Source organism: Solanum lycopersicum, chromosome 1 (genome assembly GCF_036512215.1).
Source record: "Solanum lycopersicum chromosome 1, SLM_r2.1".
Taxonomy (NCBI): Eukaryota; Viridiplantae; Streptophyta; class Magnoliopsida; order Solanales; family Solanaceae; genus Solanum; species Solanum lycopersicum.
Window position 1 is genome coordinate 72,800,113 of NC_090800.1, and position 140,505 is coordinate 72,940,617.

At 32.8% G+C, this 140,505-nt stretch overlaps 5 protein-coding genes across 17 annotated transcripts; 2 read left to right on the plus strand and 3 right to left on the minus strand.

The window, feature by feature from the left end:
• The first annotated feature begins 22,059 nt into the window (after positions 1 to 22,059).
• On the plus strand, positions 22,060 to 24,992 carry BMY3 (1,4-alpha-glucan-maltohydrolase). The gene is made up of 3 exons (NM_001247123.2): positions 22,060 to 22,462; positions 23,278 to 23,760; positions 23,918 to 24,992. Exons 1-3 carry the CDS (start codon positions 22,208 to 22,210, stop codon positions 24,785 to 24,787), a joined length of 1,608 nt encoding a protein of 535 aa, NP_001234052.1. The 5' UTR covers positions 22,060 to 22,207; the 3' UTR covers positions 24,788 to 24,992.
• Positions 24,993 to 28,805: 3,813 nt separating this feature from the next.
• Positions 28,806 to 32,406, minus strand: LOC101265673 (tubby-like F-box protein 6). Of its 2 annotated transcripts, none has more exons than XM_004229148.5 (6): positions 31,666 to 32,406; positions 30,921 to 31,008; positions 30,637 to 30,766; positions 30,380 to 30,559; positions 29,724 to 30,207; positions 28,806 to 29,164 (listed from the first exon to the last, which is right to left on the minus strand). In XM_004229148.5, exons 1-5 carry the CDS (start codon positions 31,957 to 31,959, stop codon positions 29,736 to 29,738), a joined length of 1,164 nt encoding a protein of 387 aa, XP_004229196.1. In that variant the 5' UTR covers positions 31,960 to 32,406; the 3' UTR covers positions 28,806 to 29,164; positions 29,724 to 29,735. The 2 variants fall into 2 exon arrangements, with proteins under 2 accessions (XP_004229196.1, XP_010321048.1); XM_010322746.4 differs by having other exon boundaries at positions 29,724 to 30,210; positions 31,666 to 32,382.
• Positions 32,407 to 48,174: 15,768 nt separating this feature from the next.
• Positions 48,175 to 72,443, minus strand: LOC101248610 (uncharacterized). Of its 10 annotated transcripts, none has more exons than XM_069298866.1 (14): positions 72,120 to 72,416; positions 70,763 to 70,922; positions 70,158 to 70,254; positions 69,872 to 69,958; positions 69,559 to 69,605; positions 66,339 to 66,396; positions 64,512 to 64,625; positions 64,217 to 64,333; positions 63,390 to 63,501; positions 62,876 to 62,970; positions 57,324 to 57,431; positions 56,899 to 57,110; positions 49,039 to 49,225; positions 48,175 to 48,656 (listed from the first exon to the last, which is right to left on the minus strand). In XM_069298866.1, the coding sequence occupies exons 2-14, from the start codon at positions 70,820 to 70,822 to the stop codon at positions 48,595 to 48,597; spliced, it is 1,356 nt and encodes a 451-aa protein (XP_069154967.1). In that variant the 5' UTR covers positions 70,823 to 70,922; positions 72,120 to 72,416; the 3' UTR covers positions 48,175 to 48,594. The 10 variants fall into 10 exon arrangements, 9 of the variants coding, with proteins under 9 accessions (XP_069154967.1, XP_010321036.1, XP_069154974.1 ...); XM_010322734.4 differs by having other exon boundaries at positions 57,324 to 57,437; positions 72,120 to 72,415; XR_002028241.3 differs by lacking the exon at positions 48,175 to 48,656 and adding an exon at positions 49,846 to 49,948 and having other exon boundaries at positions 49,088 to 49,225; positions 57,324 to 57,437; positions 72,120 to 72,418.
• Positions 72,444 to 119,669: 47,226 nt separating this feature from the next.
• Positions 119,670 to 124,574, plus strand: nhx3 ((Sodium/potassium)/proton exchanger 3). Its single transcript, NM_001247326.2, has 15 exons — positions 119,670 to 119,877; positions 120,123 to 120,349; positions 120,465 to 120,583; positions 121,282 to 121,379; positions 121,488 to 121,547; positions 121,641 to 121,687; positions 121,802 to 121,996; positions 122,113 to 122,159; positions 122,426 to 122,492; positions 122,624 to 122,724; positions 122,834 to 122,935; positions 123,040 to 123,178; positions 123,262 to 123,324; positions 123,441 to 123,524; positions 123,854 to 124,574. The coding sequence occupies exons 2-15, from the start codon at positions 120,176 to 120,178 to the stop codon at positions 124,169 to 124,171; spliced, it is 1,614 nt and encodes a 537-aa protein (NP_001234255.2). The 5' UTR covers positions 119,670 to 119,877; positions 120,123 to 120,175; the 3' UTR covers positions 124,172 to 124,574.
• A 1,774-nt stretch (positions 124,575 to 126,348) lies between these two features.
• Positions 126,349 to 131,579, minus strand: LOC101265064 (vesicle-associated protein 2-2). 3 transcript variants are annotated; one of them, XM_019214916.3, is made up of 11 exons: positions 131,337 to 131,507; positions 130,701 to 130,752; positions 130,489 to 130,550; positions 129,726 to 129,796; positions 129,526 to 129,607; positions 129,059 to 129,174; positions 128,802 to 128,984; positions 128,367 to 128,528; positions 128,061 to 128,291; positions 127,737 to 127,814; positions 126,349 to 126,714 (listed from the first exon to the last, which is right to left on the minus strand). In XM_019214916.3, exons 3-11 carry the CDS (start codon positions 130,538 to 130,540, stop codon positions 126,601 to 126,603), a joined length of 1,089 nt encoding a protein of 362 aa, XP_019070461.2. In that variant the 5' UTR covers positions 130,541 to 130,550; positions 130,701 to 130,752; positions 131,337 to 131,507; the 3' UTR covers positions 126,349 to 126,600. The 3 variants fall into 3 exon arrangements, with proteins under 3 accessions (XP_019070461.2, XP_019070463.2, XP_019070460.2); XM_019214918.3 differs by lacking the exon at positions 130,701 to 130,752 and adding an exon at positions 131,138 to 131,216 and having other exon boundaries at positions 131,337 to 131,473; XM_019214915.3 differs by lacking the exon at positions 130,701 to 130,752 and having other exon boundaries at positions 131,337 to 131,579.
• Positions 131,580 to 140,505: the final 8,926 nt, after the last annotated feature.

A 140,505-nucleotide genomic window follows, 5' to 3' on the forward strand; every position in this document is an offset into this window, starting at 1 on the left:
TTTTGTACCTTCTGTAGGTATACTCTCAGTAAGGAACTGCTTAGCAAGGGAAGCAACTAGAACAACTGAGGAATAAAGCTTAACTGTGCTATGGTACCTGGTGCCTGTCCAGGTTAGCATTTATACATTAAATTGAAACTGAAAAATATGACCGTTGATAATGCCACGTGTCAGCCATTAGTTACTCTGACCGATCAGTCCCATCGTTTCTCTCTCAAATGACGCATCCAATCACGGACCTGGCACCTTCTTTCTTTCTTCTCTTAACCATTTAAAGAAACTATTCATTAGTGTGAAAACCATGTCTTCTCCTTCATTTTCTTCCAAACAGATGTTGAATGCTCTTAGTGAAATAGAGCCTATTGCCTTCTATTCTCCGACCACTACACAAGCCAGACTTCCTCCCCCTTCCAGTTCTCAACAAGACACCCCTAATAACCCCCTTTTCGCCATAGATCTAAACAGTTCTGTTGTGCTTACCGAACCTGGTCCGTTTCAAAACACTTAGAAATTCTGAAATTTGGTACTGAAATCGACTCTCTGAACTCTGCGACGGACACGCAGGACGGACCGTCCTGGGCACGACGGACCGTCGCAGGGTCTCATTTCAAAACACTTAGAAATTATGAAATTTGGTACTGAAATCGACTCTCTGAACTTTGTGACGGAATGGCAGGACGGACCGTCACAAGTGTGACGGACCGTCACAGACCCTTGGTGGAAATATTGGGTCTCTGAACCTTGCGACGACCTGCAGGACGGACCGTCGCAGGCACGACTGCCCGTCACAGGTTGCGCAAATCCCAGGCAGAGTGGGATTTCTGGTGAAGTTTTAAGGGACGTTTTTGGACTATTCTTTCCTTAATTATAGATTTCGTGGGTTTATATTAATAACTCAAATTCTTGGGGGTTAAAAGAGGTAACCCTAAGTTAATTAGTGGGGTATTATTGCCACCTTTTATTCTTAATTATATACTAATTAGGGTAAAAGAAAGAGGGTTTGAATAAGAAAAATAGAAAGAACGAAGAGAGACAGAAAAAGAAAGAGAACGAGTAGAGAGAAGCGATCGAGAAGAAGAGGAAAACACCAAGCTTTGAGGATTAACTTGCTTGATTTCAATTCTTCGGTGGAGGTAGGTTATGGTTATTTCATGCTATTCGTAGTAAACTCTTAATAGCGAATGATATGTGTTAGTAGTATTGTAAACCTTCTATATGCTTAATTGTATGCTTGCATGAATGATGTGATTATGTAATTGTGAATAAATAAGCATGATGAAGCTATTGAATCCCAAAATCTTGAAAAGAAACCCTAATCTACTTTGTTAATGATGATGCCTTGGTATAAAAGAAGGCTTGATGAATGAAAGTGGTGAGATTAGGGGATCGGGTGCCACGTTCCGGTACCAGGATAGAATATATGGATCGGGTGTCACGTTCCGACACCAGGATAGAATATGGATCGAGTGCCACGTTCCGGTACCAGGATAGAATATGGATCGGGTGTCACGTTCCGACACCAGGATAGAATATGGATCGGGTGCCACGTTCTGGTACCAGGATAGAATGAGGATCGGAGTGTCACGTTCCAACACCAGGATAGTATATTGAGGAGCGGAGTGTCACGTACCGACACAAGGGGAATAAAGATAATGAATCTTGAAATATGATAATATATCCAATCTAATGAACTAAATTCCCAAATGAGTATGATGAGGAGGTGTGAGTCCTCATTGATGTGCTTGGTGTTGTAACCAAGGGTTATGGTAACTGTAAATGCTGCATGCTAAGGATATTAGTTGATTTTATGATATTGCTTAATATATACTGTTTTCTATTTTGAGTTGGCCGATGATATCTACTCAGTACCCGTGTTTGTACTGACCCCCTACTTTTATGTTTTCTTCTTTGTTAATGGTGGAGTGCAGCAAACGTACCATCGTCTTCAACTCAACCGCAACTCTAGCCAGTCTTCGTCACATCGGATCTTCAGGGTGAGCTAATGCTTCTAGGTTGGACTGGATCTTCTTCCTCATGTCTTGATGCCTTGAAGTTCCGGCATGGACTAGCTTTTACTTATTTTAGCTTTTAGAATACTCTTAGTCTAGTATTTGATCGTAGATGTTCTTGTGATGATGACTTCCAGGTTTTAGGAATAATAGATGTTGAATATTGATAGTTATTGAATTGGTTTTTATTAATAAGTTTAAGTCTTCCGCATTACTTTCTGTTGCTATTACATTGAAATGTTAAGATTTAGATTGGTTGGTTCGCTCACATAGGAGGGTAAGTGTGGGTGCCAGTCGCGGCTCGGATTTGGGTCGTGACAAACTTGGTATAAGAGCATTAGGTTCGTTGGTCTCATCACACAAGAATAGGTCTAGTAGGGTCTTAAGGAACGGTAGGGGGACACCTTTACTTTTCCTTGAGAGGCTACAAGACTTTAAGAAAATTTCACTCTTTCATTCCTTCTTTCGTGCTACTACTTGAGTCCAATTGGTATCTAGGCGATACAAATTGATATCTGACCATCTTCACTCTCTTTCGCAGATGGTTAGAACTAGAGCAACGACTACGCCAACACCAACACCGGCCAGACAAGAAACAACTGAGCCAGCCACTGGGGCTGTGGCTCAAGGAAGAACAACGGCAAGAGGCCGCGGAAGAGGTCGTGGGAGGACGTCCTCTAGGGGAAGAGGACGAGCACCTAGCCCATCTTATACTAGGGCAGTGACTCCTCCACCGACTGAGGAGGTAATAAGAGAAGGGGAGGATGGGGAAACTGAACAAGTGCAAAATGAGGAAATGCTACCCCAACCTACCCCAGAGATGATCAATCAGGTTCTGCCTTATCTTAGCGGGTTGTCTGATCAGGGCCAGACACCCCCAGTGTTTTCTGCACCAGCACCTCAGGCTCCGGAGGTACAACATGCGGCTACTGTGGCTCTCTGCATGGATGTTCCATTGGAAATAGGCACGTTTCCACGTCTGACTACTGGGCCTATAATGACAAATGATCAGCATGAACTTTTCAGTAAGTTCTTGAAATTGAAACCTCCAGTCTTCAAGGGTGCGGAATCTGAGGATGCTTATGATATTTTGGTTGACTGTCACGAGCTACTACACAAGATGGGTATAGTAGAACGGTTTGGTGTGGAGTTCGTGAGTTATCAGTTTCAAGGGAACGCCAAAATGTGGTGGCGGTCACATATTGAGTGTCAACCAACAGACGCACTACCTATGACTTGGGCCTCATTCTCTAGCTTGTTTATGGAGAAGTATATCCCCCGAACTTTGAGGGATAGGAAAAGGGATGAGTTCTTGAGCCTAGAGCAAGGTAGGATGTCGGTAAATGCTTACGAGGCTAGGTTTCGCTCACTATCCAGATATGCCACTCAATTATGTTTCAGTCCCCAAGAGCGAATTCGCCGGTTTGTGAAGGGGTTGAGGTCAGAATTGCGGATTTTGGCCTTACAGATAGCGGCAAAGGCAAAATCCTTCCAAGAGGTGGTAGACTTTGTGATAGAAGTGGAAGGAGTGAAGCTAGACGACTTCACTACGACATCGACATCAAAAAGGTTTCGAAGGGGAGGTGAGTTTAATGGTACTTACACTAGAGGACAGGGTTCGGGAAGTTACTCAGTCCGACCAATTCAGTCTTCACTACAGACTGTAGTTGGGAGTCCACCTCTGACCGGTCAATACTTCTCTGAGAGACCTATGCATGAACCCAGAGAGTGCTATGGATGTGGGGAGATTGGACATATTAAGAGATATTGTCCAAAACAGAGTTACAGACCTCCAAATGTTAGAGGTAGAGGTGGTCATGGCAGAGGCCGTTATTCTGGAGGACGTGGTGGTCGAGGAAATGGTGGTCACCAAAATGGCCGAGGCAATGGGCAAACTGGGGCCACCACATCACAACATGGTAGGGGCAACGGACAGACGAACGATAGGGCCCATTGTTACGCTTTCCCTGGGCGGTCTGAAACGGAGGCATCTGATGCTGTCATCACAGGTAATCTTCTGGTTTGTGATTGCATGGCTTCCGTATTGTTTGATCCTGGATCCACGTTTTCTTATGTATCTTCCTCATTTGCTAATGGTCTAAATTTACATTGTGAATTTCTTGATATGCCTATTTGTGTTTCTACTCCGGTGGGTGAATCTGTGGTAGTTGAAAAGGTGCATAGGTCTTGTTTGGTGAACTTTGTGGGGAGCAACACTTATGTAGATTTGGTTATCTTGGAAATGGATGATTTTGATGTAATTCTGGGTATGACTTGGCTTTCTCCGCATTTTGCAATCTTGGATTGTAATGCTAAAACGGTGACGTTAGCCAAGCCTGGGACAGACCCGTTAGTGTGGGAGGGTGACTACACTTCCAATCCGGTCCGCATCGTCTCCTTTCTTCGTGCTAAGAAAATGATTAGTAAAGGGTGTTTAGATTTCTTGGAACATCTCAAGGATGACACTACCCAAGTACCTTCGATTGAGTTGGTTTCCGTAGTTCGTGAGTTTTTGGATGTGTTCCCTGCAGATCTTCCTGGTATGCCACCGGATAGGGATATTGAATTCTGTATTGATCTTGAACCCGGTACTCGCCCCATTTCTATACCCCCTTATAGAATGGCTCCCGCGGAGTTAAGAGAGTTAAAAGAACAACTTCAAGAGTTATTGAACAAAGACTTCATTAGACCAAGTGCATCTCCTTGGGGTGCTCCGGTTTTGTTTGTAAAGAAGAAGGATGGGAGTTTTCGAATGTGTATAGACTACAGACAACTAAACAAGGTAACCATAAAGAACAAGTATCCTCTTCCCCGCATTGATGACTTGTTCGATCAGTTACAAGGTGCTTGTGTCTTCTCTAAGATTGATTTGAGATCCGGTTATCATCAATTGAAAATACGGGCAACGGATGTGCCAAAGACTGCTTTTCGAACGAGGTATGGGCATTACGAATTTGTAGTGATGTCTTTTGGTCTAACGAATGCCCCTGCTGCGTTCATGAGCTTGATGAACGGGATTTCTAAGCCATACTTGGACCTCTTCGTGATCGTATTTATTGATGATATATTAGTATACTCAAAGAGCAAGAAGGAACATGAAGAGCATTTGAGAATGGTATTGGAAATGTTGAGGGAGAAAAAGCTTTATGCCAAGTTCTCTAAGTGTGAGTTTTGGCTAGATGCAGTGTCCTTCTTGGGACACGTGGTTTCTAAGGATGGAGTGATGGTGGATCCTTCTAAGATTGAGACAGTGAAGAATTGGGTAAGACCAACTAATGTGTCAGAAATAAGGAGCTTTGTTGGGTTAGCTAGCTACTACCGCCGATTTATCAAGGGATTCTCTTCTATTGCTTCCCAATTGACGAACTTGACTAAGCAGAATGTTCCATTTGCATGGTCGGATGAGTGTGAGGAAAGCTTTAAGAAGCTCAAAACTTTGTTGACTACCGCACCTATCCTTACCTTGCCAGTAGAGGGTAAGAACTTCATTTTTTATTGTGATGCATCCTATTCTGGGTTGGGTGCAGTACTGATGCAAGAGAAGAGTGTGATTGCTTATGCTTCAAGGCAATTAAAAGTGCATGAACGTAACTACCCAACTCATGATTTGGAATGGGCTGCGGTAGTATTTGCATTAAAGCAATGGAGACACTATTTATATGGGGTTAAGTGTGAGGTCTACACGGATCATCGTAGCCTTCAGTATGTCTTTACTCAGAAAGATTTGAACTTGAGACAGAAAAGATGGATGGAACTACTGAAGGACTACGACATCACCATTTTGTATCATCCGGGGAAGGCAAATGTCGTGGCGGATGCTTTAAGTAGAAAGGCGGGAAGCATGGGAAGTCTAGCTCACTTGCAAGCCTCTAGACGCCCATTAGCTAGAGAGGTTCAGACTCTAGCTAACGACTTGATGAGATTAGAAGTAAATGAGAAGGGAGGATTGTTGGCTTGTGTGGAGTCAAGATCTTCTTTTCTTGACAAAATTAAGGGAAAGCAGTTTGATGATGAGAAACTAAGAAGAATTCAAGATAAAGTATTGCGAGGGGAGGCTAAGGAAGCACAAATCGATGAGAAAGGTGTTTTGAGAATCAAGGGAAGGGTATGTGTACCCCGCGTCGATGATTTGATCAACACTATTCTGAAAGAGGCTCATAGTTCAAGGTATTCTATACATCCGGGTGCAACCAAGATGTATCGTGACCTAAAGCAACACTTTTGGTGGAGTAGAATGAAGCGTGATATTGTTGACTTTATTGCCAAGTGTCCAAACTGTCAACAAGTAAAGTATGAACACCAAAGGCCCGGAGGAACACTTCAGAGAATGCCCATTCCGGAATGGAAATGGGAGAGGATCGCAATGGACTTCGTGGTTGGTCTTCCCAAGACATTGGGAAAGTTTGATTCTATTTGGGTGATTGTTGATAGGTTAACTAAATCTGCTCATTTCATTCCGGTCAAGGTGACTTACAATGCAGAAAAGTTAGCCAAACTTTACATCTCGGAAGTGGTGCGATTGCATGGGGTCCCACTATCCATCATATTAGATAGAGGTACGCAGTTTACTTCTAAGTTTTGAAAAACATTGCATGCGGAATTGGGTACTAGGTTGGACCTTAGTACTGCGTTCCATCCTCAGACCGATGGTCAGTCTGAAAGGACGATTCAAGTATTGGAGGATATGCTTCGTGCGTGTGTGATAGAGTTTGGTGGTTATTGGGATAGCTTCCTACCCTTAGCGGAGTTTTCATACAATAATAGCTATCACTCAAGTATTGATATGGCTCCATTCGAAGCATTGTATGGTAGGAGATGTAGGTCTCCCATTGGTTGGTTTGATGCGTTTGAGGTTAGGCCTTGGGGTACTGACCTTTTGAGGGATTCGATGGAAAAAGTGAAGTCTATTCAAGAAAAGCTTCTAGCGGCGCAAAGTAGACAAAAAGAATATGCAGATCGAAAGGTTAGAGACTTAGAGTTCATGGAAGGTGAACAAGTCTTGTTGAAAGTTTCGCCCATGAAAGGGGTGATGCGGTTTGGAAAAAGGGGTAAACTAAGTCCAAGGTACATTGGACCATTTGAAGTACTCAAGCGAGTAGGGGAGGTGGCTTATGAGTTAGCCTTACCCCCAGGGCTGTCCGGAGTACATCCGGTATTCCATGTGTCGATGTTGAAAAGATACCACGGGGATGGAAACTACATTATCCGTTGGGATTCAGTTTTGCTTGATGAGAACTTGTCTTATGAGGAGGATCCTGTTGCTATTTTAGATAGAGAAGTTCGCAAGTTGAGGTCAAGAGAGATTGCATCCATCAAGGTGCAATGGAAGAATCGACCGGTTGAAAAAGCCACTTGGGAGAAGGAGGCGGATATGCGAGAAAAATACCCACATCTGTTTACAGATTCAGGTACTCCTTTTCGCCCTTGTTTTCCTTCTTTTGATCGTTCGGGGACGAACGATGGGTAAATTGGTATCTAATGTAACGATCCGTTTAGTCGTTTTGAGCAACAGACTTCAATTCTGGAAAAACTGACAGAAGCGACGGACCCCACGACGGAACGTCATGGGCACGACGGACCGTCGCAGGGTCTCGTTTCAAAACACTTAGAAATTCTGAAATTTGGTACTGAAATTGACTCTTTGAACTGTGCGACGGACACGCAGGACGGACCGTCCTGGGCACGACAGACCGTTGCAGGGTCTCGTTTCAAAACACTTAGAAATTATGAAATTTGGTACTGAAATCGACTCTCTGAACTTTGTGACGGAATGGCAGGACGGACCATCACAGGTGTGACGGACCGTCACAGACCCTTGGTGGAAATATTGGGTCTCTGAACCTTGCGACGACCTGCAGGACGGACCGTCGCAGGCACGACTGCCCGTCACAGGTTGCGCAAATCCCAGGCAGAGTCGGATTTCTGGTGAAGTTTTAAGGGACGTTTTTGGACTATTCTTTCCTTAATTATAGATTTCGTGGGTTTATATTAATAACTCAAATTCTTGGGGGTTAAAAGAGGTAACCCTAAGTTAATTAGTGGGGTATTATTGCCACCTTTTATTCTTAATTATATACTAATTAGGGTAAAAGAAAGAGGGTTTGAATAAGAAAAATAGAAAGAACGAAGAGAGACAGAAAAAGAAAGAGAACGAGTAGAGAGAAGCGATCGAGAAGAAGAGGAAAACACCAGGCTTTGAGGATTAACTTGCTTGATTTCAATTCTTCGGTGGAGGTAGGTTATGGTTATTTCATGCTATTCGTAGTAAACTCTTAATAGCGAATGATATGTGTTAGTAGTATTGTAAACCTTCTATATGCTTAATTGTATGCTTGCATGAATGATGTGATTATGTAATTGTGAATAAATAAGCATGATGAAGCTATTGAATCCCAAAATCTTGAAAAGAAACCCTAATCTACTTTGTTAATGATGATGCCTTGGTATAAAAGAAGGCTTGATGAATGAAAGTGGTGAGATTAGGGGATCGGGTGCCACGTTCCGGTACCAGGATAGAATATATGGATCGGGTGTCACGTTCCGACACCAGGATAGAATATGGATCGAGTGCCACGTTCCGGTACCAGGATAGAATATGGATCGGGTGTCACGTTCCGACACCAGGATAGAATATGGATCGGGTGCCACGTTCCGGTACCAGGATAGAATGAGGATCGGAGTGTCACGTTCCAACACCAGGATAGTATATTGAGGAGCGGAGTGTCACGTACCGACACGAGGGGAATAAAGATAATGAATCTTGAAATATGATAATATATCCAATCTAATGAACTAAATTCCCAAATGAGTATGATGAGGAGGTGTGAGTCCTCATTGATGTGCTTGGTGTTGTAACCAAGGGTTATGGTAACTGTAAATGCTGCATGCTAAGGATATTAGTTGATTTTATGATATTGCTTAATATATACTGTTTTCTATTTTGAGTTGGCCGATGATATCTACTCAGTACCCGTGTTTGTACTGACCCCCTACTTTTATGTTTTCTTCTTTGTTAATGGTGGAGTGCAGCAAACGTACCATCGTCTTCAACTCAACCGCAACTCTAGCCAGTCTTCGTCACATCGGATCTTCAGGGTGAGCTAATGCTTCTAGGTTGGACTGGATCTTCTTCCTCATGTCTTGATGCCTTGAAGTTCCGGCATGGACTAGCTTTTACTTATTTTAGCTTTTAGAATACTCTTAGTCTAGTATTTGATCGTAGATGTTCTTGTGATGATGACTTCCAGGTTTTGGGAATAATAGATGTTGAATATTGATAGTTATTGAATTGGTTTTTATTAATAAGTTTAAGTCTTCCGCATTACTTTCTGTTGCTATTACATTGAAATGTTAAGGTTTAGATTGGTTGGTTCGCTCACATAGGAGGGTAAGTGTGGGTGCCAGTCGCGGCCCGGATTTGGGTCGTGACATGGGTAGAACTTGCTCGTCTGCTGCTGTGATTTCTAAGACACCCACAACCAAGGTTGCTGGGATTTATAAGAAAATCATGAAGAGTGAGTATCAGTTGGTTTTTGAGTTCATCAACAAAGTTCTCTGTTCCTCGCACTGAAAAGAGGACAATAGCAACTGCTGCTGATTTGTTTGTGATGGAGATGTTGTGCAACTTCGAGGCCCTGAATCTACCTGTTCTAATGCTTGAGCATATCCACAAAACTGTCATTGAGAGGAAAGGTGTTCACGGAATGGGTTATGGTACTTTCTCACGGAGGTATTCAAGCATTTTCAATTTTCTCTCAGTGTGGGAAAAATGGGGACAGTTAAGCAGACTATCTCCAAAGTACCTTGGTTGAGTGCAAATGTATTGAAGGAAGAGGCTATCCAAAAAGCAAGATGGCGCAACTTATTGATGATCAGGATCAGCTTAAGCACGAGGTTGAGGAGCTTATTGTGCGGTTAAGTGGTAGAGAGGCAGAAATTGCTATACTTAAAGCAGAACTACTTACAACACAGAGTGAGGGACCTGGTTCTTCAGTGGTTCAAGCTCTGAAGAAAGAGAATGTTGAGTTGAAGGCGAAGATAACTGCCCTGCAGGAAAAGGCCATCAAGGACAATGATCAAGCCAATGCACGACTTACTCTTGTTATCCGGTCCCTGTCTCATCCTCCCCCCTCTTCCTAGCTTGTTGGACAATCCCCCCCCCCTATTTCAATTTTTTTGTGGCTTTTTAATGTGTTGATGGATATTCAGTTTGTTTTTAATGTATTTATGATATTATGGCGTGCTGGTTAATTTATTCCTTTGTTGTTCTAATTATCTTCCTGTGTGCATGCTTCTCCATTACTGGTTGATTGCTAGGTAGCTTTGATCTTTTTCGGTGTTTATGTTGACATCATTGGTTTACTACATTTCTTTTTTATGATGCCAAAGGGGGGAAGTAAAACTGAGTGTAGCTAAATGATAATTCAGTGAGGGGGAATATACAGTAAGGGGGAATGTACATTGAGGGGGAGTATAAAAAGGGGGAACAAAGTTAGAGAAGATCTGAGATCATTGTTTCAGTATTTGTCATCATCAAAAAGGGGGAAAATGTTATTTGTAGTTTTGATGATTTGACAAACTTGGGGACCTTGTAAAGGTACCAGTTTCTTACTTGAGTATTGCAGGGTTTTTGCTTGAGTATTGCAGATGAAACAAACCCAGGGACCTAGTAGAGGTACCAGGCTCTCATGATGAGGAGCCAGTTGATTGCCAGTTGGACACGGTACAGAAAGTAGGTGCACACTTCCCGATGGTGTCAGAAAGTGTGACTTTCCAACCAATGACAAAGAGGTTTAGGAAAGTGACTTGCCCATATAAAAGGCACTTTCCTAAACATTTTGTTCAGTTTTTGCAACTTGATAAAAACTTTTCAAGAACTCTTGCAAAGGCTACTACAAAGCAAAGGCAGAATTATTCCAAGAACAATAGAAATCTCTAGAGCTTTTCGTCTAGTTGGTTAGGAATATATTCTCTTGTTCTTAAACTGTAAACAATTCCTGAATCTATAAAGGAATCGGTGTGTATTGTTAAAAGTCTAGGTTGTCCAGGGTGGATAGCTTAGTGGGTAGATTGTTTTCTACTTAGGCTTGTTAAGCAATAGAGGACTATTGCTTAACTGTAAGATTGATAACTCTTTCTTACTATTGGTGTAATCGTGTTTTACTTTTGCTTTTGAATATAGTGAAAACGATTGAAAATCCTGTGAGACAGGTCGTGGTTTTACTCCCTTAAGCAAGGAGGTTTCCACGTAAAATCATTGTGTTGATTTTACTGCATTTAACTTTCTGTTTTATTTATTAGTGTAGTAAGGGACCTGGTCCATTACTTGTTAAGTGAAGGCATATATTTTATCAATAGACATATAACATATGCGTGTCTACGAATTTGTTTACTTACAAATATTGCATAATTGATAGATTAGGAACATGTTGAAGCTCTACGATAGAGAAATGTAAAATCTTGAGAATTCGTGACATGTGTTCGACATATGTTAAGACATTCAGACTCTGTTGAAGAACATTTTTCTAATTTAAGATTAAAATGGGAGTAGATAATGCGCAAGGGAGAAAAATGGGGGTTACGTAACAATTGTGACCCCAACAATTGTGTGACGGACATTTGTACGAGTACCAGTGTTATAAAGGAAATCTATTACTATAGAATGTGGATTGTAATTCGAGAATGTCAAAGCATGTAGGCATTAACAGATGTATTAATAACATGAAATTATTTTGGTGACTCTGTTTCTTTATTGAGCACATATATTTGTGATAGTTAAGGTGACTATATATCATACTGATATTTGATTGGTTGAGATACATCATCATCCCATTTTATTGAAATCATAATGTGCACATGCATTGACATAAGATTGAGTAAAAGTTGGGCACGTGAAGATCGTCCCTGTAGAAATTGTGAGATGTTAAGATTATAATGTGGGCATGTAGAGATCTTTCATGTGGAAAGTGTTTGATTTTATGGTAGTGCATTGAGATCATCCGCACAGACACGTGGAGATTATCTGGTGTCGCTACATGGACCTCGTGTGCCTCCCATGAGTTATGAAATCTCGATGTATTTATGCGGAAAATAATGTATATACGGTTGAGAGAGTACTTGACATCTAAGACATATCATTTCGTGGTGTCATATTACATTGCATCTCATTGCATCCCCCATTCTTATTGAATTATGTGCTTTATTGATGGCTGGACATTGCGAGATATTTGATTATCCATATTTGATGAAACCTGAGTGGTAAGTATAACATATATTTGTATAAGTAAAATATGATTTTCTTATATGAACTTCTGTCACTATTTCTTCGTTGTCGGTATATGAGATACGGGTATACATGATTTCGTACTCATACTGCACTTGTTTCACTCTTTGTGATGAAAATTTGGTTCCGAATATATACGAGAACATCTTGTGAAAATTTTTGAGTCCGAGCTTGGAGTATCTTGAAGTTGTGGTGATCTTCTTGGTTGTTCCGCAGCCCACACCTCTCTTTATTTTATTATTTATTCTGTTGCTTTTGTATTCAGACATGACATCTCTTATGTTTAGACTTGTTATCTTTGTGTCATACTTGCACATTATCTTAGAAGCTCTTGTACTTATGACACCAATTCTTGAATAGTATTTTAGTTATCCGCACTTCGTATTTATGAAGGACTTAGTGTTGAAGATCTTTTACTCGTTGTTTACCTTTTTACCTTGTTATTTAGTTAAATTGTTAAAACTATTGGTTAGCTTACTTATCAGTCGGAACATAGGTGCCATCACGACTTATAAAGTTGAATCATGACAATTTGTGTCATTCTGAATACATCTCATTCATCCTCATACATTTAACAACTTGTCTGTTGAGATTAAAAAGAAAATAAAACGTAAATATCAAATTCACAAATCACTCAAATTAAGTTGATGCCAATTTCTCCCGAATCGTTTCAACTTCAAACAATTTAAATTTTAAATTTTCTAATCTCAAATCTCTTCCAAATCATAAGAGAACAAAAAAAAGTTGAAATCATTAGCTAATACATGATGATATATCTATTTTGTTGAAACATTCAGGAATATGAGAAAGTGATATGAGTTATGCACACTACTAAAGTGATGAAATAATTGTTGACAAATTATTTGTTTTCTAAAACTTAAATTCGTCATTACAATTGAATTGAAGATTGACCAGTTGAAGAAAAAATTGAAAATTCGATGTATCATAGAATGTAATTCATCTCCAGTGATAATTAGGAATAATATGAGAGTAAAATTATATTTGTAGGTGAAAGAAAATGAATCTGAATTTGCAATGTATCCACTACATATTGATACAACATACAAAATGATTGGAGCGAAACATTATTTTGATGCTAAATTCAATTAAATTGTATGTGTCGAAGTTTAAAAAAGGATGCACTGACCGCTTATTGTGGTTTAATAAAAACTAGGTGACTCATACTATATATCAGATTAAAAGTAACAAATTACATAGCTGATACGTCGTGAAGAAGAGACAATTCTATAAGGATAAAGCAAACACTTGTCTCTATAATGATAAAGTATAAAGTTTTTTTAAAAATAATATTATATATTATGTTTGACGTATCATCATTAATGTCCTCAATGAATTAATAGAGGAGCCTTTTTTTAGATGAAAAAAAAAGTCTAAATACTCTTTATTAATGCTAATATCATTAATTGGTATATAATTTGAAGGTCAAAGATCTTCACAATAGGGGCAGAAATTTTTTAACTAAACATTAAAAAAAAAAACGAAATTTTATATTTACTTATTTCGTTCAATCTTTAATTAATGGAGCAAATAGATAATTAGTTAACGGTTGGGAGGCCTAATATTCACATTAGTATTAGGTACTTTTTAGGTCTGTTGATAATGTTTGTCAATCATAATATTTATGATTGTTATCTGAAAACAACATGAGTACAAGCAACTAAAATGGGTCATGTGCTAGGTATATTTTGTGTGTGTGTCAAAATATATTTTTTCTCTTTTACAAACACACTATAGAGCTACTATGCTTATTGGGCCTTTCATTTGTTTCTATAGTTCACAATGATAATGCTAAAAACGAAATATTGTGTTTCTATATAACATTATCATCGGAAAAAAAATGAGGAACTCTAAATTGAATATGAAGGAAAATTTCCTATTGTGGAAGTTGAAATCGATCGATTGGAGAGAGAATATATTTCAAATTAAGAAATGGAATGAAGGAGATAATCGCTGAGACTGAGGACAGAAAAGCGTGTATTTTGGAGTTGAAAAGTGATGTTATCCAGAAAGGAGAGAATAAGAGAAAAAAGAGAGTTATTTTTTTGTGAATAATAGAAAATAGAGAGTATATAATTAAATAATAATTTTTTTTCTTTAAGTTTATTATAATAGTTATTTGCGAAAATTTTCTATATAAAAAGTATAAGACATATTTATACTTATTTATTGTTATATCCACACACAAATATTATACTTCAAAAACAAATATCGCAATCTAAAATTTAAGATACAATAAATACTTGTGAATTATGTGAAACAACAAGGAATTGAGGTCTTATGTTGGTCAGCTCATAAATTCAAAGTATTATATAAGCTCAATTATATAACATAATAATAGTAATATTATTCGTAGTTGTTGGTTAATAATTTAGGGAATGAGCTACATATTTTCTTTTGATAAGTCTTTAGTTTTCAAAAATATTTTTATATATTTAATATATAGTTTCAATTTAATGGTATAAAATTCAAAAGTCATTTTTTACTTATTAAATTTTATATCAAATTAAAATAGGACAAATAAATTAAAAAAGAAAGGGTGCAGGAAATTTTTTTGTATACAACTATAGTTTTGCTCCTAATTACTATGCAGACCGACATTTTATAACACATATATACTCACTCCCAAACAACTGGGCGAATAATAAGTATATTCATGCTTAAAATCTCAAACTATTATTATGAAATTTGTAACTTTTTAATACTATCATTATTTTGGGTATTATATCAAAGTATTTTTAATATCAAAATTTTATTTTAATTAAATTAAAATGTACATACTCAGAAACTTAAAATATACCAGAATTATGCCATTATAGACGAAAATTCACCACAAAGATAAATCAAAATCTTTTATGATTTTTAATCCTACAAAAAGTTTTTACCTTTATTTCTAATTCTATAAAAATAATAAAACATACAATAATTAAAAATATAAAATACAAATAACATATACAAACATAAAATTAAAAATAACACCCCATATCTACCCACTCACCTCTACCAACCCCCACCCCTACCCCTTCCCCCTCTCAACCCCCATTACCCCTCCCCCCTCCCCCTCCCTACCACCCCCTCCTTCTACCCCTCAATTTCCCTCTAACCCCCTCCCCCTTTACCCCCCGACCCTCCTCTACCCGACCCCCGACTCTACCCCCATCCCCCATTCCCTCCACCATCTACCCCTCTCCCATCTTATCCCCCAGACTCTACACCCACCCTCTACCATGTACTAACCTCCCCTCACCTCTACCCCCCTCCCTCTACCCCTCTCCTCCTTCACCCCTTCACCTCTACCCCCTTCCTCCCCTTCCCCCGCCTTTTCACCTCTTCCAACCCTTACCTCTACCCCTCAAACTCCCTGCCCCCTCACTTCACCTTTACCAACCACTCCCCACCCCTACCCCCCTTCACCTCTCCTTTACTAACCACCTTCCTCATTACCCCTCACCTCTACTAACCCCCTCTCACCTTTCCCCCCATCCCTCTACCACTTCTCCCCATTACCCCTCACCTAACCTCTACCGACCCCCTCCCCTTCCTCCCATTACCCCTCACCTCAACTCCCTATTACCCCTCATTTCTATCCCACCTCACCTCACCTCTACTAACTCTTCCTTCCCGATTACCCCTCACCTCTACCCCCTCTCACCTATTCCAACTCCTTTTCCTTCTACCCCCTCTCCCGTCTCTACTCCCCCTTCTTAAACCCCTTCCCCCTTTCTACCCCCTACCCTACCCCTTTCTCTACCCCTTTCTACCCTCTACCCCCTACTCTACCCTTACCCTTTCCTACCCTACCCCTACCTTACTTGTCCCCCTTCTCTAACCCTACCTTAACCTACCTCCTACCCTACTCCCTATCATATATATACCCTTTACCCTAACCTACCTTTTACCCCCTAACCTACCCCTACCATTTACCCCTATGTAACACCCCATAGAACCTAGTTAGACCTAACTAGTGTTTGGTGGAATCAAGCAGGTGAAACTAGGGACAAAAAATGTTGTTTGGGTTAAGGTGATGTTTAAATGATGTAAAATGGTTACTCAAGTTAGGTTGATGATTTTGGAGGTCAAAAGTTAAGAAACAATTATATCGCCCCGAAAACTAGTAAGTTAAACTAGTGAAATGAACTAGTGTGTTGTAGGGTCTTGTACTGGACTTTAGAATTTTGTATAAGGCTTAAAATCTAGATAAATGGTTCCTATACTTAGATGGATATAATTAGGTGTTAAACGTGGGGATAATACCACCCAAGGGGTCCTTGATTCACGATCTTAATTCACGGCCACTAGGTCAAACTACGGCCCATGGGTAATGGGTGTGGGTAAGGCCTGCAAATGGTGAGTTGTAGGTCCAAACCATGAGACAAAACTACGTAAAATAGTCCAATCTACGGTTTGAAGATGGCCACGTCGTAGGTGCTACTAGTTTTTTAGCAGTTTTGTTTTAAGTTAGAAGTTAGGGGTTGGGTTAGTTATTATTTAGGGGTTAATTTAGGTAGATTATAGGTTACTAAACCACCAATACACGCTTAATAAACCCTAAACTAATCACTCTAACTAAATTACCTAAAGTATCCAAAACTCTCTCAAATAATCGTATCTCAAGAATAAAAGAAGACGAGAAGAGGATAAGAAGGGAGGCAACGACATAGGTCGAATTATCCATGAATTCAAGCTTGGTTTAGGGCAATGACAAAAAGTATTCAAATCTTAATCAACCCTGTGTTATTCTACCCATGGATCCCCCATAAAAACCCCAATTGTGAATAAAAATACCCCATTCTACTTAGGGGTGATTCTAGTTAGGGGTTTGATTGCATTGTGGATAGGGTTTGAATGTGATACCAATCTAGTTAATAACATTCAATTATGTTTAAAAAATGTTATTTTGATGATTATTATTATGATTTCATGTGAATTCCTTTGTGAACCCTAATTAAAATTGATGAAGGTGATCATTGTGGGTTTAATCCATTAAAGGCAAGGTTGGTGGTTCTAAATTGATCTTCCTATTTCACTTGTCTTAAAAACTAGTTGATCATAGTTATGATCATATAAATATGAATTGATCTATACTGAATCAAATAGGAAGTATCTTGGCTTATAATGTTAGAATTGAACCCTTAGGATTCAATTAAGACTTGAATCACCTAATAATAAGAGATGTGATCAAACTACCTTGAAATCTAGGTATAAAAAAGAGATAAAGAAAGAAACCTTGAGAGTAAGGCCATTGATCATAGAGCTTAAGGGTGAGGCTAATGTGATTACATAGTGATGCTAAGGCTTTGAGAGTAAAATCTAAAGGAAAATAGAACTCTAATTTGTTAAGGTGTTGTTGTTAAGGTTATGTAATTTGTTAAAATGTTATTGTTGAGGATGAATACTGAGTTTGTTGTTGAGGATATATAATTTGTTAAAGTGTGGTTGTTGAGGATATGTAATTTGTTAAATTGTTGTTGTTGAGGATATGTAATTTGTCGAAGCGTTATTGTAGAGGATATATAATTTATCTAAGTGTTGTTGTTGAGTTATGCGCTATGTAAACTGTGAGTTGTTAGGTTGAACTGATTTTTATGCAGGTTGTAGTTGTGGAGGTTTGGTTGGGGTGGTAGGAGTACCCGTATTTCATCCTGTTAGCTTGTATTTAGAGGTTTACTTGTTGAGTACCATGTGCTTTGGTACTCATCCCTTTCTTCTACAATTTTTTGTAGGTTACTAGCCGGACCTTTGTGGTATATTCATTTCTTTTCCGAGGCTTCTTGGAGAACTGTGAGGTAGTTGTTTGTCATCTCAGCAGACCTTACTCCTGTTTATGATTCTGTTGTACTTCAGAAACAATGTCATATGAGACTTATATTTTCTTTTGAATCAATTGTAATTTAGAGGCTTGTACACGTGACAATCAAATTTTGGGATATTTTTGAGTTTATTATAGAATTTTTGCATTTTATGGTAATAGTTGAGTTTTAGGCTAACTTTTCTTGGTGGGATAAGACGAGTGCCATCACACCCATTTTCGGATCGTGACAAAGTTGTGCATACTCTTCTAGGAAAAACATAAAAAAAATTAGATATTACCTTAACAGTGCTCTCAATATTTTCGAGTAAATCTAGAATAAAGCCTGAAGAAAATATCTTTGGTTATTTAAATGGTGGATCTTCTAGATATCCAACGGTATCTCTGTAATATACAATGTGTAACACCCCTAAATACTAGGTCAATATTCCCATGTCGATACACTATTGCTTAATTACTAAAATATGTTTTATTCTTATTTTGTGAACTTGAAATTTTGTGATAATTGTAACCTCGCTTAACATAATTGTGATAGTAATTTAAGGTATTGTATAGGTGTATTTAAGTAATACTCTAATTAGAATTACATATAAATTGAAAGTGTTAGTATCAGGTATATATGTATGTTGTTTGAGCAACCTACTTTTATTTGGACAGCACCTTTGAAGGACATTTGCACAAGTGATAAACATCACTTGTGTGACTATATATTTTCACTCATTTACCTAAATTCATTTCTTTCAAGTCAAAGAACCTTAGAACCTCATCTAAACATATTGTTCTTCAAAATCACAAGAGAAGAACTTAATACTTTTTTTTTGGAATTCGAGACACACCCTTCTCGTGATGAAATTTGTTTATGAGTTTCATAATGTTAGGTAGTTGGAGCATATATCGTTCTATAGAACATAGTTTACAGTGAATAAATATGATTTGGAAATCTAATTCGTATATCTACAACTCTTGCGTTCATGTAAAATTCTAATTTAGCAGTTATGAAATTGAAATATGGGACGCAACATAGGACAAGTTCTGTCCAGATTTTGAAATGAGAAACTTTGTATGAACAACTTGTAGTGTTTTGATATATCTTTTTGTATAAAATATATTTTGTGGCGATTCTTGTTTGTTTGCAATCTTAAAATATGTACCTACATTTTTCATGAAAGTTATAAAGTCTAGTTTTGCCATTTTACTTTTCAAATCTAAGTTGCGACATGAGGTACTAGACTGATCAGAAATACTGTTTTGTGAGCATAGTCATATTTGTACAGGCTAAGCTTACTTCTGATGATAATCCTGTTTTATGTCAACATTATTGATATGGCATTAAAGAATTTATTTAATTGTATTTTAAAGGTTGTATATACTTGTGAACAAGTTGAGGACCTTCATACATTGGTTGGTCTACAGTTTGAACTCTTGAAGTGGTGTTGGACTGTTTCTATGCTAAAGCATTGAGGTTTGTGTATAAACTTGTACTATTTTTAGCTTCTAGTATATCATCTGAAAGCTTATTTTGGTACACTCTGGTTACCTCTTATCACTTTGCATAATACACTAAGGGCACTTGTGTAACTCGCCCACTTGTACGAGTTATTTGATCACATGACACTCTTGTTGGGACCTCGTCCTTCTTGTGGTTGTGACTTTGTCACTATTGGCATGTCTCTTGATTCAGACCATTTTCCATTTAGAATTTAGATTTTTAGTCCGTCTGAAGAATGGAAGTTTTTCATTTTAAGTACGAACTAGAAAGTCATTTTTAATATGGTTCTTGGTTCTCTTGATTATTGAGTTTAGACCCTTCTTGATACAGCATGCGGACCCTTCTTTGTACATGCTTGTGCTTGGTGTGAAGATATGGTATACATTGGGCGATCCTTGTTATTATATCTCTTGGAAAATAGTGCTATGAACGTTTTTGATATTTGGATTTTAGAATATTGAACTTGATACTGTGTATATACTGTTTACTTAATCAATTTATTATATTTTAATGGTGATCCCATGACTTGAGAAAGGTGTATTGGCGAATCTAAGGACTTCGAACCTATAGTTTTTACATCACTAAGTTATATGCTTAGCGATAGTAGTTTCTATCATAGGGAATGTTCGAGGGATGCATGCAGTTGGGCATTGAAGATGGAGATTTTGAGAGCCTTAAGAAGATAACATTTGCATATAGGCATCTATATTTTATACAAACCTTGGGACTTGTACATAATCTCTGTATTGTAGATTTACATGAATTTTGATGGTTAATTTGATCATGTCATCATTGGTTGTAATATAAGTATGATATATATTTTGTTTTTTTTTTTGGGTGTGTAAACCCAAACCTTCTAATATATTAGATTCACTATATGTTTTAAAAGTTTGTGTGAAGTGTGAACCGGCTAATTTTTGTACTCAAAAGCTAGGAGTTTTCTTTTATATTCTTTTCAAGTGTGAGAATAAAACATTATAGGAATACTCGTAAGTTATTTGCTTAGATTTTTCTGGAAGGGTTCTTCCGCCATATGAATAAATTTTACGCAATTTAAGTTTTACATCAAAATAATGTGTGAATGGGCAGACTTCTCTTCTTTTACATTTTTAATGAACCTAATGCCTCTACGAGACTATAACAATGTGACATTCGTTACGTTTTTTTAAATTGCAAGTATTAAATTAGATTTTTTCCTTAAAAGGGTAGTATACTTTCGAAAGGGTTGCCACACAACGTGTCTGAAAATTCGAATATAGGTTGAGGAGACTTTTGACCATTTTCTCAAACTTAAAAAGATATCGTCTAGATTGACCAGAAAAACTCTAGTTATGCGCAAGAGAAGTTAGTTGTTTTACCTAGATCAACTATATGTCTAGAGAAGAGATTCACAATCTTAATTTCGTATTTGTGATAATAACAATCGATCTTTTAGTTTTAAGCATAATTATACAAAGGAAATTTTTTAAACATTTACTTTTTACATGAATTTTAGAAATAAAAATTATTCATTTTGATTATATTTATGAGTAATATTTTAGATGAACTCAACGCCTATCTTATTGATTAAATATTCAAAAAAATAATTAATTTATGAGAAAAAATTTTGATGATTAATTTAAATAGTGCTTGAATCTCATATGTGATCCATCTAAATAATAAAAGATAAATTTGCAATAGTAAGTCAAGATCCAATCCTAAATCCATTGCATAAAACATGTTAAACATAAATTTAATTTGTTTTCTTCCCCCATAATAGCATAAATCTTATCCACAATTTCTTTGAGATTGATTCTATTGTTAAATGGCTGTTTTCACATCAAATGAATGCTTTGTTAAAGAAAAGCTGGCATGGAACTGAGTCAGCAAAGCTACAAGATCATGACACGTGTCCCAACATATTATTTATGGTTTTCTAAATTATTGAGATTTAAACAGTAGATGCAAAAAGTGACAAAAAATAAAATAATTGGTTATCAATTCTGTTGCCCTTTTTTGACATATCAGCTCAGTACCTTTCATCTTTTATTATCCACACAAAAATATCCATCTTAATTTCTCCTGTTTTCTTTTTTAGGTGGTTCCAATTTCATTTTTTTTCCTATTTTAAAATTATTATTATTTAATATAATTTTGTCATATTATTTGAAATTGATTAAAAATAAATTAAGATAACAATTATATAATCATTCTTGACCGGTGTGTTAGTAGGTCAATTTTGGATTTAACTAAATTTATATAAAATAAATAAACGTTGTGCAAGTTGATATTTAATATGTGACAGCGGAGAGTATTTGGACAAGAAAAGGAAATAAATAAAAGGTTAAATTATGCGGCTTGAATTTTCGTTTAACTGTGAAGATGACACGTGGCTTATTCAGCTAGCACTATTTCTATTGGTTTCTTTCTTAATTATTATAAAAACTGGTCCCAGATGCGATTGAATCTCAAATTTTTGTATAATTTCTTCAATTTTTTTGCACTAAATCCTTCAGTTTACCAAATTACTTGAAATTCTCCTTTTGCTGATTGTCAAGAATTTGTTTATCTGACAAAACGCCCAAATTTTTCTGGTTATATTTCAGTTTCAGAGGAAAATTATGGAGGTTTCAGTGATGGGAAGTTCTCAGGTGAATTTGGGTAGGAATGATTTGGGATGTAGAGAAGTTGGGAATTGTAGTTTTACAAAGAGTTTCAATTCAAACATCTCCTCCTCTTCTTCTTCATCTTCTTTGAAAAGTTCGAAATTGTGTATAAAATTGCGTTCCAAGTCTTTGAATAGGTTTAGTTTGAAAGCATCTGCTTGTTCGCAACCTGAACCACTCATATTGAAGAATAACAGAGAAACTAAGACGGTAAGTTACCAGATCTTCGTGTTTTCATTTATTTTGTTTTGAGATTTGTAGGGAATATGCTATTTGTCATATTGTTTTTTTGATTTAGAATTTGGGGGTTTGGAATAATGTTGATATGTTATTTTTGAGCCTGAGTTAGATTGGAAACAACCTCCCTACCTCTTAGATGGTAAGGGTAAGGTCCGGATGAGTGGTGTAGCTACATCGAAAAAAATAGCATATATACAAGTAAAATGATATACGAAATGACTAAATAACAGATTTTGGACACTCTTAACATAACAAGCTGCTATTTTTAGACATTTTTATGAAACTTCTAGCTCCGACACTGTGTGGGAGTACACTGGATATATTTTTGTTGCTGTAGTAGTAATATTGGTGTGTAATTGTATCTTGTGGTGTTCTTACCATTCTAATCATGCAACTTGAGCTTATGTTGTTTCCTTGGTCAATAAATGAAGTATTGAGTTGCCTTCTTATATACCACAATTGTCTCTTAGAACTTTAGATAAAGACTGTTGAAGCTAACTCTGAGAATGAATGTCCTTCATAGTTCAATGAATAGGAATATCATTGAGAAATTGGACTATACTGGTATGATTGATTATATTAATTGTAATTACCATAGTACTAGATTCAAATGTGTTTGATATTCTTTTAGTTTTGAAATTTTCATGATGGATAATGGAGTGTGCGGCTTCATTTCTCACTTTTTGCTTCAAGCCCCATCGACCATCTCACGCTTTTTTAGGTTATTAAAACATTGTTGTATTGATATATTGACATGTCCTGCTCTATTGGATATTCTCTTGCAGAGTGATGGTGTGAAACTATTTGTTGGGTTGCCACTTGATGCTGTTTCAAGTAGTAATACAATAAACCATGCTAGAGCAATTGCAGCTGGATTAAAAGCATTGAAGTTACTAGGTGTAGATGGCATAGAACTCCCCGTCTGGTGGGGAGTTGTTGAGAAGGAAACCAGGGGAAAGTATGACTGGACAGGCTACCTTGCACTTGCTGAAATGATCCAAAAGTTGGGACTTAAGCTTCATGTGTCACTTTCCTTCCATGCATCAAAGGAAGCCAAAATTCAACTCCCAGAATGGGTTTCTCAGATTGGTGAATCTGATCCTAGTATCTTCTTTAAGGACCAATCAGGACAACACTATAAGGATTCTCTTTCATTTGCTGTTACTGATGTTCCTGTCCTCGATGGGAAGACTCCGGTTCAAGTGTACAAAGAGTTCTGTGAGAGCTTCAAGACTGCATTTTCACCGTTCATGGGCTCCACAATCACGGTATGAATTGTTTAGTTTAACTTTCAAGCTTTTGGGCATTATGGTTGCATTGAATTTAACATTGGTTGTTAAGAATTTTTGCATCAATCTAATCTAATGATAGTTATCTTTCAATGTATAAAGTTAAAACTCATTAGTACATTGTGTCATCTTTCAGGGCGTTTCCCTTGGTCTAGGACCAGAAGGCGAGCTTCGCTATCCTTCTCATCACAATCCATCCAAAATGAACAATCATCAAGGAGCTGGTGAGTTTCAGTGTTATGATAAATACATGCTGAGTTCTCTCAAACAGTATGCCGAGAGCAATGGAAATCCTCTGTGGGGATTGGGCGGTCCACACGATGCCCCTGGTTCTGATCAACCACCCATGACAAGCACCTTCTTCAAGGATAATGAAGGATCTTGGGAGACAACTTATGGTAACTTTTTCCTTTCTTGGTACTCGGAGCAGCTCATTTCTCATGGAAGCCGACTTCTTTCACTTGCCACTGAAACATTCCATGACGTTCCTATCTCCATTTGTGGCAAACTTCCTCTTGTGCATTCTTGGTATAAAACCCGATCCCATCCTAGCGAGCTAACAGCCGGTTTCTATAACACAGCCAACAGAGATGGTTATGTAGAAGTCGTTGAGATGTTTGCAAAGCATTCGTGCCAACTTATCTTGCCTGGGATGGATCTCTCGGACAATCACCAGCCAAATGAATCTCTCTCGAGCCCAGAGTTGTTAGTTGCTCAAATTACATCATCTTGCAGAAAGCACGGAGTGGAAATCTTAGGGCAAAACTCAATGGTTGCAAATGCACCAAATGGTTTCGAACAGATAAAGAAGTTGTTGTCAAGTGAAAAGGAAATGAGCTTGTTCACATATCAAAGAATGGGTGCTGATTTCTTTTCTCCTGAACATTTCCCTGCATTCACTCAATTCGTCCGGAACCTTAATCAACCAGAACTGGATTCAGATGATCAACCAACGAAACAAGAAGAACGTGTTGCCAGCAATCATCTCCAGATGCAAACAGCTTAGATTCAGATTCTATGTACATATTGGTAATCATCTTAGAAACCGTAATTTCGCTAGTAATGCACGTTATATAGTGATGAATAGGTAGCAGCTGAAAGTTGCAGTCATTTAGTTTTTCTGTTATATATTTGTATTGTTATAGTATGAGATTGTTTGTTGGCTTGAATCTATGAAGATAGCTTTCAAATATATTTGTTATTTGGTTGCATTTCTTTTCTCTTAGTTGAACATTGCAAGTTGGTCCAACAACTCTCCCAGCCCCGGCCTAGGCCTAAGCTGTATGGATCAATTTGTGCCCACCTCGATAATTTTATTAGATATTTGAACTTTCTTAGTTTTCACACTTTATTGATCGATATCTATACGATATTAATCATATTATAGTTGATATCATTGATCCATTAATTGAACACTAGTTTAAAGTTCATTGGATAAATGCAATCAGTGTTTCCTTTTCTTCACAAGTTTTGGTGTAAATCTTCTTCTATTGTTCACAATTTGGAGTATTGATAGAACTCAAATCAGTGTGAAATAGAATTTCTTTAAATCATGTTATATATTTTTAAAATTAATTGCTTTCCATCAAACTTTGTCATGTACTCAAAAAGGAATAATTACATATCTTACCATCTTTGATTTTATTTACATATAAAAACAAAGAGTGTGGGTCCATGTTTTCAATAACACAATTCCACGAAGCAAAAAACTCATCTATCTGCTTCCGCTGATAAAATAAGATACTTCAGAATTATGTTTGCTATTAAAATTATAATTTATTTATAATATTAGCTTTATCTTTAACTATAAATTTAGTCTCAAACTTAATCCATAATATCACATATTATCTCTAATTTGATATTATTTCATCCTCTCTCTTAGATGGGATAATTTAACTTAAAAATTCTAATTCTTGAATAATTTAATCCGCGAATCAAATGAATCGCGTAGAAATATGAAAGTAGGTTTGAGTGGCAGCGGCCACCGGCCATAACATATATAGTATCATAAATAATTGAATGAAAAACCTTAAAAACATGGAAACATCTTACATTTGGCAACATATAACGTGTCTTGTTATCTATGGCTTATTCAAATAATATTGACGCTGAAAGTAAGATAAGTCAAACTTTTTCTTGAGAGGGTTTGAAATATAAAAAGAAAAATACAATGAAAGGTTGGATTAACGGGAATTTAATATCTATGGTATATATGTGTTACAGAAAATATTGTATCTTCCATATATATCTAACTTAATTATATATAAGAGCAGATTCTTAATTGATTTTCTTGATTTAGTTTATTTAGTTTCCTCTCATAGATGTTGGAAATCTTTATTTCTAACAATAGAAAGTTAGAAAAAAAACATTTATTTATATAAATATATTGTCTTCATGTGTAGGTGTAATTTTTCGCCAAAGGCTTGACCCTTTCAAGTTCCGTCCCTGGTTCACTAGAAGAAAATTAATTGTATCATTCGTGCTATGTTGTTCGAATTTTTAAAAAATATCAATAAATGCATATTGAATTCTTTAAAATTAATGTATTTTTAAAGAATTCGACACGAATGTGATATAGAGTATCATAACTAATTGAATGAAAAACCTTGAAAACACAGAAACATCTCATTTGGCAACTTATAAGGTGTCTATTTATCTATTGCTTATTTATACGTGTTATATTGCTTGGATTCTTCAAAAAGGTCAACAAATGCATATTAATAGTTTCAAGCAAAGCATCTTGATGTATAATACAAAGTGCTTCCGTTACGTAACTTAATAAATGAAATTTGATGTTTATTTCAAAGTTCCAACATATTACTACTTTTAATATTTAAGAAGTCTTTCTTTGTTACAAATTAGATTTTGTACTCTTTTTTTTCTTTTTCTATGACCTTCAATATTTTATAAGAAAATATCAAATCAATTAAAATACCCTATTAATAGGCCAAGCCATTGAAGAATACGATTTTTTACTTTTCAGAGTATATGAAAGTAAACAAAAATTCATTAAATACGTATAATAATGTAAAAATATATAAAACTTGTCTATGAGATTAATTTGTTTAATTCAAGCCATAAAAATCTATAGCATGCATGAAGAAAGAAGCTAATTAACGATTTTTCAGTCATTGCGCGCTAGCTTATACGTACTCGGGTAGAGGGGGAAATAATAGGAAAAGTTTTTGTTCTACCTCCTAATTTTTATAAAAATGAGTGAATATTTTCTTGTGGATCATGTATAAATAGACTCATATTATTTCTTCAAATCATGTTACATGATTTAAATTGAATTACTTTCAAACTTTGTCAATTGTCATGTACCAAAAAGCACAATTAAATATCTTACCATGATTTTATTTTGGGCAACTTTCAAATATAGCAAACAAAAAATTCATGTTTGTATGTTATAGCAAACTTTGCATAATTGCGCTCCATAGCAAACATAAAACTGTATAATTTGCTATACATATACAATTGTATAATTCGCTGGCCTAAATTGTATAATTCGCTGGCCTATTTCGCTGCAATTGTATAATTTGTTTTGCATACAGTTGAATCGAAATAAAATGTATGTATACTGCATAATTATAAGTGTATAGCAAGAAGATATATGTTTTTCTCGCTTTATACAAAAACAGAAACACAATATATACATTTCTGTTGTATAAAGCTAGAGAAAATTGTATTTCACTGCAATTGTATAATTCGTTGGCCTTTTTCTCTGCAATATTTGAAGTAAAATGTTTGTAAATTGTATAATTAAGTGTATAACACGAAGATATACATTTTTGCATGTGTATATACAATTTTCTCTCGCTTTATAAAACAGAAACAGAATTTTACACTTCTGTGTATAAAGCAAGAGAGGCGAGCGAGAATGGAGAGTGGCGAGCGAGATTTTTGGGAAAGAGACGCTGACAAATTTTAGCTAATGTTTGCTATGGAGCACAATTAAATCAAACCCTAGCTATTTCATTTAATTTAGGTTATTAGTTTGTTATTATATACAATTTTCCTTTTTATTTTTCTTACATAAATGATACGTCTCCCCTAATATAGACTCAAGTTTGGGCCCATGTTTTTAATAACACAACCCCACCAAACAAGAAATGTCAAAAGAAGAATATCAAACTTTATGTTTTAGAATAATTTTATGATTTTGATTTATCTCTTAAATAAAATTATTTCCAAACACACCATACCGCGTAAATTAAAATGGAAGAAGTAATATTATAAAGAATTTCTTTTAATTTATTTGATGATACACACGATAAAAATAAATTCAAGTCACTCTAAATATCGATGATATTTATATATAATAGGACAGACAAGAAAGCTTGAAAATTTGGAAGATCTCACATGTGGCAAAGTATAGCATGTCTACTTATCTATTTGCTTAATTATTCAAACTCCAACGAAATAATGATTCTTGAAAATCAGTTATAGTAGATTCAATGAATATGAATTCAAATTTTTGTGATACATGTTTGATTTTAGATCCTCACAATCATATCGTACTATAATATTTTAGTTGGTTAATTATTCTATTTTTAATTAAATCTATTTCATTTCATTGAGAAGTATTGAAAATATATATGAGCTCAAGATAAATAGTTAGTTTTATCTCTAAATTAGTGATAATCGTAAAAACACTATTCTATTTGGCTAATTAGACTTAGATACAACATCGATCTACCATATACATAACAAATGCTCTCAAACTTTTCCACTTTGGCTATTAAACTTAGATACAACGTAGATCTGCCACATACATAACAAGTGATCCAAAACTTTTATAAAAGCACAATACTCTTAACAAAAATCGTGAAAAAAGTGTTAAAAACACCCCTAAACTTGGAGATAATTTAAGGATGTAACTCGTTCATGTTTAAATCTAGTTTGTCAAGAAAACATTTTTAAAACTGTCAATACGAAAAATGAAACTAATAATTCACATTAAATTTAAGAGTATTTTTAATACGAAACGTCTTTGACGTATACTACAAAGTAAAATCGTTGTGTAACCTTCAACAAATATATATGTTATTTCTCAAAAGCAAGAGCAGCATTAAAGTCTTTTCAAGGAAAAAAAAAAGTGATTGAAGTAAATTATATACACAGAAAAAGAAAATATACAAAATATGTTTAAAGAGGATCATAATATTTTTTTTTCTTTCTTTCTAATCTTTAGCTGCAACAACATTCTTTTGGTTCTTTAGTTTCTGTATCCCCCTTTTCTGGTGTGGTCCTTGAGAAAACATACAAAAAATAATGATTTATCAACTTTGGCGTTTTATTCAGCAATTGCACCATTCTTGTGCTTCACATTCAAACACTGGAATTATTGCACTTCCAAGCAACCACGCCGCGGCTGCTAGCACTGTTGAACAAATGCAAACACGAAATTTAGAAGCCAGAAGAACATATTGAAGGTAATAACAACTTGGTACTACAAACACATTCTTTGACATGCTATGATACTTGAATTTCTAAAACAACAGTGTACCATATATGTGTGAACTTTTTTTCATCTGTTCTACTCTTTTTGATTATGTGTTATAAACCACTGAAGTCTAGCAACATCGAACATCCTCTTCCCTTTATGTAAAAGCTGATTGTAAGCTTAAAAGAGAAGGTTACGCCACAATCACTATGAATTCCTTTTGGTAATTAACTAACTGCATGACCAGCTTAAAGACATGCAGTTAACAAAGCATAAACAGTACTTGAATTTAACTCTCGGACGACTAAAAACAAGATTTTAAGATACAAGGTCCAATGCAATTGACGAATCGTAGAGTGAACTGACAGAAGTTCCGTCTGCGACGTTTTTAACACGATATGCAATTAAAACCTTGTTATCTTTGATAATTGTGAAAAGACTTATAAATGCTAGATTGTGAATTTGAACTTCTGCAAGGAAAGAGGTAGAGCCAAACCTCAAAGATGAGTCATTCACAAGCAATTTTAGTGTCAAAGCTGCTAAGGCATATGGCGAATGCCTGGAATGCTGATAGTGGGTAGCGGTAATCCATTGTAAACATGTCCTTCCCTACTTTACCGAATTGCAAAATAACCTTCTCATGTTCTGGTCCAGCCGCACCATTCTCTGGAGAAGCTACCAACTGAAAGTTCTTCACCGAGGCGACGGTTACCCGACCATGAAAGTTCAAACACCAGCATTGGAGCTGTTCATGCCATCTGGGAGCCTTATTTTTCAGAACCAGTGAACCTTCTCTTTGAGTTTCTATAGGCCCAGACAAAGACTTCTCCAAGCGACTTGATTTGGATCGAAGAAATCGCATCGGAAGAGAGGAACCACTATTGCCCATTGGAAAATCAACCTGTGTGGGAGCTATACCTCCAGGTTTAATGGCAGAAGCTGGGATAGCATCCATCACACAATGCATTCTTCTTGGCCCCCTGCTAGTTACATAAGATGATTGATCTATCATTATCCACTGTCTAACACTTACCAATGTGTTACCATTAGTATCATTACTAGAAGAGCTTTTCTATATTTTTCGAGAAAGAGAATTCATGTGTCAAGAAAAATTTAGTTCTCCAAACTTTTGCAAGGAAAGTAAAGCCTCACCTGGCTCCAAGTACATTCAACTCATATGAAATATGAGCAACTTCATAATTTCCAGCAGGCACTCTAGAATTCATTTGTTTTGAGCCCACAAGCCTAGTGGAACGGCTCTTCACCAGCTTGGCTCCAGCATAAGGAAGAATAGAATCATATGCAGTAAACTTGGTTCCAAGGAAATTTGATCTAGCAAACAAGAAAGAGACTCTTTAAACACCATCTAAGCTTTAGCAATCACCCGATCAACAATAAGCAAGCCATACCTTAATCTCCCGATACAAGTGCCACCTCCCTTTGACGTTTCATTTGCATCCAATGATATAGTGTAGTCAGTGCAGGTGGCCTTCCTGTACTTCCGAGCAGCAAGAAGAAACTTCCCATCATCAGCTAATGCTGCCACAACAAATAGATAAATAAAAAATGTAAGATGGTTCCAAACTTGAGGATGCATTCTAGCTGAACATAACATCACGCTTCCCTCCACACAATCCCTTGTTTAATAAGATAATTTGAAGACGCGGATTCACAAACAGTAACGAATGCTCACCTTGAGTCAAACTGAGGTATAGATGATATGCCTGTGTTGTCTGGTTTCTCTTTATAAAGCACTGAAGGAGTGTGTCTCGTGGACCAGGCTGCAAAAATAGGGAATACTACTTAGAATACAGGAAACAAGATAAGTAATGAACTTCATAATTGATATGTAACCTCTTATGAGGAACTTCACAATTTTTTACTGCTTTCTTCTTTTTCACTCATGGAAGGGATAACTGACCATCTAAGTTCAAAACTTACTCAGCAATTAGACAGTATAATTCATATGTGGGGATTCGAAAACAATCTGATTTGCAGAAAACAAAATTTGGAAGAGTTGTTTGGAAAAGAAAAAAAAAGTAATTAGACATATAATCAGCAAGAAGACAGAACAGATGCCACCAAAAATATGGAAAATGAACCAAAAGAGTAAACTAGTGCCTAACATATATCATTTCATTGTTCTCCACATCTTCAATTCAAGCTCAACTTAAGCAAAAGCCAATCTTGAACTTCAATTCAATCTCAACTTAAACCGAAGCTAATCTTGAACTTCAATTCAATCTCAATTTAAGCCTAAGAAACAAGAAGTTATAAAACACAAACACTTAAATAAACAAGAAAACTCCAAATCAAAACAACACCATAAGCAGCAAATTAACTACTTGTAATATGATACCATCTCAAAATTCAAATCCTGAATGCAAATCATGAAGAAGAAAAAATAACTAACAATTAGAAGAGGGGAATTTGTTTACCTGCTTGACAGAAATTGGAAAAGTTAACTTTCCAGAAACTTCAGGAGTCTTCACCAACTCCTTCATAATCTCCCTCCAGCTCCTACACACTCCAGAACAAGCTACAACACTTCTCCTCAAAGGCCATTTAGATTCTGTATCTTCAATCCTCATAAGAACCTCTCTTAATAACTCTAAAGGCAAATTAGCCCAACAGCTCTCCACAAACACTTCATCAATCCCCTCTGTTTCCTCTGCCACAGCCACCACTGAACTCTGGCGACACCTTGACTTTGACCCATAACCCCACTTCATCTCACAACCCAAAAAAAATAGCTAAAAATTGATTTCTCAAAACAATGCTTATAAACTCAACCAAAACACTCCCACCTCACAGAAATTTCATAAACATCAAACCTACAACCAAAAATGCACCTTAAATCCAGATCTGAAATCTATAATCCCCCTAAAACACCATAAAGATTGAATCTTTAACATTCTTTCATGCCTAAACTCAACACCCAATGCATCAAAACCAAATTTTAAAACAAAAAACCATATGGGGTTTGAAAATTAATCTGAAAAGTTATCAAGAAAACAGAATAAAAAAAAGGTGGTAACCTGAAAGGTGAAAATTGAAAATATTTGAAGATGTGTAAAGAGAATATGAAAAGTGACAGAAAGAGATAGCTGTGGAAAGAGAGTACTCTTAATGGATGGATAAGTGAATCATTGAGTGAAAGGGCCCTACCCTCTATTCCTATTTTATCTAAATTATTACAACAGTATTTTGTAAGATTCTATGTAAATATTCCGTCATATTTTTAGAATATTAATATTTTTTTATTTAAAAGTTAACATATATACTTATGGCATAATTTTATCTATCGATATTTAATAAATATTAACTTAATAAATAAGATTATGACACGTATATATTGTTACTATAAAAAATGTATATGTACTCTAATTTATGGATGATAATGATACTAATATTTCAAAAGCATAACAAAAAATACTTACATATCACTTATAATAGTTTGAAATATATTTGTCATTATTTCTTATTAAAGTTATACGAAAAGTACTATAAATTTTAATTATTTACATATCAATATGATAAAAAATATATCATAAAGTATTAATTGAAATTATAATTATTTGCCTCTAAAAAGAAAATCATGACACTTAAAAGTGGAGAAAGATAATACTAATTACGTTACGTCATTCTTACTAAAAAACAATTTATTTAAATTATTAATGTATTTGTCATTTTTTTTTAAAAGTTAAATATTTAGTTAGCTTTTTGTTCTTTGTAGTAATTGTTTCTTTTAAGGTTATAAATACATTAGTTATAAAGTGATAATATATAAATAAGTAAATATTTAATTAAAAAATATTATATCCTAAAAATATGAGGATATAACCGTTAAAATTTCTTGCAATTAATTTTTTTCTTTAAAACATATGTCAAAAGAAAAATACAGTATATAATTTGTGATTAATAGATAATTACCAATTAATTTTCATTATTATCCGTACTCAGTAAGTGGATAAAAAGCATTAATGCGGCGAAAAAAGAGGCTAGTTTCATTGTTATCCATACTCAATAAATGGATAAAAAAAAATTAAATTGGGTGAAAAAAGGATACTTATTATTAAATGAAAAATGATGATTATTACTTATATATGTGTTGTGGATGCGACATATTATTTATGAGATTGAGCTACAAATATGGTAAGAGGGGTTTATGTCGTAGTTATCGCTCGACTTCGAATTTGAAGGTGATTAATTGATAATTTTTTAGATTAAATTTTTATCAGTCAATTAATTTCACTTCTAAATATTACTTTGTTGAATTATTTATTAGATAATTAATTTGTGATTCATAAATTAATTAATTTGTGAAATTAACTTACACTAATTCGCCAAATAGAATTAATTTGGAGTCCGTGGGACAAAATTAATTTGAAATCGGTAGAGTTGTTTCAATCAGGACCTATTCCTTTCGAATATGCATTTTCCCCCCAAAAGTTACCATGCCTTTTATGAAAATTATTGAGTCTAGTGACATGGCAGTTAGTTGGAATGTAACTAACTTATGTAGAGTTAGTTAGTTAGGTGCTTACGTAGCAGCAATGTGCAGGAAAAGAATATGTTAAACTTCAGTTAGAGTTAGCAGTATATATATAGATAGTCTTGTATCAATTTTAGTGCACTTCAATATGATTCTGTGGAATAAGATTCTCTCTATTTTCTCCCTTCCGTAAATTGCTTTCTTCTCCATTTCAGTTGTTCATCGTAATTCCACTCTAAATTCATGGCCTAGATTTAGATGGATGCATTTCACGTGGTATCAGAGCACTCGATCTAATGCATGTATTTCTGCATTCTTCTTCTTCTCCTCCTTTTTTCAATTGCTCGATTGGCAATGGGTTAAAACAGTACACCAACAGTTCGCACAGATCTTATTCCAGATCACAATTATCCTTTGTTTCTTCAATCCACTGATATTTTAGGAATCACGTTGATTGGTATCCAACTGATTGGTATAGAGAACTACGCCTTATGGAGTCGATACATGAAGATTGTCTTACTTGAAAAAACAAGTTAGGTTTCATCGATGGAACGTGTGCAAAATCTTCCTATTCTGGTAAATTACTGAATCGATGGGAAGATACAACGTTATGGTTTTGTGTTGGATCATGAATGTTGTTTCCAAATAATTATTGATAGGCATTGGATATGTGTATGATTCGCGTAGAGTGTGGTATAGCTTGAAGGAGAATTTTTCTATAGAAAATAGTGTGCGAACCTTTCATCCACATAAGGAAATTGCCTTCCTAACCCAAAGTAATAGTTATGTGTCTGTATATTTTTCTAAACTTAGTGATCTATGGGATGAGTTTGATGTCTCGATTCCCCCCCCCCCCCCCCTTCCATTTTGTAATTGTGAGACGACTAAGGTGTTTGTTGAGCACATACAAAAACACAGGATTTTCCAATTCCTTACTAAGGTTAAACGACTCATATTCTAGGGCAAAGAGTCAGATTTTCATGATGCAACCCTTGCCTAGTATTAATTAAATCTATTCTTTAGTAATGCAAGAAGAAAGTGAAAGAGCTCTTTCGACTGGAGTGCAGGAATTAGATTTGAATAAATTTGTTGTTATGATAACCAATAAGTCTAACTCGAGCAATAAATCAAAGAAATCAGACATGTAGTGTGACTATTGTAGAAGACCAGGTTACACTAGAGCTTATTATAGAAGATTGATTGTTCAAACGACAGATAGAGGGTTTCAACCTACTAGAGGATATCAGTCTGATAGAGGTGATAATCACTTTGACAAAGGAGGAATTTCACATCATAAAGAACCTTATAACCACATATCTAAATGAAAATCTTACCCCAAACCTGCTGTTAATTGTATTATTCAGGACACAGACTAGTCATCACAACACACAGGACAAGGACAATCTACAAGTCAATTGGCTCCTATTTTTTCACCAGAACAGCATTATCAAATCCAGCAAATGATCAAACGAGAACATAGTGCTGATGCCGGTGCAAACTTAGCTAACACCAACATTGTCGGTACTTCTCACTCTCCTGATACGTCCTCAGGTATTGTCTTCTCTTTGCTTTCTAGTCTAGAGAGTACACAGTGGGTTGTTGATACAATAGCATCTAATCATATAGTTTCAAGGCTTGATATGTTAAACCCTTCGACACAATTGTCTAAGTTTGGAAAGGAACACTTACTTAATGGTGAATATGCTGATATAACTCACAGTGAATCTGTTAGCATAATGGATAACCAACAAATTAGAAATGTTCTTTGCGTTTTTAATTTCCAATTTAATCTCCTATCTATATCCAGACTTACTAAGTATCTAAATTTCATTGTAGGTTTTTATCATGAATGTTGTATATTTCAAAACCTTTGCAATGGCAAGGTATTGAGCATATGTAGAGAATTTGGTGGCTTGTATCTGTTTGAAAATGTTGTTCAGCCACAACTATCTGCCAAAGTTTCTCATCCTGCATCTTTGTATATGTCTATTGTCCAAGATTCTATTCCAATCAGCATATGGCACAGAAGACTAGGTCACATTCCTCTTGCAGTAATGAAGAAAATGGGCAGTCTTCCTCATAGAAAAATAGATAGTACTTCTAGTTTTTGTCCTGTTTGTCCACTTGCTAGACAATCCAAGCTTCCTTTCCAGTTAGCCATAGTCACTCAATTGATGTATTTGATTTGTTACATGTTGATGTATAAAGGCCTTATAGATTACCTTCTAGTGATGGTAAAAGATATTTCCTCACTCTTGTAGATGATTTTTCAAGGTTGACTTGGTTGTTTTTAGTGAATTCAACGGATGAGACTGTGTTTATTGAAGGCTTTTTTTCCATGATTCATACTCAATACCATTCCACAATCAATGTGCTTAAGTCTGACAATGACTTAGAGTTCATGAATGCCACACTCACTGATTTTCTCACTGCTCAAGGCACCATCAGATTACTTGTGTGTGCACACCCCAACGGAATGGAGGTGGCTGAAAGGAGACATTAATATATTTTAGAGATAACCAGGGCATTAAGATTCAAGGAATATATTCCTCTTCCTTTTGGGGGTAATTGTGTCTTTAATGATATCCATATTATTAATAGGATACCTTCATCAGTTATTGATGGGAAGTCTCATTTTGAAGTATTTTTCATAAACCTACATTTCTACATAACCTTAGAGTGTTTGGTTGTTTAGCTTATGCAGTTAATGTACATATAAGGGACAACTTTGCAGTCAGAGCTTTGCCTACTGTTTTCTTGGTTTATTCACCCACCAAGAAGGGCTACAAATTACTTGACTTACATTCCAAACTGATCTCATACATGAGGGATGTAATCTCATGAGTCTATATTTCCTTTCAAGCAAATTAAAAATAACCCTGATCCAATATTTCCAGTCATGACTTTTACGGAAGATTTCAAGATGATCTTATACCTCATAATACTTCATCCTGCATCCCTTCTAATGTAGTATAACCATCTACTTCATCTCCAGAGCCTCCTATCCTTGATACACCATCTCATATGCCTTTAAGCAATCTCAAAGGATTAAGTCTTCTCATATATGGTTGACTGATTATGTGGCAAATTCTTGTGCTTATCCTATGTCCAAATTCTTATGTTATGATTCCCGTACACCTAATTATGATAGTTGTCTTGTAACTCACAACATTGAAGTAGAGCCTAGACATTATAATGAAACTATTTGGGATGCTAGATGGGTTCTTTCTATGCAACAAGAACTTTAAGTTCTAGACGACAATGGCACCTGAGATGTTGTTGATATACCTCCTGGAAAGGTGGTCATTGGTTGCAAATGGTATTCAAGATCAAATATAAGGCTGATGGTTCTATTGAAAGGTTTAAAGCACTGTTGGTTGTCAAATGATTTAGTCAAAATAAAGGCCTAGACTATAGTGAGACATTGTCTCATGTTGCCAAAATGGTGATTATGAGGTTTATTTAGTTGTAGCTGCTTCCAAACATTGACATTTCTACCAGATGGATATATATAATGCTTTTTTACACGGTAACTTATTTGAAGAGGTTTACCTACATTTACCGTACTGGTTTTGCTTCCAAACATACTCAGTCTTCTCAGAAAGTTTGCAAGCTCGAGAAATCTCTCTCTGGCTTAACAGCAAGCTTCCAGACAATGGAACTTGAAGCTTACTATTGCTCTCTTAGACATGGTTTCACTTAAAGCCATTTTGACTATTCCCTCTTCACATTATCTGTTGGTCTAAACATCATTGTTTCTAATCCTAATCTTCTACAGTCTACCAGACTTCAACTCCAACAAATTTTTAAAATGAAAGATCTTGGTGTTTTGAGGTTCTTCTTGGGGCTTGAAATTGCCAGAAATACCTCAACTATCTTGGTCAATCAATGAAAGTATGCCCTTCAGATGATTGCAGATTCAGGGCAAAGGGGAGCTAAGCCTATTCTACACCAGTAGACTTCAATTTCAATCTCACTTCATATGAATTTGATCAAGCCACAGGTAGCATCACTGAGGACAAGTTGTTGGATGATCCTAGTAGATATCATAGGATGGTAGGAAGACTATTGTATCTTACCATGACTACACTGGATATAGCCTTTGTTGTTCAGGCTCTTAGTCAATTCATGCACAAGCCTAAGGAGTCTCACATGATTGCAGCCATCAAAGTAATTAGATACATCAAAAATACACCAGGACTCAGATTGCTCATGACATCTGCCAGCCCACAACAATTATGTGCATATTGTGACTAAGACTGGGCTACATGTCCACAAGCTCGGAAATCAATAACAAAATACATGATTAAATTTGGTACTTCCTTGATCTCATGGAAGGCAAAGAAGCAAGAGACAATTTCAAGGAATTCAGCAAAGGCTGAATTTAGAAGCATGACATCAATAGTGGCTGAAGTATCTTGGTTGACAGGCTTATTCAAGAAGCTTAGTGTTTTGGTGAAACAACCAATATATATGTTCTGTGATAGTAAGGTTTCCATACAAATAACAATTAATTTGATTTTTTATGAACGAACCAAACACATTGACATAGACTGTCTTTTTGTGAGGGAAAGAATACAAAAAGATGATCAAAACTCATCACGGTACCAAAGAGCAGCTTGCAGATTTGTTTACCAATGATCTAGGGAAGGCTCAAGATTATCATTTACTTAATAAGCTTGGAATGATGAATGTCTTCTCACCATTCAGCTTGAGCGGGAGTATTGAGCCTAGTGACGTGGCAATTAGTTGAAATGTAACTAACTTATGTAGAGTTAGTTAGATAGGTGGTTATGTAGAAGCAATGTGCATGAAAAGAATATGTTAAACTTCAGTTAGAATTAGCAGTATATATATAGATAGTCTTGTATCAGTTTTAGTGTAATTCAATATGATTCTATGGAATAAGATTCTCTCTATTTTCTCTCTTCTGTAAATTGCTTTCTTCTCCATTTCAGTTGTTCATATTAGCTCAACCCTAAATCCATGGCCTAGATTCATGGTGGTTGCATTTCACATAGGTGAGTTCACATATATCATTGCTATAATAGAGAAATTTCTTGTCAGTTTTCCGCATCGAATTTTCTCCTTTTTCTACATACATTTTTTTAAAAATAAATAGATCCTTGTGTGATTTCGTTGCTGACTTTATAGTGTGTTGAAGTTATCGAAGATGAAGCATCACACTTTTTCAATAGGTATATCCGTTTTATTTTAGAATAAATAATCTGCGACATCAAATACAGTGAGGATATTGAATTATTAAGAACAAACAATAAATTTTATTTATTCAAATTATTATTATGTTCATCTGAACAGTATTTTTTATTACTATAATAAATACAAGAGATAACAATAACAATTAACAATATTGAAAGATAAAATTTAAGTTTACGTAAAATTACTCATTAATTATACATAAAAAGTTTTTCACCTTAATGTACATATACTAAATGCTGAAGTACTCTAAAAACATGTTTTAAGAAAAAGAAAATCAAACTCTACCTAAATAATTTAAACACTCTATTCATTTTTTTACTGGTATATTGGTAATCAAGTAAAACAAAATAAATTAAATGTTTAAAATCAATTTTACTATTCTTTGCCTTTTAAGATTTGATGATAAGATGTAAATTACTACATTAAAAACTTTTTAGCTGTTAATTACACGAGGTTATCCAAAATTCTCAATAATGCAACTAGAACTGAGTTGGTTCAAATAAAATTCATTAATTAAGAGAGAGATAATTTAGATATGTTACCTTTTTTTTTCTTTGGTCAAAGATAACGTTAACTATTAATACACCAACTATAGCAAATTAAAAGTCTTTGTATAATTATGAATCATAAATAATATGGATATGACATTAATAATATATTGTGGCGTATATAACATTCTTAGATTTCAGATTAAAATCGTACCTACTATATTTGTTTTAATTAATATTAATGAACATGAATTAGTTCACTGAAAATTACAAGCTACCTTATCTTATAAATGCAACCAACTCTTATTATTTATATTTTTGTTTCTTAACAGCTAGACATATTATTTATATTTTCATACAACTTCTACAAAAAAATTTAGGAAATAAAAAGAAAAATCATGTCTAAATTCATGTAGAAAATTAGTTGAGTAGGTCATTGTACTCTGGATTCCACCTTTTTCTTGTCACATGATAAATCATTCATCTCAAATATTGTTAAAAAAGAATTAATTAATAAAAAATAGTTTGTAAACGAGATATTTTTTTTTTAATATTAACATAAAGTTTAAAAAAAGGACAAGATATTTTTTTTTTTAATATTTACATAAGGTTTAAAAAAAGGACATACTTCTAGGGTGTGACATCGATAATTTATAAAAAATAGTTTATAAATGAGATATTTTATATTTACATCAGGTTTAAGAAAAGGACATATTTCTAGTTTATATTTCTAGGGTGTGACATCTATAATTTATTGTGTTGCAAATATTAATAAATTGGCTTCATCATTTAAATTAACAATTAGTAGTGGAGCCAGAAATTTTATAAAAAGTGCTGAAAAATATCGCAATAAATTTTTTTTTCAAAAAATAGGACTAGTGAAATTCAAATAGACGAGCACTTCCTCATTCCAAATAGATGAAATCACTAGGCTATATGTTAAGAGTGTTTAAAATATATTTAATCATATTATTTATCATTTTATTTATATATACAATAGTTTTTTCCGATAAAGAATGTCCAACTGGACATCCCTGACTATACCATGAGGTTAGTACACTGTTTAGGACTTATACTTTCTCTTTTCCTATTATTTGTCCAATTTTGAATTAATATACCTATTAAAAAAAATAATTAACATAGTGAGTTTATGATTATACCCTTATTAATTAAGATGTGGATGAATTAAAAATTTAAATTTTTTAAGAAGTTCTACTTTTTCTAAAATAATTAATTGAGACTATAATAGATAAAATAAATTTGTCATTTCTTGATTTGTTAAAATGGCCAAGTAACTAAGAACAACTAAAAAAGAAAAAATAAATAAGTAATTAGAGACATGAAAATGATAGATCAAATAAAAATAATTTTATTATTACTCTAAAACAAACTTTAAAAATGTAATAAGAGAGTTTTTCTTATATAATTAATTTATCCTTGTAGATTCATAAACAATGGTTAGCTATTCTCTCCCTCTCAAATTACTTTGTCATAAGTTTTAAAAATGCTCCCTTCTTTTATTTTATTTGTTTATTGTTGAGTTGGCACAGCCTTAAGGAGTTATAGATAGAGTAACTATTTTACTATATTACATATTGAATATAATAAATTTAATGTTTTGAGAAATGTAATAAAAATAACTATAGTTAATACGGTGGTAAATTAGAAATTAAATATTATTATTATTTATTTTTAATTGTCATGTTGTGTTGATTAATTTTTAAAGTTAAATTAAATTACATTAATTCGATATTTCAAACAAAAAATTTAGATATTCAAAAATTATATGAATAATACTATTAAGTTGTAATTTATTTGCATATCAATATAATTAAAAAAATACATCGTAAAATGTAGGCAAAGTTCTTATAGTTTGACTCTATAAAAAAATCATGACAATTAAAAATGAACGAAAAAATAATAAATTATCTTGACTTTCTAAATTAAATACGTAAAAGCGAAGATCTATTTTAAGTATATAAAAGTAAAAGTAGATTGAAGTAAAAATTATTTTATATTATTCGTCTTTTAAAAAGTAAGACAAGATTAATTTTTTTTTCATTCAGTGATATTAGGGGCATGCACTATTTGAATTAAACCGAAAAAGTAAATTAAACTAAATCTAATTTTAATTTGGATTGATTTTTTGGATTCTTGATTTGAATTTGAATTTGAATTTATAATTTACTTTGTTTGGTTTTTCGATTTGGATACAGATTTAGAAAATCGAAAAAATCAAAGTTTATATATATATATATATTGACATATATACAAATACAATTAGCTTCTTTTCACTCTCCGTCTTTCCTCTCTCAATCTCGCCCCCTCTCCCAATCTCACTCGTCAAATATACAAATACATATGTATACCGGTTACACATATACATATACGATTCGCTTCTCTCAACTCTTTGTCCTCTCTCATTCGCCTCTCCCAATCTCACCCGCCTCTCTCGTCTACTCTGAATCTCACTTGCCATATTTACAAACACATATGTATACCAATTACATATATACATATATAGTTCGCTTATCTCCACTCTTTGTCTTCTCTCGTTCGCCTCTCCCAATTTCACCCGCCTCTCTCGTCCACTCTTAATCTCATTTGCCAGATATACAAATATATATGTATACTAGTTACATATATATTATTATCTTACAGATATACATATTCAATTTGTTTCTCCCCACTCTCTGTCCTCTCTCATTCATCTCTCCCAATTTCACTCGCTTCTCTCTCCTCCCACTTCGAATCTTGCTTGACAGATATACAAATACATATGTATATTAGTTAAATATATATAATTATTTGATAGATATATACATACAATTTGTCTCTCTCCATTCTCTATACTCTCTTGCTCGCCTCTCTCTTCCCTCTCCAATTCTGTTTGTCTCTTTCCTCGCTCTAACATGCAGATACAAATCGTAATTAACAAATTATATCTATTAAAAATAATTAAGTTAATTTTTAGTGGCTAAATACAAAAAATTTGCATTAAAAAAATAAACTAATTTATCACATCATTCTTAATTATTGCTCCCTTCGTTTAAAAAAGGATGACCTACTTTAACTTGGAACGGAGTTAAAAAAAGAAAGAAGACTTTTAAATCTTATGACTCTAAATTAAAGTTATGCCAAATATATCAAAATATCCTTTTATCTTGTGATCATAAACATGTCACGTGAAAGTTTAAAATTAAAATGTTACAAAAAAAATTATTTTTTTTAAATATACTAAAAATATATGATCATTCTTTTTGTAACAGAGAGAACATCAGAAGTTATCTAATGTTTGAAAGAAAATGAAAAAGTCCATGTGGCAGTCCTTTGTCTATGTGAACATGTGATCCGACACACGTAAAAATATGATCAAATAAGCATAACATAATTATTAAAAAAAGAATATTTGGTGAGAATTTGAATATATTGAAGTGGTCAATGGTGTAACCCTAAAGACCAAATTTTTAGCTGTATTTGTTCGAAAATTGTCTATAATTATATATATATATATATATATATATATATATATATATATATATATATATATTAAAATGGTCAAAACCTTCAATGAGGTTGCTGAGCTACTGATTGATTCAAAATAATCCATAGAAATAATTTCACTTATAAAAATATATATTACAAAGTTTACATCAATTCCTCTCTTTTAAAAAGTTATATTTAAAGACCGACTCCCAATTGATTTTCATAGAAAATATCATAACTTTACAAATAATAGTAGATTCGAACTTGATAATTTAATTTCTTTCTTTTAAAAAGTTGTATTTAAAGACTAACACCCTATTGCTTTACATAGAAAATATCACAACTTTACATTACAAATAAAAATAGATTCGAACTTGATAATTAAAGTCATGATTTGGATTAAAGAAAAAAAATTTTTGATCAGAAAATTTAATCAGAATGATATTTACTTATGTTATTTTATCTTTTTAAATATTTTTACCCATATAATTGTAATACATTTTAAATATAAAAATGAAAAAATCAAATTTATTTTAAAATAAAAAGGATATCTTAATTTTTTTTTAAATTCTGACTAAATTTTCTAGCTATTTAATGTCATGGATCAAAATTTTGATGTCAAATAACTAAATATTTCATACTTATTTTAATTCCCTATTTCTGCAAATCAATATTATATGATTCATCATTTATTACTCTATATAATTTAAGTCGTACAATTTTATTAGTCTACTCCAAATTATTTATGTTAGTTGCTATATTTTTTACATGTTTTTTTCTGTATTTGGATTAGGTGTACTCGATATGAGTATCTTTCAAAAACAATTCTCCCATCTACCTTCACGAGATAATGAGAGAAGATCATTATATACTTTATCCTCTTATAAAATTTCACTCAAGTTGTTATTATTTTTCTTATTTATATCATTCCTTTCTTTTAACTATTTTCTGATATTCATTTTAAAGATCAAAGATATAAATAAGTCTCTTGAACTTTGCCAAATTTTTTTATACCTAAATCTAAATCAAAGATGGTATTTAAATATTTATTGAACAACTTAAAAGAAGCAAATTTAGTCAAATACAATTTTTTTTATTATAATTTAAACAAGTCTATTGAACTTTGCCAATTTTTTTTATACCTAAATCAAAGATAGTATTTAAATATTTATTGAACAACTTAAAAGAAGCAAATTTAGTCAAATACAATTTTTTTTATTATAAATTTTTTTTTTTTTTAAAAAAAGGGAACCAGTTGGTTGAGGATGATGGGAATGAGACCACAAGACTTAACCGCGTATGGTCCCATGAAAGGGAATTGAATTCGCAGCGCACGGAAGAAGATGCCTATGTTGCCCCACTTATCTTCTCTTTTTTATTCTAAAAAGATCATTTAGTTTCGGGATAAAGTTTGTTTTAAATTTTAATTTTATAATCACAAATTTAAACTGATTTTATTCAATTTGAGAGAAATGAGATAAAATAATATTATATTAGACGAATTTTTTTTATCACGATTCAAAAGTTGAGATCATGAGGATACACATTTCGAGAATTCTAAAATTGCGTGAGAGCCGAAAGAACAAACATATATGGGACTCCCGAAGGAAAGTCAGACCACAAATGATAGAAAACAATAGCAAAAATTCTCAGAACCTGATAGCATAAATATAAAGAACATATAATACAATTCTAGAATCTGAAATACATCTCAAATCTTTGTAAGGCAAGTTAAAGACTTCTAATGATAGATAGAAATTAGTGGCGATCCGAAAAATAGAATCTCACAACAACTCCGAAAAAGGATAAATCAGTTGGATCCAATCAACCACCCCAAGGATCAAGGAATAATAAAAGTAGGTGGTGAGTACAATTAAAATTTTCTAGATTAATATTGAGATTAAGTTTATTCTTAATTGGGAAAATGAACAAATATATCTCCGAACTATCGTAAATGGTACACAAATATCTTTCGTCATACTTTTCAGACATTGACACCAAAATCAGAGCATATCTTCCCTACTCTAATTGTCCTAATCATTCTTCCGTTAGAGTGAAGGGAAAATATGCTTTGATTTTTAAACGGAAGAAACACCAATATCCAAAAAGTATGATAGACAATATTTTTATACCATTTATAATAGTTTAAGAGATATATTTATCTCTTTTTTCCTAAATGATAGAAGATATAAATTTATAGCTTAAAACAAATAAGATATAATTTTAATTACAACTTAATTCTAAAATATTATACTTTACCCCACATACCAAAAATCCCTAAAATTACGCCACAAACCCAAAGATAGTACTAAATAATATGGTAATAATAATAAAGATAAAAAAAAGGTAGTTGTTTGAAGCTTTGCTTTGTTCACCAAATTTGGTGATGTGAATAACAAACCAAAGGAAGTTTCATCTGTCCCCTAACTTATTTGGAACTTACCCATTCAAAATTTTCAATCAATAAATTTCAAAGTGTCATTTTTCGTTTCAAATTATCTATCATGCTTTTTAAAAATAATTATCTATAATTATTTATTAATTTTAAAATTTTACGATGATAATAAAATAGACATTTTATTATAGAATTTGGGAATCTGATTTCAAATTAATTTTTGTTTTATTTATATATTTTATGAACAGTGTCTACAACATAAAATTATTGCAACATAAAGTATGTATATCGTTATACTAATAATAAAAATATAATTTATATCGTTTGCGCCCTTGAGTATTTTTAATAAGCTTTCTCCTCGAGACTCGTTTAAAAATGCTTTTGGAAACATTGATAAGGAAAATTTTAAATTTTATGTTCCAAAAATGTATGTAATATATAAAAAATGTTCTTTGCGTTTCATGATCTTCGTAATAAAATTGAAAAGCCACTAAAGATATACTTTGTGTCATTTTGTTTGTTTACTCTATCTCTCAATACTTGGTTGACGTAAAAAAATTGAATTCCCCTATGAACCAATATTCTTCAAAAATATATTTTTCTTTTGGATTAAGTTTCTTATATATTGTTTTGTTTTTAAAACATGGAGTTGGAAGAAACATTTATAGTAGGTCTACCAAAGATTTATGGTTTTCGAGCAAAACTTGGTTCACACTACCAATTATAATATTATTATGAAGGTGCAAACAACTCTAATTTCTCACTTACTAGTAAGAAATTAGAACTACTTCAATGAAAATTCCAGCTAATAGTAGGTTTGAACTCAAAATTAATTACAAAATATAAACGATTTCAATGCTAAGAATCTTAAAAATTAAATCGACAGAGCTAAAAATTTATTCTGACGACTTTAATATTGATATCAACTTTCAAACTTAACTAATTCAGATTCACATTGGAAACCAAGTACTACTTCTAAGTAAAATATCCTTTACAAAAGATAATTTTATTCGCAATACTCCAACCGAACAATATTTGGTTTAAATTATATCATCAAAAGATTATGCAATCTTGATTGTCAATAATCAATATGATACTCCCAAGGTTTTGAAAAAAGAATTAAAATGTGAGGTAAGTGTACTTCGTCTGAATAAAGAAAAGCATATTTTTTTAAAAATTAAATTAACTTTCCATCTGTACATACAATCTCCATAAAAAGGTAAACAAGGGTGGTGTAAAGTGTAATGACTAAAGAGATTCTCCAAAAGGGAATTTTTCACTTTTTTCAAGTGCCTCATGATATCATAACTATGTCATTTGTATAAGATTCTCCACTCATTTTCTTTCATTATCGTGTAAAAAACTAGTTTTTTTTTTTAAAAAAAAAATATAGCCAAACCCATATACTCTAGTTGTCAAGACGTGTCTTGGAAATTACCTTTTACCAAACAATACACTAAAATAATAATAACTAAACATTATTATTTTTACCAATATAAACATCAGAAGTTCATGTGTTTATATATGCAACAACTTCTCAATCAATATGACCAAACAAATTATATATATAGATTAATACTCACTCCATTTATAAAAGAATGACCTAGTTTGATTAGAAACGAAATTTAAAAAACGGAAAAAGATTTTTTAATCTTGTAGTTCTAAATTAATGTTATGTCAAATGTACCAAATTGTCTTTTAATCTTGTGGTTTTAAACATGTCATGTGAAAAGTTAAAGTGTTGCCAAAAAAGATAAGAGGTCATTCTTTTTAAAACAGATTAAACAAAATAAAGTAATTTTTTTAAAACGGAGTGAATAACAATTTTTTTCACTATTCATGGAAGACTTAAAATTTCATTATTAATACATTGAGATGAAAATCTGCATATACTCTACTCTCTTTAAATCCCACGAGTTTCATTGTTGTTTGTTGACAAAGAAAAAGTAATGTGAACAATGTGATTTTACTATATGTATTGGGATTGGAGAATCGTACACTGCAAAAATACAGTTATAGTGATCCCTTTTAGACTGTCCCTTGTTGACTTCTATTTCTTCTTTTTCAAATGTACAGAAGTAGGGTTACTTGTCCTAACCAACAAAGGTTATTGATTTTAGTAGATTTCAAATTTAAAAGTTAGTAAAATGATCAAATAATTATGGTTAGTAGCTAGGGACAAAAAGACCAAAATTAGATCTAGTTATGGATTCTTACTTATCCTTGTTTCTTAGGTAGGCATATCTAATTCAACTTTTTTGTATTCCTTCATGTGTGATATAAAAATTGTCAAATGGGTATTTGGTATTGCTTACCCCATTACCATAACAACATAAGATGCGTTTTCAAGTAGATATTTTTAGTATAAATATCTGTCTATGGCCATACAAAATATCTACTTCTAGGCCATAGCAGCCCAGCCAATTAAGAATCAGATCGAGTGTCGTTTTCTTTAAGAATATTGATAGCTACTCCCTCCAATTTGATCAATTCCAGTAAATGGAATGAAATACATGTATATCTATCACATCATTACCATAACAACAAATTGAGACTCTTCATATTTACAGCAATTATAAACAGATAGAAGAAGAAGAATAATGCAATATTCCACTAGGAACAAAGTAGAGTATTTGTTTTGAATACAAGCACAAAGCCACTTACCACCAAACTTTCCATAATAGCGATATAACGATGAGTATTGCTAGCAGGCTGGATTCCAAATCGGTCCACTCAGAGATTGCCACCTATTGATTACTTAGAAACATAAAAGACCAAAATTGTCAACCAAAACAGCAAGTTGATATTTCCTATTTCCAAATTATGACAGATAGAACAGCTAAATTAAGACAAGACAACAATGAAATCTCTAAAATTGTAATGATACTTTCCATGATTTTCAAAGACTAAGGGCATTAACAGAAGTGAATATCACTAGTACGTGGCGTTCTTTGTACAAAATGATTATCCAAAAGGATATCTGAAATTCTTCATGAGTCACTAAGGTCTGCATCCTCAAGGATGTTTCTGTATGTAAGATAATGTACAATTGGCAGTTAGTTTTCTGAGTCAGAGAGAAGGAAGCCTTCATGTATCAGAATCTAAATCAAAGGAAGAACTAGCACACCGTCTTCCATAACGGAGTCAAATCTCGAATCTAGTGGAGAAGCTTATGATGGACTAGTCCCACTCCCACCGTTTATCACGGCCAGTCAGCGGATATATCCTACCTTACAAAATGAAGAGGAAAAAGGCTTGACTTTCCTCTAGAAAAAAGGTTCCTTCAGTAATTTTGTACACCTGCACTATTTCCCTCAGTCTGCTGCATAGGTTGTAGCTGCTTGCCTACAAAAACATGGTATTTGTTAGACTCCGAAAACTAGAGAGGCATTAGCTTTCTCTAACCATTTTAGATAGCCGTGACAAATTGCAAGTCGTAACACATTGTTGTCAATACAAGAGAGTACAATTCCAGAGGGAATACAAAAGCAGTTTAACACAACAGAGATAAATTCTCTACAACTTTGTTATATTACCAAGCAACCTAGTTATGACGACACAAAATATTCCTTTTCAACTGTAACACCACTAAACACTATCTTATGCAATTTGAGAGGTATATTATAGATGGAATAGAATTCTATTTATCTCTCTGAGACCTAATTATTGAAAACAAACCTGGATATGAATATAGCACTCATATAAACAGACATGGACAGACAAATACCTGATTGGCCTGCAAATGAATAACAATTCGAATTATAGTTGCTTCCACTATTAACAATGGAGGTTTGTGGTAGGATATTATTCACAGGAAATTGGGATGTGATGTTCATAGGTGGTGGACATCCCCCAGATTCAACCATTTGAAGTAAACTTGGCTGTTCAACCAACGGAAAGGAATGATCACGTGCCTGTTCCACAAGCCAACATAAACATTAGCAACCAGAAAAATGACCTAGATCAATAATGCCTCAATCCCCATCTAGTTGGGGTTGGCTATATGAATACCAATACCAATAAATCAACTACACCATAATCCCAAGCACTTGGACTCAGCTATATGAATCCTCTACGAATACAGAGATCAGCAAAGTATCAAAAAAGATATCTTTCATTGTTCAAACAAGCTCCAGAAGTATAGGTTTGACGCATTTCACTCGCATATATATATACACCAAAAAGGAACACCTTACACATGAAAGTTCATAAAACCACTACAAAATACTAAAAATCAAAATAGAACCACATTTTCTAAATCATTCTTGTGATAAAACTTTCAAATTTAACCATACTGAGAAAAAAGCGAGCAGAACCCTCATTCAACTACTCAGCAAGAAACTGATGACTATGTTTCTCAAAGGGTAAGACATTATTCTCTCCAATGTGATTCAATCAGTATTTTGACTTGAGGACTAATTATCTTGGTCTGAAAAAGATATATGCAACTGCTTTTCAAATATGTCCCAGTTCAACACAACTTCTACACCAGAAAAAGAGGCATTGTTCCCATAAGATGAGCAACAATGACAACCTCAAAATCTTCCAAAGCCAAGCTACTAGGAAATTGACTTGAATTAGAGATAGAATAACGATCAAGTAAACTTGGATAAGAGGCTGTAGAAATGGCGTACATCCTGGAACCAACAAAGATAGAAACTGTTATTAGGTTGAAACAGTCATCATTGCCATTAAAAGAACCCAGAAAAGATATTAGCAGAAGACATTTTCAATCATTTTCAACTGCCTTAATGAAACGTTCCTAGCCTGATAGATGAAGAAAGAAATGAGGATGGATTTTACACTCCAGAAACCCGCAAGCAAAAGGACAAGAACACGCTGGAAAAGATAACACAACCTTATGATATAAATCCCATTTTTCCGGTAACTACATTACAGCCCTTTTAGAAATAATATTCCATGGTTTTCCCTCTTCTCTTTTGCTTTTTGGATTAAGCATTCTATAGTACTCCTTGTCACATCTTCAGTAAATATTTAGCAGAAAATCTGACATCTATAGATCAAGAGGTAGCATATTTTGCACTCATTGAAGGAGGACGTGCAATAAGTAACAATCACATGCTAATTAAGATAAATTCTTCTGCCTCTACCATCTCTAAATGGAGATCACAGAAAAGAACTAAAGAATGCTGGACAAAGCCAAGGAGATACAGTAGCTGAACGGCTTTGATGTGGGAGAAGGGCCACTGTCAACATTTCCCATTTGCTTTATGCAGATGATACCCGATTGTCTGTGAGGTAGACAGAAATCAGGTGCATTATCTGAATCCAACCCTCCTATTTATGAAGCTCTTTCATGCTGAAAAATGTTGGATAGGGTGCAGGACCAGAAGCCTTACTGTTGATGACCTGTTGTTAAATACAAACTTGTCAATGGAAAGAAATAGCAAGTCGGCAGTGAATGACACATGGGTTCATATAGTTGGCAGCAAAAGGTATTTGTCAAAGGGCTGCAGCTGGTTGTTTCTTCATGGGCACCATGATTGTGCTTGCCATTGCTGATCGTTGGCAGGAGTGTTCACACCTGGAAGACGATTGCTGGAGTTATTATTGTTATCCTGGCGAGGAATTCAGCTTGTCTGCTGTGCTACAGCAGCGGTAATAGGAGTTGATAGCGGCTTCTTGTCTTCCTCATGCTTAAGGAAAAGCTCATGGATCCAGAAGCTTTTCATAATGCACTTCATAAGAAATTGTAGAATCTCGAGCAGAAATGGCAGCAGACCAAGATCCTCAATTTCATAATGCAGAGAGTTCTCAAAATTCAGATCTAGTCACCAAGAATTTTAACAATGAGTTTCGGGTTTGTACAGGCACACCAGCAGTTGCAAGCTCATCCAAAGTGATCAAACTTGATGAAGATAATCTGTCACTGGACGAGAGCCTTTAAGGAGGCGAGATGATCAGTCGCGCAAGCTGAAGATTCTTGTTTGAGATTTCTTCACATAAGCAGTGTACAAAACATTCAGGCAGCTTTTGCAGAGACCGCCACAGCAATAATGGGGGCAAGTGTAGGATCAACAGAGGCCAGGATAGCATTTTGTATTTACTGATCTTGGCGATACCAAGGAACAAACTCAGGGTTATCAACACGTTGATTGTTTTGACAGATGGAGCCATTGAGACACCCATAGAGATCATGACCACACATAAGCATTGAAACTTGAGCTTTCCACAGGGAGAAATTGTGACTGCCTGTAAATTTTATGGGCAATTGGGTAACAGGATTGAATTGAACAATTGTAATGGCATTGTTGCCTCCATTCGCATTAGTCACAGAAACAATAGGGGCCATTTGGACGAGTAAGCAGGAAAAAAAGGAGAGGATCAACTTGTTGGAGTTTAGAAGTGCTCTGATACCACAAGGAGAGACGGGCAGAAGATAGGAAAATAATGCATTTAATATTATTTGATCATATGGCAGTACTTATACAGAATACGTACAGCGACTGTATCAACAAGTTAAAACTTGAAAAGATAATTACTATTGAAACAAAGCCTAAATAGGAGGAGCCAAGGACAGAGTTACAAAAATTTCCTAAAGACTAGGAACTACAAGATTAGAAGTCTACAGCAGTAAGGAATCTTGAGTCAGCAGGTAATCATCTGTTATTAGAAATTAGTTATTTTCACCTATAGGATGAAAATCTCTGATCTCTATACACAAATCTGGTTGTCTGAGCATTAGAAATTTAAGATTGCATAGGAGAAGTCTTCTGTGGAAGTGGTTATGGAGATACAATACTAAAGATAAAACCTTATCGAGGACGGTGATCAATCAAAGATATGGTTGACTGGGCACTGGAGTAGTAAACCAGTAAGTTCTTCTTTTGGGTTAGTATTTGGACCAATTATAAAATACTGGGCGAATTTGCTATGAACATAGGGTTCAGAATTGGCAATGGTAGGAAATCATCATTCTGGAATGATAATTGGCTAGGACAAGGTCCCCCCAAAGACTCATCCAGACTTGTTCAGTCTTCCCTCTATACCTGAAGTTACAATTGAGGATGCATGGCATCAACATGGATAGAAATTAGAATCTCTTCTAGAAGATTGCCAAATGATTGGAAATTGGGAGGCTGGTTGAGATTCGGAAGACACTACTAGAAATCTTTCATTGTGTAAGGAATGTTGAAGATTCAATGGTGTGGAATGGACAGCAACAAAAATTTACAATAAGTTATGTCTTTCATATTATATCAGACACTCATCACACTGTTGCCAATTGATCTTGAAAATTAATTGGAAAATCAAGGCTCTATTCAAAGCGGTCTGTTTCACATGGTTAGTGGTCAGGCAAGCATGTTTGACACATGGAAAATATAGACAATTCAAATTAAACATGTTCCATTGTCATAAAACATGTTTTATGTGGGTAATGTCATACAGCATCAAAGAAGCTTTTTGAGATTGGAATTGCTGGAATGTTGACAGCACCATCAGGAAAATCTGGAAGATGATACCTGCTGTAATTTTTTGGATTGCCTGGAACGGAAGGAACAGAAATGTTTCGATGGACTATTAACTCCTTCTGATTCTCTTGATGCCTCTTGCATTAATAGTTGGGTCAATATATCCCCTGTTCGCCTAATAGTTTTTTAAGCTTCATTAGCTCCCTAGTCTTAATCTCATCATATCTACTGGAGTTAACAATCATATTTATGTCACTTTTTTGCATCTTCTTGATATCATTGATGAAGCCAAATACTTCATCCCCACCCTCCCATCCACCCAAAAAAAAAAAAAAGAACTAAGGTTTGCTTGGGTTTAAGCACAGAGATGAAATGGTTTTGAGTGAAGAAAATACTAAAGAAAAAAAAATATGAATGCAAGAAAAATAACTTTAAACATAAAGAATAGTTATTTGAACAAAAGAATTGAAAAGCTACAATTATCCTAAATATATGAGATAAAAACCATGTCAATAAAGTGCAGGAACCATTTTAATTTATAATCTAGATGTGAAGGAGAAGGTTTAAGTTTTTAAAGATTAGTTACTCACACAAAAATCTAATTGCACATACTTAATCACTAAAGAATTCATTCATAACATTTTGTTAAAAACTAAAACATCACTTTGGTAGGCTATATAATGTCTAACGATACCCGGATAAACCCACAACCCATTGGCAATTAGGAGCATGACGAAGAACTAAAGCACCAACTAAACAAGGTGAGCACTAGTAGCACTTCAACTAGCTTAAGAACATTTTTGTTTTGATAAAGGCACAAAGTGTGCTGGCAGCTGTATTAACAAAAATTAAGTCTGAAGCCTATTATAGATTCATACAAGGCTTCCAAAAACTGTAAGATGGATCCGGTATCAGGGTCACAAATTTCTTTATGCCAAAAATAAAAATAAGAAATACAGTGCATCTTTACTTTTAGTATGGAGTTACTCTTGTCTTCAGAACATCAACTGTTCCTTCCTTCCAAATAGTCCACCATATACAAGCAAGAATAGCCCTCCACCACTTTTTTGTCTTACCATGCCTCCAACATGATTGAATGATTTCAATAAATCAAGAGCGTTATCAGGTATTGTCCATCTCAATTTCACTAAAGCCAGGAAAAGATGCCAAAAGCTGGGAAGTCAACTAGCTTAAGAACTTAAAAAAGGAGTTAAAGCACTAAGAAGGTAAGACACTAGAATATAAAATGTGATTATAGGGCACTTATGATAAACAGTGCCTTTCCATTCATATTCTGTCAATGTTACAGGATTTTCAATAGGAAGCAAACTTTATTAACAACTAATACACCTTAATCCCTAACAAGTTGAGGTCGTCTATATGATTTTCACGGATCAAGTCGCTCCATTTGAGCTCATCTCATATACAATAGAAATAAGAAGAAGAAAATTACTAGAAGTTCTCTATATTTTCTACTGAAAGACTTTGATAGTACTAAAAGAACCCTAGAAAACATAGTAAGTAAACTTAGCAACTTCCCACATTTTCCAACTACAAACAATTTTAATGCATGAATTTTGTGAGAAATTTAGGAAAAGAATATTATTGAATTGTGTTGTGTCTACATTATTACATTGAGACCCTATTTATAGACACTAGAATACAATCTCTTAGCAAGTAGGATACTATTTACTATTCCTATTCCTATTTCTATTCCTATTCCTATTCTAAATAGGATTGTATAAGCCTATTATCCTAGAAGGAGGATTGGCATGAAGCTGGAAATCTGGAGACACTTTTCACAGACATACATACTCTGGTACTTCAGCAACAAAGTACAATAGCTGAACTATGAACCTCATGGGTGGAATATTATATTTAGAAGGCACCTCAATGATTGGGAAATTCCAAAAGTAACAGAATTCTTCAGCGTCATTGAAAAATTTAGTGGCTTGGAGACAGAGAAGGACAGATTGCAGTGGTTGGGGAACAGTACTGGGACTTATAAAGTAAGTGCAGCATATAGGAAGTTGAACCACCCAATCATGCAGGCATCGAAATGGCCCTGGAAACACATTTGGAAGGCCAAGATCCCACACAGTGGCCTGTTTTGTGTGGTTACTGGCTAATGAAGGTGTGTTGACACAGGAGAATTTGATGAAGAGCGGGTTTACACTGTGTTCAAGATGTTTTTCTTGTGGGGAAACTGCAGAAACAGTCAATCACTTGTTCATCCAGTGCAAGGTCACTGGCCAATTGTGGAGTCTATTCCTAAGGCTCAAAAATCATCTCAAGGGTCATGCGTGGTAGATTTGCAGAGGCCTTATACAGTTGGGAAGAAGCAAGATTACAGGCAAAGAACAGAAGCAACTGGAGAATCATTCCTGCTGCTATTTGGTGGACTGTCTGGAAAGAGAGAAATCTTAAGAGTTTTTTGAGAATAGGGAGAGTAATATGGAACAAGTAAAATTGAATTGTATTCTAACTTTTTGTTTTTGCTTGGTGAGATATCTGCAAGTTGATCAGTCGACTTCACAAAATTGACCGTCAATCTCAGTGTGCTTGTCTTCTCATTAAATACTGAATTTGATGCATAATGTCAGTCAATCTCAATCTGCTTAATCTTCACATGAAATAATGAATTTGATACATAATGCCGATAAAACATCGAGGGATAAAATTACAGTGTTGAACTTTCCAACCCAACCTTGCAAAGACTGTTTTCAGACCATAGAGTGACTCACATAATCGGCATAGAAGGCTAATAAACTCCCCCTAGCAACAAAGTGCTCAAAATCTAGTATTAAGTATATGGATCATGTTGGAATCAATAAATGAGTTGATATTTAACAAGAAAGTCACCGAAAAATTGGCCGGAACATGCTCATATCCGCAGTATTAGATTTGATGGCTGAAAGTGGTCACAATCTAATAAATAAAATTATATGGGTAGGGTCGGAATAATGGTACGACCCAACTAGAAAATATAGAAAATAGAAATTATATAGGAAAGGTCAGATTGATGGCACGACCCTATTGAAAAAGAGAAATAATATGGGTAGGATTGGAATGATGGCAGGACCCTACTAAAAAAAATAATTATACATGTATGGTTGGAATAATGGCACAACCCACGCAATCAGATTTGAGGAGTCACCTAAAAGACGAATGGAACTATGCAAATCAAATATGATGAGTCACTGAAAGAAATGATATTATGCAACTCAGATATGAGAGAGTAGTTCCGAAAAATCCACGATACTACACAAATTAAATATGAAAAGCTACACAAATTAAATAAGAAAAGTAGCCACCAAAAAGATGGTGCGGTGCTATGCAAACTAGATATGAAAAAATAATCACCGAAAAGATGGCAAGGTGCTACACATTAAATATGAAAAAAGTAGTCACTAAAATGATGGCACGGTGCTACGCAAATTAAATATGAAAAAAGTAGTTACCGATTGATGGCACGGTGCTACACAAATTAAATATGAAAAAGTAGTCGGTGGAATGATGCACGGTGCTACAAAAATTAGATATATGAAAGTAGTCACCGGAACGATGGCACGGTGCTACACAAATTAGATATGAGAAAATAGTCACCAGACCCAACATTTGCTAACATAAATATTGGCCGAACGGGCAGCACACATGGATAATAGCCGCCCGCCGGCAGTGGAAGCTCTTACCAAGATCTTCGAGGCTCTAATACCATGGTGAGGAATATTGAAAAAGAATATTATTGAATTGTTGTCGTATCTACATTATTACATTGAGACCCTATTTATACTAGAACACACCAAGTAGGATACAATTTACTGTTCCTATATCTATTTGTATTTCTATTCCTATTTAAATAGGATTATATGAACCTATTCCTATTCTAATAAGATTGTATAAACATATTCCTTTTCTAATAGGATTGTATAAATCTGTTCATGTCCTAACAAATTTAATGAATGATAATCATCCGACATAGAAATTAGCCAGAACGGCCAGGGGATGAAGCAAATATAGCTATCACTTCCAGAAGAAAAAAGAAAAGGTCAAATATTATCTCAAAGAAGAAGAATTGAAGAAACTGTGACAATACAATCAATGAGGGCATATAAGGTGTCACCAACTAAAACACAAAGCAGAATCTGACTAACCTTCTCCTGCTGGTAATTAATTAGTATATGGGAGTTGTTGCTATGACACAGTATGTCCGCTGGCATCACATTACTTTTTAATACTTTTGGACAGGCAAACTCATTGCCACTCTCATTAGATGATGCCTCATGATACATATAACTGAGAGCTGATCTGAGACGAACTACTCTCTGAGAATAGTACATCTTAGTTGCAAGTGGATGTGGAACATCTGGAGGTAAACAACACACAAAGTACCACGTAAATATTTAGCACTAGAAGTTAAAGAATAGACAATGTAGCAAAATAACTCACAAAATAAATCACCATGAGCATAAAAGAAATGACCTTCGAAAATCTTTTGACTACAAAAGTTTAGGACTGTCTTTATAATATGAAAATGAAGGGTAGCTATGAACAACTGAAAGAAAGATGTGACTACTACCTTCAGCCTTTGAACAAAAATTTTGGACTTGAGTGGCAATTTTAACTGCAACAGCACGACTACCAGTATTGTCACTGCCAGCGGTTGACCTTTCTTGATGATCCTCACCTGAAACTTCACAATAGAAACTATAGATGAGCCACTTTAAACAATGAAAAGCTGACCGAGAAGAAACACCCTCTATTTTTTTCTTAAAAGTGAACCACGAATTTCAGAGAAATGGTTTTAAATCACCAAATTAGTCTTCTCATGTGCTGTCTTGATAGCCTTTGAAGGTATTATATGTTTTTTCCTTCATCCCAAGAATAAGACACCCCAAAGAAATGTACAGCAAATATATTACATGAAGTACTCTTCTACCATAAAAAAGTTTGACGATGCAGATTTTGAATCAAATTTTTCTACACAATATGCACAGAGTGAAGCCTAACAAAATGTCCTTGTAAAACAAAGAAGGATGTGCTGAATAGAAGTAGATTTCTTTTCCTTTTCTCCTTTTATAACACCAAAAAAAGAAAATAACTGCAAAGACCGCTAGGTTATTCTTTAGAAGTGGCTCTCCGTTTTGCATGTCATCAGCTTCAAATGCTCCATTATACTTGCTTGCAAAATCTGAAGTCTATCGGACGTTGTTTGGTTCAATTTTGATAAAGATTTCATTTAGAAAATTAACATTACGAGTTTTTTCTTTAAAAAAAGACTTCATTTAGAAAATCCCGGTATTGTAATTTGAGATTTTGAAGTCGTATGGGAAAAATGTGCTCCATTTGCTAATTAGAATGTTCTATTAGGTTCGTATTATTTTTGTGACCCATAAGAACTTAGGGAAGTGATTATAGTCCAAGGGATGCCTGACATAAGTTTCAAATGAGTGCACACAATACCTAACTCCAACGAGAATAACGCGCAATCTATAATGAATATGGAAAAGTGCAAAAGATGAAAGTTGTAGTCCTTTGAGTCTAGTTTCAAATGCATTAAATTGTTTATCAATCATAGTTGTGCAGAAACAAGTTATGAAGGATTTAGTGAAAGGTGTCTAGCAGAAAAATATGGGTCTTCAGATACAACATGTGAAGGTCATGGTACAACCCGCCGAAGCACTTGGGTTGTGTTAAAGGAACACGGACAGCAACACTTGTTTTGTGAAATTTTGAGCTCAAACTTGAGAAAAAAATTGGAAGGAGCTTGGGGATCATCCTACCAACTAAGTATGGGACAATTTGAGATTCTGGTGGTAGTACTTTGGGGATTTCAGCACTATCAAGTTTGGGACTATCAAATGCTCTGTTTGTGAACATTGGGAAAGTGCTTGGTCGCAGTATTATGTTGGATGTGAGGTATGGAGATTTGAACTACTACTTACTTGCTTCCATTAACTAAGCATGAAATAACCACTATGAACTTGTTATGATAACCCTTAATATAATATAATTGATTAAGATATCGGATTGTTTACCTAATATGGGCAGTACTCAATATAATGTTGTGAAATATTTGGAAAATCCATGGAGATTTATTGAGTTAAGTTTGGGACTCCTCTGTTGAGATAGTAAATTATTGTTTTAAAAATTTGTAAGATGGTTGGGCCACGTTACCTTTATGATTAATTAGCAGTTGTCTCCTTTTATTAGAGCTTTTATGCTTCAAATTGAGTCCTAACACTTGTGATATTAGATATTTAGATTATATTGGCTTGACTGTCATATTATTTATGGTGAGGTTGGGTCTTGATATAGCCATACATGATGTTTTATGTTATTTATGAGAAATATAGAAGAAGAATTATTGAATTATTGTGTCTACATCATTACACAAAAACCCTATTTATAGACACTACAATACGATCCTTTAACAAGTAGGATACTCTTTACTATTCTTATTCCTATTCTAAGTAGGATTGTATATTTCTATTCCTACTTATAGTCTTATTCCTATTCTAAGTAGGATTGTATATATCTATTCCTACTTATAGTCTTATTCCTATTCTAAGTAGCATTATATATACCTATTCTTATTCTAACATTGTTGTTATGATTCATATATGCTGTCTTCGGGTGTATAAGACAATTGGGCCAGAGTCACCCTTCACATCCCAATGAGACTTTGCATAAGACGTTAGGCCAGAGCCACCCTTCGCAGCCGGAATCATAGGACGATTGAGCCAGAGTTACCCTCTGCAGTTTTGAGGTTTTATTTTTGTTGATTATTAGTAAGATAGTTGGAGTTACCCTCCGCAGTTCCAAGATTGTGTTGATTATTTGTAAGACATTTGGGCCGGAATTCCCTCCGCAGTTTCAAGGTTTTATTGTTGTTGATTATTTAAAAGATGGTTGGGCAAGAGTTACTCTCCACAGTTCTGGGGTTTTATTGTTGTTGATTATTTGGTCTAGCCATGTGAGTCGGAGAGGGCCTATAATTAAGTTGTGCTCTGACGATGAGATCCTTGGATATATTATCTGTTGTGCAGATTTGAGATACTAATATCTATTCCATACTTATGATGTTGAAAAATGTTGGCAACATTGTTATTAATAAAGTAATCCTCTGAAGTCTAGTGAGACTCACACCAGTTTGGTTGCAGGTTTTACTTTTTATGGCACGTTGGGCATTTCTTGGTCCTATTTGTGGTCATTTCTCAACGATGTCGAGTCAAACTGCCAGCTGTTCATTTTAGAGTTTATCTTTTCACGATACATTTTACTTACATAGTTGGGGTTAAGCCCGATGTTGTATTTTGAAAACCCTTCACGTGCTCCATGAATAGTATGAGTTGGGATGCGTGCAAGTTTTGGTTTCATTCTCTATTCTGAAACACTTGTATCAGATTCTTCATTTATATTACTTCTCATAGTTAAACTACTTCTTTGATAAATATTTTCAAACTTACTTTTCAAAAAATCAGGAGATCGCTTGGAGACAAAGGTCAAGGATTCAATGGCTGAAAAAGGGAGACAAAAATACAAATCTTTTTCATAGAATTGCTACTGCAAATAGAAGGTTCAATAATGTGGATGGCACTGAAATAAATAATCCTAACAGTATTAAAGAAGCGGTGCAGAGTTTCTACAAAAGCTATATAAAGAGACTGAGCAATGGAGACCAGATCTAAATCTACATGGAGGAACAAAAATTACTGTCGAAGAACAGGCATGGCTGCAGAGACCATTTGAAGAAGAGGAAATCATGAAATGCCTTAACATGTGTGCTATGGAGAAGGCTCCTGGTCAAGATGGTTTCCCAATGGTTTTCTTCAAAACTTTCTGGGTTCCACACCAGCCAAACTTTTGAGAAAAGCTTCAATGCAACCTTCATAGCATTAATTTCAAAGAAACCAGGTGCCACAGAGTTAAAAGATTATAGACCTATTAGTTTGGTTGGGGGGGGGGGGGGGGATCTACAAAATCATATCTAGAATTCTAGCTGAGAGGCTCAAATCAGTGGTAGATAAGCTAGTCAACAACCATCAGATGGCATTCATAAAGGGAAGACAAATCATGAATGATGCATTATTAGCCAGTGAGTGCATAGATGCAAGAAGGAAGAATGGTATTTCTGGAATAATGTGTAAGCTTGACATACAAAAAGCTTATGATCATGTGAACTGGGACTACCTCCTCAATATCCTAAGGCAAATGGGATTTGGAGATAAATGGGTGAAATGGATTGAAGTTTGTATCAAAACAGTTAGATTCTCTGTTCTTGTGAATGGTGAGCCTATTGGGTTTTTTGCCTCTCAGAGGGGTTTGAGACAAGGAGATCCACTCTCTCCTTTCCTATTTATTTTAGCTATGGAGGGGTTTGACAGTATGACGAGGTTTGCAATCCAAAAGAGATGGACCACACGTTTCGAGATGAACAATAGAATGGGAGAGGGTAAGGAGATATGCCATCTATTGTATGCAGATGACAAAATCATATTTTGTGAGCCAACCGTGGATAAAATTAGGTTTATCAGACTAATTTCGATACTCTTTGAGAGTGCTACAGGGTTGAGAGTCAACTGGGGAAAGAGCAGCCTTTATCAAGTTTCAGAGGTTCCTCAGGTTCAGAGCTTGGCTAACATACTAGGATGCAGAAAAGCTACCAACCACTTATCTTGGTATGCCTCTAGGCTATAAACACAAAGCACTAGAGATATGGGATGGGATTCTAGAGAAAACTTAGAGGAAGTTAGCTAAAGTTAGCTAAGTGGAAGTCCAAGTACCTATCAATGGGGGGTAGATTGATCTTGATAAACTCTGTCCTTAACTCACTTCCTACTTATGTGATGTCACTTCTTCCAATCCCAGCAAAAGTGGGGGTCTGGGAATCAGAAATCTTAGGCTGCAAATGAGAGTCCTCTGAAATGGTTATGGAAATACATCAATGAGGATAAGGCTTTATGGAAGGAAGTCATTGTGTCCAAGTATGGTGAAGCTAGCCCATGGTGCACGGAAATGGTAACTGATACCTATGGAGTGAAGTATGGAGAACAATTAGGAATTTATGACAATTAATGGAAAACAATATATATATATATATATATATATATATATATATATATATATATATGAGATGAAATCTTTAAATAAGAAAAAAAGATATATACATTCACATTATTATAGTATTAATTACTTACCAGTTAAAACTATAGCTTTGACATTTTTGGAGAGATAGGTGGTTTGATCAAACTCCTTTAAAGGAGGCTTTCCCTGAACTATTTCTTATTTGTGTAAACTCTGAGGTGACAATCCAAGAGTGCTGGTCCACACAGGGGTGGGATGTCTCTTTTAGGAGGTGTTTAAATGATTGGGAGATAGAGAGGGCTGTTACTGGGAAAAATAGAGCAAGTTTCTATTAGCAGTACAGAGGTTGATATACCTCTTTAGAAACCCAATGGTAACGGGATATTTTCTGTAAAGAATGCCTACACAAGAGGTCTCCAGGTGACTAATATAAATACTCAATGCAAGTGGAATTATTTCTGGAAAAGCAGCATTCCAACCAAAGTTAAGTGCTTCACTTGGTTGGTTATCAAAAGGGACTGCCTAACCCAAGAAGTGCGACAGAAGAAGAAGAGATAATTGGTTTCTAGGTGTTTTCTGTGTAAGGTGACTAAGGAGACAAACAAGCACCCATTTTTGCACTGCAAGTACACTGCTCAGTTGTGGAATTTGTTTCTCAACATTACTGGCTATAGCTGGGCCATGCCTGAGCATAAATCAGACCTTCTTAGCTGCTGGATCAGAAGAGGGGGAAGTAAGAGCCAAAAGAGATGGTGGAGATTGATTCCCTCATGTATATGGTGGTCAGTATGAAGGGAGAGCAATGCCAGATGTTTCGTAGATAGGTCCAATCCCATTCATAAAGTCAAATGGAATTGTATTGTATCTTTACTCTTTCTAGACTTGGTTCTTTCTTTCACAAAATGGTCATTCGCTTTAAACTGGTTGAAATAAATAATGTTTTGAGATGTCCACCTAAGGGGTAGTGGCTCATTAGGTGCCTTGGCGTCTCATGAAAACGAGGTGTTACAGTAACTTTATGAAGAAATATAAATCTGGCCTTACCGGGGATAGCTTCTCTTGAATTTGCAGACCAACTCTTAGTAACACCATTTACTGCACCAAAATCAGCTAATAGCTGCCGATTTCCCACAATTAGCCTATGAGATGAAGAAAAATGTCATCAATTTATGATATCACGAAAAAGGATCTTCATTTTCCCAACACAGTTCGAAGAGATTAACCACTTAATTGGGCCTTAATATGATTTTTCTGGTGCATGTATGTCTTTATTGTATCAAAACTAATCAACTGGTAACTTAAACCAGCCAAAAGTATCCTATAAAAGAAGCATCTACCTCAATCTTCAAAATGAAATAATAATACTGCATTCTCTTCACATATGAGCCATCATCTATAGGTTTGATGGTTTACACACCAACAGATGGAAAATTATATACTCCAATGCAATGACTGTTTGATTCCAAATGTTTGTACTAACTGAAAGTTAAAATATGCACTCCGAAAGAGGGAGAGGAAAAATGCAAGGCATTGCCTACATCAAGTGATAAGTGCATACATCTTAGAATTTTCTTCCTGGTGCAAGATTGCACCTTCTGAGCAATCTACAGGTCCGGGATTAACCATGGAACTATTTCTCACACTGGCCACATTTAAGTGTGATGAAATTCCTGCAGTTATACGGAATAAACAAGGCAATCAGCATAAGAACCATATGAATATGTAGCTTTTGCAAAATTACTATAAATCAAGCTCTTGTGACCGCACAGAAATGCTGTAAGGAAATATAGAGGGACAAACAGGTAACTTCTTTATCATTTCATTTGGTGAGGCACCCCTTAAGAAATAGAAGCTCCCAGAACTAAAGTTCCACAACCCTTTCTCCCACCTACATCGAAACATTAAGAAGGGAACATTTTGTCCAAGTATTGGATTTGAAAAAAGAAAAGAAACTAACCTCCATATTTCATAATGTTTGACTAGACACTGAGTTTAAGAAAGATTTTTGGCACACAACAAAGTACCCTTAAAACTTGTGGTCTTAAAGGATGTCATGCCATTTTGTAAGATATAGGAGCGTCTCATTAACGGTATAATGAGAAGTTAACAAGTTTTCAAATATAGAAAGGCCTCGTTTCTTTTTGGAACAAATTGAAAAGGAAATCGTGTTATATACAAAAGTATAGAGGGAGTATAAAGAACTGTGCGTTTAATTCATTAAACAATGTTAGGAACATAATAACAATATAAAGGAATCGTTTAGTTGAATGTAGGAATAAATGGATATTACAATTAAGCTAAATCCTATGGATCATCAGTAAAGTAAGGAAACTGACTACAAGAATCACTAGGAGAACAAGAAACATGAGAAAAAGATGACAATACTTTTATCTTTAGGAAAGGAAACAGTTGAATGAAGCTCCTCCGAACAGCATGATGATGCAGCAAAACCATTATCTAACAATTCAGGTTTTGCTTTCTTTCTGACTGATATAGGTTTGTCTATAGGAAATTAAAGATGGCAAATCATTATTAAGAAATAAGAGAAGTTATACACCATAGAAACAACTTAAAGTATGTGAACGGATCTCAGCTATAGATTATTGCAGAGATGAACTCATAAACTTTTCTTCAAGAGCATAGGACAACCAAAAACAATGTTCATTTAGGGAAAGGATACTAGTGTATGCAGTAAGTGACTTTTTCCTCTCTTTCCTCGGGCGTTTCTTGTGTACGGTACCATCATTGACCTCCAAAGCAATTTCTTCTGCAGAGATTAATGACTTACAAAGCTCTGAAAAGATAAAACATGTTAAACAAGATGGACGACTAGAGAAGGCAAAAGACAGTAGTTTTAAAGCTGGTCATCACTTTCTAAGACTAAATTAAGACAAAACTCAGCTATGGTGATAATATCTTTTTGAAGTTTGGAAAAGATTGTGCAGAGACTCAACCTGTTCGATTTCAAGGGTCTTTGCGCATACACCAACCCACCCAAACGACAGGGTTGATTACTCAATGAGGGAAATAGGAAGATACTGTGTATATGTCAAAATGTTTAAGGAGAAAAATAGGAGAGAAACTTCTAATTCATCAAAGTTTCTGTCACAGGGCAATAGTGACCAAGAAAATGCAACATGAACAAACACTACTACTTAGTTTTTTGTACTACTCAATAATTAAGGTTATATCTCTAACAGTAGAGTTTCTACATTTTCTACTGACGAACTAGGGAGAAAAAGTTGAGATGGTATGAAGAGATGGACACGAGCCATCTCGTGCAACTAGTTAAAAAGGGTTAGGGCAATAAGTATTATCTGACTCTTAACAGAGGATATATTCATGATAAGGTAGAAGTCTCCAAGGGAATTTATACTGTTCAGGGTACTTCACTCATAGCATTAAGGATTTGACTTAGATACTCAGATTCTTTCATGTAGTAGTATCACAGCAGAAAAAGTCCTAGATTCAACTCTCACCGATCATTCACAAAAAAGGATATTCACATGCTTGACCCAAAAAATAAAGATAGAAAGAAAGAAAACAATCAAGCACGTACATGAGAGAGTGTCAAGACATAGTTAAACAAATAAAAGCTTTTGGATGAGATGGTTAGAGTACTCAATACGATTAGACATACAAGCTTATGGAGAATACACTAGTCCTATATTGGCAAAGTTAGGGTCTCCAGAGGCTCCAGAAAATCCATATGTAATCACTAGAACATGGATACACATGCAGGAGGGTATTAAAGAATATACTAGACCTAAATTGGTAGTGTAAGGATCTCCAAAAGGGTTTGTAATATTCCGGGGCTTCCCTACTGATAACTCTAGAGGTTTTTAGTTGGATGCTCCGATTCTTTCACATGATATCAGAGTAGACTAACGCCTTAATTAAAGTCAAACTGCTATCAATTTGAAAAAAAGTACTTCAAGAGGCTTAACCCAAGAAAATAACCATCCCCGTTTGTGTTAAAACAAAATTAATTAGAAAAGTATCCCCTCTTTTCTTTGGGGATATAAGTAGAAAAATATCCTCTCTTACATTTTAAGCTTTGCTTCTAGAAAAGATTGACACAAAACTTAACATATTTATTATATGAAGTAGCTCCAAAACAAATTTCATGACTTGATATGTATCTGAAACTATATAAAATAGTCAGTTCGCGATTACAAAGCAATTCAAGAAAAGCAGAATATTGTTCATAAAAGAAATGAAAGATTCCCACAAAGATCCATTACATTATTAGCATTGCACTGACAATGGCATTATGGAACTACTTAACAAGATACACATTTCTGCTGTCTTAAAGAAGAAATGATTGAGGCAGATAACATGATTTTGTGATGTTATTTCCAATTATGATAAGTCCATGCAAATGTAAACAGAAGGTAAAAGCGTCTATTTAAGAGTCGAAATAAAACTTGCATACAACAAACTGATGTATTACTACAAAGACACATGAACACAAGATGTTTTAAGTTACTAAAAAAAGGGGGAAAACCTGAATGGGCAACGTATTGGCTGGCTTTTATTGGCTTCTTACAAGCATTGCAACACACCTTAAGAACAAACGTTCAAGAATCAATTTTTCCACAAAACTATGAATGCAATGCATTATTATCATCAGGCAAGCAATCATGCAAGTCATTTTGAGGCAACAGTTTTAAATCTTCTATTGGAGAAATTTCCTACTAGGTGATCAACCATATGTCCTTTCACCAGGTGAGAGTAGATTGTTTGCTGCTAGACTAAAGGAATATGCTTGGAAGGAAACTAAAATTAAAGCAAAATACTGCCATCATGAGATGAGTAACAATTACAAGGTCTTTGAGAGTGTTAATGTTGCTCTCCCTCCATTACAATAAGACTGGCCTACTTCCACTCCACCGCAAAAAGTAAAATTTGTCCTATTTACTAAAATGAAGAAGCTGTTCCTCCAATAATTCGAAGTAATATAAACAATTACATATCTATATTAAATTTAAATTTGACACAACATCATTTTAACTTACTACTTCATTTTTATACTTATCAACTACTATTTTGAATAATTCGACATCAAAACCAACACGGTATACTTTTTTTGAGATGGCCAACACAATATATACTATCTAAACATCTAATTACTAAACCTTGCGCTAGTTAAAGTTGGCCTATCATTATGCTTATGGGAGAAGGGCGCGTGAACACATGTTTTATATATTGTGAACACGTTTCAATAGAAAAAGAAAAAAATATTAAGTTGGATATGTGTGTGTATGAGAGAGAGCACGAACACATGTTTTATCCCTTGAATATCATTCTAATGAATTCAATTCATCTATAGAAAAGCCTAAACATGTTTTATCCCTTGAATATCTTTTTCCAAAAGACAAACCCAACACTAATACCCTACACTCTGATCATTCTTCAACAATAAAACAAAACAATTTGTTTTTTAAAACCAAAATAAAAATTGGAAGTCTAAAATTGAACTCCAACTAAGTCTACGACAACAACATACTCAGTATAACTCCACAAGTGGGGTCTAGGGAGGATGGGATATATGCAGACCTTACCCTAGCAAAGTTGTCACGCCTTTGTTGATAGGGTTATTGATTTAGGAACAATAATTTAACTTCTCTAATCCATTATGATGATTGAAGGCGCCAAAATGGAATAAGGTAGACATAGAACATATAATTGGGAACATCTAGGAAAGACTCTATCCCTTTTTAAGGAGAAAAACAGAAAAAAAAAATTGCTAGAGAAGTTTGATCAGAAGGCAGACGGACTAATTAAGGGTAGAACATGATGGAAGCTAAGAATCTATATACACGATACCACAAGTGAGAAATAGCTTAGACATTGCTATATACTTAAACTAAGTCTAGTGCTTTCCAAAGTTCTTTTTAATCTGGTTTGAGACTTCTATTAGTGTATTACAACTTGTCTTAAGGCAAAACTTTTTTAGTATTGTGATCTAGAATAGACAGAATGGCTGCTGAGGATTCATATGGTCAACACAAACTATTTTGGGATCGAGGCCTAATTATTGATTGATTAATAGAATTTTGTCCCCCTAATAGAGATACTGCTATCACCACGGTCATCAAAAAATAGAGTTACTCCTATATTTTCAAATTAATACATAGTGTTGCCCCTCTGCTAAATTTAAAGGTCTAATTTCTCCTAAAGGCAGCAGCCAAAAGATATCTTCAATTTATTCACACTTAGTAGTTATAAAATATTATCTTCCCTTTCTAAACGCAATTTTATAATACCTAATATCTCTTCATATTCGTGAACTAAATCTATATCAAAGTCCAACGGACCTCATTAGTTCAACTAATTCTCATGAATATCATCATATCAAATTCTCAAGTCAACATTGCCAAAGTATCATAAGCCTGCAAAATCCGACCTTTCTGCTTAGTCTATTGAGACATTTTAGCAACATGGCATACACATTATATTTATTTTATTTTATTTTATTTTTTATATGTGGCCGGTGGGGTGGGGGGGGGGGGTTCTATCTTTTTCAAGTAAAATATGAAATAAAAGTTCCACCTTAGTTCTCTAATTTTTTACATATAAGATGAGTAATTTATCATAGTAGATGCTGAAGGATGTGGTTTATTCAGCAATTACTACCCATACACATTCAGACGGAAGTCATAGTTGAGTTCTAATTAGATGTTAAAGTGGATGGTCCCACATTGGTTAGGGAATGGCCTAGCAGTCCGCTCATATGGACTTGGGCAATCCTCCCTTCATGAGCTAGCTTTGGGGGTTGAGTTAGGCTAGGTGTCATATTTTTACATGGTATGGTCCATTCCCGTTTGGACTCCCAGCCCACGCTCCAGTTAGGCCTGGGCGTGAAAGGGGTGTTAAAGTGGGTCAAAGTCCCACATTGGTTGGGGAATGGACTGGTGGTCTATTTATATGGATTTGGGCAATCCTTCGCTCATGAGCTAGCTTTTGGGATTGAGTTAGGCCCAGATGTCAAATCATTACACGATAAAACTACTTATAACCCAATTCTGCCTTAATGTTTCGACTGATGAGTTATTTCTGCCTTAAGACATGATAGTCCATGCACAGTCCGACAGATGAAGCTTATTTAGCTATATACGAGGTCAAAGAAAACATGTATGACACTACATTTATATCATTATCATTCTTCTTTTTTTTTTTGACAAAGGTAATGGGTTTGTATAAAATCTTCAGCACTAAGGCTGGGATCCCAAAAATTTACATCCCAAAGCTACATAATACATACAACTGAGTAGGCTCAGAAACCCAAAAAAAGAAAACCTATCCCAGGTCCTATTTCATCTTATAAGGATCCTAGAATGTCTACAACTGTTGCAGGATCATCTATATACTCAGAACTACACCAATGAGAAAAAGTGATAATGCAGTCCATTTTAGTCTTATGTAAAGTACTACTGATACTTTCAGAACATCTTGAATTTCTCTCCTTCCAAATGGCCCACCATATCACTGCTGGGACAATTCTCCGTCTGTTTTTGTCTGAGCTACCACTCCCTTCCTTATATCATTATCATTCTAATTTCATGTTTTCTGAACACTGACATAGACCAAAGAAAGACAAATACTCTTTTGTAATGTGAAAAATTATTTGAAACAAACTTGTCTAGCAATAAAACTTCTGTGATGGTATCAACAAGTAGAACGATCTTAGTCAAGATTGAACAGATGCACTTGCTGGACCTTACCAAATGCAAAGGATCGGTAAGTGGCCTCAAACCAAACACGTGCATATCTGCAAGAAGAGCATGCCAAGGTGATCGAACAATAAAAGCAATAAAGCAGATATAGATGCATTTAATGGTAAACCAATTGATACACCTAAAACTTCAACACTTGCTACACTGAAATTTCTTAAACTAGACTTGAAATTGTAAATCTAGATGAAAAAGTAAATCTTATCAACAAAGCATGCAAATCAAGCCACAATCAACATGAACTTTTCTCATCTTCCATGCCAAGCAACTGGACTTGAGGTGAAAAAGCTAGAGAACATAATACCTTCTTCATCAATCAAATTCGCTTCATCTGCCTCTCTCAATTCTCTTTGAATGTACTGAGCAGCTAATTTATGGTGGCCTGCTTCCTCTGCCAAGGAAAGAAGGCAGTGAGAAACAAAGGTAAAGTATCTCAACAAACAAAAGTAAAAAGATAGTGACAAAAGAAAATAGAAGTATATGAGACAGCAAGGAGCACACCAGACCAGGTCAAGACTTATAGCTAACATGATAAAGCACAATTAAATGGACATAAACACATAAACTGCCTCATTAGTTTTATTATTCACCTGAAGCTGTTTGTTGGATATTTCCAGCTACAAGAAACCTTGTCAAGGTTTCCATTCTCCCACTTCCAAGAGGACATACCATCAAGTTCTTGTGAAACTACAATTCAAAAAGATAAATTTCCAGTAAAATTGAAGAATGGCATACCAGAATATATGTTTGATTAAGTTATGTACTAAGTGAACACCCTATAATTCCTGATGAAACAAAAGGACAAGAAAATAGTTCATGCAGAATAAAGAGCACAGTAAGACTGCAAATAGGGGTCCTCCGCCTTATTGCTGCTGTAAGCACTCTTAGCCACCCAACACTTGCAAGTTTCCTATTTTTCCTATTTGAATAGGTAAACAATTATAGTGAACGGCAAGCATTTCAAAGTCTTTTTCATCATCAATAGTTACATTAAACACACATGAATAGGTAACAAAAATTTTGGCATAGAAAAGATCCGAACTTGATGGCACTTTTCTTTATAATTGAGATTTTCGAGCCAGCTTTCGCACACCTTGACTGCTCCGACGGGATATTTTTCCCCTCCCACCAGCAATAAGTAATGGCTAATTATGTCCACCAAAGCTAGGAGCCTAGGATAGATGGAAGAAATCACCTGGTGCTTTTGTCTTTGCTGGGATTTGAACAAGGTCTCACGACTCTGATTCAACTTCATTGACCACTAGACCACACCCTTGGCTGCCTGAACTTGAGCGCGCTTACTAGCTAAAATATCGTAAAACTCCTATGGCATTGATGTGTATCAGGGTAAATCTCTACGTAACATGAACAAAAAATTGGCCCTTCATTAGGTAGATACTTACGTAGGCTACAACCTCCGCTCTATAAAGAATTCTAGCTTTCAAAGTTAAAGCATCAGGAAAATGTAAAACACTAAGGAAATGGGTAACAAATAGAAGGCATCAAGCATAGAAGTCATAATAACAAGCAAACTTCTGATTACGAAGTGTATCAAAATTTTCTTAGAATGTTAAGCTAACCTCAAACTGTAGACAAATTAGGGCATTGGACCCATTTGTAAAGAAGATGAAAATTCTTTGTCAAATTCATTAAGAACATGTAATAGGATATCTGTTTATGGGCGAAAAACTTTGATGAGAGTAAGCAACCATAAAAATAAAGTTCAAGTGGTAAAATTGAGGAAGTTCCCATGTTCTATCATCAATTACTTGTTGTCAATCCCACGTTAGTTGGAGTTAGTTATATAAACTACCTCCATTTCCCTCTGTCGAGCATTCGAAGGATTCATCATTGTTAGACCATGTTTAGATTGGTCATCAACCTATGGGAACCCAACCCCAAGTAATATTCTGGAAAAGTTAATTTCAGCAAAACTAGAACTGCAATTATCAAAATTTTATCCAATAAAATGCCACAAGTATCCATGATGAAATGCTTCACTTATCCAACAAAAAATAAAATACAAAAATGCAAAAGGTTTTTTTTATTCATTATGGAACCAAAAATGCATGTCCTGGTATGTAGCACTATCTGTATGAAAATACAAATAAAAATCAATGAGTGCTCAAAAGAAGGTCCAGAAAACAGGTATGTCAAGTACAATGATCATGAACTGCACCTCGGATTATATGGCACAATGCCATTGCAAAAGTCACACGTAAACTGTCAAGTGACAACACTTAGACAAACAGAGGAATTTTCCTTTTACTTTACATCTTCGACCACATTTACTAGATTTCCTGGACAGATAAACATAAAAATACCATATATACATATTTATCCAAGTATACATACAAATCATCATCAACAACATGAGATATATGTACGAAATTGTGAAATTGAGGAAACGATTAATGAATAACGCTTCAATTGAATCATCATAAAATGCCTATAATAGAATTCAAAATATCCTCTTTCAATAAAGCTAAAATAAATTTTAAATCTGCAAAAATAAATCAAATGAAAAGAAATGGATAACACAGCGACATTACCAGATTTCACCGTCGGTGATCACTTAGAATTTCGAGAGAGACTGTTCGGTGGGTAAACGATGAGAATTTCACAAAATGTAGATGAAATTCGGGGAGAGTAAGCTGAAATTCAGTTCGGAAAACGTGAAGAAGGAAGAAATGCGAAGAAAACCGACAATGCCGATCATTGAAACCCTAGAATTCCGTTGAAGAAGTCGGCATTGATATCAGAAGTGACGTTGCCGATGAAGAGGCGAAGGAAAAACAAAATAGAGGTGGCAATTACTGAAGCGCGGCCTGTTTAAGGAAGGATGGAGTAATATTAATTTGAGCTAATGACTATAAAACCCTTTAAATTATCACTTTTTTTGTGAGTTTATACTTATGAAACTATATAAATTTAGAACAAAAAGAAAATAAGGAGAAGAGAAAAGACTTTTCTCTTGAAGTATATTCAGAAATCATAGATCTTTCACGAATTTTCTTTACAAGGAAAAAAAACCCTTTATTTATAGGGAAAATCTTACTTGGTCCTCAATATTTTATGTGCCTCGTTAAAACCTTACTAGATAAAACCCAGTGGAAAAAAATCTAGTGAAGGAAAAAGAGTACACATATCTAATACTACGCATTATGAATGCCTCATTAAAAATCTTACAAGGAAAACACAATGGGACAAAACCTTACGAGGGAAAAAGAGTACATCGCGTATTAACTACCCCTTATAAGAACATCAATTCAAAGACTAGAATCTTCGTTTTTCAAGCTTGTGCATCATCTTCTTGAAAGTTGTAGTTGATAGAGACTTGGTGAATAAATCAACAATAATGTTACTTGAACATAACTCTTGCATGTTGATATCACCATTCTTGGGAGCTCATAAGTAGAAAAACCTTGACGAAATATGTTTTCTTCTATCTACTTTTAAAATCTTCCTTCAAGATCAAAGATTTCTGCAAGTTCCTTACTTTAACTTCTTTAAGCAAATAATTTATTGCCTTTTGAAAACTCTTCAAGAGTTTCAATTCTAGTTATCAACTTGCATAACAATATTTGTATATGCTTCATGCATTTTGAATCGATTTAATCCTTATAAAGATTATAAACAAGTTCTCCAAAAACTTGCACATACTTTAGATTTTGAATCCTTCATGACTTTTCATATTAATTTTGTCAAGTGATAACATTCAATATTAAATGTATGATATATTTTAGTGACTAGATTGCAAGTCAAATAAGCTTTACGCTTACCAAGATGCATCATTCCACTTTTCACTTGATAATTATTTCTATACAAGTATGCTTTAATAGATGTAGAATTCATATCCTCATAATCTTTTACAATATTACGCACTATTGTATCAAAGATATCGTCAATGATATATCATTTTGTATCGATTCACAATACGACAAAACTTATTGAGATCTCATCACTTCATTATTTTTAGGTAGCTACCCCTCTCATGAGGTTTCATAAAGTGTTATGTCGTAGGCTCTCCAAGAGCACATTGTCTCCTTATTATGATCATTTTGATTCTTTGATCCTCCCCCTTTTTCAAGGATTATTTTATTTTAGAATTGATTTGTCTATCATGTTTCATGTATGTCATAGACTTTATCCTTAAGGACATTCAATAGGAGTATTTACAACTTTTGTGTTGCTTCTAATCTCCCCCTTATGTTAGACAACTTAATATATATCTCAATCTTTTGGAGAATCTATCTTTGTGCATCATAGTATATTCATTAATCATATATTGCACATCAAAATTATTAGATGAAAACTATTTGGTCCCTGACCATAAACCAATTCATACAATTATGTTTGTATGTAATATCATATTTCAGATCAACACATGAAACTTTATTTTCATAAGCAATGATTCACTATGTGAGACATTTATTGTCACATCATCTTGAGTATTTATCAATATTACCAAGATATATTGTCTTGATTACATATTCTGAAATTGTGCTCTTAACTCAATTACTTCTGCACAAACAATTTTGTGAATGTCAAACTACTGGTTGACAACCAAGCACATGTGATTATCTTATTGATGCATCTTTTTATAATATCACATGATAGGTAAACGGATCCATATTCACCTTTTATAATTTTCAGAATATAGGGATTTAGTTCCAACTTTAGTTGATCCAATCAACTTTATCACGAGAACAAACAGCGTAAAGAATTCTGGAAGAATCTTCTAGTTTTTCAATGTATGTCCATTACTCAGTATGCACATCTTTGGGATGACCAAATTATTCATGCCAACTAATAAAATTAGTAGTACTCATAAACTCCAAGTTTACTACGCCATGTGCCTTTTGCTTTAGTAAATTTCTGATTTACTATTTTATGAGTAAATTTCAATTTTATTACTCCAAGAGTAATTTTTTAGATTTATTTCTTCTCAATTACTTTATCCTTTAGGTGAGTCGTGATTCCATCATTGAATGAACTAACTGAAGAAAATTGTACATGTAACATATTATTTGTGCAAACATTTTTGCAAACATCAAGTTGCGAGAAAATAATAGGCACACATGAGACCATATAGAAGAAACATTTATTATGACCATTAAATATCTAAACAATCCACTAGGTGGATGACTAGGTCCACAAATACGTTCCTAGAACGCAGAAAATTCAATCTCAACTTTCATTTATGATGGTCTCACAATTAACTTGCCTTGTTAACAAGCAATACAAGAAAATTCACGTCTAGCATGATGGCTTATCACCTCATTCACTCTAAAGAATGGATCTGTATTATTACCATTTATCAAAGTCTCTCATTCTTCATGAATGGAACACAATCATCTAAGTACATCAAATTTTGATAACTTAGTACCTCATTCCATATTCATGTGTATCATTCAGTCAATTGTCTTCTTTTAGACATTATGCACTACTACATTCACTTTGGAGAATGGATCTGCTTTAACGAGATATATTTCATGACTAATTTTATCAAAAACTCATTATTTCCCTTAGTCATCATAATATCATCAATATGGTGCATTGAGACTCAAACTCAACGTCTTATGCCATAAATCAATGAGGCACTTGAATCCAACATCTTTCATCACAAAGTATCAAGAATTCTGATGTGTTACCCTCTTGGTGCGATTAGACATGAATCTATTGTCTTACCATCTTGGTGCAATTGGACTTGAATCTATTGTCTTATCTTCTTTATTTTTATGCAATTGGATTATATTCTCAATTAAGACTCACTTTAGAGCCTTTAATAATATTATACAACATCTTTCAACACGAGGGAAGTTGTGATGAAAACTTTTATCATGGATCCATAGTAAGAAACATATTCTAATATAAAATTTCTAAAATTTTCAAAATTGTAGTTCACCAATATATTTTAACAAATCATATATTATTAACTTTTTTTTTCTTTGCTAATTCCAGTGGCATTATGTAGAACATTATAAATTTCATTAGCTCTTGTAAAAAGAATCAAGTAAATAGAATAAAGAATTATGCTAACCTGGCATATTGCTTTCTCTATAACGTTGTAATACTAAACAATTCAATTAATGGATCCAAAATTGATTACTCAATTTATATGTAAACACGCGTCTCTCCCCTCGTACATATCAACCGACCTATTTCACAAATTTGGCAAAAAGACGAGTTCGGTAATATATAGCTCAATCGATATGTCAATTGGTTAGAAACTCGTGCTGATAACGTGTTATGAAACTATATAAATTTAGAAGAAGAAGAAAGTAGGGAGAAGAGAAAAGACTTATTATTTCTCTTGAAGTATATTCAGGATTCATAGACACGAATCTTCTTTAAAATGAAGGAAAATCCTTTATTTATAGGGAAAACCTTACTTGGTCCCCAAGTAGGATTCCTAACCATATCCTACTAGGACTCCACATAATTAGAAATTCACTATAATACAAATTGTTTGTAACACTTTTAAAATAATATACATATTTTTTTCTCAAAGACTTTGCACAAAAAAGCATAGTCCTTGACATGCACAATATTTATTTTAAATATGTTTTAGTATTCAAAATGTTCAATTAGATGTAGGATAAAAGGACGAATATACCTCTAAATTATCGTAAATGGTATGCAGATATTCTCTGACAAACTTTGTGACATTGGTACCACTGTCGTCTAAATCTAGAGCATATATACTCTTTATATTAACGGACATACATGTATCCACCGACCGACATTATTATAATATTGGATCAACTAATAAGATTGCACCACGTGTCTTTATTCAATTTTTCATTAGAGTGAATGACATATGCTTTAGTTTTTGGATGGCAGGGACACTAATATCTCAAAAGTATAACAGATAGTATCTGCATGTCATCTATCTGATAGTTCAGGGATAAATTTATCTTTTTTCCCTTAGATATATTACCATTGAGTAAAATGTTGTTCTAATTTATAATTAAGTTATTAAAGAGTCTTTTTTCTATTCTACTGTTACTTTAGAATTATATTTTTCAGCTAAAGTTATTGTTGTAAAAAAAATACTAAATCTGGCGGCATTAACTTCATGGAGTCAAGTGTGAGGTATCCATTGATCAACGCAAACATGTGTTCACTCCAGAAAGATATGAATCTAAGACCAATGAGATAAATGGAATTGCTTAAGGATTATGATGTGACTATTTAGTATTATCCACGAAAGGTCAATGTGATGATAGATTCATTGAGCCGGGAAATGGTTAGTATGGGTAGTTTGACTTATTTGCGGATGTTTAAGCAGCCCTTAGCCAAAGAGATTTAGGCTCTGAAGTCTAAATTTATGCGGTTGGGCATCATGATCCAAGTACACCCAAGAGTCCCTACACAAGTCACTTGACATACACATACACAATATAATAGACAAAAGTAGAATATTTCATATCATGAAAGAGTTCTAACATAAAGGCGAAAATCTAACATAGTCTTTACAAACAACATCAAGGAAGTAATCAAGATGTAACTCGTACACCACGTACAATATTCGTAAAGTAAAGACACAAGAAAGTAATAAAGACGACATGGACCACGAAGTTTGAGGATTCACCAAGTTTTTCAAATCTCTAAACTGATTAACTAGCCATGAACAGAGGGAGAGAGTCATCAAGCCCTGCATTAGTGAAACAATGTGGGCACAAGAATTGGATAAATTACCTTTATACACATCTTTATTTTCTATAATTTCTATTATTTCCTATCATTTAAAAATATTTTTAAAATTCCTCTTTTTCCTTTCAAACCTATTGTTCCAGATACATAAAGTTATACACGTTTTTCTTTCTCTTTTTACTCCTTATTTCACTCCCTTAACATCTTCCTATTTTTACTCACTCTATCTCTTCCTATTTTCACTCCCTCAATCTTTACTTCCTTCATTTTTTAAATTTCAGATTTAATTTTCTCTATTTTCAGTAATATCTCTCTACAATTTTTTTCAAAACAACTCAAATTTTTGCTTTACAATTTTTTCCAAAGAATTACCGGATTCTCCTCCATTTTCACCTTCACAATATGCATAAGGAAAAGGTAAAAGATATGATGTATTCATATTGTTTCCTGCAAAAAAAATCAGTTATAGGAGATCCTCTTTTGCTAGTGAAACTACATTATGAAATGAAAAGAAGTAGTCTCTACCAAATGTAACATTTTATCATGTATCAAGTGTTGCTATGTATCTTCTACGGTTATTCAAATTTAGAAGAATATGTTTCCGTAAACAATATCAAATTATATTCGTGATACATTTGTGAGCAAAGAAATCGAGGAAGGACACATGCTCGACCTTTAAATCTATTGTTTTACAAATTTTTAAAATCCCTCATTTTTGCTCATTAAATTAATGTATCAACGCATCAGATTAATGTATCTCACGCATCAGACTAATGTATCATGTATAAAGTATAATATATTTTACTTAACGATTAATGTATCAACACTTATTTTAGTTATGATACGTAAATTTAAATTTATACTAAATGTATCTGATATATAACAATTACCAAACAATAACGTATCGATCTCAAACAATTACTATAATGTATTTTTAAAAAAATTTAATGTGTTGTTTTTTTCAAATAAAATAACGGACATAAATAATAATGTATCAAACACTATTTTTTTAGTTATGATACATAAATTTAAATTTATACTAGATGTATCGTATACATAACAATTACCAAACAATAATCTATCGATCTCAAACTTAAAATCTTATGGGCAACACTTACTTATTTAATGTATCTAGTAAAAATATAATATCTATCAATTCAATCGAAAGGATCTTCATGATCTCAAACAAAAGAACATACATAAATAATAATATATCATGCACTAATTTTTTTGTTATGATACATAAATTTGAATTTATACTAAATGTATTCGTAACATAACATTTGCCAAATAATAATGTATTGATCTCAAACCTAAAATTTTATGGGCGACACTTTCTTATTTAGTGTACCAAGTAGAAATACAACACTTATCAATTTAAATTGAAATGATCTTCATGATGTATCTTCTCAAAAATTTTGATAATTTTTAATCAGAATTGAAAGAATCTTCAATGAACTAGGAGAATAATTTTGAAATTCAAAATTTTCATCAATTTTGAACAAAATGGAAAGGATCTTCAATGACTGGAGAAGAATTTAGAATCTCAATTTTTTTGATAATCTTGAATCAAAATCGAAAAGATATTTGATGAACTTGAAGATTTAAAAAAGAAATTGTTTGTCCAACAACAATTCCATACAATCCTTCATAACTCATCCCGCTTTTCAAAATTTCGACAATTTTTTTATGAAACAAAGAGAACGATGAACAAGAAGAAGAAATTTATTTTTTTTAATTTTTTTGGATTGTTACACTATAAGAATATGAATTCTTGATAATAATTTTTAATGAAATAACGTAATTTGTGGAATCTTAATTTAATTTTTCAGTTTTTCCCCTTAATTAGTGGAACAAATGGATACTATGAGATTTTAAATTGATTTTACAACTTTGTTTCCCTTAACAAGTGCAACAGATTGATACATAATGTATCAACAAAAATGTATCCGGATCTTTAATTATGTATCTAAAATGTCTAAAAAATATGAGATTTATGTAATTATAAAAATAATAGGAATAGGTGGTAATTCAGTTTTTACACTATGATATTTATGTAAATCATACATATATTTATATTGTTATGGTATCATTAAGATTTTTTTCCAGAAATTATTCAATAATCAATGTCACACCTCTTCGTTTAAAATTCTTAAGCAATGTGATGGGCATTATTTTTTTTGAAAATAAAAGGAAAAGGAAAAATATTAATTTTTAATCACCACTTGGAACTGAGGTTTTGAGTGTTCAAGTCACATGGTAAATTCCTAATTTAAAAAGAATGATTCTTTATTTTTTAGTCTACGAAATAAAGATTGGGTAAGAAATTCTATTGATCGGAGGGAACATGTGAGACACCCCTCGACTTATGTAGTTCTAGTACGGCCGCTTTATTAACTCATGTTTGACTAAAAATAATTTTTGGATAAAAATATAAATTCTGTTAGTCACTGATGTTTTTAAAAACAATGATTTTCCTAGGAGTGAAGATGCACATAAGACCTTTTTTTCTTAGAAAAAAATAATACACACCAAGAATCATAATCAAACACATGATGTTATTTAATAAACATTATTTATTAAAAAATAATAATTAATGACTCAATTCCTTGAATAATGATTAAAAAAATAATGAATTGATTAACTTTTTAAAAGCATGAACTTCTTTATTATAATATCCCTAACTTAGGTTGTGACTTTTTCGATAAGTTGTAACTTTTTCGATAAGTTGTGACTTTTTCAAACGGTTGTAATTTTTTGATGAGTTGTGACTTTTCCAGAGAGTTGTGTTTTTTGTCAAAAGTTGTGACTTTTTCAAAGGGTTGTGACTTCTCGGAAATGTCGTGACGCAGATAAGACACAAAAAAAAACCAGTTGTTCATACTATCCTTAGTTGACTATAAATAGAGGGGCTTCCTCTCATTTTTCAACTACAATGATTTTTTAATCTCCTACTCTTCTTCTTTCATTTTTTTAAAAAATTGTGTGATTTGTTGTCGTTAAGAAAGTTTGAAGTTCAACAAAATATGAGGAACCACTATTCAGATGAAGTAAATCGTTCAATTTTAAGAAGGTACATTCCATAACTCGAGTACTTGATGAAAATATATTTGATGATATAATAATTTTTTTTGCTTAATATATACATTAGTATGTAATGTTTTAATATATGAAATTAACATGACGTAGTCAAAATTCATTTCATTTTATCAACAAATTTTCTTGTATGCAAATATATACTTTTGAACAATTTTTTTTCAAAATTATTGAACTTATCAACAGTGAAAATATGTGAATATATATGAATCATTTAAAAAAATTATTAATTACAAAATAAATTTATATTCAATAATATGGAATAAACATTTTCATTTTGTCCCTACACTAAATTAAAATCTAATAACAATATGAAAAAAAAATAGTAACACTAATTAAAAGTCATATTTATTTATGTCACTATATAATTTATTAGAAATACATCTATTGCACATTAATACTTTAGTTATAATGTTACTTATTATTGCAAAGGTTATTCACACACTTTAACATTCTTTAGTTATAATGTTATGAATTCTCATAGTTATTACATAATTATTTCTATCTTTCATCTTTTCTTGTTATACGCTCAGAGCCTACACCCTGGATGTGACCGGCACCCAACGATCATTGTTGGCCTTGAGCGAACCCTTGGCCTGACTTACTTAACTCAGAAGAAGACTTAACTCAAATATAAAGCTAGAAACATTCTCATGAAAATCACTTTAAATATTAGTGTCGATCAAATGGCACTTAAGTCTTAAAATAATATATGTATATCTGAAATTAAAGAGAGACCAAAATGTCTAACTAATGATTTGTTTATGAAGCCTCTACTACTAAGATGATTGTTGGGACAAACCCCCCAACTTTCTATGAGGAAATACTGAAAGCAATAAAGGTTCTCTGGAAGCAAAGAATGTACGAGTATGTGAGTTGAAATGTTAAATGACAACTAATAAGCTTGAAAGGAGTAAGAATGAACTTACGTTGGCTCTGCTTAACTCAAGAAGTCATAACTCAATATAAGTAGTAAAGACACTTGTAAAACAGTGTAAATACTTAGATCATTAAAGGTAATGCAATGATAAATTCAATTTTACTTGTATATGAAAGTAATATAGTTCTGTGGGAGATTCTCTAACTGACAACCATCAGTGTGAGCCTAAGCGATAGTACAACATCTTACCTCATGTTGCAAGAGGACCGCGCTATACCTTGCGTCGGTATAGATTCTGAACTACTTAGTGGATCCACTAGTCTATGCTAAAAATCACTACGGAATCATCTAAAAGTATGACCCTTTATCTATCCAGCTGGCTACATGGTTTATAGGGACTTGAGTTGGTATGAACTCGCGTTCCCATATCGGTGCTATATATTACTCCCAAAATACTTAGCTCATGTGTTTTTAAAACAACTTTTTCTCTGGTTTGAGGTAATTGTTCATACTTAGATTTTAAAAGCTCTCTTGGAAATCATAGTTCTCACTTTCTAAAACTAGACAAAGGCTCTGTGGAAGTCTACATTCCTCTCTTTCATGTGAAAATATTTGTAACTCTTAGGGACTATTTAGTTACCTTATAGCTTTTGAGAAATGAATTCACTCTTTGCTCTTAGCTTTACTTTAAAATTAACTCTAGGGAATACTTAGTTCTCTTATAACTTTTAAGATTTTGACTCAATTCTTTACTCTTTGCTCAACTTGTAGCTTGAGCATTAAAACAAAGTAAATGTGCTTATTTAAGACTCTTGAAAACTTTAAGAACTCACTTTGACTTGCTTCTCAATTTTTAGACTTGACACTTAACTTTTTTTACTTTGATCTTAACTTTCCTTGAATTGGATTATGGATTCAAGAATCATGATTTCATGTTTATGAATGATTTCATGATGTTCAGATGTACTTTAGAGTGTTGGAATCAATTAGGATTTATAGGTACATCACTTAGGAACTTGTACAAAAAGATTGGGGGGGGGGGAATAGAATCTCCAGGTGACCCTGGCGCCAGATCCTGACGGACAGACACTATCCTCAAGCGCTCTGGCTGGCGTGGCGCGCTAGAGACTGACGGATAGAGTCTATCTTGGGGGCTATGGCATACACGGCGTCCCAGGGCCTGTCAGATGGGTCTTCTGACTTTTCTTCTCCGATTTTCAACTCTAAACCTCCCAAACTTCCATGGATCTTCCCCCAAACACTTAGGATCACTAATATCCTTAATACCCGATAGTTTAGACTTGTAAAACAGCACGGAAACGCGAATCAAAACCATTAAAGGTACACTACAACCTACCAACAAGATTTCAACAATTGTTTATCAAGATCTTCAAGATTCACCATTCAATCAATACAAAACTTGTTTAGTTAAACATATTGGTGTGTGGGTGAAAGAACCCAACACAGAAACATCTCACATACGAATTTCACTAGCAAAACCTTAGAGTTCTTAAAAAATTATTGAACTTCCTCTTCTCTTCTCTCTTCTCCTCGAGCCCCAAGTGTTCTCAACTTTTCAAAACTGAATTGGGACTTGATTTTATCCCTAATAAACCCTTAAAAGTATTAGGAAATAGAGTGAAAAGACTACTTTACCCTTACTAAAAAATCCGGATTGGGCTTTCCTCAGTCCAACAACCCAACTTTCGAAATGCATATCTCCCTCATATGACATTGAAAATGCCCAAACTTGGCACTGTTGGAAAGATCTTCCCAAGGTCTTTCAAACCATATAAAATAATTCACCCTAACTCCTCCTGAGCTGGGAGTAATGGACATTTGAAAATGACCAAAAACTCACTTTTACTCTTAGGGAATTTTACAGATTTTTCTACTTATTTCCAAAAATAATTATTCTTGGTTTATTGGCTTATTCTTAGTTATTGCAAGTTACGAAATGTTACACTTCTATTAAATTTTGACCAATAATTTTTCATATTATTACACCGCCACTATATATGTGATAACACAATGTTGTTACTTTTTTTTGGATGAATCATGCTTGATTAAATAAATTGAAAATCATTTACAAGTATGTGAACTACATTCTTATTGGGTGCAAGATAAATAGGTGATTATAAACTCATTAATAATAATCTCAAGCAATAACCCAAGCATATCAATATTCTCTTACACTTAATTTTCGTTTGACTATAATTTTGAAGAATTAACTGTAAGGGCACAAATTAAATATTAGTGTAGGAGACTATTTTTTGAAAACTTTTTAAAAAATTACATTTAGAAAATCCAAATAAGAAATTTGGTCAAACTATAACTTAAACACTAAACTCAGATGATAAAATCCTACAATCTACAAACGTTCTTCATTTCTCAACAAATATCTTTAATTGAACAATAACGAAAAATAAAATTTCTCCAATAGATTCTCGAAAGTCTTCTACTGATTGCTGAAATTTTATTAAATCATGGAGAAAGCTTGAATACATTATTTATATAATTTTTTAAAAAACTGTATTGCTAAAAAAAAATTATAACTATCTTTGATTTATGTATACAGTCACCGAGAAGTAAAATACGAGAGCAAACAACAAGAACATCTTCTATTATGTTATGACTTATAAAAATAAAAATTACTATACAAAAATTAGTTCTAAAAAATAAAATGTAGTTCTCTTGACATGTTCATATGACATATAAACAGTTTAACGTAGAATATACGTGCAAAGCACATTTGGTTAGATGATAAGAAAAATACACAACAATATCATTTATAAGATAATATCACTGAGATACGACTAATTACATGATTGAAGCTCATCAAATTGAAATAAATATATGTGTTATTGCATTTAAATCATAAGAAATTTCATTAACCATCTTCATATGCTAGCGTGAATAAAAGAGATATATGACGATCTACATTCAACATTCATAAAAGATATGTGTGTCAAAAATCGTGTGTGTGTGTGTGTGTATATATATATATATATACACGCTACATCTTTGTTAGGTGAATGATACATGGATAATTACAAACTCATTGATAATAATCTCATTCAATAAACTAAACATATCAATATTCTATTACACTTAATTTCCGTATGACTATATTTTTTATATACAAATCGTAGGGGCACAAATTAAATATCGTTATAGAAAACGATTTGTGAAAACTTAAAAAAAATTATATTTAGAAAATCTAAATAAGAAATTTGGTGAAAGTGTAACTTAAACACTAAACTGCAATGATAAGATCCTACACTAAACGCCGCTCAAATTTCATTAAATCATGGAGAACACTTTGATATCTATGCTTTTATTGTTTGTTTTAATTTGTGAGACTTAGCTTGTATATATTAATTATATAAAAAAATTTAAAAACTTTATTGCTAAAAAGTAATTCTTTTCTTGGTTAACTATGGACATTTAAATAACTATCTTTGATTTACCTATACAATCATCGAGGGGTAAAATATGAGAGCAAACAACAAAAAACGTCATATATTATATTATCGCATTTAAAAATAAAAATTATTATGTAAAAATTAGTTCTAAAAAATAAAATATAGTTGTTCTCTTCACATGTTCATATGACATCGAAACATTTTAACGTGGAATACTCGTGCAAAACACTTCTGGTTAGATGATAAGAAAAATACAAAAAAATATCGTCTATAAGATAATATTACTGAGATACGACTAATTGTATGATTGAACCTCAAAAAATTGAAATAAATATATGCATATTGCATTTAACTCACAAATTTTTTACTGACCATCTTCATACACTCGCGTGAATAAGATATATATATGACGATCTACATTGAACATTCATAAAAGAATCTGCAATATTATTTTGTGCAATCTACTATTTAAATCTTCAGTTAAATAAGCAATACTATTTACTAAAAACATATTTTTTCTGAATTAGCAGTCACGTGCAACGAACGTGTTGAAAAATTAGTGCATATATATATATATATATATATATATATATATATATATATATATATATATATAAACTACATCTTTGAGTTGGGTGCAAGATACACGGGTAATTATAAACTCATTAATAATAATCTCATGCAACAACCTACACATATCAATATTCTATTACACTTAATTTTCATATCACAATATTTTTGAAGAACAAATCGAAGCACAAATGAAATATCAGTATAGGAAACGATTTGTTAATACTTTGAAAAATTTATATTTAGAAAATCTAAACGAGAAAATTGATCAAACTGTAACTTGAATCATAAACTTAAATGATAAAATCCTACAATTTAAAGAACTTTCTTCCTCTCTTAACAAATATTTTTAGTTAAACGACAATGAGAACGAATTTTCTCTCTATGAATTCTTGAAAGTCTTCAATTGATGTCAACACCGCTCAAATTTCATTAAATCATTGAGAAAATTTTAGTATCTATTCCTTCAATGTTTGTTTTAATTTGTGAAAAGATTTAGCTTTTATACATAATTTATATTTAAAAAAATCAAAACTTTACTGCTAAAAAAGAATTTTGTTCTAGGTTAACTATGAGCACTAAAATAACTATCTTTGATTTATTTATACAGTCGTGAAGTAAAATATGAGAGCAAACAACAAGAATGTCATCTATGATGTATCACTTGTAAAAATAAAAATTATTATACAAAAATTAGTTCTAAATAATAAAATGTAATTGTTCTCTTCACATGTTTATATGATATCGAAACAGTTTAACGTGGAATACACGTGTAAAGAACTTTTAGTTAGATTATAAGAAAAATACAAAAAAAATAACGCCTATAAGGTAATATTACTGAGATACGAGTAATTACATGATTGAACCTCATTACATTGAAATAGATATATGCAATATTGCATTTAACTCATAAAATTTTTCATAGGCCATCTTCATAGACTCGTGTGAATAAGAGATGTATATGACGATCTACATTGAACAATAATAACAAAATCTGCAATATTATTTTGTCCAAAATTTATTATTCAAATATTCAGTTAAATATGCAATACTATCCATCACATATATTTTCTTAATTAGCAATTATGTGCAACGCATATGTCGAAAAATTAGTGTGTGTATGTGTGTGTATATATATGAACTATATCTTTGTTGGGTGCAATATACACGGTTAATTTTAAACTCATTGATAATATCTCATGCAATAATCTAAAACTATCAAGTTCTATTACACTTAATTTTCGTATGACTGTATTTTTGAAAAACAAATCGTAGGGACACAAATTAATATATAGGAGATGATTTGTGAAATCTTTTAAAAAATTACATTTAGAAAATCTGAATAAGAAATTTGGTCAAACTATAAGTTAAGCAGTAAACTCAAATGATAAAATCCTATGATTTACAAAACTTTCTTCCTCTCTCAACAAATATCTTTAGTTGAATAACATTGAAAACGAATTTTCTCATTATGGGTTCTCAAAATTCTTCTACTGATGTTTACACCCCTCAAATTTAATTAAAATATCAAAAAAACTTTGGTATCTATGATTTCGTTGTTTGTATTAATTTGTGAAAGGTTTAGCTTGTATACATTATTCATATAAAAAAATTTAAAACTTTATTTCTAAAAAGGATTTATTTTCTCGATTAACTGTGGACACTCAAATACTATCTTTGATTTATGTATACCGTCATCGAGAAGTATAATAAGAGAGCAAACAACAAGAACATCATCTATTATGTTATCACTTATAAAAATAAAAATTATCATACAAAAATTAGTTCTATAATATAAAATAAAGTTATTCTCTTCACATGTTAATATGACATCAAAACAGTTTAACGTGGAATAATCGTGCAAAGCACTTTTGGTTAGATGATAAGAAAAATACAAAACAAATATCATCTATAAAGTTATATTACTGAAATACGACTAATTAAATGATTGAACCTTATCAAATTGAAAAAATATATGCATTATTGTATGTAACTCATAAAATTTCTCGTGTGTGTGCGTGTGTGTGTGTGTGTGTCTTCAGTTAAATAAGTAATATTTTTTACTATAACATATATTCTCTAAATGAGGAATCACGTGCAACACATGTGTCGAAAAATTAGTGTGTACACACACACACACACACACACACACATATATATATATATATATATATATATATATGAACTACATTTTGTTAGGTGAATGATACATGGATAATTACAAACTCATTTATAATAATCTCATTCAATAAACAAAACCTATCAATATTCTATTACACTTAATTTCCGTATGACTATATTTTTTATATACAAATTGTATGGGCACAAATTAAATATCATTATAGAAAACGATTTGTGAAAACTTAAAAAAAATTACATTTAGAAAATCTAAATAAGAAATTTGGTGAAAGTGTAACTTAAACACTAAACTGAAATGATAAAATCCTACAATTTACAAAACTTTCTTCCTCCCTCAACAAATATCTTTAGTTGAACAATAATGAAAACGAATTTTCTCTCTAAAAATTCTCGAAAGTCTTCTGTTGATGTTAACGCCACTCAAATTTTATTAAATCATGGAGAACACTTTGGTATCTATGCTTTTATTGTTTGTTTTAATTTGTGAAACACTTAGCTTGTATATATTAATTATATAAAAAACTTTAAAACTTTATTGCTAAAAAGTAATTCTTTTCTTGGTTAACTATCGACATTTAAATAACTATCTTTGATTTATGTATACAATCATAGAGGAGTAAAATATGAGAGCAAACAACAAGAACGTCATCTATTATATTATCGCTTTTAAAAATAAAAATTATTATATAAGAATTAGTTCTAAAAAATAAAATATAGCTGTTCTCTTCACATGATCATATGACATTGAAACATTTTAACGCGGAATACTAGTGCAAAACACTTCTGGTTAGATGATAAGAAAAATACAAAACAAATATCGTCTATAAGGTAATATTACTGAGATACGACTAATTGTATGATTAAACCTCAACAAACTGAAATAAATATATGCATTATTGCATTTAACTCACAAAATTTTTCACTGACCATCTTCATACACTCACGTGAATAAGAGATATATATGACGATCTACATTGAATATTCATAAAAGAATCTGCAATATTATTTTGTGCTATCTATTATTTAAATCTTCAGTCAAATAAGCAATACTATTTACTAAAACATATTTTTTCTTAATTAGCAGTCACGTGCAACACACGCATTGAAAAATTAGTGTATATATATATATATATATAAACTACATCTTTGAGTTGGGTGCAAAATACACGGGTAATTATAAATTCATTGATAATAATCTCATGCAATAACCTACACATATCAATATTCTATTACACTTAATTTTCATATCACACTATTTTTGAAGAACAAATCGAAGCACAAATGAAATGTCACGACCCAAAATCACAAGTCGTGATGGCACCTATATTCCCAACCAATAGGAAAGCCAACCAACATATTTTAACAAACTTAACTAACTAATAAGTGAAAAGACAACAAATTGACAAATCTCCAACACCGAGTTCTTTATAAGTACGAATGCGAAAAAACTGAAAAAAAATACTACCCAAGAATTGGTGTCATAAGTACAAGAGCTTCTAAAATACGATGCAAGTCTGAAACTAAAAAGACAAATCTAACATAAGGGATATCCTGTCTGAATACTGAAAAACAGAATAAGTAAAAGATAGAGGGAGGTGTGCGCCACGGAACAACCAAGCAGCTCACCACAACTCCAAGACACTCCAAACTCGGACTCAAACTGCTCCTCGAGATGTGCTCCTACTCGTAATCGTATGTGCACCACAAGGAGTGCAACAAGTGTAGTATGAGTACGAAACCACATGTACTCAGTATGTCTCATTGACTGACAACGAAGAAGTAGTGACGGGAGTTTATAAAAAAAAAATCTTAAATTATATAAGTATATATATATTACACTCACTATTTAAGTTCATCAATAAAGGTAATCAAACATCAAGTACTTTCCAAACACCAAACAAAACACATAATCATCAAAAATAAATGATGTGATGAAATGCAATACAATATGATACCATGTAATGAATCTTTTCAGAATACCCAGTACTCACTCAACCGTATATACATGATACTCCTTGGAAATACATCGAGAGCTCATGACCTATGGGGGACTCGCGAGGTCCATATACCGACACGGACGATCTCCACGTGTCTGTGCAGATGATCTCAATGCACTATCATAATATCAAACAATTTTCGCACAGACGGTTTCCACGTGCCCAAATTACAATCTTAACATCTCACCATCCCCAGCACGGACGATCTCCACGTGCCCAACTTATACTCAATCCCATGTCAATGCATGTATACAATATCATTTCAATATAAGGGGATAATGATGCATCTCACTCAATCAATATCAACATAATACATAACCACCTCAATTATCACAACTATACGGGTGTAATAAAGAAAACACCGGTACTCGTACCAATGCCCGTCACACCATCGATATACGAGACCCCCATCTTACGCCCTTACCCCTTTATCTATTCTCATTTATTTTATTTTTTTAAATCTTTAATTAGGAAAACATCCTTCAACAAGTCTAAAAAGTCTTAACATACCTCAAGTGCCGAATTCGTGTCACGAATCTTTAAGATAGTTCCTTCCCTTTTTGCAAAGTTTCGTAATGTTGACGATCTACCAATGATGCAATATTCATAAGTAAGCGAGTTTGTAGACATTCATATTGTTATGTGCCTATCATAGACCCAAACATTTCACTCATACTTCTAATCAAGCTCCAAATCTTGGTATAATTTGTATGCCAAAATTATCGTACTTGCTAAATTTCAAGCCAAGAACTTATCTTTAACCTCTCCAAATACCCAAAATTCAATGTTAAATCATATAATATACACGTAATAATTACTTATCTATCTCAATATATCAAAAACTAAAATCATAATTTAATAAAATAAATACAATTAAAAATTTATTAAGAAAATCAAGAAATAGAATAATGCCGAGAATACGTTTTTTTTCCTTTTCTTCAAATGGATACTGCCAAGTATCTACATTTTTCTGAAGCGCGCGGGGGAGGTAGCTTATGAATTAGCCTTACCCCCAGGACTTTCAGGAGTGCATCCAGTATTTCATGTGTCTATGTTGAAAAGATACCACGAGGATGGAAACTACATCATTCGTTGAGATTCAGTTCTTCTTGATGAGAATTTGTCTTATGAGGAGGAGTCTGTTGCTATTTTAGATAGAGAAGTCCGCAAGTTGAGGTCAAGGGAGATTGCATCTGTCAAAGTTCAATGGAAGAATCGGCCAGTTGAAGAGTCCACTTGGGAGAAGGAGGTTGATATGCAAGAAAAATACCCACACCTGTTTAAAGATTCAGGTACTCCTTTTCGCCCTTGTTTTTCTTCTTGTGATCGTTCGAGGACAAACGATGGGTAAATTGGTATCTATTGTAACGACCTGTTAGTCGTTTTGAGCAGTAGAGTTTATTTCTGGTAATAACTGTCTGGGTCGACGTTTCCCACGACGGACCGTCATGGGCACGACGAACCGTCGAGGGGGTCTCGTTCCAATACACTTAGATTCTGAAAATTTGGGTACTGAGAAAAACTCTCTGAACTTCGCGACGGAAGAGCAGGACGGACCGTCGTAGGCACGACGGACCGTCACAGGGTCTTAAATAAAAATTGAGTCTCTGAACTCTGTGACGACTCAGCAGGACGGACCGTCGTAGGCACGACGGCCCGTCACAGACTGCGTAACCCTGACTGGGTCGGATTTCTATTAAAAGTTTTAAGGGGAGTTTTGGACTATTCTTGCTTATAATTATAAAGTTAGGGGTTTAATGTAAATAATTCAATTACTTGGGGGTTAAAGGAGATAACCTTGGAATAAGTAATGGGTTACTTTAGCATCTTTTATAGTTAATTATATGGTAATTAGGGTAAAAGAAAGAGTTTGAATAAGGAAAAATAGAGAGAACAGAAGAGAGGGACGAACGAGTGAGAGAAGAGGAAGAGAGAACGAGCGAGAGAAAGAGAAGAACGCAGCTTTGGGAAAGTAGATTGCTTGATCACGATTCTTCGGTGGAGGTAGGTTATGGTTTTTATGTTATTTCGTAGTAAACTCTTAATAGCTAATGATATGTATTGGGTAATTTTGTAAAGTCTTCTATATGCTTAATTGTGTGCTTGCATGATATGATTATGTAATTGTGATGAATTAGCATGATGAGGCTGTTGAATCTTAAACCTTAAAACCTCTTTGTTAATGATGATGCCTTGGTATAAAAGAAGGCTTGATGAACTAAAAGAATGAGGTTAATGGATCGGGTGTCACGAACCGACACATAGTATTAGGGGATCGGGTGTCACGAATCGACACATAGTATTAGGGGATCGGGTGTCACGAACCGACACATAGTATTAGGAGATCGGGTGTCACGAACTGACACATAGTATTAGGGGATCGGGTGTCACGAACCGACACATAGTATTAGGGGATCGGGTGTCACGAACCGACACATAGTATTAGGGGATCGGGTGTCACGAACCGACACATAGTATTAGTGGATCGGGTGTCACGAACCGACACATAGTATTAGGGGATCGGGTGTCACGAACCGACACATAGTATTAGGGGATCGGGTGTCACGAATTGACACATAGTATTAGGGGATCGGGTGACACAAACTGACACGTAGTATTAGGGGATCGGAGTGTCACGTTCCGACACAAGAGGAATAAAGAGAATGAATCTTGAATTATCTTAATATACTCAAAATTTAATGAACCTGTTTCCCAAATGAGTATGGTGTGGAGGCTTGAGTCCTCATAGATGTGCTTGGGTTGTGTATGGTACTTGTTGTTGTCACCTGTTAAGTGTTATGGTTGATTTTATGTTATTATTCGATATATATTGCTTTCTATTTTGAGTTGGCAGATGATATCTACTCAGTACTTGTGCTTGTACTGACCCCTACTTGTATGTTTTCTCTTTGTTATTTCTGGAGTGCAGCAAACGTACCGTCGTCTTCAACTCAACCGCAACTCTAGCCAGTCTTCACCACGTCAGATTTCAGGGTGAGCTATTGTTCCTAGCTCGGACTGGATTCTCTCTCATTCATGTCTTAATGTCCTTGAAGTTCGGACATGGACTATCTCTTGTATTTGTTTTAGCTTTCTAGACATTCTTAGATTTAGTAATTTGAGGATAGATTGTTCTTGTGATGATGACTTCCAGATTTTGAGGAATGATAAGTATTGATGTTTTAGAAGTTATTTAATCGATGTTTATTAATGAGTTTTAAGTCTTCCGCATTTTATTTTGTTTATTATGGCTGAAATATTGGGTTTTAGATTGGTTGGTTCGCTCACATAGTAGGATAAGTGTGGGTGCCACTCACAGCTCGTTTTGGATCGTGACACTTTCATTAAATGCTACCTATACATGTATATAATAATATTATAATAGCATAAAAATTGAAAAGGGGTTGTGGAAATCAAGAAAAAAAATGGCAGATCTTATATCTATATATTTAAATTAATTTGGAGAAAGTGGATGTTTTGGTCCTGGCCAATCAAATTGTTAAAAGTAGTAAGGCCACCATTGTTTTATTTTTATTATTAAATTAATGTGGTAGATATGATAAAGTGAAGGTGGCAGTGGTGATGGTATTATCATCATTCTTGAGACTTGTAACTGTATGGACAAGAGACAGTGTTATCGTTATTAGTATTAGTATATAATTACTGGATATCAATTGGTTAAGAAGGGAATTGATTGGTTAGGAATTTATATACATGTATAATTTTCATACGTGCTACCAACAATTTCAAATAATAATTAAGTTGAATGCTCACCACATGGTTTAGACTGTTACTATGTACATTAAGGCCTTTTGATTTATTGATTTTTACTATTGATTTCTTGACCAGTAATTTCAAAAATTTGCAAAATGTTATGTTATCATCACCTTGTAATCTAGCTTTGATATATAAAAATAAGTAACTAAATATTAGGTGTATCATATTCTGGTGAATGCCATTAGATCTCTGATATTTGAAGGAATTGGAAGAATTCACAAGTTAATGGGCATCGAAAATTATGAACTTGCTTATAAATTTGGGGTGAATTTTTAAGGTGAATGTCAACCACATAATAACGTGGGTGTTGTTAGTTTTGAAATTTAATCGTGAATATATATTTGAATAGATTATATTGGTTCAGAAGTTCAACGAAAAAGGGAAGCCTCAAGTCCCAGAGTGATTATTCGATTGACTAAAGCAAGTGGATTTCTAAACTCTTGTTAAGCGTATGAAATTCGTGTATTTCCTTGTGTGATGTTGAGAATGATTTGGAGACTTGTTGCTTATTTGTTGGTGTTATATTCCTTGTCGTAAATTGCTCTTTGTTATCAAAATGGTTATCTCCTCATTTTTATTTGAGCATGTCATTTGCATTGTATCCGAGACATGGTTGTGGTAAGAGGATGTACCATTTTGAGGGTCGTATCGCGCGCCGCGATGGATATTATATTTCGAGGGACGTATCATGCGCCGCAAAGGTTACTATTATCGAGTGTCGTGTCGTACGCCGCGACAGATGCATGGACAGACATGCGGGTATGTATCGTTAAGAAAGATATGCATCACTATATTTGACATTGCATCTCATGGTATTGCATATTTTCATAATTGATGAACTTGATCACGTGTTTTGTTGATCTTGTGAGTGTTTCTCTGTGAAGCTTGTGACTGTTGAATACGGAATTGTTATTGAGAATGTGTAAACTGATAAAGTGTGGTTATTGAGTTGTGTGTTTGATAAACTGTTAGGCTGTAGAGTGGAGGTTTAGATAGGGTGTAAGGAGTATCCGTATTTTGTTCACTTAACTTGTGCTTAAACGTTTGCTTGTTGGGTACCGCGTGGTTTGGTACTTACCCCTTGCTTCTATAAATTTTTTTACGTTATGAGCCCGGATCTTCGTGATACCTGTCATTCTTTTCGTTTCCGAGATATCTTGGAGGGTTGTGAGGTAGCTGCTTGTCATCTCAGCGAACTTTCCTAGTCCAGTTTATGACTTTGTTTTTACTTGAAAGACAACTTTATTTTAGACTTCTATTTTTATTTCAACTCTAATATTTACATTAGAGGCTTATGCACGTGACAACCTGGTTTTGGGAATTGAATTAATATGACTTGGTTTCATAATAGAAATTGTTGTTGGATTGTCATTTACTTTCGCACTTTGTTAGATATTGGGTTTTCGGTTGACTTGTCTTGGTGGGATTAGACGAGTGCCATCACACCCATTTTTGGGTCGTGACAAATTATAAACTCATTGATAATAATCTCATACAATAACGTACACATATCAATATTCTATTACACTTAATTTTTATATCACAATATTTCTGAAGAACAAATCGAAGCACAAATGAAATATCAGTATAGGAAACGATGTGTTAATACTTTAAAAAATTTATATTTAGAAAATCTAAACGAGAAAATTGATCAAACTGTAACTTGAATCATAAACTTAAATGATAAAATCCTACAATTTAAAGAACTTTCTTCCTCTCTTAACAAATATTTTTAGTTAAACGACAATGAGAACGAATTTTCTCTCTATGAATTCTTGAAAGTCTTCAATTGATGTCAACACCGCTCAAATTTCATTAAATCATTGAGAAAATTTTAGTATCTATTCCTTCAATGTTTGTTTTAATTTGTGAAAAGATTTAGCTTTTATACATAATTTATATTTAAAAAAATCAAAACTTTACTGCTAAAAAAGAATTTTGTTCTAGGTTAACTATGAGCACTAAAATAACTATCTTTGATTTATTTATACAGTCGTGAAGTAAAATATGAGAGCAAACAACAAGAATGTCATCTATGATGTATCACTTGTAAAAATAAAAATTATTATACAAAAATTAGTTCTAAATAATAAAATGTAATTGTTCTCTTCACATGTTTATATGATATCGAAACAGTTTAACGTGGAATACACGTGTAAAGAACTTTTAGTTAGATTATAAGAAAAATACAAAAAAAATAACGCCTATAAGGTAATATTACTGAGATACGAGTAATTACATGATTGAACCTCATTACATTGAAATAGATATATGCAATATTACATTTAACTCATAAAATTTTTCATTGACCATCTTCATAGACTCGTGTGAATAAGAGATGTATATGACGATCTACATTGAACATTCATAACAGAATCTGCAATATTATTTTGTCCAGAATTTATTATTCAAATATTCTAAATAAATATGCAATACTAGTCACCATAATATATATTTTCTTAATTAGCAATTATGTGCAATGCACGTGTCAAAAAATTGGTGTGTGTATGTGTGTTTATATATATAAGAACTATATCTTTGTTGGGTGCAACATACACGGTTAATTTTAAACTCATTGATAATAATCTCATACAATAATCTAAACTATCAATGTTCTATTACACTTAATTTTCGTATGACTGTATTTTTGAAAAATAAATCGTAGGGGCACAAATTAAATATATAGGAGACGATTTGTGAAAACTTTAAAAAAATTACATTTAGAAAATCTGAATAAGAAATTGGGTCAAACTATAAGTTAAGCAATAAACTCAAATGATAAAATCCTATGATTTACAAAACTTTCTTCGTCTCTCAACAAATATCTTTAGTTGAATAACATTGAAAACGAATTTTCTCTTTATGAGTTCGCAAAATACTTCTACCGATGTTAACACTCCTCAAATTTCATTAAAATATCAAAAAAACTTTGGTATCTACCTTTCATTGTTTGTATTAATTTGTGAAAGGTTTAGCTTGTATACATCATTCATATAAAAAAATTTAAAACTTTATTTCTAAAAAGGATTTTTTTTCTCGATTAATTATGGACACTCAAATAACTATCTCTGATTTATGTATACAGTCATTGTGTAATGACCTTTTTAGTCGTTTTGAGCAACAGATGTTATTTCTGGAAAACTGGCTGAGACGACGGATCCCACGACGGACCGTCATGGGCACGACGGACCGTCGAGGGGGTCTCGTTTCAAAACACTTAGAAATTCTGAAATTTGGGTACTGAAATCAACTCTCTGAACTTCGTGACGGAATGGCAGGACGGACCGTCCCAGATCCTTCAGTAAAATCTAGTCTCTGAACTCTGTGACGGAAGCAGCAGGACGGACCGTCGCAGGCACGACGGCCCGTCACAGGCTGCGTAATCCCAGGCTGGGTCGGATTTCTTTAAATGTTTTAAGGGACATTTTGGACTATTCCTGCTTATAATTATAAAGTTGGTCGTTGAATATTAATAATCCAATTTCTTGGGGTTAAAGGAGATAACCTTAAATTAATTAGTGGGCTACTTTTACCATCTTTTATACTTAATTATATGTTAATTAGGGTAAAAGAAAGAGGGTTTGAATAAGAAAAATAGAAAGAACAAGAGAGGGAGAATCGATCAAGAGAGAGAGGAACGAAGAGAATAACAAAGCTTTGGGGAAATTGCTTGCTTGATCACGAATCTTCGGTGGAGGTAGGTTATGGTTTATGCTATTCGTAGTAAACTCTTAATAGCGAATGATATGTATTGGGTAGTATTGTAAACCCTTCTATATGCTTAATTATGTGTTTGCATGTTGTGATTATATAATTGTGATAAAATAAGCATGATGAAGCTATTGAATCCTAAATCTTGAAAAAGAAACCCTAATCTACTTTGTTAATGATGATGCCTTAGTATAAAAGAAGGCTTGATGAACGAAAGTAGTGAGATTAGGGGATCGGGTGCCACGTTCCGGTACCAGGATAGTATATGAGGATCGGAGTGTCACGTTCCGACACCAGGATAGAATATGGATCGGGTGCCACGTTCCGGTACCAGGATAGTATATGAGGATCGGAGTGTCACGTTCCGACACCAGGATAGAATATGGATCGGGTGCCACGTTCCGGTACCAGGATAGTATATATATGGATCGGGTGTCACGTTCCGACACCAGGATTAATGAAGAGAATGAATCATGAAAAATGTTAATATACTCAATTTAATGGACCTAATTCCCAAATGAGTATGATGGGGAGGCGTGAGTCCTCATTGATGAGCTTGGTGTTGCGACCAAGGGTTATGGTAATTGTAAATGCCGCATGTTGAGTATTGTAGTTTATGATATTATCTGATATATACTGTTTTCTATTTTGAGTTGGCCGATGATATCATCTACTCAGTACCTGTGTTTTGTACTGACCCCTACTTGTATGTTTTCTTTTTGATTATTTGTGGAGTGCAGCAAACGTGCTGTCGTCTTCAACTCAACCGCAACTCTAGCCAGTCTTCATTACTCCGGATTTTAGGGTGTGCTAATACTTCTAGCTTAGACTGGATCTTCCTCTTCATGTCTTGATGCCTTGAAGTTCCGGCATGGACTAGATTTTTATGTATTTTAGCTTCTTAGATACTCTTAGAATAGTAATTTGAGGATAGATGTTCTTGTGATGATGACTTCCAAATTTTGGGGAAATAATAGTTGTTGAGTTTTTAGAAGTTTATTGAATTGATTTTCATTAATGAGTTTAAGTCTTCCGCATTGTATTTTGTTCATTATGTTTAAAATGTTGGGGTTTAGATTGGTTGGTTCGCTCACATAGTAGGATAAGTGTGGGTGCCACTCGCGGCCCGATTTGGGTCGTGACAAACTTGGTATCAGAGCATTAGGTTCGTTGGTCTCATCACACAAGAACGAGTCTAGTAGAGTCTTAAGGAACGGTAGGGGGACGCCTTTACTTTTCTTTGAGAGGCTATAAGACTTTAGGAAAATTCCATTCTTTCTTCCTTTCTTTCTTTCGTGCTATTACTTGGATCCAATTAGTATCTAGGTGATACAAATTGGTATCTAACTATCGTCACTCTATCTCGCAGATGGTTAGAACTAGAGCAACAACCGCGCCAACATCAACATCGGCAAGACAAGATGCATCTGAGCCAGCCACTGAGACTGTAGCTCAAAGAGGAGCAGTGGCAAGAGGCCGCGGTAGAAGTCACGGGAAGATGTCCTCTAGAGGAAGAGGACGAACGCCTGGCCCATCTGGTACTAGGGCGGTGATTCCTCCACCAACTGAGGAAGTAGTAAGAGAAGGGGAGGATGGGGAGAATGAACAAGTGCAGAATGAGGAATTGCCACTCCAACCTACCCCAGAGATAATCAATCAGGTTATTGCTTATCTTAGCGGGCTATCTGATCAAGGCCAAGCGCCTCCAGTGTTTTCTACACCAGCACCTCAGGCTCCGGAGGTACAACATGCGGCTACTGTGGCCCCCTGCATGGATTCCTCATTGGAAATAGGCACATTTCCTCGTCTGACTACAGGGCCTATAATGACAAATGATCAGCATGAACTTTTCAGTAAGTTCTTGAAATTGAAACCTCCAGTCTTCAAGGGTGCTGAATCTGAGGATGCCTACGATTTTCTGGTTGACTGTCATGAGCTACTACACAAGATGGGTATAATAGAACGATTTGGTGTTGAGTTTGTGACTTATCAGTTTCAAGGGAACGCCAAAATGTGGTGGCGGTCACATGTTGAGTGTCAACCAAAAGAGGCACCACCTATGACTTGGGCATCATTCTCTAGCTTGTTTATGGAGAAGTATATCCCCCAGACTTTGAGGGATAGGAAAAGAGATGAGTTCTTGAGCCTAGAGCAAGGCAGGATGTCGGTTTCTGCCTATGAGGCTAAGTTTCGTGCACTCTCCAGGTATGCCACCCAACTGTGTTTCAATCCACAAGAGCGGATTCGCCGTTTGTTGAAGGGGTTGAGGTCAGAATTGCGGATTTCGGCCTTACAGGTAGCGGCTACGGCAAAATCCTTTCAAGAAGTGGTAGACTTCGTGATAGAGGTGGAAGGAGTGAAGCCAGACGACTTCACCATGGCATCGACATCAAAAAGGTTTCGAAAGGGAGGTGAGTTTAATGGTTCTTACTCTAGAGGATAGGGTTCAGGAGGTTACTCAGTCCGACCAATTCAGTCTTCACTACAGACTGTAGTTGGGGGTCCACCTCAGACCGGTCAACACTTCTCTGAGAGACCTATGCTTGAATCCAGTGTTATTTGTGAAGAAGAAGGATGGGAGTTTTCGAATGTGCATAGACTACCGGCAGTTGAACAAGGTAACTATTAAGAACAAATATCCCATTCCTCGCATTGATGACTTGTTCGATCAGTTACAAGGTGCTTGTGTCTTCTCTAAGATTGACTTGAGATCCGGTTATCATCAATTGAAAATACGGGCAACGGATGTGCCAAAGACTGCTTTTCGAACTAGGTATGGGCATTATGAATTTGTAGTAGTGTCTTTTGGTCTTACGAATGCCCCTGCTGCTTTCATGAGCTTGATGAATGGGATTTTTAAGCCATATCTGGATCTCTTTGTGATCGTATTTATTGATGATATATTGGTATACTCAAAGAGCAAGAAGGAACATGAGGAGCACTTGAGAATGGTATTGGAAATGTTGAGGGAGAAAAAGCTTTATGCCAAATTCTCCAAGTGTGAGTTTTGGCTAGATGCAGTGTCCTTCTTAGGGCATGTGGTTTCTAAATGGGGTGATGGTGGATCCTTCTAAGATTGAGACAGTGAAGAATTGGGTAAGACCTACTAATGTGTCAGAAATAAGGAGCTTTGTTTGTTTAGCTAGCTACTACCGTCGATTTGTCAAGGGATTCTCTTCCATTGCTTCCCAATTGACGAACTTGACTAAGCAGAATGTTCCATTTGTATGGTCGGATGAATGTGAATAAAGCTTTCAGAAGCTCAAGATCTTGTTGACTACTGCACCAATCCTTACCCTGCCAGTGGAAGGTAAGAATTTCATTGTCTATTGTGATGCATCCTATTCGGGTTTGGGTGCAGTGCTAATGCAAGAGAAGAACGTAATTGCTTATGCTTCAAGGCAATTAAAGGTGGATGAACGCAATTACCCGACCCATGATTTGGAACTGGCTGCGGTAGTGTTTGCATTAAAGCAATGGAGACATTATTTATATGGGGTTAAGTGTGAAGTCTACATGGATCATCGTAGCCTACAGTACGTCTTTACTCAGAAATATTTGAACTTGAGACAGAGGAGATGGATGGAACTACTGAAGGACTACGACATCACTATCTTGTATCATTCGGGAAAGGCTAATGTTGTGGCAGACGCCTTAAATAGAAAGGCAGGGAGCATGGGAAGTCTAGATCACTTGCAAGTTTCTAGACGTCCATTGGCTAGAGAGGTTCAGACTCTGGCTAACGACTTGATGAGGTTAGAAGTAAATGAGAAGGGAGGATTGTTGGCTTGTGTGGAGGCAAGATCTTCTTTTCTTGACAAGATTAAGGGAAAACAGTTTGAGGATGAGAAACTAAGCAGAATCCAAGATAAAGTATTGCGAGGAGAGGCTAAGGAAGCACAAATCGATGAGGAAGGTGTTTTGAGAATCAAGGGAAGGGTATGTGTGCCCCGTGTTGATGATTTGATCCACACTATTCTTACAGAGGCTCACAGTTCCGGATATTCTATACATCCTGGTGCAACCAAGATGTACCGTGACCTAAAGCAATATTTTTGGTGGAGTAGAATGAAGTGTGACATTGTGGAGTTTGTTGCCAAATGTCCGAATTGTCAGCAAGTAAAGTATGAACACCAGAGGCCTAGAGGAACACTTCAGAGAATGCCCATTCCTGAATGGAAGTGGGAGAGAATTGCAATGGACTTCGTGGTTGGTCTTCCAAAGACATTGAGGAAGTTTGACTCTATTTGGGTAATCGTTGATAGGTTAACTAAGTCTACTCACTTCATTCCAGTCAAGGTAACCTACAATGCAGAGAAGTTAGCCAAAATCTATATCTCAGAAATCGTTCGATTGCATGGAGTTACACTCTCCATCATATCAGATAGAGGTACGCAGTTTACTTCTAAGTTTTGGAGAACATTGCACGCTGAATTAGGTACTAGGTTGGACCTTAGTACTGCATTTTATCCTCAGACCGATGGTCAGTCTGAGAGAACGATTTAAGTGTTGGAGGATATGCTTCGTGCATGCGTGATAGAGTTTGGTGGCCATTGGGATAGCTTCTTACCCTTAGCGGAATTCTCGTACAACAATAGCTATCACTCCAGTATTGATATGGCCCCATTTGAGGCACTGTATGGGAGAAGATGTAGGTCTCCCATTGGTTGGTTTGATGCATTTGAAGTTAGACCTTGGGGTACTGACCTTCTGAGAGAATCGTTAGATAAAGTGAAATCTATTCAAGAAAATCTTCTAGCGGCGCAAAGTAGGCAAAAGGAATATGCGGATCGCAAGGTTAGAGACTTGGAGTTTATGGAGGGTGAGCAAGTCTTGCTGAAGGTTTCACCCATGAAAGGGGTGATGCGGTTTGGTAAGCGAGGTAAGCTTAGTCCGAGGTATATTGGTCCCTTCGAGGTTCTGAAGCGCATAGGGGAGGTGGATTATGAGTTAGCCTTGCCTCCAGGGCTGTCCGGAGTACATTCGGTGTTTCATGTGTCTATGTTGAAAAGATACCATGGGGATGGAAACTACATTATCCGTTGAGATTCAGTTTTGCTTGATGAGAATTTGTCCTATGAGGAGGAACCTGTTTCTATTCTAGATAGAGAAGTTCGCAAGTTGAGGTCAAGGGAGATTGCATCCATCAAAGTTCAATGGAAGAATCGACCCGTTGAAGAAGCCACTTGGGAGAAAGAGGCTGATATGCAAGAAAGATACCCACACCTGTTTACAGATTCAGGTACTTATTTTCGCCCTTGTTTTCTTCTTATGATCGTTCGAGGACGAACGATGGGTAAATTGGTATCTATTGTAATGACCTGTTTAGTCGTTTTGAGCAACAGATGTTATTTCTGGAAAAACTGGCTGAGACGACGGATCCCACGACGGACCGTCATGGGCACGACGGACCATCGAGGGGATCTCATTTCAAAACACTTAGAAATTCTGAAATTTGGGTACTGAAATCAACTGTCTAAACTTCGTGACGGAATGGCAGGACGGACCGTCACATGCGTGACGGGCCGTCACAGATCCTTCAGTAAAATCTAGTCTCTGAACTCTGTGACGGAAGCAGCAAGACGGACCGTCGTAGGCACGACGGCCCGTCACAGGCTGCGTAATCTCAAGCTGGGTCGGATTTCTTTAAATGTTTTAAGGGACGTTTTGGACTATTCCTGCTTATAATTATAAAGTTGGTGGTTGAATATTAATAATCCAATTTCTTGGGGGTTAAAGGAGATAACCTTAAATTAATTAGTGGGCTACTTTTACCATCTTTTATACTTAATTATATGTTAATTAGGGTAAAAGAAAGAGGGTTTGAATAAGAAAAATAGAAAGAACAAGAGAGGGAGAATCGATCAAGAGAGAGAGGAACGAAGAGAATAACAAAGCTTTGGGGAAATTGCTTGCTTGATCACGAATCTTCGGTGGAGGTAGGTTATGGTTTATGCTATTCGTAGTAAACTCTTAATAGCGAATGATATGTATTGGGTAGTATTGTAAACCCTTCTATATGCTTAATTATGTGTTTGCATGTTGTGATTATATAATTGTGATAAAATAAGCATGATGAAGCTATTGAATCCTAAATCTTGAAAAAGAAACCCTAATCTACTTTGTTAATGATGATGCCTTAGTATAAAAGAAGGCTTGATGAACGAAAGTAGTGAGATTAGGGGATCGGGTGCCACGTTCCGGTACCAGGATAGTATATGAGGATCGGAGTGTCACGTTCCGACACCAGGATAGAATATGGATCGGGTGCCACGTTCCGGTACCAGGATAGTATATGAGGATCGGAGTGTCACGTTCCGACACCAAGATAGAATATGGATCGGGTGCCACGTTCCGGTACCAGGATAGTATATATATGGATCGGGTGTCACGTTCCGACACCAGGATTAATGAAGAGAATGAATCATGAAAAATGTTAATATACTCAATTTAATGGACCTAATTCCCAAATGAGTATGATGGGGAGGCGTGAGTCCTCATTGATGAGCTTGGTGTTGCGACCAAGGGTTATGGTAATTGTAAATGCCGCATGTTGAGTATTGTAGTTGATTTTATGATATTATCTGATATATACTGTTTTCTATTTTGAGTTTGCCGATGATATCTACTCAGTACCTGTGTTTTGTACTGACCCCTACTTGTATGTTTTCTTTTTGATTATTTGTGGAGTGCAGCAAACGTGCTGTCATCTTCAACTCAACCGCAACTCTAGTCAGTCTTCATTACTCCGGATTTCAGGGTGAGCTAATACTTCTAGCTTGGACTGGATCTTCCTCTTCATGTCTTGATGCCTTGAAGTTCCGGCATGGACTAGATTTTTATGTATTTTAGCTTCTTAGATACTCTTAGAATAGTAATTTGAGGATAGATGTTCTTGTGATGATGACTTCCAGATTTTTGGGAAATAATAGTTGTTGAGTTTTTAGAAGTTTATTGAATTGATTTTCATTAATGAGTTTAAGTCTTCCGCATTGTATTTTGTTCATTATGTTTAAAATGTTGGGGTTTAGATTGGTTGGTTCGATCACATAGTAGGATAAGTGTGGGTGCCACTCGCGGCCCAATTTGGGTCGTGACACATTGAGAAGTAAAATAAGAGAGCAAACAACAAGAACGTCATCTATTATGTTATCACTTATAAAAATAAAAATTATTATACAAAAATTAGTGCTATAATATAAAATAAAGTTATTCTCTTCACATGTTAATATGACATCAAAACAGTTTAAAGTAGAATAAACGTGCAAAGCACTTTTGGTTAGATGATAAGAAAAATACAAAAAAAATATCATCTATAAAGTTATATTACTGAAATACGACTAATTAAATGATTGAACCTTATCAAATTGAAAAAATATATGCATTATTGTATGTAACTCATAAAATTTCTCATTGACCATCTTCAAATGACTCGCGTGAATAACATATATATAATTTTCCTGCACAGTAATGTTGACATGGTCAATTGTAATATGTGGTTATGATCCTTCGGTCCTTAAAGTTATACTAATCGGAGGAATTAAGACTTGTCCTTAGATTTAAACTTTAGAAAATTAATTATAGAAGTAGGCGAGTTTTAGGTTTAGGCTAGACATAGAATAATATGAGTGTTAACTCATTAACTTACAAATTATGCATATATACTTGATAGATTGGAAACGTTCGGAGACATTGAGGAAAGGAGAAGTATTGGATAAATAGCTTGCTTGACTTTGGTTCTTCGGTGGAGGTAGGTTATCGTTTATTCTATTTAATAGATTGACTCTTAATAGTGATTGATATGCATTGAATGATATTGTGAAGTTCTCTATGTGCTTGATTGTGTGATTGTGTAGCTTGGTTGTGTGGTTTGTGATTGGTCTAAAATCCTGAGACCACTGAATTTATAATCTTTAACCCTCTCTATCGGAGTGATGCCTTGAGTAAAAGAAGGCTTGATGAAATATTGTTAATGAATTGAAAAATAGTGATAATAAATGATAAATTAATGATATTATTGGATCGGAGTGTCACGTTCCGACAGGATATTGTTGGATCAGAGCATCACGCTCCGACACGGTATTATTGAATCAGAATGTCACTTTGCGATACGATATTCTTAGATCGGAGTGTCACGTCCCGACACAGTATCATTGGACCGGAGTGTTACGTTTCGACACTGTATAATTGGATCGGAGTGTCAAGTTTTGACATGGTAACATTAAAGGAAAAAGATATGCATTAACTTAATGTACTCGATCTCAAAAAACCCTTTTACAAAATGAGTGTGGTGGGGAGGCATGAGTCCTCGTGTGTCTGCTTGGTTCATGATTAATTACGTACTTGCTTCAATTATCACTTGTTCATGTTGTTTATTGCTTATCACCTGCTAAGTTCTATAGTTAATTTTATACTATTGTTCATTGTATATTAGTTTCTATTTTGGGTTGGCCGATGATAGCTACTCAGTACATGTTGCCCTGTATTGAGCCCTACTTGTGTTTTTTTTGTTTTCCTTTTATGGAGTGCAACGAGTGTACCAATGACTTTGACTTGCCCTCAACTCTAGCTAGCCTCTAGCATTTTAGGTTTCGGGGTGAGATATTCATTCAAGGTCGTGTTGGATTCTCTCAATCATGACATGATGTCCTATGTTTTCGGACATATACCATTTTATTTTATTTTATTTTATTTTGGCGTAATTGATACTCTTTGACTTAGTATTTGAAAATTAGATGTCCTTGATATGATGACTTTCAGATTTTGGGAATGATATATAGTAGATTAATGGATTTATTTTTCTTACTCTAATAAAATTTAACTTCCGCATTATAGTTAGTATTTTGTAAGTTGACTAATAAATATAAATTGGGGTTGAATTCATTGATTCCCCCACCTAAAAGGTTAAGTGTGGGTGTCACTCACGACTCGTTTTGAATTGTGACAATATTGAATACTAGAAAAATATTAGACTTAAAGTGTGAAAGATTGGATTAAGAAAGACTTTTACTTAAGAAAAGGTATTCCGTTTGAAGAAAATGAGGAAGAGAACTTATCTGGAGGCATATGTGATTTATGATTGAATCATGACATACACTTTAGACTTGATTCCTGATCTATATGAGTTATAGGAGAAAATGCAATGAATTGATTATTTAGTTAAGAAACTCTTAGCAAAAAAAAATGCATTCTAATATACAATTATTTAACAAAGTATACAATTTGATTTTCTTTCAAAATACTAATACAATTAGGATATACAAATTAGTTATATTACTATATACAACATATTTTATACAAATGTTGTTTATATACAAGTTATTTTCATATATATACAAACTGATCTAATTTAATTACAAACTTCATTTGTATTTTGTATGCGCTTAATACATACAATTGTATAATAGAATTATCAATGAATTTACATAGTGACTATTATCATATCATATTAATAAAGTTATCAAAATTTCAGCCAAAATACGAATCAAAAATATAATTCAATCCACTAATTCATATATACTTCTTTAACGCATACATAAATATACAAATACAATCAAATTTACGTTACACATATATAAGAATACAATCCAAACAAATTTAGTTGATAAAAAAAAAAAGCATGAATTCACCAAAAAAAGAAATACTAAATATAAATGTATAAAATTCATTCAGAAATGAAGAAATAAATTGATTGTTGTGTTTATCTTTAGTTATATAAGCAACAATGAAATCAATGGATTTTTGTGATAATTCTTAAGAAATATTGATATCATGAACTCATTCTAATGAGTTTGGTGTCTTTCTTCAAGAAGAAGAAGTCATATTTGCTAATGATTCTAATTAGATTTAATAAACACCAATTAAGGGACTATTTTCCATCATGATACAGAAAATTCCCACAATTAATGAAGGAAAAATTACATAAACTAATACATTTTAAAAAATAATTAATGATTTTAGCGATACTTTTTGTTTATTATCATTTATAGCAATATTGCGATAATCTGTAATATGTATTAAAAGTGAATTATGTATGCAATATATTTGAATTATAATTGTTTTTGAAATATATTATGTTTGTTAGGTAAAAAATTGTCATATTGTATTATAAGTGTATTAAAATGTGTGATAAATACATTATCCATCATTAAAACTTGTATTATATGTGAATAATAAATTGTTCTTTATAATATGTATTAAACTTGTATTATAAAATGAATTAAAAATGGTCAAGTGAAAAAAAATATTATTATTATAAATGATAAATATTTTTTATTATAATATATTTATGTAAATTTTCCATTAATGAATCTACATTAATAACCAACTAAAAATAATAACTTGTTATATTTGTATGATGGTTTAATTTAGACTCGAAGTTAAAGTTCCTCTTGTTATTTTACTTATAGATTTCTACTTTATTTTTCTCTGGCTCATAGGCATGCCAACCCACGTTGTTCAAGCCCCTTAGGTAAGCAGACTTATTCGTGTAGGGCTAAAAAGTCTGGTTGTTAAATGAATTATAAAAATTTTAGCTTAATTATATGAAATTCGGGTCAAATCGTGTCTAATCATATTAATGACCCCAAAATCATGCGTGTAAAAATTGATATTAATTAATAGATAAAATTATATAACAAGATAAATATATGATATGTTTTTTACGATAAATCACTGTAATTTAAAATATTATAATTCTTAGCTATATGTTGAGTTTATAAGAAATTTTTCTATCTTCAGTACCTTGCCTCTTTTCATCATTTGTCATTTAGATTCTATTAAACAAATTTTCTGTTGGATAGTTCAGTTTTTTGAACTTTTCCACCTCTAACACACTATTATAATGCATTATACGAAATTTGATTAATGACTTCGATTAAAATTGAGGATTTTTAAAAATAAATTACACAATGCATAATGTATTTAAATATTTTTTTTATCGAACACATAATATTTTGCTATCTCATGCTCTGGATTTCAAGTACCTTTAGTTGTCCACCATTTGAGCACAGCTGGGGCTCACCACTGTTTCAAAATATTGGTACAAATGCTGGTTAAGATGAAGCAAACATAGCTAATCACAGCTTTGTGTTTGTTCTTTTTAATTAGGTGAGACAATTGATAATTCCTCTTACTATCTAGGTGTCATTTGAAATTGTACTGAGGTAATAATTCATTCAACACAATTATAAGTTAGGTATAGACGGGGTATTCGTGCACTTTTTTAACTTCAGAAAAAATCATATATATAGATAGATATCTTGGGAAATGACCTTGTGTCGCTGGTATAAGTCAGAGGTATCACCTGCAAGACTAGGGTTAAAAGCTAGCTAGAACCTACTTCACTGTTCTTATTTTAATTTTAGCTTAGAGCTCATATTTGAGTCATTAGTGACCAATCAAATACTACATTATCCGTCAACTATTATTAAAAGTTTCGCTATTAGTGACCAATCAAATACTAAATTACCCGTCAACTATTATTAAAAGTTTCGCTAACACCTAAATTAAAATAATGTTAGTGCACCCGAAATCTTCAAATCCTGCTTTTGCATCTGGTCCTGACTACCTCTCCATGTCATTTTCATCATTCTAATAAGAACATTGAAAACATGTTGACCTCATATATATGTGAATATGACTTAGGAAAACTTTTAGAGTACAACTACAAATTAGTTTTAAGCTAATTTAATGTTTGGATTTGTTGGAAGATCAGACATGGGCCAAGTGAGTCACAACTCATGACAAGCACTATTTGTCACATTGATTAAATTTATAACCAAATATTGACCAACTAAACTTTTGAATGTCTTGTTGGATTAAGCCAAAAATAAACACTAATCATAATTATGCTTGTAGTCATGTTCCAAAAATGCAAACATACGTGACACAGCCACTAAAATATGTCATTTAAACAAATTAATTAACTTCTGCTTCATACATTATTAGTGGATATCATCATGATGAATTTACCAACCACTAATGGGTACGATTCATAGTTTACATTTTTCTCTATCTTTAATTAAAAAGATATTAAATTCAAATTTTCCAAAATATTTTTATTTCTCTATTATGGAGTTTTTGTATAGAAGTTCCAAAACCTATGGAAAATGATAACAGCTATTTTTGAAAATTTTAAAATATTCTAGAATTTTATTTGTTAAATTTGGACTCTATGATTAGGGCTGGTTCTAAGCCTCAAAAAAATAAAAAATAAAACATATTTTAGGCTCTCTAATTGGGGCTTCCCCCTTTTTAAAGCAATAATAGAGTTTATTGTAGATTTTTGTGAAAAATAATATTTTGTATTTCCTTATCTCGATTTGTTTCTTTTTACTTTGTTTCAAAATAATATTTGATTCTTTTATTCTGGTCAACTTTTTGAATTTTAAATTTTTATATTACATGTTTAATTCTATAAGATTAAACCATAAGATTCAAAAACCTTAAACTTCATCATGTCAAATTATAAATAAAGAAACTACTAAAAATAACTTTGCATCTAAAAGATATACTGTAACTCGAGAGAAAAATTAGAAGAATAGACTATAAATATATAATAAAAAAAAGTTGTTAGCATTATTTTAAATGTTTAAAGCTAATTTAATTCATTTTGACTTCAAATCACTAGTGTGCTTTAGTCACTTGACTCAATCATACATATATCCATGATATTGACAAGTATTTTTTAAAGACAAGATCGAAAAGGATCGAATAAAATTTTTATTCTATATGTGTTATCCCTCGTACTAAACTCTATATAATATAAAATATAAATTAACTTTGTCGAAAATTTTCGAATATCAATTATATAATAATAAAAAAAAAATGATGATGATGAAATGGCAAATAAAAGTAAAAGTAATATAGCATTCGTGCAGTAAGAGTGGGAAACCATATGAAATGGGCGTGCTCCATCCACCTTTCTATCATAACCAAAAGCTGACATATACTTTTCAAAACTGATTTCTAAAGGCCATTTATTTAACACTATAGACGTATTAATATTAATATAAATATGCTTTTTAATTTTGTTTAATTTTATAGTATTTTTTGTTTTTTTTTAATTTTTAATATATATAAGTAGATATTTAAATTATCATGCAGAATGTTGTGTAAGATGTTTTTAGTTATTTGATCAACTTTATACGAATTGAAGTGTCCAGTTGCGCACACCTAAAAGTTAAAAAGCATAAATATGAGTTAACACAAAATTAAAAAACATATTTACGTATTATGTTTACTATATAACATGTAATAGTATTTTTCTACTTATTTATATCCTAGTACTTGAGGAGTAAATTTCTAATTTTTAACTCATGTGTTAATTTAGGAGTGTCCATGATTTTACTAAAAATTGATTTAAATTAAAAAACTGACTTTTATTTAATTTGATGTTATAAAAACCTAATATATATATATATATATATAACAAGTAAATTAATAAATATATATTATATTTAATTTGATTTGATTTTAATACTTTAAAACTAATTAATTTGATTTGATTTTGACTCATAACCTACCCAAAGTCCTAAACAAATCCATATATACCCTACCCTAGGGTGTACAAAACTGAACCGAAAATCAAACGAAATCGCAAATCAAGTTAAATTGAAAAAAATCCGACTAGTGGTTTGGTTTGACTTGGTTTGGTGTTGGAAAAAAATCTCGACTATATTTGGATTGGTTTGGTTTCAACTAAAAAAAGCCAATCCGAGACCATACCTACCCGACATTATACATATAATTTTAAATTTTTATTTTTTACGTAAAAATACCTATTTTGATATAATTTTTAAATATCTCTTGTTTTTTCCCATAGTTTTTATCTTTTAATATATTTATTTCATGTTTGGAAATTAGAATTCTTAATGATCTAACAAAAATTATAGTTTATAATACATGTTGGTAATTATAATAAAAGTGTAAATAAAAATCAAATTAATATTAATGCAAAAAGGAAATCAAATCAACATGACAATAATATTGAATATTTGTTTTTTAGTTTTACATAGATTTAGACAATTAAAATACATGATCTAATTTTACTTTCTTTTAATTTTTAGTCATGTAATTAATACTTGCTAAACTTATTTTAGCATGATTTATTATTTTAAATTATGATTAATTTCATTATGACTTCTTAATTTGCAATATTTTTTACGCGATTTATTATTATTATTTTGTTGGATATTTTAGTGTCATTAATCCTATCATATGTTTTGTTATTTTCTTGAGAAATAATTTAGATAGTTACATTTTGGTAAGACTAAAGAAATATTTGATGTACAAGTAAATTGTATGTTTGTATGAATACTTTACCAAAAAAATCTGAAAATCCAAAAAACCCAAAAAAAAAAATCCAAAGTTGAAAAATCCGAGTTTTATTGATTTGATTTGGTTTATAAATTCAAAAACCCGACACAAATAATTTGATTTGATATTTAAAAAACCCAAATCAACCCGATCATGTACACCCCTACCCTACTCTATTTTGTTATATTTGAACCAAAGCTATCAAATTTACTTTATTAGTTTGTACATTCCATTAATATGAACTTTCTCTTTTCATTTTAAGCTCATTTTTTTTAGTTCGTTCAAAAGAAAATGTCATTTCATTGTAATTAAAAGCAATTTAATTTTAAATTTTTTGTATTTTTTATTAAATAAATCATAACTATATAAATATCTAAAAATTGTTTTAGATCATAATTACAAATCTTTTTTTCCTTAAAATATCATATCGAATAAATAAATATCATATAAAATAAGATGAAAGTAAATATTTTTCTCAATTTATCACGTCATTAAGTTTACCAACACAACATATAATACATGGATAGCAATTAATTCAAACCATGAAGTACGTGGGACGGTCTTGATTGACTGATTAATATTTCAAAACCAACCTAAATAAACAAGTAATAGATGAGGTTTGATTGATTATAGTCATAATATCAATATAAATCGTGATGTCAGATGTGATCAGATTCCTTCCTCCTTAATTAAAGGTTTCAAATTCAAATAAATATATATAAAGAAAAATTATTAATACTGTCACTCGCAAATAAACTCTATTATACGTGATTTAGATATAATGTAGACTTTAATACGAATTTTGAATCTCGAGTGGAGAAAAAATTATGGCCAAAATTTCAAATCTCAGATAATTCCATAATTCATATATCGTATCTGCAGATCCTTTTAAATATTATATTTCTAATTCTCTATGTTATCATCAAGTCTACGCCACGTATACTTTTCCATTTTTGAAGTTCAAAATGTTTGTCAAATGCTAGACTTTAGACAACATTATTGTAATACAATTATTACAACTATTAAAAACTATTTTAGAAATATTCAAACGCTTCCCCAAGTAAACCTCTCCGACTTGTATATATTATTTTATTTTCTATTTGAAATTTGATTTTTATATTAAAAGTCGATTATGAATCTATGGTCATGTAAAATTCATTTAAAGGGAAAGCATTTTTTAAGAATATTTTCTTTCTATATTTAAAGCTTGAATCTAAAATCTCTAATTAAGAATGAATTTTTTTTTTTATCTCACCATGATAAATTTTGTTGTTCATAATCGGCTATCACTCACCTTATTCGAATGGGTACGTTCTAAAAATATATTCCCTCCGTTTCAAAAAGATTGTCCTCATTTGACTTGAAACGGAGTTTAAGAAAAGAAAGAAGACTTTTTAATCTTATGGTTCTAATTTAAAATTATGTCAAATGTACCAAAATACCCTTTAATCATGTGGTCTTAAACATGCCATGTGGAAAATTAAAATTAAAGTGTTGCCAAAAAAGAAAAGGGGTCATTCTTTTTTAAACAAACTAAAAAGAAAATAGAGTCATTCGAATAGACTAAAAAAGAAATAGAGTCATTCTTTTTTAGACGGAGAGAGTTGTTAGAATTCGGGTCTTCTAACTTCAAGACATAATAAAATACCAAGAAAATGAACTTGAAAAAATGTAAGTCATAGCTTTAGGTTTCGAAAAATTCTACGTACTAAAACACCAAAAAAGATGAACTTGAAAAAAAAATGATATAATAATAACAATTGATTAAGCTTTAGGTCTTGAGAAATATACATAATAATATAATTAGGGTTTAGATTTTGTAACTTCAAGACCTAAAACACCGGATTATTAATGATATAAATTTGAAAAAATATACTTAATAATAGAATCAGGGTTTAATTGTTGAAAAACTAAACGTAATTAACATAAAATATTAATAAGACCTAGTTTACTAAGTACAATTTTTTGATTAATTTATTTATTAACAAACTTGCATGACATGCGTGCTAGATTTTATAATAACAAAAGACTGTTCTCATTATTTGACAAGTTCATATATAGTTATAATATTTAAAAGAATTAACTTATAATTATCGAATTAAGTAATCAACACAAAATATAATCAATGAATAAATTGTATTGTACATATAAAAAATATAGTATAACTTGTAAATCTAAACTATAAAGAAATAAAATTAATTGTTCTATAATATAGAGTCAAGTATCATGTTCCGTCACTTTATCAGTTAAATTTTTCATGAGACGATGCTATAAATATTGCCAATTTCTCTCTCTATTTATATATACCATTAAAAAATTTCACATTATTTCAATACTTTTTTTTTTCAATTACTATTTTTTCGTCCAATATTTAGATTCCAAACTCATGTTAACGTTTGATTTTTTGTAGAAAGGTGTTTAGGAGCTTAGATCAGCCAGTGATCAATTGCCCAATTTGCCCTTCTCTTTCAACTTCAATTTCTCTATTTACATGTAATATTTTTTCCGATATAATTTATTTCTTTTATTTTTTTATATGTTACTCCGTATTTACAAAATAATACTAAAAAGTGATTTAAAATATTAAAAATTAGGTTAATTTGTAAAATTTCACCCATACTTCATAATTGAGACTTATGGAGTGACATATATAACTTGAAACTCGTATTAAGAGTACTATGAATCACAATGATTTGGAACTTAAAATATTTGAAAAACATATTAAAATGTGATTAACTTTTAAAATTTTACACGTGTCACGTAAATTAAAACTAATGAAATAACATATAATATTTACAAATTACGTTATTAGTACTATAAACTACAACTTAAAGTACTTAAAATATACTAAAAAGCTAACCCTCGAAATTTACCATATGCCACATAAATTCAGAAAGGAGAAATAGTTCTCCACCTTAACTACAAAAACATATACTCTTATTTATTTTAAATTACGTATTTATGTTAAAAATTGTTCAACTCTAAAAAAAATTACATGTGCTACATATATTATTTGAAAAGTACGTTAAAAATATAATAAAATTAATCAACAACAAAAAATACTTAAAAATTAAATTTACTCTCCTAATTCTATGTGTCATATAAATTAAAACAAAATAATATATAATAGGCTCAAACTTGCCCGGACTTCTGTGTATATATATATATATATATATATATATATATATATATAGTTAAACAAAAAGAATAATCAAATTAAAATTTAGAATTACAAGTAATCAGATTTTTAATTAATCGCAATTTCTTAAATAAATAAATATATAAATAAATAAATAAATAGATTATACATCATCCAAATCGAAGACGGTGGGTGTTGTCGTAGTACGAGATTCCCACATGATTTATGAAAATGATTAACCATCTAGTTAAATATCAATAATATATTCTTATTTATTTTATTTAATCCTTATATAAAAAATATCAACTTTTATTTATTTTAGCAAATAAAGAAAGCTTATTATTTACTTACAAATTTTAATACTTTTCTTATTATCCTAATACATAGACTATCTACTTACAAATTTTAATAATTTTGTTCTTCTTATATATGGAGTATAACTTTATTGATTGAGCGAGACACGTGTGCAAAATATGTATGCTAAGTTAGTTATAATAAAAGCATGAAGATCTTATAAATAATGTTGATTGAATTCTTTTTCCTTCACTAAAATACTATATACTAATAATAGATAATATTATCATTTCTTAACTTATAATAAATTATGTTTACAATGTTTAAATTAAGGTACCATAAATATTACATGATAAAAAGTATTAAGGGAATTAAAAATTAAGAAGACCTAAAATATATGATAAAATAAAGTATTTTATGACTTAAGAAATTCAAAGATATATGATAAGAGAAAAATATATGGTAAGAGTAATTGAATGAAATTCTATTTAGATTTGTTTATTTGGCTAGCTAGTAATTAATTACTTTGAGCAATATGGATCGAGTGTAATTCAGGGCAACAATTACACTCACTAGATATGAACTGGTGATGTTAATTACATCACATGCATAAAATTATATCGCGTTTTGATATTCGATATTGATATTAAAATTCGATTATTTTAAATTTATATTGTGTATAATTTTATTCGGTAGAAGCGTTTTTTATCAAGAATTTTTCTATATTCAGGGTTTAAACTAAGAACCTCTAATCAAGGAAGGAACAGTCTCATCAACTAAGCTACATTATTTGATGATAGTATTATATTGTATCATCAATTATTTGAAGGTCACGCCCCATTTAGATTTCTATGCGATACTAATAAAGTATATTATTAGTTTTGTTTGTTTGTCAACTCTAGCCCCAATACCTTATAGAATGGATTCCTACTTCATATTTACTTAATATGAATATTTTCCCTTCCCATTCTATCAACGAATTCTCTATAATAATTCGTAAATCTAGATCGGCTAATTCTTCTCAAATAATTCCTTCTAGAATTTTTTCTTCCCCGCAGTTATCCTCTGCTTTCTTATGTTTGCCATTTTGAAACGATTAAGAAACACCAAAATAATGTCTAAACCCAATAATTTATAATAAAATAAAGATAAAGGATTATTGAATACAAATACAACTTTTGTCGAACAAGAGAATTGTGGTAATTAAGATAGGATAAGATATGATCGTCAAAACGACTAAAATCATAACAATGGAAATAAATTGATAAAACATCCCTAGAAACCAACCTACTTCTGCTACTTAGACTTATTAATGAAGTTATAGGATTTTGTATAGAATATAAAAAGAAAAATGATTCCATTTCTATCACTATTTCCGCAGCCCGTCAATTAGTTAACTATCGACATATTTTAGTTAATGGTCATATAGTAGATATACCGAGTTATCGCTGCAAATTTCGAGATATTATTACGATAAAGGATGAACAAAAATTCAAAGCTCTGATTCAAATTAAAGTAACTGAATTAAAGACTATTCGATTCAGTAAAGGAAACTGAATAAAATTCATAACTGTCTCAAAAACAATATTCCAAAGCTTTTATATGTTCACCATTACTTGTGTGGATAAGCGAAAGTTACACAACTTAATAAGTATATTGAGGTTACCAAACAAGCCCTTAGTATTCTCATAATTGATTCATCCAAACTAATATTTTTGACACTTGAATATAAACTTATATAAATTAAATTCACTAAAAATCTTAATAAAATTTAATTTGAACCTATAATTTTATAATAGTAAAAAAAATTGCCTGAGTTTTTAACGTGTTCTTTTTCCAAGTAAAATACACTGGATTTTATATTATTTGCCTCGTTTTTGGATTCTTCGCTAATTTTTTTACTATATAATACTACTAGGTCTTTTTCATTTTTCATGATATATTTTTCTTTTTAATCTGTTTTAAAAAATAAATAACTTTAAAGCTACATTTTATCTTAGAGAACTTATAATTATACAAACTTTTCTAAAAATTTCAAAATATATATATATATATATTTTTTTGTTTAACTTGATGATAAATGAAATAACATTATATAAATTAAAACTACGATATCCATATTTAGGTGGGGATTAGAACATTCTAACCCCAGATTTAAAGTAGAATAAAAATTGACTGGTCTGCAAAAAAGAGTTTTAACAGTTTAAGGTTTCATGTGAGTAAAAAGTATTATTTCTTGTGATGAGTGACACATTAAAAAATTTAAATTGTTGCTACCAAACAAAAAATAGGAAGATGCATCAACACCTATCTGTCTAAACAACTGGCAATGTGGACAATATTTTGTACTTTTGCATTAAATTAGCAAAAATTTTAAAACCATATAATAAACCTTTTAATTGATAAAACAATAAATATCTACAAAAGAATGTCGTGGTCCTGTTATAATATATCCAATCTCATGTCGATCTGATTATCATGTGAAATGAGAGAAGAGATTCTGCTTATATATACGTATATATTCACTTTTCGTAAGTTAATTTGATTAATTTTTTTAAAAAAATATCTGAATTTGATTAATAATCTCAAACTTTAGGCAACACCTGTTATCCTATAGTGTTTCTGAAAGATATATAAGGTTCCAACTAGATAAATAACTATTTATAATGTCCATGTGGACACTTATATATCGAAAAAATTTACGCGCATCGAATATTTACATCAAACTAATTTAATTTTCATTATTATGTGATTTCATGACGTAGTTAATTAATTAATGTTACATAAAATACACTATACATTTAAAAATGTATTGAATTGGTGTAAACACCCGATGCGAGTAAATTTTATCCATATATATCTTCAGAATACACTCTCAAATAATACAGAGGTATAGGTCTAGACTAGGACTCCCGTCTAAAGTTTGTGATTGTTACAACAATTTTGATCAAATTTTAAATATAATTAAAATAAATATAATATTTTAAAACTAAAAATCAAATATATAAGATAATATATGTAAAATATTATAAATGGTAAATTTTTTTATATTAATATAATAAGTGTATCACTTTTAAATATTGATCAAAAATCATATTGCTTAATTCTAGTGATACAAGTAAAGTATTTTGATAACTCAATTCTAACTTGTCTTCTTATTGTACAACCTATGGCCTATGTGATATTGTTTGGATAGCAAACATGTGAACATGTTCATGTATGACTATTTTTATGAAGCACATTTTTTATATATAAGTACAATTATTGAAAGATAGTTGTTTGTATTGATACAAATAAATAAACATGGAATCCTTTTATCGACGATAATGCCGTAGTTTTCATTACATATCATACACATTAATTAATCCAGATCAAAATTAAATATATTTAAATCGTGCATCAACAAAGATTAATAATTACTTTTTCTTTTGGTATTATAATAGTTGATCTTTTTATTGAAAATAGTTGTATCGTATTAGCTGATCATCATACTAAAAATAGTTGTCTTATATTAGTTGATCATCTCATGAAATTAAGAAAACATTATTTTTATTTATGTTATCCTAGTAATTAATTCTTGTTGAAAGTGTTTCATGTTTATTTGTAGAATTTCTTAAATGTTTTCCAAGAGGTGAATTAGTAAAGTTATTTTTTTTTTATGATTCTTAATAATATATAAAACAGAAAGCGATCAACTAAAATGGAATGAAGGAAGTAATTTGATGCAACATACTAATTTCATCTCCGAACTATTGACAATCTAAAAAAATATATTTCTACTTCTTTAGTTAAATTCACGTGACATAATAAGTAGGCTCAACTGTCAAACTCTCGTAGAAACATATAGTTTTTAATGAAAAATCGAAATCTAAATTTAACGAGAATTTAAAATTTATTTCTCTCGTATTAAAAGTTTGATTGTGTATTTAAGTTTGTCTATCAAATTATTTTTAATACTATAAATAAATTAAAAATAAAATTAATAATTTACGTTAAATTTTCAATAATTCTAAGTATGTTAAATGTTTTTAACTTGTAGTAAATAAAACAAAAAGAAGAAACGGGTAAAGGTGAAAAGTTGCATTAATAACCATAGCCTAAGATTCCAAAAGACACAATCATCGCAATGGTGGGTCCCATTCACCCTCTTCTTCTTCTTTCCCATTTAAATAATAGCCGTTTTCCCTTTATTTTAGTAACTCTAATTATTTTTGTATTGTTTTTTACTTACTATGTAATTAATTAATTAAGTAGTTCTTAGTACTAATTACCAACTAAACTGTCTTTGAACAAACTCTTCTCTTTTAATTACTTTTAAAACATACTCATCCGTCCACTTTTAATTATTCTGATTTTGTGTAATAGTTATGGAGTCAAATAATAAAATTTTAACTAATATTTTATGATATAATTTTTTATTATATTGATATGTAAAAAAATTGCAATTTGCAATATTTTTTTATATAGATTTTAAATATTTAAATTTTTTTATTTAAATAAAATTAGATATAATATAATTTAATTTTAAAAAATTAATCAAAATAACTTTCAAAAAGTATATCATGACAACTAATAGTGAGTTGAAGTAATATTTATATTAACGTAGAAAAAAAATAAAAAAATCCAAAACTATTCATTAGAAATTAAAATCATTAATTTATTCTTTAGATTTTGTGACCAAAATGAGAAATCACTCGCTCAATTTATTTCACCAACTTGCTTCTTAATATTCTCTTCCATACCTTTTTTTTTTATTTTCATCTATTTAATTATAACTTTCCATATTACAAATCATAAAATTATGGAATATTATGATATATTAACTATATATTTATTTAATTTTTTTAATATTTTCTATCAAATAAATTAAAACATAAGAAATACCATAGATACTACTTACTTAATAGAAAAATAATTAAAAAATTAATATGTTGATTAAAAGCTCAGATTAAGTGACCAAATAGAGACAAACGGTAAAAAATATAGACAGGTAGGATCCTATTTGATGAAATGAACGGCGCTGATTAGTATACAAAGATCAGCATTTCAATTTCCACACAAACTATAAATTAGCCCTTTAATTTCATTTCTCTTTAATCAATCATTTCTCTAGAACTTTCCTTTCACTTTGATTCTCAATTTTTAATTTTCAATTATTTCTTACTGAATTCTGCTTTTGTTCAAGTTTTGATGATTTGTGTTCAGTTTCGAGTAGTTTGAGTTATTTTGCTAAAAATCTTGAGATCTGATTGAATTTCCGGTGTTGTAAACTCAATTTGACGGGCAATTTTGATCGGAATATTGGTAAAGTTTTCGATAACTTCATTCAATTTATTTATTCATGATATAGGTTTGCTGTGATATACAAGCTAATTGAATGAAATGAAAGAAAGAATATTTACGAGTTTAATTTATATGGATAGTTATGATTCTGGATTTTGAGTATTTTACAAGTGCTGTAGCTGCATTTATGCGCTTATATATGTGTGTGGATTTTATTTGAGAAGTTTATGATCTGAGAATTGTGTGTTTTTGGTTTGTGGTTGTAGGAGTTTGTTTGAATTGGAAATAAGGTTTCCAAAGAGGAAACTTGTTCGAAAATATGGTGTTTGACTTTGGGACGCTGGTGGCAAGTTTGAACAGATTATCAACTTCTGATCATCAATCTGTTGTGTCGATTAACTTGTTTGTTGCATTAATCTGCGCGTGTATTATTATCGGTCATCTACTCGAGGAAAATAGATGGATGAATGAGTCCATTACTGCCCTTGTTATCGTGAGTTCGTTTGGTTGATACTATTACTATTTTGTGCTTTTTGTGATACATGATGAACTGATTTTTATTTTATTTTTTTGTATGTGGTTGTGGTTTTTGGCCTTTTTGATGACAGGGTCTTTGCACTGGAGTTGTCATTCTACTAATAAGTGGAGGAAAGAACTCACATATTTTAGTCTTCAGCGAAGATCTTTTCTTCATTTACCTTCTTCCGCCTATCATTTTTAATGCTGGGTAAGTTTTGCATTTTAAATCTGTATTTATCTTTCTGCAGAACAAAATGTTTAGTCTATAATGTTTCTGTAGCATTCTAGATTGCTGAAACTACCCAATGACTGCTTGCAAGTAATTGATGCGTTATCTAGAAAGCTTAGACCTTGATTTTCTGAAGGGAAGATATTTTTTTGGTCAATCTTGTTCTTAAGCTTTGTGCAATGCAAACTAAGCATGGTATATAAGTGGAGAAGGGAAGAGGGGTGAGTCCATTATCCCGATTTTTTAACGCCGCAGATGGTCATATTTCTCAATTCATTAAAGAAAGTATTACTTGTTCAAAGTAACAACTTAGAATCTGTTAATTGATGTTTAGACAAAAACAGATATATCGCTAGTCTTAAGTTGGTTAGCCCTTTACTCAAAAGTTTCATCAGAAAACCCCCAATATGATATTACTAATGTGTACTATATATAGCTTCTATGGTGAAATATTTCCCACTGCCAACCAAACTACGAAAATAGTATTTCTAGTCATACCAAACACTAATGCTCTTTCCTTTTACAATGTTGAAGTTCTCGTGGCCTTGTGAACTCATGACTTTTAACAAGGCAAGCTACTCGGTAGCATGTGATATTTGTTTGATTTGACTAGGGTTTAAATTGTTCAAAAGGATTGCAATGAGTTTAATTTTTATCCATCTTGTCATGTTCCTCAGGTTTCAGGTGAAAAAGAAATCATTTTTCCGCAATTTCAGCACTATCATGCTTTTTGGGGCAGTTGGCACCTTGATATCATTCATTATCATATCATTCGGTGAGTATTTCTACCCTTTTTGTTTTTGTTTCCCCGTATAGGAAGTTCCATAGCATTTATTATACTCATGATTAACCCATCAGTAATAATATCTATTTTCATGATCAGGTGCTACTAGCATTTTCAAGAAATGGAATATTGGGCACCTTGAAATTGGAGATTACCTTGGTACTTCCTGCTGTTTCCTCTGTGTTATTTATTTTCAAAACTGTGATTGATAACTTCTCTGCATGTTTCTCATCTATCTCTATTCTTTTCCAGCTATTGGAGCAATCTTCTCTGCAACAGATTCTGTTTGCACCTTACAAGTCAGTATAAGTCGTACTTATTTATTAAAAAAGCTACAAAGTTGTAGCATTTTAGGCTGGTTAGACTAGCTGCTCTCTTACTGATCAGGCATATTCTATTTGGAAAATATGTAGGTGCTTAGTCAGGATGAAACACCCTTACTATACAGTCTAGTTTTTGGGGAAGGTGTTGTGAATGATGCCACATCTGTAGTTCTGTTCAATGCTGTCCAGAACTTTGACTTATCTCATATCAACACAAGCAAAGCTCTGGAATTAGTTGGAAATTTTCTGTACTTGTTTGCGTCGAGCACCATCTTAGGGGTTGTTGTGAGTCTCTCTCTCTCCACACATGCTTTTGTGTCTTTATTTGCTTTTTTTGTGTGTGTGTGTGTGGGCGTTGCACCTGTGACACAAGACTGACATTTAGTATTTCCCTGGTGCAGGCTGGTCTACTGAGCGCCTATATAATTAAAAAACTCTACTTTGGAAGGTTCGTATATATTTACTTTCACAAATAAACGTCCTTTTGAATGCTGTTCTTAGGTTAGTTGCAACAGGCAAATATTTGGATATATATATATGAGTCCTGAAGCTGCTATATTGGTTTTTGTGCAAAAGACTAGTCAAGAAAATGAAAGCCGGTGTCTTCTTAGAATTTTTGTTGTCTTGAATTGCACAATTTTAAGCTTACATGATAGATAAGAAAGATGTCTTTTCATAAAGGATTTTGATTACTTACTTCATGATGATCTCCAGGCACTCTACTGACCGTGAGGTTGCTATAGTGATACTTATGGCTTACCTATCTTACATGCTTGCTGAAGTAAGTTTCTCGATTAAGTAGCTGGCTAACCTTTTTAACTTTCAAAATGAAAATTAATCACTTCCTTTTTGGAAATATATATCTTTCTATAAAGTTATTAAGCTGACAGTTTGAAACTATGTCGATTGCAGTTATTCTATTTAAGTGCAATCCTCACTGTGTTTTTCTCTGGGATCGTGATGTCTCACTACACCTGGCATAATGTGACTGAGAGCTCAAGAGTCACCACCAAGTATGTTTGTACAACTTTTGGAACACTATTGATGGAGTGTGTTCAATTGCTCCTATTTCTGCCCATAAGATGGTTTAATCCTGACATATCATCTTCATCTGTTTCTCAGGCACGCTTTTGCTACATTATCATTTATTGCTGAAATATTCATATTCCTTTATGTTGGTATGGATGCTTTGGACATTGAGAAGTGGAGATTTGTAAGCGACAGGTGAATTTCGATATCATTGAAGTTGATCATTTACTATTTTGATTATATGTAAGTGGAAAAAGACTCGCATGATTGATGGTTTTGTGTTTCAACTCTATTTGCAGCCCACAATTATCAGTTCAAGTTAGCTCCATACTGTTGGGTCTTGTTTTGGTTGGAAGGGCAGCATTTGTCTTCCCCCTGTCATTTTTGTCCAACTTGATGAAGAAGTCTCCGGAGGAGAGGATTAGCTTTAACCAGCAAGTATGTGCTAATAACCTGTTAGTAACTGTAAAAGTCCTTCAAATCATATGGCCTCTCGTTATATCCCTTTGTTGATATTGCAGATCATAATATGGTGGGCTGGACTTATGCGAGGTGCTGTTTCAGTGGCTCTTGCTTATAATCAGGTAAAATACTAGTATCTGATATAACTCTGGTATCAAATTTCATGGATTATTTTTGCACGTTGCATATAGTCTTTGAGAATTTTTTTTTGACTGATTCATTAATTTCATGCTTGCAGTTTACCAGGGGAGGCCATACTCAGTTACGTGCCAATGCCATAATGATCACAAGTACTATCACTGTTGTCCTTTTCAGCACAGGGGTAAGATATCTTAACTTTTTGTATACATTTAATAAACATACATTTAGTAGAGAAACATACAACAAAAAATGTGCTCCTTTATGCTCAAGGATTGACCATCTCAAATTTTTTATTCTTTTGGAAACTTCAATAAAAATGTTTTCAAACAAAGTTTTAAACCTGGCAGGCTAGCAATAATATTCCTCTAGCACTTGTCCGATACTTCTCAACTCGTGAAAGATTTAGAAACAACTTCCCAAAATTCATGTGTTTAAGTGGTTATGCATGTAGCGAAAAATCCTTGGAACCAAAGCCATTTAGTTGAGCCCTTCTGTTTTTGTCCTTCACAGGTATTCGGGTTGATGACAAAACCTTTAATCAGATTATTGCAACCCTCACCAAAACACTTGACCAGAATGATCTCTTCTGAACCGACGACCCCAAAATCCTTCATCGTGCCACTTCTTGAAAGTACACAAGACTCAGAAGCTGATCTGGGCCCAAATGTACCCCGTCCCCACAGTTTGCGTATGCTCCTATCAACACCATCTCACACTGTGCATCGTTACTGGAGAAAATTTGACAACGCATTCATGCGTCCCGTTTTCGGTGGACGAGGTTTTGTTCCTTTTGTTCCAGGATCACCAACGGAACCAAGTGGTCATTAATTGCATTGCTGGATATGCAGATTACAGAAAATCATTTGTGTCTTGGGAGAGGGGGGAGGGAAGATGGCAGTTTTTCGTTTTGAGGTTTTGTTTACTGTTAATAGCTTTTGGGTGTTGCTATGTGGTTAAAAAGGGGGTTTTCTGGTTTATAGGTATAATCATTTTTCAGCTGAGTGCTGGCTTTTGGTCATTGCTGACAATTTCTGTCTGAATTCCTTGATTTTCTTTTTTGGTTAGTAATTGATCAGAACACCAAATAGGTGTATATTCTGTTAAGGCATATGGGCTTAGCTGCATAAATTATCTTTGTAAAATCCATCTACAGGTTAGAGTTTGGTTCATTTATATGTAGAATTCACCTGGTTGTAACATTCTCATTGCTCAGTAAAGTTGCTTAGATACACATTCCTTGTCAACTCTATTAGAAATTTCTTGATAACTTAATTAATTTCGTGGATGAGTTTTTTCTTTAATTATATCCCTTCCTTATATCACCCCACTTAGCACTTAATTTCATTGTTGCGCGCATCTGATGCTGAATTTTAGATGGTTTGAGCTTGAGACTTTCGTCTCAAATTCCTTGCCGGCTAAAGCAAGCGTTTGCCTTTTGGGTCAAACTCATCGCACCAAGCTTGTCTAGTGCGGATTACTTTTCCTAGGTAGTTTGCGAGCTATTGCATAGGAGCGGGGGTTTTACCATGTGCGCATCCAAAGGATAGCGGCTGTGGGTTTCCCTTGTCATAAAAATAGAGTAGATTCGTTCAATTATTATAATTCAATGACTGAAACTAATGATGCAATTTGCAATATGATCACATGCAGAAATTCAAGAAAAAATTATGGTCTTCTTGAATGCTGTAATAGGTTAGTTATTATGAATTCAAAATCAGATGATTAATAGATATCTTAAATAGCATAAAAATGTTGAACTTCAATTTTTAACTATATAGGAGTATTAAGTTTAAGTTGTATAAACTGTCTTCGATTGTGTAGGATATATTTGTCAGTGCTATACAGTTGTAGATTCAGAAAATAAGTCATCACGAGAGCCATTTTTTGGATTTTAAATAAATGATGAGTGAAGTATTCGGATAAACATGAGAACATTATTAGAGCAATTTCAACCGTTTATAATGAAGTTTCTCATTTTGTATACGTTATATATAATGATATATTTTAAGAAACGCCAGTATAATTTGTTGTACCAATACCAAGAGTTTGCACAAAGTTGAAATATCGTAATAAACATATTTAACAAAAGAAGATCATGTAAGGGCGAAGTAGGAGAGAGAATGATGATGAAGAAAATTTTTAGTGAGTTGGTTTGGAGTGAAACATAAATGACGGAGAGAATTAAGTGGATAGATAATTAAAAGCTCTTAACTTTTAAGCTAATTTGAGGAGTGATAAGCTTACTTCAGATCTAATTTAAAATTATTACATAGTCAGATACTAATAAATAATTGATAGCTATTTAATTGAAAAAAATGCATAAGTAGCCTCTAGACTATGACTGAATATTTAGAGACACGCACGCCTTAATTAAATTAAGTTCTCATGAATTTTTTATTTTTTTATTTTTTGTAATTTTGTGCATCTTTTGTTTTATGTGGCACGCTCGGAGACCTCACGCAATTGAGGCGCGTGGAAGATATTTGGATGCTACATAAGTTAAAAAGGTGCACAAAATTACAAAAGAAAATAACTTCAGGATGTAATAGTTAAGGTGTGTCTCTGAGAATTCGAATATACTGTGGGGGTACGTACTTGTACATTTTCCTTTATTTAATAGTGTAAGTTAAATTGATAAATATGGTATTTATGTATATCTAATTAGGTAGTTTTGTCATATCTTTTGAACGCTTTCAACATAACTAGATAAGCAATGAATTGCAAAATCTTATTGTCTCATCTTAGATTGACAAGTTCTTTTTTGTTATTAACCTTGAATTACTTCTCACCATCACTTGTAGCGTCAATCTCTTCATTTCTTCCTCCTACTGTTATAGTAATGCTTTAGTCCATATTTTTATGATAGCTCAAGCATACTTATCTTCAATTTTATGGAATTGAAGATGAAAATAAAAATTAATGCCCAGCTCAACATTCATGTCAGCTGGAGATGTATCCAGAAGATGACTAGAGGCCACAGTTCGAATTACACAGCACTGCAGTAGTTAAAATCTAAACAGTTCCATAATTATATTGTTGTCAGTTGTGAAAAAAGAAAAAAAAAATGAAACATAACTATTACATAACTGAAATATTATTTTTTTTCCTCATGAACTCCACTTTTACATACTCATTTTGAAAAAAAACTCGTTAGGTTGACAGATAATAAAAGAAAAAAAGATGCAATTGTCAACATGCTGAAGACATTGTAAGTGCCTAAACAGTTACAAATATACCAAAGCCAAGCAAAATCCTTGTTAAGCACGTACAAGATATCCAATGGTGAGACAAATCAATGCGACCATGCAAAGGAATAACGGGGGAAAACCAACTTGAACTCTTTTTCCAACACCCTTTGTCTTTAACAATGCCTGTAAGAAATGACAAATGCGAGTTTTAAAAGTTAGACACAGCCTTGAGGGTCACAATCTGATCCCACACATTCATATGCAGAAGAATTAGTTGAAGTACTTTCTAGCTTGTTATTAAGAACCAGCAAAAGAAAAGATTCCTTGGTTTCGATGGGGACATCAATTCATCATGAAGTCACTTTACAACTCAATGTAACGTTTCTCGAAAACATTTCAATCATTATTGTTATTAACTGAGCAGATGATTTTCCGAGACATGTTGCAGCATTGAGTTTCATGGTGGCAGAATAGCCATTGATCTATAAAGTTGTTCATTGCAAAAGATTGGAAAATGCTGCTCTTTCGGAGGACATTAATTACACCTCAACTCAGAAAGCAAAGCATAAAATGAAGAACTTGTAGCAAAATTCTTCTCTGATTAGGCTTGAGAAGGATAACTGATTTGGATTCGAAAGAAAACAATATCTAGCAGGACTCTACTCCATTGTAATATAAAGGAGCATACATATTTTCTGAATAAACAACATCAACACAGACTTAATCAGCATAAAATTGAGATAAAACACATAAGAAGTTGTATTTCTGCCTGAATTGCAAAAGCGAAATTGCTTCAAATTCTAAAGCAAATCTGGCAGGATCATTCAATTCTTTGTTTATATGTACGTAAGATGAGCATCCTAACTGCTTCATCGAACTTCTTCATCCACATAAATGGTCCTAATTGAACTTATCTGGGAACTGGTAAAGTTGGGTCTTATTAAACTTATCAATCAAAAATTAATTTAAAAGTTTGAATTTTAGGAGGTGAAAAGGTTCAGTTCTCAATTCTTGTCAGTTAGCAGTAGGAAAATCAACAACAAATAAACTCCTCATTAACCTGCTAACACCCTTTAAACAGAAAGGAAATCAAACTGATAGGAGTAGTTACTCCTACAACCTGGAAGATTCTTAGAGAAAAGCACAAGATATACCACAAAGCATACAAAGACAAGAGAGAGGCATAGAGAGATTTAGCGACTAACCAGTTCTTGCTTCAAAATTTCCATGTCTTTGATGGTACTTCGCTTCTGTTCTTTTAACTTTGCAATTATGCATTCAGCCTGCAAGGAAATTTTCATCAAGTTCCAAACTCTTTGTTTGAGCGCCAAGGGTGTGTTGAGTTGGTTGGGGTTTGGTGGGGGAGGAGGAGAGAAACAAATATCTGTAGGCTTTAACAGTTGATGACTGACTAAAACCAATACGGGTTCACTATCCTGGTTTGCAGGATGTAGAGGGATGTCGTGATAGTGCATAAGAACATATACTCAAATTGTGGAGTACCAAGAATCAATTACAAGAAGGCTAACCTCAATTAGCTGAGAACCCAGTGAATTTATCTTAGACTTTAGCTCCTCAACATCTTTGGATAGTGACAATTTTGTCTCCATGTTCAGATGTCTTGATTTAACAACCTCAACCTCATTGGCATTAGACTCCCTGTTCTTAGGCAAATTCAACTGGATGTCTTCCGCAGTCTTAGCCAATCTTGGCTCCTCTTCTTCTGCGTCAAAATCTGCACCCTTGTTGTTCTCAACCACCTGCATTGAGAAGCAATTGTCTAATAAATTCACAGTCCAAAAAAAATTCATTATATAAACACCTTTTACACATACCTGACATATTGTTTCATCAATCTCACCAATACTGGACTTGGTATTTTTTGTTAAGTTCAGATCTTTGACATCTGCAATGTTAACCAATCTTGGTTCCTCTGTTTCTTCCTCAAATTTTATATCCTTGTTGTTCTTAACCACATGCATTTGGGAAAAAAACTTCTACAACTGAATTATCACAGTTTCAGAAAAGGAAATGTGTCAAGATAATATGTTTTTCTCTTGCTGACAATAAGCAATGACCATCCCCCAAAAAATTTAATGTCATCAAAGTTTATAACTGACCTAAAGGTATGGAAATATGCAGGGTAAAATCGTGACCAATCGTAATTCACTAGTTGACATTCTCATATGGTTTTTATCAGATAATTAAATAGCCAAATCCTGGAAGATACTACTACACAGATTAGTAAAAGTGATGATAATGCCACTTACAGTTTGAGCTGGAGGAAGGTTTTCAACACCACTTGGAAATTTTTCCTGTTGCATCGAAGTCTCAACAGATGCACCTTGCTTGGAAATTCCATTAGCTGGCTGCAGAACTAGAGACTGGGATGGGCTAACCAGAACAACCTTTAATTTGCACTCGTCAATATATTTTCCATTATCTTTGTTGAACTGGCACAAAAAAATCAAAAAAAAAATTAGAAACTATAAAATAGTATATTCAGATGACACACTGCAATTTTTACCATGCTGGGTGGAATTTCCTCTTCATTAGTTCCAAAAGGAACAACTGTGCACTGAATCAAAAATTTATCCTTGCATTGCATATCAGATGGAGCTGCCCTCTGAGCTTGCATTGTAACTGCATCCAAGATAAAATCAGTATCAGAAACTGAAAAATGTAGTTATAACAGGGTCTCAATCAACCAGCACAAAGCAAAAGTTCAAGACAACTTTTGCTTGGTTGGACTAGTATTTGAATTCACGCTCAATATGAGACATTGACGTTGCTGATCTCCAGACATTGACGTTTACATCACTAAGAAGATTCAGTAAGCAGGAGCACTAACAGAAGCTACACATATTTACAGCAGTGTGTTCGCCACCAAACTCATAGATGGCTACTCACTTGAAGGGAAATGCTTAGCAACACAAGGATAACCGATTTCATCATTGTCAACGAATCAGAACCAGTAAGGGAAATTATATATACCTGTGAAGTCATATGTAGACTTTGGTTTGATAACACCTATATTAGGCCGGACACAGTATTTCTTAGGTGATGTGGTCTTGACCTGAAAAAGAAAAATAAAACTCTCTTAATCTCAACAAGGAACAACTGTACATGCATCTCGTCTCGAAAGAGTTTATATGAATGCTTGGTTAATCTTATTGTCAACAAAATTATCATACCTTGAAAGCTACATATTGGTCTGTGATATTAGATATGTGAACTGCACATGAACTTTGTTTCTTCACCTCAACTAAAACAAAAGATGAAAGTTAGAAGGACATCCTTTAATCCAAGACAAGTACAAAACGAGATAATATGTGCTTATGAAGCTGAATTCAAAAAGAAGAAAACAATTTTTGATAAATCCTAATCTGCTTCTCTCAAACGTTTAACTCTTTGTTAAATTGTCTTCCTCCTGAACCATGAAGGCATTGTACCGAACATTTCTTATTTGGCAAAATGTCAGATAGTGATAGCATGATAGGTAAGGTAGTTACAATTCAGTAATTACTTTTTTCATCTATCAACCCAAGTAGTCAGTAGAGCATAAGAAATTAAATAACCTCATAAGTAATTGCCTTTGCAGTACTGGATACCATTACGAGCAATGTGAGACACACACATCTAGTAGTGCTAGAAGAACATAAAACCACAACAGGCTTCCTCAGCTTACTTTAGATGAAAACCAATCAGTACCACTCAGAGTAGTAGGCCATAACAAATCTAACACTGTACAGTGATTCGATTAAATAGCATGTATTCTTAGTTTAGCAGATGGTGATGCTTTCATAATCACATGTTTAATTCAATATGGTTGGTACTGAATGCAATTTGAAGTAAATCAAAAGTACTTGCCAGAAAATGTCAAGTGCACCCCATATTTCCTTTCTAATTTCACTCACTAAATTGTAAAATAATAACTGCAAGGTTTCAAGTACTTACATGTAAACTCGAGTTCACAAGGTTGAATCTCCACTAGTTGTGTGTTTATCATTATTCTTCACCTGCATCCATAGTAATATAATACACATGATTTCTCCAGGGAATAACAAGTTAATCAAAAAAGCAAAACAGTAAACACCCTAAAATAAAAATAAAAAAAAGGAAGAGGGATGGCCTGAAAAAAACATAATCAGGTGCTTATAGTAACATGCCTTCAACATAACAGATCCAGATCAGAATCAATTATTCACACTGCCGACTTATCTGAGTGCAAAATAAATTTATACATCAAAACATTGTTTTACTTAACACACCGTCAATATTCATACTTACCTACTTCACATTAGTATTTTAAGGCTTTAAGCCAGAAAAAAGCAGGCAAATTTTGAATCGAATGAATCACATTGGTACACAATTTAAATATAAGTCCAGTATTTACCAGTGATCACTCAAGGAATCAACAAAAAAATAAAAAACATCAAAGACAACGCTAACTTACTTACTGAGAAGCATCTAATTTTATCAAGTTCCTAAAAATTGATCCTTCCTTCAATTAGGTGAAAATAGGTGATCTTACATACTTGTAAGAAGAATTTTAGTAGGCGTAATAGCAAACTAAAGCGGATCTTCCTCTCTTACACTCACTCACTTTGCATCGACTGATTTCAGAATCTGGTGGGCTGTGGTAGTAGTTATAAGCTTAGAATCAGATAAATCGCATCCGTCAACTGAAATTCCAATTTCAGATGCAAAAAACTAGTTTAACAAAGTGATCACACAACAAATCAACAACAACAACAAAAAAAAAATAGAGTAATTAAGCAAAATCAAATCCAATTATCGCTTACAGATATTCAAACTCCGAAGACGAAATCGCGCAATCCTCCAGTTCCGGTGAAAGCCAATGAGTGAGAGAGATAGTAGTTGATCTGAAACAGTGGGAAGAAAGGGAGAAAAGTAGTTGCAAAAATGGTGAAGACTTGAAGCCAAAGGGATTAGGAACGGTTAACGGAGTTATCATGATTTACCGAAGCGCTCCATACTGCTATTCGCTAATTTGAATTTTTTAATTCCTTTTTTCCCCAAATATACGGGCAAATGTATCGGTGCTTAATATTTATACCAATTCAATATAACTTTTATTATTATGTGATTTAATAAAGTAAAGCATATGTTAATTAATTAAAGTTAAGTAAAACGAACAATAAATTTAAAAATATAGCATACACGTATTAAATTGATATAAACATCTTAATTGATATAAACACCCGATGCGAGTAAGTTTTTACCATGTATGTGAGTATTTCAAAATGAGAAAAAGGATCTAAATTACTTTTAATCTAAACTTAATAGAGAAGTATTGATATACGTCAAGCTCAATACGAATTATTAATTTTATATTTGAGTTATGAATACCTTTACAAATATTTATTTCCTTAACTAATTAAATTTAATTACACTCTGATATATTCTTAAATTCTCACTAATTGTAGAAATATTTTTAATATTTTTTCTGTTTCTTATTAAGAGAGTCGTGCTCCGACATCATTTGTTATGTCATATGATAAATTGAGAGTTTGGCTAAATTTAAGTAGTCAAATAAAATATTGTTTTCAAGACCGCCAATAATTCAAAAACGAAATTAATAATTTACGCACGATATGTTAAGCGTTTCTCTATTATTATTATAATTATAAATAGCATAATTTTGTCTTTTTTTAATTACCATTTAGTCCTTACTATTAGTCAAGTGGAGCATTTATATTTCTCCCGTTAACGGAGCTACATTAATTTGTTACGTGCCATTTGGTTTGGGATAAAGGAGAAATTAGTCTACAAATAAATTCAGTAAAGTGTGTTTGGTTAGGTTTAAAAATTTTAATTTTCACGTGAGAATCACCAATTTATTATGCGAATATTTACGTATTATTTTAAGTAGATCTAAAAAAACATAGAATATGAGTATAGGTTTTAGCAACACATGCATTAACAATTTCTATGATAATAAACTTAAAGCTTTTAATATAAATAATATTTTTTTTGAAAAAAGCAAATAAATATTTAAATTTATCTGTATTATATAGTATATCGATAGAATATAATTTAGAGTGCAAGTTAGAAGATGATAGTGACAGAAATGAGGATGCTATGATGAATGTGTTTGCATGCTAGAAGAGATAAGATTAAAAACGATGATCTTTGTGACAAGATGTGATTAACTTCGGTAGAGGACAAGTTGCGGAGATTAAGATTGAGATGGTTTGAAAGGTTGGCTAAGGATGATTCCAGGATGGGTAGAGGTAGATCGAAAAAGTATTGAATAGAGGTCATTAGATTGAACATGGGTAATTTCAACTTACCGAAGATATGACTTTTTTTTCTCTCGAAGATATGATCTTAGTTAGGAGATTGTGGAGGACACAAAGTAGGATAGAAGGTTAGTATGCAAAAATATTCATTATCTTGTTGTTCGTTCATGCTAGTAGTCGTAGTATTACTCTTGTAGTTCCATGTCCTTCAATTTTTGTTGCTATCTATTATTTCTAATACTTCGATAATTATATTATTTTGTTATAATCTATTATCTTAATATTTGTTAAATCTTGTTTTTTCATTATTATTTTTACAGATTGCTTTAAATTATCTTTTTCATTATTGAATCAAGAGTCATTGAAAATAACTTCTTTGTTCCTAATATAATGGTAAGGTCAATATAAAGTATAACTTTTTCAAACTCCAATTTATGTACTACATTAACTCATTAAGTATGTTGTTATACTATTGTATAGCAATTTGTAACATATGACTCGTTCAATCAAAAATAGCTTTTGCATTATTACTTTATATTCCTTCTAGTGCAAAATAAAATTTTTTTTGTGGTTCAAATGAATTAATTATTCAAAAAAAAATTCTTTTGTAGTGGGTTTTTTCTACTATTTCTAATTTTATGAGAGTTTGAAAAGTAGAAAGGGGAAATATTGACATACATCACAATGCTTCCATTACCATACATACCTTAATCATCATCTTTATGTAATTTATCTTTGAAACAAACACTAGGGTATCAAACGAGTAAATTGAATTGGATATAATAGATCGAAAATAGATCAGATAAAAAATAAAGATCCATATGTAACACGAATAAAAGAATAGGTTAACTCGCAAACAATATAATGCTTTCTTCTTCTGACCAAAAGAAAAAAGCAATCTTTAACTTTGTGAAAAGTATTGTTATATGTTGCTGTAAATAATAATAATTAGAGAATATATTTAAAATAAGTGTTACATATTTTTTTGAAAAGAATCCACTTAAATAATTAATCTATTTCATATGAATAAACCGTGTCAAACATAAAGCCCAAAGACAAAAGAAATCAGCAAATGGAAAATGTATACTTCATGTTTACACCAAATAAATAATTATTTTTTAATAAAAAAAAAAACATAAATGGACACACCAAATCAAACAAATAAGTAGTGTCATATCAATACATACTGAAACTGAAATTAGATCTCTTACCACCAAATAAATAACTATTTTTAAAAAAAAACATAATTGGGCACACCAAATCAAATATTAAATAAAGTCATATGAAAACATACTGAAAATGAAATTAGATCTCTTTGCACTTAGGACCAGTCAGACAAAATTAAACACATTTTAGACTAGACACTTTACATGGGAAGTCTTGAAATATAACATACGTATTTTCTATATGTTTTGTAGAAGAGATAAATTAAAATTTATAATTTGAACTAATCGTTGGGAAGTGTTTTAATATTTTAATCTTAGTTTACATAAAAGCAAAAAGATAATCACTCTCATCTTTTGAATTAATAATAGAATAGTAGCAAAAAGTTGGCGTTTATGATTTGAGTTAAAGGCATAAAAGTTGAGACGGTGTCTTTAAAATCAACTTTGCATTTGATTATCTAAAGTAATCGACCGCTTTAACCTAAGCAACTTGGGATCTTCAACCATAACTTTTGAGAGGGAAAAAGAATATTTTTTTAAAAGGGGTCGTTTAATAGTGTGTATTAGAAAGAATGATGTATGTATTAGCATTGTATATATTATTTTCTCTGTTTGATATTGTTTGTGATGATTTCTATTTTTAGAGCCAAATTATATAAGTTTTGACTAACATTTTTAAGATGTATTTTTTTTATTATATTAGTATGCAAAATATTGCAATTTATAGTAATTTTCATATAGTTTTAGAATATCTAATTTTTTTGTTTAAAATATCGAATTAATGTGATCTAATTTAACTTTGAAAATTAGTCAAATTGACTTTTGAAAAGCGCAACATGACAAACAATACCGGACGGAGGGAGCAGTACCTTGTTTGGTACACTTTGTTGTATATTAAGGTGTGTATTGATAATACCACGGATTTCTAGGTTTTAGCAAATGCGATGGTTTTATTTCATGCATTGACATGACAAAAGACTTAATTGCCCCTCAAAACCTTTTTTTTTTTTACATATTTTTCACCATAAAAGTGAGGGCTATCTTTGTAAATAATTTATTTAATGCAATACATATTATTTTAATTTTAATGCATCAAATCAAACAATGCGTTAAAATAATCCATGTATAAGTAATGCAAGTATAACTAATACATGCATTGTTCATACAAGCATTACTAATACACTACATTTAGCATTATCCTTAAACACTCTACGAAACGACCCTTAGCCTGCTTGGCATTGCTATTTGAATAGCGGAATCACTTGTTTCAAGAAAAAAAATATTTCTTATTTTAAAAATTACATTTTTGAAAAATCAGTAAAAGTAATTATAAATAGAAACATAAACAATTTTTCTTTTATTGAGAATAAGCTGAAAATTTTTGCTTCTTATAAAAAACAGAAAATTATTTCTTTTTAATACTAAAATATTCCTACACATGGTCTTTTTTATTGGCCTATATATAATAAATTATTTAAATAGTTTTTTTATATATTAAATCTTTAAAATACGTAAATTTTCTTAAGAAGAGGTAAATGATATTTGCAGGTCTCCTTTTTAATTTCTTTAATTTTTTTTTTTCATTTGTTGTTTTCCTTAATACACGTCTTTCTCCCTTGAAACATCTCATCCTCTATTTTCATCCCCACCTATATTCACTATCTTTATTTACTAGTCTTTTGCTAATTCGTAAAATTTAATACCAATGTGATTTATTGATGCTGATTTCACTCTGTATTATTGGTATCGACTTGGCAAATGTAAACTTACTTAAATTTTGAGTGATCAATTTTGATTTCTAGATCCATTCAAACATTTTTCATAAAATTTATATATTTTTTAGTAGGCATTTGGCAATGTGATACCATATCACGATATGGTATCGTGAAACGGAATCAGCATTTGGACATGCGATTTTACGCTGATTCTATCTCATGATTCCATATCATGAGATGTGATAACATATTCTTCAAAAATAATGATATGGAATCATATGAGAATATCATATCGTGACTTGAGTTATTTTAATACAAAAATTGATCCACGAATTTATATTTGTTAAACAACTCCATATTTTTATCTAATAACCATTTATTTCACATGTAAATAAAATTCATAATCACATCATTACTTTTTAAAATTTATTATTCTCACCGACACAATTAAAATTTATTATTCTCACAAACATATAGTCACTTTAACTCACACTTCACGATTGTTGAGTAAAAAATTTTGAAGAGCCCGTGAAAGGTGTTTCATTTTTACTCAAATATATTCATGAAACAACTATTTAAGTGGAGAACAAATAACTTTGTAATAATTCATTATACGATTTTATGATTTTTTGCTTATTTGATAATATTGAATAAACAATTGAGGCTATTTTAATAGTTTTAGAACTTATGGATTTTTATGTTTATGAGAAAATGTACAACAGCAAAATTCCATATCGCATGTCCAAATAAAACTTCAATTTCATCTCATGATTCCATATCATTATACCATATCATGATACCATATCGCATGGCCAAAGGGGCCCTTAATCAACTTTCTTATGCAATCTTCATTTCTTATTTGAGTTGTCAAGAAAATATTGACTTTCATAAAAATCTATTCTCCAAGTGGGCAAATTAGTTGGGAGGATTCGAAAAAGACAATGTGATTGATTATAGTGAATTTTCTTCTTTAAAGTGACTTAAAAATTGTTGAATAGTGAAGAAGAAAGAAAATATTGAAGGTTGGAATAATAGTGAACAACAAGGAAGAAGAAAGAGAAGAGTGTAGTATGCATTTATAAATTAATCAATTGATATAATTAATTTTTAAAAGTGCTTAAGAAAAAAATAGTGAATAAGTAAAAAAGGAATAAAAAATAATGACATAGTGCCTACATGGTTTTGATGTGACGCTTATGTGACTATGATGTGGCGGTTGAGAGTGGTGTTATAGTCTCAGGTTGGAAAAAATTCACTACAAAGATGTTAAGGGGATATTTTAACTTCCGTGTAGTTTAAGTACTAAAGTAAATTACCCGACCAACTTCGGAGGGGTGAGAGGTTATGCATTTTATCTAATTACAATTAAAAGCAAACACATTGCAATTTTTGTATCTCTATCCTTAATCTCGCTCGTTACTTTCAATTTTCTCCTTCCTCTCTCACACTTTTATACATACAAATACAATTGTATAAACTGTGTTTGTGTTTGTATAAACTATAAAGCAAAAGAGGATTGTTAGAATCTGTGCATCCACTATCAGTCAATGGACCAAGTCCCTTGACACACAAATAAGGATATAACAGAAAGTAAATGCAGTTTAACAACAGGGGAGTTTTTTACGTGGAAACCTCATTGGTCAAGGGAGTAAAACCACGACCTGTCTCACAGGATTTTCACAATTGTTTCACTAATCTTCACAAGCAAAAGTAAATCGGTTACACAAATGTGAGAAATTTTTTTTAATCTCAACAACAAGCAATAATTCTATTGCTTGATGAGCCTAAGTAGATGTTACTCTACCCACTAAGCTATCACTCTAGACAAATTAGAATTTTCTAAGCAACACAAAGGTTACCCACTAAATTAGTTCAACTAACTAACTTAGAATTTCAGATTAGACAACACTGATTCCTTTATAGATTTAGGATTAGTTTACAATGTAAGATCGAAAGAATATATTCTCAAACAACTACAGAATGTACGCCTAAGTTTAGGTTGTTTTTGAATGATTCTTCTCCTTGATTTTCTTAAGTCTTTGCAAGAGTTCTTGAATGTGCCTTTTTTCAAGTTGCAAATACTAAAGAGCAATGTGTGGAAAGATGATATTGTATAGACAAGTCACTTTCTTTAAATTCCTGCCATTGGTTGGAAAGATCTGACGTTTCTGACGCAGTTGGGAACTGAGCACCAACTTTCTGTACTTTCTCCAGCTGGCAGTCAACGAACGATTCATATTGAGAACCGGGTACCTTGATAAGGTCCCTGAGTTTGTTACATCATCAAAATTACAAATAATAAGGATGAATGTACAAATACAAATACATATCTCACCGTTCTATACACTTATAATTATACTAATAAAAATCTTCCCCTACTCAGATCTCTTTTGTCTTTCTCTCTCTATCTAGTATACAAGTACAATGTACCATTTGTGTTTGTATAAAGTGAGAGAGATTTGATATACAAATACAAGTATTTTAACTCGCTTCAATTGTATATTAACTCGATTCATTTGTATACAAATTTCAATTTTATGCAGATATTCAAACACAATCATTGATACATATACATAGTAGTTATATATATATATATATATATATATATATATATATATATAATTGTCTAACCAATATACATATACAATTCACCTCTTTCCACTCTCTGCCCTCTCTCGCTCGCCTATCTCCACTTTCTCCAATCTCTCTCGCCACTCTAGCCTAACACAAAAGATATATACATATACATATACATATACAAACACAATTTTCATAAACATAAACGTCCGATTTATACAAATTTCCGCGATTTATACAAATCGTTGTTTATACAAATCAAATGCTTGCGTTTTATACAAATAAGATAATATGTTCTGGAACACAAATAACAAAACTGTAAATATAGAGCGCTGCTATAATTTTTATATTTACTATTCTTAAAATTTACTCTCTTTTTTAAAATCACATATATCATAATTTGTAATAAGTACTGAAATTTTTTAAATATATTTATCTGAAAAAAAATTAAAAAACTAATTTCCAAATTCACCTTAACGAATTAAATATATGCTTTGACATTCGTACTCCAAACACTACGTACCATTATTCTAAAGAATTCAGTACTTCGAGTTTATGCTATCATTAGTTCATCATAATTTTTGTGTTATGTTTGGTCTATGCTATCATTAAATTCATCATATATTTGTGCTACTTTTGTAAGGATCTATGACGTGTAAAATTGGATATGCAAGAAATCCTAACCAAGTAGGTGATCATATAAAAATCTCATAAGAAATTAAGATTTTTTAGTCATTTACAAAATAAATAGAAGAAAATACTCTTTTTCAGATCTTTTATATATAAAAATAATTTTTTTTAATTATAAAATTGTCAACGATCTACGTACTTTCATAGACATCTTATTTACATGTATACATACAATTAACACAATAGTATGAAAATAAGAGCTCTGAGACGTTTGACCATGAAATTTTTTCACTTTTTACAACAATTTAAACTCGAAATTCAAGCATGTTTGTCCATAAAATTTCATAATTCCAAAAATTTCAAGAATTTGAAAAGTGACTAAAAGATATTTTCCTCCAAATTACTCAACAACTCCAATTTGTATTCCTAACCAATTTTTCAATATCATTTTTCACTTTAATATATATATATATATATATATATATATATGTTTCTCAAATTTCACAATAAAACATGATCAAACGTCTACTACGTATATAATAAAAAAACCTCAAAAGGTAGCTTTAGATATTCAAGTTGTGGTTGTTGGAGAGTGGTTGGTACCTATATTCAATTCTTGTTTTCTTGTTGTGATTTTATAATGTTCTCAAAAGTATATATGTGGAAAAGCAAAATGATGTGCATGTATATATGAGGGTTAGGACATCCAAATTTAGCAAAGGGGAAATTCTGGTTGGCTGTTGAACTTTATTAGTAACATTATCAATTAATTAGTTCTCCTACCATGCCCATACCCCACCCCCCCACCCCTAAACCCTATCTACTACTCTTGGCACAACCTATTTTTCATTTCTACCACCATTGATTACTTGGAACTAAGCTTTTAAATTTTCAAACATTCTAATTAGTAATATCTTTCTTATATTTAGTATAACTTTATATCATCGAAAAATATATTACTATTTTTCATCTACATGTTTTATTTCTAATTAGTAACATCTTTTTTATGGTTAGTATAATTTTATATCATCGAAAAATATGTTACTATTTTTCATTTGCATGTTTTATGAGAAAATATTTTATAATGGAGATTTTGATATCCTATTAGGGGCATATATAGGGGGTTAGGGAAGGGGGGAGCACCGAGAGGTTTCGAATTCAGATAAATTCATTCTTTTCTTTTTAAATTATATATATGTAGTGTTGTATTTTTATATTAAAAGAATACTTAAATATAAATTGTGTAAATTCATGCTCAAAAATATATATCTATTCACGTAAATTTGTAGTCCACATTCATTATAAGTTTTTTTGACAAATTAAAATTGGATGGAGATGTATTTGTTTAATAGGTATATATTAGAATTGGTTAGTTTGAAATTCATAAATTTCAGTACATAACTCTATTAGAAAAAAAAAACATTTTTATGAAACAACTTTATTATATAAGTTATCTAACCAAATCTTCTTAAATTCAAATTCTCCCCAAAAATTGTATTGGACATTTATGTTTTAAGTCTGCAGGATTTTCTTACCCTAAAATATGGAGGATATTTATTGTTTTATATTTAAATCTCAAAAGAAAATACTTTGGGTTTATTATAAAATAATTTATTTCTA

Coding starts and splice junctions, on each gene's coding strand:
- BMY3 (NM_001247123.2), top strand. CDS start 22,208: ATGGAGGTTTCAGTGATGGGAAGTTCTCAGGTGAATTTGGGTAGGAAT. Junction 22,463..23,277: donor ATAACAGAGAAACTAAGACG/GTAAGTTACCAG, acceptor ATTCTCTTGCAG/AGTGATGGTGTGAAACTATT. Junction 23,761..23,917: donor TCATGGGCTCCACAATCACG/GTATGAATTGTT, acceptor GTCATCTTTCAG/GGCGTTTCCCTTGGTCTAGG.
- LOC101265673 (XM_010322746.4), bottom strand. CDS start 31,959: ATGAAGTGGGGTTATGGGTCAAAGTCAAGGTGTCGCCAGAGTTCAGTG. Junction 30,767..30,920: donor ATACCTCAGTTTGACTCAAG/GTGAGCATTCGT, acceptor TTGTTGTGGCAG/CATTAGCTGATGATGGGAAG. Junction 30,211..30,379: donor TTGAATGTACTTGGAGCCAG/GTGAGGCTTTAC, acceptor TTATGTAACTAG/CAGGGGGCCAAGAAGAATGC.
- LOC101248610 (XM_019214910.3), bottom strand. CDS start 70,822: ATGAAGTTGAATCAGAGTCGTGAGACCTTGTTCAAATCCCAGCAAAGA. Junction 66,397..69,558: donor TTACCGATCCTTTGCATTTG/GTAAGGTCCAGC, acceptor TTTGTTCTTAAG/GTGTGTTGCAATGCTTGTAA. Junction 63,502..64,216: donor TTCCTTTCCTAAAGATAAAA/GTATTGTCATCT, acceptor GTATAACTGCAG/GAATTTCATCACACTTAAAT.
- nhx3 (NM_001247326.2), top strand. CDS start 120,176: ATGGTGTTTGACTTTGGGACGCTGGTGGCAAGTTTGAACAGATTATCA. Junction 121,380..121,487: donor ATTCATTATCATATCATTCG/GTGAGTATTTCT, acceptor TTTCATGATCAG/GTGCTACTAGCATTTTCAAG. Junction 121,688..121,801: donor ATTCTGTTTGCACCTTACAA/GTCAGTATAAGT, acceptor GAAAATATGTAG/GTGCTTAGTCAGGATGAAAC.
- LOC101265064 (XM_019214915.3), bottom strand. CDS start 130,540: ATGATAAACACACAACTAGTGGAGATTCAACCTTGTGAACTCGAGTTT. Junction 129,608..129,725: donor ACCAATATGTAGCTTTCAAG/GTATGATAATTT, acceptor TTTCTTTTTCAG/GTCAAGACCACATCACCTAA. Junction 126,715..127,736: donor AAATTTTGAAGCAAGAACTG/GTTAGTCGCTAA, acceptor CATTTCTTACAG/GCATTGTTAAAGACAAAGGG.